Source organism: Palaemon carinicauda, chromosome 31 (assembly GCF_036898095.1).
Source record: "Palaemon carinicauda isolate YSFRI2023 chromosome 31, ASM3689809v2, whole genome shotgun sequence".
Classification (NCBI taxonomy): domain Eukaryota; kingdom Metazoa; phylum Arthropoda; class Malacostraca; order Decapoda; family Palaemonidae; genus Palaemon; species Palaemon carinicauda.
Genome location: NC_090755.1, coordinates 4,221,290 through 4,353,257, shown reverse-complemented (window position 1 = coordinate 4,353,257; position 131,968 = coordinate 4,221,290). Strand labels below are relative to the sequence as shown.

General features: G+C 44.5%; 3 protein-coding genes across 3 annotated transcripts in view; 2 read left to right on the top strand and 1 right to left on the bottom strand.

The window, feature by feature from the left end:
• Positions 1 to 11,660: 11,660 nt before the first annotated feature.
• On the bottom strand, positions 11,661 to 94,146 carry LOC137624236 (uncharacterized). Its single transcript, XM_068354745.1, has 4 exons — positions 93,893 to 94,146; positions 72,467 to 72,731; positions 47,824 to 47,933; positions 11,661 to 13,636 (listed from the first exon to the last, which is right to left on the bottom strand). Exons 1-4 carry the CDS (start codon positions 94,034 to 94,036, stop codon positions 11,678 to 11,680), a joined length of 2,478 nt encoding a protein of 825 aa, XP_068210846.1. The 5' UTR covers positions 94,037 to 94,146; the 3' UTR covers positions 11,661 to 11,677.
• A 29,783-nt stretch (positions 94,147 to 123,929) lies between these two features.
• Positions 123,930 to 124,550, top strand: LOC137625077 (tigger transposable element-derived protein 1-like). Its single transcript, XM_068356008.1, has one exon. It carries the CDS (start codon positions 123,930 to 123,932, stop codon positions 124,548 to 124,550), a length of 621 nt encoding a protein of 206 aa, XP_068212109.1.
• Positions 124,551 to 130,276: 5,726 nt separating this feature from the next.
• The window catches only part of LOC137625076 (uncharacterized), a 3,354-nt gene continuing 1,662 nt past the window's right edge, over positions 130,277 to 131,968 (top strand). Inside the window, 1 exon segment of the mRNA XM_068356007.1 lies at positions 130,277 to 131,968. This exon segment is cut by the window's right edge and continues 1,662 nt beyond it. Coding sequence (XP_068212108.1) covers positions 130,277 to 131,968 — 1,692 coding nt within the window.

The window sequence follows — 131,968 nt, the reverse complement described above, 5'->3', positions numbered from 1 at the left end:
AGTACATAATAAGCCAGCTCTGCAAAAAGACTGAGGCACACGAGCTTCCTCATTTAACCTTCATTCTGTCACAGCTGCGGCTTGTGTTCAAACCTCCTGATGGTCGTCGATTTCATACAGACACTCTGATATTCGCAATGCAGCTTCACAACATATCACCCAGTGCATACAAAATGATTCGTTGATCTGGCTTAATCATTCTACCATCAACAAAAAAGATAAAAGAGGTGCTTTCTAGTAGTCTGCAGGACTCCAACCTCAAAATGTTATTCGACCAGCTTAAGCCGCAGCAGCGTTTGGTGAATCTAATGTTCGATGAAGTAAAACTGATCGAGACATTGCGATTTTCTGGAGGACATGTTCTAGGATATGCTCAAAACGTTGCAGCGGGTAGTGACCATGAAATGCTTGCTTCACATGCTATGGTTGTTGAAGTTGCCTGCCATTTTGGTGGTCCACGCTATATTCTACGCGTTTTACCCTGCAAAAAGCTAGCTGCCGATAAGCTGAGTGAACTTCTTACTGAAGCTGCCTCAGCTGTAGTTGGTGCTGGCGGTACTGTGATTTCTTTGATATGTGACAATTGCAATACCAATCGCAGTATTTATTCGAAACTTGGAGGACCTGGAAGTTGTCAAGTGCTATCCATTCAAGAGCAATCTATGTTCTTAGTGTACGACTACGTGCACATCTTCAAAAATGTTCGTAACAACTGGATTACTGTTGATGGCCAGACACTCTCATTTCTTGTACATGGCAATGAGTACAAAGCTTACTGGAGTGATATTCGGAAGCTTTATGAGATCGACCGAGCTACTCCTATTCGCTTAACCAAGCTGATGCACACAGCTCTTTTCCCCAAACCCCTTCAACGCCAGAGCGTACCCTTAGTATGTCAGGTGTTCAATGACAAGACTGTCGCTGCCTTAAAGACCTTCAAGGATTCATTGGGCATCAGCGAAGGCACCATCATTCTCACCCAGACAATGAGTGAGTGGTTCAAGATGATGAATGTGAAAGAACGTTTCTCAGCTAGACATCTACGTGACAAATCCAGACAGCCTTGGACAGCAGACTGTACATCTTTCACTAAGTTGGAGGACGCCTGCCAAATTATATCGACCTGCACATGGCAAGGAGGTAGTGGTCGTAAGCTGAAGTTAACTAAGCAAACTGCTGAAGCATTCATTGTGTCTACACGTAATAATGTGGCTGCTGCCAAATTGCTTCTGGCAGAGAAAGACTTTGACTACGTTCTTCCTGCTATATTCGCGGATGAAGCCTTGGAAAAGTTTTTCGGTCAAGCCAGGCAAAGAAGGGGTGGAAACTTCTACATTGATGTAGTTGACATTATGGCTGCAGCAAAAGTTACAAATTTGCAGACACTTCTAAAGCATGACATTATGCCAGAATCTAGTTCTCGTGTGCTTGATTGCGACAAGAATTGTACTTCTTCCATAAATCCAGATGAGCGAAGTGAACTCATTGACGAGATCACTCCAAGACACTCGGGAGCTCTTGAGGTCTGCTGATAACCTTAAGCATAAAGTTGTATATTTGGCTGGATACCTTGTTCATAAATATTGTAATAGCACTAGTATGGAGGATATCATGGATGATGAAGATGGTAACGAGGTGTCATCTGAGTTCTTAGATCATTTGAATAGAGGTGGACTGAGTGTGCCAACTATTTCAACTGTCTTTTTTGTACATAATGCCTATAATTTGCATGCCATGACTAAAATGCATTGCCGCTTTCATTTTGCTGAATTGTTATCTTTTGTAGATGCACCTTTAGCTACTAATAATGCAGCATGTACGACTTTAGCCAACATTCTATTGAAAGCTCAGGTTCTCAATGTAAGTGACAAAGAAAAGGCTTTGAGATGCCTCAGGAGGCAAGAAAAGCTCTCCATCTAGCGATGTTCATCTAATCAAATGTTAATGTCTTTGAGTTTTGTTGTGATGAGAAATACCGTTCTTTATTTCTTATTTTAGTGTTTCATTGTTTTAGGGCTTGTTTGGAATGTTTGAGTAATACAATATTTGACAATATATATTAAATTTGGACTGAACTACAGACTTGCCTCTTATAATCAGCCATCCCTCACAATCTATGAGTTACACACAAAAACGAGTAAAAATGACCAAAATTCACTATTTTGACCTTGAAATATGACCTTTTGACCTTGAAGATGATGAAGATGACCCCAGGTGGTGTTGAAAATGTCACTATTGAACTCACCGTCCTCAAAAACCCCCATTTAGACTCGGAGAACGTGTGTCTAGCCCTTCTTAGATGTCATTTTAGTCCAGGACTCAAGTTAATCCTTCAGACTCAAGTTAAATACCCAGATCAGGGGACGTTCCAGTCCTTTCTTGAAGGAAGATATATGACAATATATATTAAATTCGGACAGCTCTGCAGACTTGCCTCATATTATAATCAGCTATCTCTCACCATTTATGAGTTACACACAAAAAACGAGCAAAAATGACTAAAATTCACAAATTTGACTTTGATAAATGACCTTTAGACCTTGAAGAAGACCCCAGGTGGTGTTGAAAATGTTACTATTGAACCCGCCATCCTCATAAACCCCCATTTTGATCCAGAGAACGTGTTTCTAGCCCTTCTAGAAGTCATTTTAGTCCAGACTCAAGTTAATCTTTCAGACTCAGGTTAAAAACCCCGAGCAGGGGACGTTCCAGTCCTTCCTTAAAGGAGTGTATGATACGTATATATATATATATATATATATATATATATACATATATATATACGTATATATATATACATATATATATATATATATATATATATATATATATATATATATATATATATATATATATCCATCCATCCATATACCAAGGCACTGCCCCCAATTTTGGGGGGTAGCCGACATCAACATAGAAATAGAACAAAAAGGGGACCTCTACTCTCTATGTTCCTCCAGCCTAACCAGGGACCCAGCCGAGTTCAGCTGGTACTGCTAGGGTGCCACAGCCCAACCTCCCACATTATCCACCACAGATGAAGCTTCATAATGCTGAATCCTCTACTGCTGCTACCTCCGCGGTCATCTAAGGCACCAGAGGAAGCAGCAGGGCCTACCGGAACTGCGTCACAATCGCTCGCCATTCATTCCTATTTCTAGCACGCTCTCTTGCCTCTCTCACATCTATCCTCCTATCACCCAGAGCTTTCTTCACACCATCGATCCACCCAAACCTTGGCCTTCCTCTTGTACTTCTCCCATCAACTCTTGCATTCATCACCTTCTTTAGCAGACAGCCATTTTCCATTCTCTCAACATGGCCAAACCACCTCAACACATTCATATCCACTCTAGCCGCTAACTCATTTCTTACACCCTATCTAACCCTATCTACTCAAGTACCCCAGCCATACTCCTTAGACACTTCATCTCAAACACATTCAATTTCTGTCTCTCCGTCACTTTCAGTCCCCACAACTCCGATCCATACATCACAGTTGGTACAATCACTTTCGCATATAGAACTCTCTTTACATTCATGCCCAACCCTCTATTTTTTACTACTCCCTTAACTGCCCCCAACACTTTGCATCCTTCATTCACTCTCTGACGTACATCTGCTTCCACTCCACCATTTTCTGCAACAACAGACCCCAAGTACTTAAACTGATCCACCTCCTCAAGTAACCCTCCATTCAACATGACATTCAACCTTGCACCACCTTCCCTTCTCGTACTAAACGAAGGATGGGGACGGACGTAACGTCATTTAGCAATGGCGCCCATTTGTTTACGTCTCGAGTACCAAAAGTAGCCACGAACGAGATTAGCTGTGGAACGGCTCCCCAGCTATTCTCCGCCCCTACACTTCGAAGTGTTAACTCTATGTAGGGTGTAGATAGCTATGTGGCGCGTTAATACATGCGTCCCCTGTTGATATACGATGTCTTAAAGGGAAACCTTTAGGATACTCGCTCCAGAAGTTAGAATTCTGTGATAACCTGTGGTTAAATTCTCTGGGAATATTTAGTAGTTATATACCCAAGGAAGCTACCAAAAAGGAACCTTCCATCAGGACGCCATGGCTTGAGCCCAAAAATGTAGTTATAGTCTAGTTATCCCCTCCAAGTCCTAAGAAAACGGTCCATTTTCTGTACTACTGTATAAAAGTTACGGTACTTTATGTAAAGCATTTGGATCAGTTAAGGTGTATTGTTACCTGTACACCTAAATTAAGGGTTGATACCCTGAAAAAAAAAAGGTACTGTACTCTCGGCGACGAGTTGGGATCTCGTAAGCTTTTCGTACATTCATCACATCATATACCAAAGGCACTTCCCCCACTTTTGGGGGGTAGCCGACATCATCAAAAAAAAAAAAAAGGGGGGGGGGACCTCTACTCTCTACGTTCCTCCAGCCTAACCAGGGACCCAGCCGAGTTCAGCTGGTACTGCTAGGGTGCCACAGCCCAACCTCCCACATTTCCACCACAGATGAAGCTTCATAATGCTGAGTCCCCTACTGCTGCTACCTCCGCAGTCATCTAAGGCACCGGAGGAAGCAGCAGGGCCTACCGGAACTGCGTCACAATCGCTCGCCATTCATTCCTATTTCTAGCACGCTCTCTTGCCTCTCTCACATCTATCCTCCTATCACCCAGAGCTTACTTCACACCATCCATCCACCCAAACCTTGGCCTTCCTCTTGTACTTCCCCCATCAACTCTTGCATTCATCACCTTCTTTAGCAGACAGCCATTTTCCATTCTCTCAACATGGCCAAACCACCTCAACACATTCATATCCACTCTAGCCGCTAACTCATTTCTTACACCCGTTCTCACCCTCACCACTTCGTTCCTAACCCTATCTACTCGAGATACACCAGCCATACTCCTCAGACACTTCATCTCAAACACAGTCAATTTCTGTCTCTCCATCACTTTCATTCCCCACAACTCCGATCCATACATCACAGTTGGTACAATCACTTTCTCATATAGAACTCTCTTTACATTCATGCCCAACCCTCTATTTTTTACTACTCCCTTAACTGCCCCCAACACTTGGCAACCTTCATTCACTCTCTGACGTACATCTGCTTCCACTCCTCCATTTGCTGCAACAACAGACCCCAAGTACTTAAACTGATCCACCTCCTCAAGTAACTCTCCATTCAACATGACATTCAACCTTGCACCACCTTCCCTTCTCGTACATCTCATAACCTTACTCTTACCCACATTAACTCTCAACTTCCTTCTCTCACACACCCTTCCAAATTCTGTCACTAGTCGGTCAAGCTTCTCTTCTGTGTCTGCTACCAGTACAGTATCATCCGCAAACAACAACTGATTTACCTCCCATTCATGATCATTCTCACCTACCAGCTTTAATCCTCGTCCAAGCACTCGAGCATTCACCTCTCTCACCACTCCATCAACATACAAGTTAAACAACCACGGCGACATCACACATCCCTGTCTCAGCCCCACTCTCACCGGAAACCAATCGCTCACTTCATTTCCTATCCTAACACATGCTTTACTACCTTTGTAGAAACTTTTCACTGCTTGCAACAACCTTCCACCAACTCCATATAACCGCATCACATTCCACATTGCTTCCCTATCAACTCTATCATATGCTTTCTCCAGATCCATAAACGCAACATACACCTCCTTACCTTTTGCTAAATATTTCTCGCATATCTGCCTAACTGTAAAAATCTGATTCATACAACCCCTACCTCTTCTAAAACCACCCTGTACTTCCAAGATTGCATTCTCTGTTTTATCCTTAATCCTATTAATCAGTACTCTACCATACACTTTTCCAACTACACTCAACAAACTAATACCTCTTGAATTACAACACTCATGCACATCTCCCTTACCCTTATATAGTGGTACAATACATGCACAGACCCAATCTACTGGTACCATTGACAACACAAAACACACACTAAACAATCTCACCAACCATTCAAGTACAGTCACACCCCCTTCCTTCAACATCTCAGCTTTCACACCATCCATACCAGATGCTTTTCCTACTCTCGTTTCATCTAGTGCTCTCCTCACTTCCTCTATTGTAATCTCTCTCTCATTCTCATCTCCCATCACTGGCACCTCAACACCTGGAACAGCAATTATATTTGCCTCCCTATCATCCTCAACATTCAGTAAACTTTCAAAATATTCTGCCCAACTTTTCCTTGCCTCCTCTCCTTTTAACAACCTTCCATTTCCATCTTTCACTGTCTCTTCAATTCTTGCGCCGGCCTTCCTTACTCTCTTCACTTCTTTCCAAAACTTCTTCTTATTCTCTTCATATGACTGACCCAGTCCCTGACCCCACCTCAGGTCAGCTGCCCTCTTTGCCACACGTACCTTGCGCTTTACTTCCACCTTTTTCTCTCTATATTTTTCATACTTCTCTATACTATTACTCTGCAGCCATTCTTCGAAAGCCCTCTTTTTCTCTTCCACTTTTACCCTCACTCCTTCATTCCACCATTCACTGCCCTTCCTCATGCTGCCTCCAACAACCTTCTTGCCACATACATCACTTGCAATCCCAACAAAATTTTCTTTTGCTAACTTCCACTCCTCCTCTAAATTACCAGTTTCCCTTACTCTCACCTCGTCATATGCCATTTTCAACCTTTCCTGATATTTACTTTTTACCCCCGGTTTTATTAATTCTTCAACCCTCACTAGCTCCCTTTTACATCCACCTACTCTATTCCCCCACTCTTTTGCTACAACTAATTTTCCTTCCACCAAAAAATGATCAGACATACCGTTAGCCATAACCCTAAACACGTGCACGTCTTTCAATCTTCCAAACATTCTTTTAGTTATCAACACATAATCCATTAATGCCCTTTCTACTACTCTTCCATTTGCCACTCTTACCCATGTATACTTATTTTTATCTTTCTTTTTAAAAAAAGCTAGCACTTATTACCATCTCTTGTTCAACACATATCTACCAGTCTCTCACCACTCTCATTTTCACCTGGTACGCCATACTTCCCAATGACACCTTCTACCTCTCCAGCGCCCACTCTAGCATTTAAGTCACCCATAACAACTACATAATTCCTTCTACCCAGTCCTTCTACACACCTAGTTAATTCATTCCAGAACTCATTCCGCTCTTCTTCACTTTTCTCACTACCTGGCCCATACGCACTGACAAACGCCCAACATTCCCTACCCAACCTAACCCTTACCCACATTAACCTAGATGATATCTCCTTCCATTCCACTACTTTACCTGTCATCCATTCACTCAGCAATAATGCCACACCCTCTCTCACTCTTCCCCTTTCAATCTCAGACACTCTACCAGACATTTCACCAAACATCACTTCACCCTTTCCTTTCATCTTTATCTCACACAAGGCCAATACATCCATCCTTCTACTTCTAATCTCACATCTTTTACTCTCTATCGTACTACATCCACGCACATTCAAACAACCCAAAACTAGAGTGCGGGGAGCAGTCACTCTCCCCCCAGCTCCATCTCTTTGATGATGTCTCACAGGAATTTCAATTCAGGAGAGGGGGTTCCCAGCCCCCTCGTCCCGTCCCTTTTAGTCGCCTCTTACGACACGCAGGGATAACGTTGGCGCTATTCTAATTGTTTTATGCCCCCGCGGCCACAGGGGGCATAAAACAATTAGAATAGCTTTTCGTATCCTGAAAATTTTTTCGTATACTGGGGCATAAAAATCTTTGTATCGCTTTTCGTATCCTGAATTTTTCGTAAGCAGAAACTTTCGTATCCAGAGGTATCACTGTATATATATAATATATATATATATATATATATATATATATATATATATATATATATATATAACGGATTTTTAGCGAAGCAAAAAATCTATTTTTGGGTGAGAGAGCCATGTCGTCCTGATGGAAGGTTCCTTCAGTAGCTTCCTAAAGGTGTATTTGACTACAGTGGATATTCCCAGAGAATTAAACTAAAGGTTATCACAGAATTCTAACTTCTGGTGCGAGTACCCTAAAGGTTTCCCTATAGGATATCGTATATCAACAGGGAACGCATGTATAAACACGCCACAGCTATCTGCACCCCATATAGCGTTAACGCTTCGATATGGGAAGGTGGCTGGGTAACTGAGGAGCCGTTCCAAAGTTACTCTCGTTCGTTGCTACTTTTGGTACTCAAGACGTAAACAAACGGGCGCCATTGTTAAATGACGTCACGTCCGTCTTATTCCGGCGTACAGCTTCTACCAATCTCCGCGATACAGTAGGTCGGGGAGGGGCCTGGTAGGCTGAACTGGAACAGACGGGTGGGTCCATCAGGACGACATGGCTATCTCACCCAAAAATAGATTTTTCGCTTCGCTCAAAATCCGTTTTTTGGGCTCAAGCCATGTCGTCCTGATGGAAGTGTACCACAGAATTAATGTATCGTGGATTTTTTCCCCAATCCCAATGCCTAGGTCTTCGAACGATATTCCTATGGTCTGGTGACCGTGGAGACCGTGACATCCTCAGTAGATGTCCTTACCAGAGGTTCTACAATGTTCTGGCTTCCTGCCCCCCTGGCAGGGAAGTCCTGGTGGACAAGAGGGATATCTCGAAGTGATCGGTTAAAGAACTACTCACCTGGTGGAGAGATCGTGCCGGTCTCGGGGACAGATCGAAAGGTTAATATTTGTGTTGGAACATGATTAAGCCATTAGGTGAGTATATAATATAAGAAAATTATATCATTCTCATTATCATCAGAGGATAGGGGTAATTGAAACTATAAGTCATTTATTTCTTAATAAAGGATAGGAGCGAAAAGAGATGCACATGGTAAATAAAATAAAAATTTTATTTCAAGTTTGCAAGTAATTATAGAAATTAATTACAATAATAATTATAAAAATTATTTACAATAATAATGATAGATAATGTACATAGATTAACTGGAAAGACGGTGATGTGGAATCTGAAAAGGAAAAATATTACCTTTAAACACAAGTTCCCAGGGGAACGCCAGTCTTTTTAGATATCAATTAACACTCCATGCTTGAGAGCATGTGGCACGCGTGCAAAATTCTATGTCATTTCACCGTAATGAAGAACAGTCTATTAGAAACACCAAGTGTCCTTTAAAATTACTATGTATCGCGTTAGGCACCCGTACAGTTAGAGTCCCAAAATAACTCGCTGTTCTACGCAGATTTAAGCAGCAGGTTTCATTATACTACCCGCGGCTACCACAAATCTTTTCACTTCCTGCACCTGTTTCGCATAGTTCTTGAAGAACACACGCTATTATTTCCAGCCTGTAAAGCTCCTGAAGCTTTCGAAATCCATTCCTTCAAAGAAATTCAAGGAAGAGACGACTTTCCTAGGATCGTGACCTGCGGGTGTACTGTCAGGATCCGCTCTGCGAATAAAGTAGGTGATTTTCGCTCGTAGTTGTTTCAGTGACAGGTCACTACCCGAGGTTTCTCCTTTGAAGAGTTGTCCTCCACCGAAGTCTGAAGTTCTTCGAAGATAGACCTTAAGACACTCCACTGGGCATAGAGACACATCTTCCTTCAGGGGGCAGATTCTCCAAGGGCCCCATCTCTTGGTGGGTAATTCATTCTTTGCGAGAAACGTTGGGTCGGGGAAGAGGGTAAGTTCCCCCATGTCAGCGAACTGTATTTGGCCCTCTTCTCTTGATAATGCCACTATTTCACTGACTCAGGCTCCCGAGGCGAGAGCAAAAAGGAAAATAACTTTTTGAGTCAGGTCTTTCAGGGGGCAAGAATCGTTGTCCAGACTAGAGGCAAAATGGAGCACCTTATCCAGGGACCAGGAGATAGGTTTTGGTGGAGGTGCTGGACGTAGTCTAGCGCATGCCTTTGGTAGTTTATTGAAGATTTCGCGGGACAAATCAATCTGGAAGGCATATAGTAGTGGTCTAGTCAAGGCCAATTTACAAGTGGAAATTGTATTGGCCACTAAGCCTTGTCCATGAAGGTGAATGAAGAAGGATATGCAAAAATCAATGGTGATTTCCGTAGGATTTTTTGCCTTGACGAAGGATCAGGGGAAACCAGTTGCTCAGAGGCCACTTGGGAGCCACTATCCCCTTGAAGGTTCTCAGTTTGGAGAGGACTTTCAGCAGAAGGTTGGGTGGAGGGAACAGGTAAATCTTGGACCATCTGTTCCAGCCCAGGGACATGGCGTCCACTGCTTCCCCTTTGGGGCCACATATCGAGGAAGTTGATTGTTGTCGCTCGTCGCGAAGAGGTCGATCTGAAGTTCCGGGACTTGGTGAGAGATGAAGGAGGATGATCTTGCGTCTAGAGACCATTCCGACTCTATGGGGCTTGTCCTTGATAGAGCGCCCGCCGTCACGTTGCGGAATCCCTGTAGGTGAACTGCAGACAAGTGCCACTTCTTCCTGTCCGCCAGACAGAAGATGGGTAGAAGCACCTGATTTATGTGGGGCGATCTCGAGCCCTGACGATTGAGACATCTGACTACCACCGAGCTGTCCAGAGTCAGACGGATGTGGATCGAGGGAGGCGGGGAAAGTTTCTTCACTGTGAGAAGAACCGCCATGGCCTCCAAGATGTTGATGTGAAACGTCTTGAACAGGAGAGACCATGTTCCTTGAACCTGCTGTTGGTGGGAGTGACCTCCCCAACCCTTTAGAGAGGCCTCCGTGTGGATGTTGATCGATGGAGGCAGGTGTTGAAGAGGGATGGACCTTTTCAGGGCCTTTGTTTCCGACCACGGCTTTTTTAGTGAGCAAAGCCTGTTTGGAAGCCGTCTCTTGAGGTCTCTTCGAGCGATGGATGCGAATCGTCTCCAGACTCCCGCGGCATCCTTTAGCTGTGCACGAAGCACTGGGTTTGTCACTAAGGCGAACTGTAGAGAGCCGAGAACTTGTTCCTGTTGGTGTTTTAAAATCCATTTGGATTTTAGAAGCCTTCTGACAGACCCTGCTATTTCCTTCCTTTTCTTCAGTGGGATGGAAAGGCGGTGTGACTGAAGCATCCCAATGGATTCCTAACCATTGGAACTTCTGAGCTGGAGTGAGGCGAGATTTCTCGGTGTTTATCTTGAAACCCAGATGTTCCAGGAACTGGGTGACTTTGTTGCAAGCTCTCAGACAATCTTCGGGCGATGTCGACCAGACTAGCAAGTCGTCTAGGTAGGCCATCACTTGAACGCCCTGAAGACGTAGCTGTTGGACGATTTTCTTTGGAGTCGAAATCCTAGGTAGGAGGAAGCGTAGTGGTTCATTGGAATGTGCCAGTAGGCATCCGCCAGGCCTATGGAGACCGTGTAGGTCTTGTGAAGCAGTAGGGCTCTTATTTGTTGAAGAGTCAGCATCTTGAATTTGTTGTTCACAATGAACTTGAGGGGGGACAAGTCGAGAATGACTCTGAGTTTGTCTGAGTCTTTCTTGGGAACACAAAAGTCTTCCCTGGAACCTGGTGGACTTTACCCTCCTGATCACCTTCTTGTTCAAGAGTTCTAGGACATATTCTTCAAAGAGGGGGGTCGACGGTTGGAAGAATTGCTGGTGGTTGGGTCCAGCTCCAGCCCAGTCCGTTCTTGATGATGCTGTGTGCCCAAGGATCGAAGGTCCAACGATCCTGAAATTGGCAGTCTTCCTCCCACCGGAAGCACTTCATTGCTTCTGGTGTCCCGAGGATTTCCCACCTCGGCCGCTAGATCCCCTTCCCCCTCTGCCTCTAGAGGGGCGGCGAGAGGAATCTCTACCGTAACCTCTGCCGGAGCCCCTACCTCTGGGACGAAAGGTAGTGGAGTGTTGCTCGTAGGCAGGGGTGAAGACCGGTGACTGCGACACCACCGGTTGGGGGACCAGTTGAAAGGTCTGCTGTGGTTGTGCAACCACTTGGGGAGCAGCGGGAGCCGGAAATCGGCGTTTTGGCTGATGTTGCTGGGGCCTAGGCTTGGAGGGTTTCCTCTTAGGCTGAGGGCCTTCTTCCTGAGAGGACTTCCTCTTTCGGGACATACCCCACTTGTGGAGAAGGTTCCGGTTCTCCGTGGCGGCTTTGTCCACTATCTCTTTCACCAAGGCTGACGGGAAGAGATGTTTACCCCAGATGTTGGAGGAAATCAGTTTCCGGGGTTCGTGTTTCACCGTAGCATTGGCGAACACGAACTCTCTACAGGCTCTACGAGCCTTGGCAAAGCTATACAGGTCCTTTGTCACAGTTGCTAGGTGTGACTTTGCTAGGACCATATAATAGTTTGGGACCCTAGTGTCCCAGGCCATGACTTCAAACTGTGTCTGAAGTGACAGAGAAGCGGCAAGTCTCACCTTGGTGTCCTGTTCCCGACGAAGGAGATGGTCGTTCAGTCGTGGGAGGTCCTCGTTAAACTGGCGACCAGCCACATCAGGTTCCAATTTCCCGACCGTGAAGGTGAACTGGATATCTTTCCAGAACCTATCATCGGGGGGAAGAACGAGGGAGAGGGGTCTGCACTCCTCCAGTGCAGGGCAAGGTTTTCCCTCCTCCACCGCCTTCTTGACCGCTTGGAAGGCCTTTTCAAGAAAGGGGAAGGTCGCAGTAGCTGGAGCAACAAAGGTTGGATGTTTTTTGCTTAATCCTGGCATCTTGGAGTTGGTGAAACCCCGACTCTTCACTGCGTGAGCTAGCATAGCTTGGGCCTTTGCAAGATCGAACACTATCACCTCCTTAGGTTCGGTTTCTTCTTTTGAGGCTGGTTCGGACCTGAGTCGGACGTAACAGTCCGGATAAGCCTCGAAGTTCGGGAAGAACTCCACTTCTTCCAGGAGAATAGAGCCGACCCTTTCACTAATGAAGATCTTGCCAGTCGTAATTGGCATATGCTCGGCGTACCTCCATGGGTTAAACTCCGAGCAGTGAGGGAGGTCCTTTACCGAGATCTTCTTTGGTTGTTTGAAGCCGATAAGAGTAGTCCCGAACTGCTCCTGATTCTCTCTGAGCTTCTTATCCATAAGGGCCTCCAGCATCCGGAAGACCTCTTGGGTGGCGGATGGTAACGGTTGTGAGGCGGTGGAGGTAGAGAAAATAGGTTCCTCGGTCACTACGGGGGTTACGGGGGGTGCTGGAGCGAGCTCGCTCTCTGAATCAGGGTATTCCACCTGATCTTCCTCATAGTCTAGTTCCTCACCCATGAGGGTCCTCTCAGTATCGTCGGACACCTCCAACATACGTTCCACCTCGTCAGAATCAATGTGACACTTTCGAAGTGTCTTCGCAATGGCGATGTCGGGTTCGACCACCAGCTGGGTGGTGGGAATCTGATCTTGGGGGATCACAGAGTCCTGGGATGCCTTTGGGAAAAGCATGGCCCTCATTTGTTCGCTTGGAAGGTAAGACCCGGTGGCGTTCTTCTGGAAACCGCACACCCATTTGCGCAGTTTCTCTCTAGCAATGTCCCTTACCTCCGTGGATGGAGGGTTATCGAACCCCTCGTCTAGGAGGCCTTTGCAGATTGGACAGTTCTGCGGATCCCAGTATTTGAGGTCGCCTTTCTTGGCGGCACAGGGGGCGTGGGACCGGCACGCCTTATGCCCGTAAAAGTCCGGGCGGCGAACTCCACAGAAGGAGCTCTCACACTTCGCATACTCCTCCTGTAAAAGAAAGAGATCATGAGTACATGGAAGGCAGAGATATGACTTACAATACTCTTAACTTAGAATAACTTATTCTGTAAGATGGCATATATTATAGGCTCAGGATAGATGAGCAGGAAAGGAAGTATGTAGATACATACAGTAGGGTCCCGAATTATGCGAGAATTTGGTCGATCAATGACCTCGTATAAATGGAAAATCGCATATTTCGAAACAACTAACAGAAATAATTACATTTGGCCCATGGCAACCAGCAACTTGCCTATTTAAATGTGTTTACCAGCCATTTCGAATACTTTCTGCATAGTATACTGTATAATTTTATATCAAATTGTTCTTGTAAATAAATTAAACATTTAATATACTTTAAAGTTCTAATAACTTGAAAAAAAAGTTAAAGTTACAACCAGGATGTGTGTAAATACTGTATATTTCTCGTTATAACACGACCCAAAATACAGACAAATTTTAATGTTCGTCATATCTATTGTATAAGACAACTGGTGAATAGCAAATCCATCACTGTATAAAGTAGCTTTTGTTGTATCATTGAAAATCCTAAATTATCAAAATAAAGGAGATTCTATATCAAGTTTCCTAAACACGCCAAAAAGCAATATGAAAAATGACGACCATTGTTTTGTTTACGTTTATCTCTGATCATAACGAAGAAACGAACGCATTTACACATCTTTGTATTGGTTAGTTTTATATGATGATTTTGTTATTACCAATGTTGTTCTATTTAATTTTTTTTAGAACTTCGAAATAAATGAAAAAACGTTTTCCTTTATGACGCCGCCTGAAACGGAAACCTTCCATTTATTTACTGTACGCTCCATCTTCGATCATAATAAACAAACGAACGCATTAAACACACATGATCAAAGTGATAACTATTGATATTAAAAGCATTTAGTAAACAATGTTATTACAAATATTTTACTTGCCGTATCCATAAAAATTCCTAAATTCGTAGCAAAGCGGGAAACCTTTTTTTCATACGTTTAATCAACAATAGCAAAGAGCCGCTATTAACAGTATGGTAATTTACGATAATTCTAAACTGTTACGAAAGATAATTGTCCTTTCCATATCCAAAATACTTTTCTTAGCTGCAGTTATAAGTCAACTTGTACCTACCTCAATTATGGAACCATTTGGAAAAAGGTAAAAGAAGAAGAAAGTCCTAGGCCGGTATTTAAAGTCATCGAACAATTAGGTTACCGCTAGAACGTTCAATATGATAGAGATGGTGCGAGATTGGAGAAGTAAGGAAAATTGAATCATGCTTGATTTTTAATAAAACTGAACTTTGTGAAACAAAGAAGATTTCATTTGTTAGAAAGAAAAGAGGTAAGAAATGAGAGAGAGAGAGAGAGAGAGAGAGAGAGAGAGAGAGAGAGAGAGAGAGAGAGAGAGAGAGAGAGAGAGAGAATGATGGTTTTAAATGTACTAAATGAATATGATAGGTTATAAGACATTGGTGCTATGTAATATTAACTGTATAGATGGTTTGAATAAGTTAAGAAATGGTATAAACAATGCTTTGTTATTGTATTCGTACGCTCATATTCTTGAGAGCGAGAGCTAGACATCAGCTGATCTGATCACAGCCAAAAGTTAAACAAAAATAAGTCAGCAATACTCGATTTATAAAACATTTCCAAAATCTAAAACAAAAGTACAGAGTTTTCTTAAAGCACAATTAACTACATAAATAGTAGCAATTTTCTAGAATAAAGTGAAGTTTCCTAAAAAATAGTGGTTTGCTGACGAAATCAGATGTCATATTTTAAGGTACGATTGAAATGGATTTATACTCTGTATAATTTTTTTTGTTTTATATTTAATTGAAGCTCTTTATTAAAACCTATTTTGGGTTCTTCATCCACAGTAAATGTAAGTATTGTATAACACCGGAGAGAGAGAGAGAGAGAGAGAGAGAGAGAGAGAGAGAGAGAGAGAGAGTGAGAGAGAGAGAGAGAGAGAGAGAGAGAGATAATCAGCTGTTGTAATTGAATGCCATGTTTTTGTTTCTTGTACCACTTGAAGCGATGAAATGATCACCGCAACAAATAATAGTCATGTTAATTTCATTCTTAAACTCAGGTTGTAATATGTGAACTAAGATTTTATTTCTTACACTCTCTTGGAGAGAGGATTTTATAATTACACCTTGTACTATAAAAAACAAAAATTGTAAAGCAAATCTATACTGTTTAGCATATGACAAAATATTGCCGACTTGTTACCGAAATTTACGCTATTCACTGCCAATAAACTAACCCAGCCTATATGTGAAAACCTTGAATACCCACAGGGAAAACTAAAGCTTTTATATATTCTATACAGTGATCCCTCGCTACTTCGCGGTTCGACCATCTCGGATTCACCACCTCGCGGATTTTTTTCATAACGCATGTATATACATATATCGCGGATTTTCCGGAAATTTCGAAAATACCGCGATGTGACCGATGGTGCGAGATTGGAGAAAGTAAGGAAAATTGAATCATGATTGATTTTCAATATAAATGAAACTTTGAGGAGCAACAAAGATATCATTTGTTAGAGATAGAGAGAGGTAAGGAATGGGAGGTAGTGAAAAGTAGCCCACAGAGAGAGAGAGAGAGAGAGAGAGAGAGAGAGAGAGAGAGAGAGAGAGAGAGAGAGAGAGAGAGAGAGAGAGAGAGAGAGAGAGTGTGAGTGTGTGTGTGTTTTAAATGTAATAAACAAAAATATTTGATAAGTTATAACACAATGGTGCTTATGTACTATCAACTGTATAGACGGTTTGAATAAGTTAAGAAATGGTATAAACGATACTTTGTTAGTGTATTTGTACGCTCTCAAGAGCAGCAGCTAGATGTCAGCTGATCTGATCACAGCCAAAAGTAATACAAAAAGAAGTCACCAATACTCGATTTTTAAAACACACCCGAAACTTAAAAACAAAAGTACATGCTTTCTTAATGTGCAATTAACTATTTAAAGAGTAGCAATTTTCTAGAATAAAATGATGTTTCCCAAAAAATAGTGGTTTGCTGATGAAATTGGATGCCGTATTTTTAGCAACGATTGAAATGGATGTAAACTCGGCATAATTTTTTCCGTTTTGTATTTAATTGACACTAAGAACACTAATTTTAGTTTCTTCATCTATATGTAAGTATTATATAACACGAAGAGAGAGAGAGAGAGAGAGAGAGAGAGAGAGAGAGAGAGAGAGAGAGAGAGAGAGTGAGAGAGAGTGAGAGAGAGAGAGAGAGAGAGAGAGAGAGAGAGAGAGAGAGAGAGAGTGAGAGAGAGTGAGAGAGAGAGAGAGAGAGAGAGAGAGAGAGAGGAGAGAGAGAGAGAGAGAGAAAGAATCAGCTGTTGTAATCGAATGCCGTGTTTTTGTTTCGTGAGAATTTTATCGCCACGACTAACAACAACATACTGTACTGAACTTACAGTATTATACAGACTACTGTAATATGATAAAGTAAAATATCTCTCTCTCTCTCTCTCTCTCTCTCTCTCTCTCTCTCTCTCTCTCTCTCTCTCTCTCTCTCTCTCTCTCTCTCGTAAATTGTTTTCCTGCTTTTCTACGTATGTATGATTTTATATAGATATGGTAAATAATATTTGTAATATCATTTTTGGGCTCAAGCCATGACGTCCTGATGGAAGGTTCCTTTTGGTAGCTTCCTTGGGTATATTAACTACAAAGATATTCCCAGAGAATTAAACCACAGGTTATCACAGAATTTTTACTTCTGGTGGGAGTATCCTAAAGGTTTCCCTTTAAGACATCGTATATCAACAGGGGACGCATGTATTAACACGCCACATAGCTATCTGCACCCCATATAGAGTTAACACTTCGATATGGAAAGGTGGAGAATAACTGGGGAGCCGTTCCACAGTTACACTCGTCCGTGGCTACTTTTGGCACTCGAAACGTAAACAAACGGGCGCCATTGCTAAATGACGTCACGTCCGTCCTCATCCTTCTGCTTGTAGCTACAAAGCATAGACGGATTTCCCCCTTGTGCGATTTTTATCGACTTGCATCGCCATTATGTCGCTACCTTCTGCCTCGCCTTCTTCTGGAAAGTTGAGTATCAGGTCCCAGTATTGTTTAAATAAGCTCTGGCCGTAAAGTAACTTATACTTTTTGTAATATTTCGTGTTTTGTGGCGGAGCTGTGCTGCTACCGGACACGCCATTTTATGGCGTCGCTGTTCTCTTGCATGCCTTATTTAGCTAGTCAGAACAGCTTTTTCCGGCCTCTTAACTAATTGATATTGTTAGTTATTTAGTCTTCATGGCTAGGAACTTTATATATCGTGTTTTAACGCTCTATTATCTGGTCATCGCTTGACCCCATACTAGATTGCTAGCTTAGCCCCTAGGCTAGATTACCTAGCTCTTGTGTTCATGCATGATATATTCCAGTGATCCTAGGTTATGTTATGAAGATAGTGGCTTTATTTATCATACTGTAAACTGTGATGCAAGTGTTTTTCGCCTTCAGGGACCATATAGGGGACCGGTTTGATTGCGTACCTTTCTAACCTAACCTAAATGTAGGAACCCCTATATGCTCCCTTCATCCCCTGCCTACGGGCATTCCCTCTGTGTGGCCATGCTTCCCCTTCTATATAGGGGAATCTTGTCTACAATCAGAGTATTTATCGCTTCTCTGTCTACCTTAAGGGAATGATCCCCCCTTAGGGTTGCGACCGAGAAAGAGGAACGGCTCTGCCCTTCTTCAGTTGCTTATGGTTAGGTTACTTACCCTTCCATGCAACTTGCGACGTGTCTCTCAGCCTACCTAGCATGGGAATTAACACCCACTCCTTATCTAGGTTAGGCCTTGGGGGGGGGGGAGGGGCGCTAGTTCTGTACTGTTATAGTTTGAGACAGTACTCTTGCACCGTTCTCATTCTGGTTACCTACCCTAGGCTAGGGAGCGTTCTCCCTTCCTTGGTGGCCGTTCTTGTACAGAGCCTCCCCTGTGGAAGACCCCTCTTCTTCTCCCTCCCCACCTATCTCTTTGGTGTAGGCTAGCCTATACACATATGTCCCTAGTCCTACAACTCCTCCCTTGGTTGGAGTGTTAGGCTATCTTGATCTCCTGTTGAGTAGGCCGCTCTGGTACATATACCCTTCATAGCGTTCTATGGGGGTAGCCACTGGCAGCTATTTGTCCAACAGGGGGTTCCCCCTCTTGAGTGTACCCTAACCCTCCCTTGGGTTACCTTGGCACCCGGCCGACTACCGGCCCCCTCCCATTGGATGCTAGGACCTACTCCTATCATGGGTACACTCTCTCCGGAGGGATGCCGGAGGGGTATGTGGTCTTACCCCTACAATCCCTCCTTATCTGTCTCTCTATCTACCATGGTGCCGGTCCCTTGCCGCCTCTACTGCCGGCGATACTGCCCTACCCTTTGGTGACACTCTCTCATAAGATACCCTCCCTCCTCTAAGTCGTCAGCCTTCCGTGTGCCGGGGGCTGCCGCCTTCCGTCGGCATACAGCCGATGGCCCACCCCTCCATTACCTAGTTTCGGTTGTCCGACCTTCGGGCCGGCCTCCGGCGTGCCGGCGGTATGGGTATTCTACCATATTCTGCCTTATCTTATGAAATGATCACCAAGCCGTCAGCCTTCGGCTGCCGGAGCCGCCGCTGTGCTGGCGGTCGCCAAGTTGGTATTATGCCTAGATTCTCAATGTGTCTACCTTAATACCTTACACCCTGCTACAGCGGCCTCCGGCGTTCCGCAGGCGCCCTCCGGAAGCACCAAGGGACTTGCACCCCTTCTTCTACCTGTCGACAATATGCCGACAGTCCTACACTGCAGCCAGATGGCTTGGCCACTTCTATGCTTTGGTATTGTCTTACCATTCTACTAGTGGCTGTGCTGTCTTCTTGCACATTACAATTTCCAGCATACTCTGTGTGTCTTAGCACGGTCGGTTGCCGGAACCTAGATCTATATGGGGTCTCCTACTACCCCTTTAACCCAAGGATCTGAGTGGTCTCAGTTCCTGATACACCTCGCAGGCAATCTCTGCTAGAACTTAGCTTCTACCCACCACAGTGATCCATGCGGATTTCCGTTTTGTGTCCCTCAGTCACAAATGAAATTGCCTATTGATAAGGTTACGGTAACCGACTGGGCGGGATTCACAAGTATGTGTATCTACTTCCTTTTCCCGCTCCTCTTCTCAAACTTTACAATATTCATGAATTATTTAATGTTAGGTGAAATTTTGACTACTTAAAATTTAACCTTAGAGTAATGTAAGTCATTCTTATGCCTTCCATATACTCATGATCTCTTTCTTTTACAGGAGGAGTATATGAAGTGTGACCACCAATTCTGTGGAGTGAAGCGCCCGGACTTCTACGGGCACAAGGCGTGTCGGACCCACGCCCCCTGCGCCGCCAAGAAAGGCGATCTAAAATACTGGGACCCGCAGCACTGTACAGTCTGCAAGTCGTCTGGTCGAAGCGTTCGGCGATCCTCCTTCAGCGGAGGTAAGGGACAACGCTCGGGAGAAGCTACGCAAGTGGGTGCGTGGCTTCCAGAAGAACGCCACCGGACCGTATCTCGCTACCGAAGATTTTAGGGCCTTGCTATTCCCGAAGGCATCGAAAGACTCAGTGGTCCCAAGTGATCAGATTCCTACCGTCCAGATAGTGGTGGAACCTGATGTTGTCATGGCCCAGTCCATGCATGAGTGCCGCCTAGAGTCCGACAACGTGGAACGTATGTCGGAAGTGTCGGAGACTACGGAGAGGAACCTCATGGGCGAGGAGCTCGACTATGAGGAAGATCAGGTGGAATACCCTGATTCGGAGCATGAGGTCGCTCCCGCTTCTACCCCTGCACCAACTCCTACACCGACCGAGGAATCACTTCCTTCAACATCCGCCACCCCGGACCCCATCCCATCAGGCACTCAGGAGATCTTCAAGATGCTTGAAGCTCTCATGGATAAGAAACTTCGCGAGACTCATGAACTTTTCAAGTCTAACCTCGGAAGTTCTAAGCAACCGAAAAGGATTTTGGTTAAGGACCTCCCTGCCTGCTCGGATACTAACCCATGGAGGTATGCCGAGCACATGCGCTCACCACGGGCAAGATCTTCATCAGCGATAAGGTCGACTCGATCGCGTTGGAAGAAGTGGAGTTCTTCCCGAACTTTGAGGCTTATCCGGACTGTTACGTCCGACTCAGGTCCGAACCCGCCTCTAGAGAAGAGACCGAACCGAAAGAGGTAATTGTGTTCGATCTCCCGAAGGCCCAGGCTATGCTAGCCAACGCGGTGAATTCAAAAATGCCGGCGCTTAGTAAAAGGCACCCGACCTTCGTCGCACCGGACAATGCGACCTTTCCCTTTCTTGAAAAGGCCTTCACTGCGGTACTGAAAGCAGTGGAAGAAGGGAAACCTTGCCCTGTACTGGAGGAGTGCAGGCCCTTCTCCCTGACTACTCCCCCTGATGATAGGCACTGGAAAGACGTCCAGTCGACATTCATAGTGGGGAAGCTAAGAGCCTGACGTTGCTGGTCGTCCGTTTAACGAGGACCTCCCAAAACTCAACGATCACCTCCTTCGTAGGGAACATGATACGAAGGAAAGGCTTGCCGCATCTATGTCCCTCCAGGTACAGCTTGAAGTCATGGCCGGTGACACTAGGGTCCCAGACTTCTACATGGTCCTTGCCAAAACGCATCTGGCAACGGTCATGAAGGATCTGTACAGCTTCACTAGGGCTCGTAGAGCCTGTCGTGAATTCGTGTTCGCGAACGCTACAGTGAGACACGAACCCCGGAAGCTGATTTCCTCCAACATCTGGGGTAAACACCTCTTTCCCTCCTCCCTAGTGAAAGAGATCACCGACAAAGCCGCCACGGAGAATAGGAACCTTCTCCATAAGTGGGGCATGTGGAAGAAAAGGAAATCCTCTCAGGACAACGGCCCTCAACCTAAGAGGAAACCTACGAAACCCAAACCCCAGCAACGTCAACAGAGACGGCAGTTTCCGGGTTCCGCTACTCCCCAAGTGGCAGCTCAGCCACAACAGACCTTTCAGCTGGTCACCCAACCGGTCCTGTCACAGTCACCGGTCTTCACCCTTGCATTTGAGCAGCAATCCACTACCTTTCGTCCCAAAGGTAGAGGCTCAAGCAGGGGCTCAGGCAGAGATGTGTCTCGCCGTCCCTCCAGAGGCAGAGGAGCTCGCGGCCGAGGTAGCAAACCCTCGGGAAGCCAGAAGCAATGAAATGCTTCCAATGGGAGGAAGACTCCGCCAATTCCAGGATCGTTGGACCTTCGATCCCTGGGCACACAGCATCGTCAAGAAGGGACTAGGCTGGAGCTGGACTATACCAGCAATTCTTCCAACAGTCAACCCCCCTCCTGGAAGAATATGTCCTAGAACTCTTGAACAAGAAGGTGATAAGGAGGGTAAAGTCAACCAGGTTCCAAGGGAGACTATTTTGCGTCCCCAAGAAGGACTCCGACAAACTCAGAGTCATTCTAGACTTATCCCCCCTCAACAAGTTCATCACGAACAAGTTCAAGATGCTGACTCTTCAACAAATACGGACCCTTCTGCCTCAAGGGTCCTACACGGTCTCGATAGACCTGGCGGATGCCTACTGGCACGTTCCAATGAACCATCACGCTTCCTCCTACCTAGGATTTCGACTCCAAAGGAAAAGCTACACTTTCAGGGCCATGCCCTACGGCCTCAACGTGGCCCCACGGATCTTCACCAAGCTGGCAGACGCCATCGTTCAACAGCTCCGCCTTCGCGGCGTCCAGGTGATGGCCTACCTAGACGACTGGCTGGTCTGGGCGACATCGCCCGAAGATTGTGTACGATCCTGCAACAAAGTCACCCAGTTCCTAAAACACCTGGGATTCAAGATAAACACCAAGAAATCTCGCCTCTCTCCAGCTCAGAAGTTCCAATGATTAGGAATCCATTGGGATCATCAGTCACACCGCCTTTCCATCCCCCAGAAGAAAAGGAAGGAAATAGCATGGTCTGTCAAAAGACTGCTGAAATCCAAAAGGATCTCAAGATGACAGCAAGAACAAGTTCTAGGCTCTCTTCAGTTCGCCTCTGTGACAAACCCAGTGCTTCGTGCACAGCTAAATGATGCCGCGGGAGTCTGGAGACGTTCTGCATCCATCGCTCGAAGAGACCTCTAGAGACGGCTCCCAAACAGACTTTGGTTACTCTTAAAGCCGTGGTCGGAAGCAAAGGCCCTGAAAAGGTCCATTCCTCTTCAACACCCACCTCCATCACTCAACATCCACACGGACGCTTCGCTGGAGGGTTGGGGAGGTAACTCCCACCAACAATAGGCTCAAGGGACATGGTCTTCCCTATTCAAGACGTTTCACATCAACATCTTGGAAGCCATGGCGGTCCTTCTCACTCTGAAGAAACTCTCTCCGCCTCCCTCGATCCACATCCGTCTGACTCTGGACAACTCAGTGGTAGTCAGATGTCTCAATCGTCAGGGCTCGAGATCGCCCCAGATAAATCAGGTTCTTCTTCCGATCTTCCGCCTGGCAGAAAAGAAGAAATGGCACCTGTCTGCAGTTCACCTACAAGGATTCCGCAACGTGATGGCGGACGCTCTATCATGGACAAGCCCAATAGAGTCGGAATGGTCTCTAGACGCATGATCATTCTCCTTCATCTCTCGCCAAGTCCCGGAACTTCAGATCGATCTCTTCGCAACGAGCGACAACAATCAACTTCCTCGTTATGTGGCCCCGTAAGAGGACCCCAAGGCAGAAGCAGTGGACGCCATGTCACTGGATTGGAACGGATGGTCCAGGATCTACCTGTTCCGTCCCACCAACCTCCTGCTGAAAGTCCTCTCCAAGCTGAGAACCTTCAAAGGGACAGCGGCCCTAGTGGCTCCCAAGTGGTCCCGGAGCAATTGGTACCCCCTGGTCCTGGAGCTGCAGCCCACGCTGATCCCCCTCCCGGGCCCAGTTCTCTCTCAGCAAGTACAGAAGTCGACTGTCTTCGCTTCATCATTGAAAGTCAGGGACCTTCATCTCATGATTTTCTCTCCCTAGCCGTGAAGAAAAGGTTTGAGATCTCGAAGAAAAGTGGCGTGTTAATACATGCGTCCCCTGTTTAGGATACTCGCACCAGAAGTAAGAATTCTGTGATAACCTGTGGTTTAATTCTCTGGGAATATCCTTATAGTTAATATACCCAAGGAAGCTACCAAAAGGAACCTTCCATCAGGACGTCATGGCCATCTCACCCAAAAATAGATTTTTCGCTTCGCTCAAAATCCGTTTATTTATCACTTTCATCATGCGCGTTAAATGCCTTTGTTTGTTTATTACGATCAAAGATGGAGCGTTTCAGGTGGCGTCATAAAGAAAAACATTTCATTTGGAAGTCCTAAGAAAAACATTTCATTTGGAAGTCCTAAGAAAAATTAAGTAAAACATTGGTTGCCATTTTTTATCGTGCTTTTTGGCGTGTTTAGGAAATGCATGATATAAAATCGCCTTTAATATTTGTGCCTGTTTTAGTTTAGGGTACTGTACTATATGCATTAAGTGTTCTGTAAATTAAAGGGTAGTTTGTTAACAGTACTACGTACAATGGAAGGTTTTAAAAGTCTGAATATACATGTTAAATAAATACGTAAATATGTTGTTACTACTTCGCGGATTTTCACCTATCGCGGTCGGGTCTGGAACCTATCTACCACGATAAACGAGGGCTCACTGTACTAAATAAAAATAATGCTTGAATATACCTTCATTAACAATACAATTAAAATTATCTGTTTACATTTTGTCAGCTGGATTCGCATAGTTAAAAGTTAATCTCATTGTTATGGAATTTTTTCCTTAAATAGGCTATTTATTATGAAATTATGTTAATAAAATCTAAGATAAATATCGTTTGGTAACATTTATTATCAAGCACTGTATTTAGGGCTACCAATATACCTAAAAAACGGATTTTGAGCGAAGCGAAAAATCTATTTTTGGGTGAGATAGCCATGGCGTCCTGATGGAAGGTTCCTTTTTGGTAGCTTCCTTGGGTATATAACTACTAGATATTCCCAGAGAATTTAACCACAGGTTATCACAGAATTCTAACTTCTGGAGCGAGTATCCTAAAGGTTTCCCTTTTAAGACATCGTATATCAACAGGGGACGCATGCATTAACGCGCCACATAGCTATCTACACCCTAAACAGAGTTAACACTTCGGTGTGTAGGGGCGGAGAATAGCTGGGAGCCGTTCCACAGCTAATCTCGTTCGTGGCTACTTTTGGTACTCGAGACGTAAACAAACGGGCGCCATTGCTAAATGACGTCACGTCCGTCGTCATCCTGACGCCAGTTGCTTGCCGATCGCCATGATACAGCAGAGCAGGGTGGGACCTAAAAACTGGTCGAAGTAGCAGGGAGGGTCCATCAGGACGCCATGGGTATCTCACCCAAAAATAGATTTTTCGCTTCGCTCAAAATCCGTTTTTTGGGCTCAAGCCATGGCGTCCTGATGGAAGAATACCAGAGAATCAATGTATCGTGGTAAATTTTCCCCTATTGGGTAAGTGCCAAAGGCTTTGAACAAGGTAGCATAGTAATCTTAATAAAAGAACCGAAGGGAAGAAACCTTCCTGCCCCCTTGGCAGTGAAGTTCCCACGGGCCATGCCGAGATCAAAGTGGTTATCGAAGGGCTATTCACCCTGCTAGAAGAACCTGAAGAACTTGGAGACAAGACTGAATGGTTGGCATTCGTATAGGAACATTCTCGAAGGCAGACGAGTGGTGGTTGGACACTGTATGTAGAGGAGAATAGTCTCGTCTCTAAGGTATGAAGAGTAAGTATTCGTATTGGAATATTACATTGATAGGGTGAATATATAATAAGGGTTAAGACCTTAGTATCTTCATTAACCATAAGGAAGGGGATAATAAAACTATGAGAGACATGTATTTCATAGTATAAGTAGGAGCGGATTGAGAAGCACAAGTAATAAAATAAGAATTTTATTTCACAATTGCAGAAAAATTAAATGAATTGCAGTAATAAGTAAAGTTAATTTACAACAAATTATAATGTACATAGTAATAAAGACTTGCTCTTGAATCTGAAAGGGAATTTCAAATTTATTAGTAGGCACTCGTTCTCGAGGAACGTCAGTCTATAATTAAAACACATCATGCTCTAGGCATGCGGCACTTGTGTGACGACTATGACATTTCACCTGGGATAAGAACAGTTATAAGAAAGCACTAAGTGTTTTCGACATCACTACGTATCGCTCGAGGGTCAACATAGGCATCCGAGGAGTTAGAGTCCCAAGTAACTCGCTGTTCTATGCAGAGTTAGGTGCAGGTTTCATAACACTACCTGCGGCTACCACAAAATGTTTGATTTCGTGCACTTGTTTCGCATAATGTTTGAAAAAAACACGCGAGGACTTCCAGCCTGTGAAACTTTTAAGGCTTTCGAAGTCCATACTCTGAAAGAAATTCAGAGACGATGCAACTTTTCTAGGATCGTGACCGGCGGGTGTACTGTCAGGATCCGCTCTGCGAATGAAGTAGGTGATTTTCGCTCTTAGTAGTTTCAGTGACAGGTCGCTGCCCGATGTTTTTCCTTTGAAGAGTTGGCCTCCACCAAAGTTCGAAGTTCTGCGAAGATAGACCTTGAGGCTCTCTACTGGGCATAGAGAGGCATCTTCCTTCAGGGGGCATATTCTCCAAGGGCCCCATCTTTTGGTGGGTAATTCGTTTTTGGCGAGAAACGTCGGATCCGGGGAGAGGGTAAGGTCTCCTGAATCAGTAAACAGGATATGACCCTCTTCTCTAGATAATGCCACTATTTCGCTGACTCGGGCTCCTGAAGCAAGAGCAAAGAGAAATATAACTTTCTGAGTCAGGTCCTTGAGAGGGCATGAATCATTATCCAAGTTGGAGGCGAAATGGAGCACCTTGTCCAATGACCAGGAGATCGATTTCGGTGGGGGTGCTGGGCGTAGACGAGCGCATGCTTTCGGCAGTTTATTGAAGATGTCGCTGGACAGATCAATTTGGAAGGCATACAACAGTGGTCTAGTCAAGGCCGATTTGCAAGTAGAAATCGTATTGGCTGCTAATCCCTGTCCATGAAGGTGAATAAAGAAGGACATGCAAAAATCAATGGTGATTTCCGTAGGATTTTTTGCCTTGACGAATGAGACCCATTTTCTCCAAGATGATTCGTATTGCCGTCTTGTGGATTCGGTCTTGTATTCCTCGAGGAAGTCTAGACTTTTCTTCGAGATCCCAAACCTCTTCTTCGCGGCTAGGGAGAGAAAATCATGAGATGAAGGTCCTTGATTTTCGATGATGAAGCGAAGACAGTCGACTTCTGTACTTGTTGGGAGAGAATTGGGCCCGGGAGAGGGATCAGCGTGGGCTGCAGCTCCAGGACCAGGGGTACCAGTTGCTCCGGGGCCACTTGGGAGCCACTAGGGCCGCTGTCCCTTTGAAGGTTCTCAGCTTGGAGAGGACTTTCAGCAGAAGGTTGGTGGGAGGGAACAGGTAGATCTTGGACCATCTGTTCCAATCCAGGGACATGGCGTCCACCGCCTCTGCCTTGGGGTCCTCGTACGGGGCCACATAACGAGGAAGTTGATTGTTGTCGCTCGTTGCGAAGAGATCGATCTGAAGTTCCGGGACTTGGTGGGAGATGAAGGAGAATGATCTTGCGTCTAGAGACCATTCCGACTCTATCGGGCTTGTCCGGGATAGAGCGTCCGCCGTCACGTTGCGGAATCCTTGTACGTGAACTGCAGATAGGTGCCACTTCTTCCTCTCTGCCAGACGGAAGATTGTTAGAAGCACCTGATTTATCTGGGGCGATCTTCAGCCTTAGCGATTGAGACATCGAACTACCACCGAGTTGTCTAGGGTTAGACGAATATGGATCGAGGGAGGCGGGGAGAGTTTCTTCAGTGTTAGAAGGACCGCCATGGCCTCCAAGATGTTGATGTGAAAAGTCTTGAATAGTGGAGACCACGTGCCTTGAGCCTGTTTCTGGTGGGAGTGACCTCCCCAACCCTCCCGTGTGGATGTTGAGTGATGGAGGTGGGTGTTGAAGAGGGATGGACCTTTTCAGGGCCTTTGCTTCCGACCACGGCTTGAGGAGAAGTCGAAGTCTGTTTGGGAGCCGTCTCTTGAGGTCTCTTCGAGCGATGGATGCAGAACGTCTCCAGACTCCCGCGGCATCCTTTAGCTGTGCACGAAGCACCGGGTTTGTCACTGAGGCGAACTGTAGAGAGCCTAGAACTCGTTCCTGCTGGCGTCTTGAGATCCGCTTGGATTTCAGTAGTCGCTTGACAGACCCTGCTATTTCCTTCCTTTTCTTCTGGGGGATGGAAAGGCGGTGTGACTGAAGGTTCCACTGGATTCCTAACCATTGGAACTTCTGAACTGGAGAGAGGCGAGATTTCTTCACGTTTATCTTGAATCCCAGGTGTTCTAGGTACTGGAAACTTTGCTGCAGGATTTCAAACAATCCTCGGGTGATGGAGCCCAGACTAGCCAATCGTCGAGGTAGAACATCACCTGGACGTCTCGGAGGCGGAGCTGTTGTACTATGGCGTCCGCCAGCTTTGTGAAGATCCGAGGGGCCACGTTGAGGCCGAAGGGCATGGCCCTGAAGGCGTAGCTTTTCCTTTGGAGTCGAAATCCTAGGTAGGAGGAAGCGTGATGGTTCATTGGAACGTGCCAGTAGGCATCCGCCAGGTCTATGGAGACCGTGTAAGAACCTCGAGGCAGAAGGGTCCTTATCTGTTGAAGAGTCAGCATCTTGAACTTGTTGTTCGCTATGAACTTGTTGAGGGGGGATAAGTCCAGAATGACTCTGAGTTTGTCGTAGTCTTTCTTGGGGACGCAAAACAGTCTCCCTTGGAACCTGGTGGACTTTACCCTCCTTATCACCTTCTTGTTCAAGAGATCTAGGACATATTCTTCCAGAAGGGGGGTTGATCGTTGGAAGAATTGCTGGAAGGTTGGGGGTGGTTGAGTCTAACTCCAGCCTAGACCTTTCTTGACGATGCTGTGTGCCCAGGGATCGAAGGTCCAACGATCCTGGAATTGGCGGAGTCTTCCTCCCACCGGAAGCACTTCATTGCTTCGGGTGTCCCGAGGGCTTACTGCCTCGGCCGCTAGCTCCCCTTCCTCCTCTGCCTCTGGAGGGGCGGCGAGATGCGTCTCTGCTTGCACCCCTGTTTGAGCCTCTACCTTTGGGACGAAAGGTAGTTGTCCGTTGCTCAAAGGCAGGGGTGAAAACCGGTGACTGGGACAAAACCGGTTGGGTGACCAACTGAAAGGTCTGTTGTGGCTGAGCAGCCACTTGGGGAGTAGCGGGTCCCGGAAACTGTCGTCGCTGTTGACGTTGCTGGGGGTTTTGCTTGGAGGATTTCCTCTTAGGTTGAGGGCCATCGTCCTGAGAGGATTTCCTCTTTTTTGACATGCCCCACTTATCGAGAAGGTTCCTATTCTCAGTGGCAGCCTTGTCAGTGATCTCTTTCACGAGATCGGAGGGGAAAAGGTGTTTACCCCAGATGTTGGAGGAAATCAGCCTCCGGGGTTCGTGTTTCACAGTGGCACTTGAGAACACGAATTCTCGACAAGCTCTCCGAGCCTTCATGAAGTGGTACAAGTCCTTCACCAGAGTCGCCATGTGGGATTTGGCGAGTACCATGTAGTGGTCTGGGACTCTGGTGTCACCAGCCATGACATCAAGTTGTACCTGGTGGGACATGGATGCTGCGAGCCTTTCCTTCGTATCTTGTTCCCGACGAAGGAGATGGTCGTTGAGTTTCGGGAGGTCTTCATTAAACTGACGTCCGGCTACGTCAGGATCTAGCTTTCCCACCACGAAGGTATGCTGGATATCCTTCCAGTGTCGAGCGTCGGGGGGAGTTACCATGGAGAAGGGTCTGCACTCCTCCAGTGCAGGGCAGGGTTTTCCTTCTTCCACAGCCTTGTGGCACGCAGCGAAGGCCTTTTCCGTGAAGGGAAGGACTGCATCATCGGGTGCAACGTAAGTAGGGTGCTTCTTGCTCAGGGCCGGAAGCTTAGAGCAGGTAAAACCTCTACTTTTGAATGTGGTGGCTAGCATAGCCTGAGCCTTCGAGAGATCGAACACTATCACCTCCTTGGGTTCGGTCTCTTCTTTAGAGGCAGGTTCAGAACGAAGCCGGACGTAACAGTCCGGGTAAGCCTCAAAGTTCGGGAAGAACTCCACATCTTCCAGGGGGACCGTGCCGATCTTATCGCTGATAAAGATCCTGCCGGTCGCGATAACCATATCCTCGGCATACCTCCAAGGGTTGGCATGTGAGCATGCAGGGAGGTCCTTAACCGAGATCTTCTTCGGTTCTTTGGACCCTCCCATGGACCTGATGAACTCGTGAGTCTCTTTAAAGTCTGTCATCCATAATGGCTTCAATCATCCGGACCATCTCTTGGGCGGATGGGATGGGTTCCGGGGTAGCGGAGGTAGACGGGAGAGACACTTCCGTCGGTGTAGGAGTAGGGGCGGTGATGGAAGGCGGAGCGACCTCCTGCTCCGACTCGGTGTATTCCACCTGGTCCTCTTCATCTTCCGCGCCTTGGGCCATGAGGGTCTTCTCCGTGTCCTCCGAAATATCCGACATGTGTTCATTTGTTCTCGGAATCCAGGCGACACTCGTGCATGGACTGGGCCATGACTACGTCTGGTTCCACCGTGATCTGGACGGTGGGGATCTGGTCTTTGGGTACCACAGAATCAGGGGAGGCCTTTGGGAACAGTAGGGCCCTCATGTCTTCAGTGGCCAGGTATGGTCCAGTGGCGTTCTTTTGGAAGCCACGCACCCACTTGCGTAGCTTATCCCGAGAAGCGTCCCTGATCTCCGCTGAGGGAGGGTTATGAAAGGCATAGACTAGGCGATCCTGGCAGACCATACAGTTCTGCGGGTCCCAGAACTTCAGATCCCCTTTCTTGTTGGCACAAGGGACGTGGGTCCTACACGCCGTATGCCCGTAGAAGTGCGGGCGCTTCACTGCACAGAAGCCGTGGTCACACTTCATCTGCTCCTCCTGTAAAAGAAAGAGAATATGAGTATAGGGGGGTCATAAGAATGACTCTTAAACTAAGTTAAATATTAATCATTATTTTAACTTGACAATAGGTGTGATGCACAGAGGAAGGGCTGAGAGAGGATAGGTACATACTCCGTGTATCTCGCCCGGCTGGTTACCGTAACCTTCATCCATGGACAATCCGAAGTGACCGAAGGCACAGGATAGAATTCAATATAGAATGCCCGTAGGGCAGTGGGAATTCTATTGGAAATTGTCAAGGATATAAGGCTGGGACTGAGGCCACTCAGTTCCAGAATTGGGGACTAGAAGATCCCATAGGGTAACGGTTTCCGGCAACCAGCCGTGCTAAGATACACACAGCATGCTGGAAATCTGTGATATGCAAGAAGACAGCATGATTACTAATAGAACGGTAATAAAATACCGATCCATTTACGTAAACAAGTCATCTGGTTGCAGTGTAGGGCTATCAATATCAGATGATAGCTAGTAGAAGGGGGTGCAAGTCGCCTTGACGCCTCCGGAAGGCTCCGGCAGACCGCCGGCACGCCGGAGGCCACTCCAACAGAGTTTCTGGCATTAGGGAAGACAATATAGAAGTCAAAGAGTAATACCAGGGTGGCGTCCGCCGGCACAGCGGCGGCTCCGGCAGCCAGAGGTTGCCGGCATGGTGACAGGAACAAGGATGGTTATAGCAGAACCGGACTGCCGGCGGCGGATGCCGGCACTCCGGGGGCTGGCCGGTGGACGGACGACCAAGCTATGAGGAAAGAGGGAAGGCCATCGGCTGGATGCCGGCGGCAGGCGGCAGTCCCCCGGCACACGGAGGACTGGCGGCCCAGGGGGTAAGGGATAAGTCACCAAGGTAGGAGGTGGGTATCACCGACAGTGGAGGCGGCAAGGGACCGGCACCAGGATAGTGAAAAAGACAGAAGGAGGGATGTAGGGGTCCGGCCACGGACCCCAAGACATCCCACCTGAGTGGGTGTACCCATGATAGAGGCTAGCCCTATCACCCAGAAGCAGGGGCCGCAGAGGACCGGGAACTAAGGTAGCCCAAGGGAGGGCTAGGGGACACCCAAGAGCGCGGGGGGGGGGGGGGGGGGGGAACCCCTGCAGACAGAACGCATCCAGTGGCTAACCCCATAGGACACTATGAAGGGTATATGTACCAGAGCGGACTGCACACAGGAGCTCAAGGTAGCCCTATCACTCCACCCTAAGGAGGAGTTGTAGGACAAGGGACAGATGGGTATAGACTAACCTAAGTATAGGCTAGGCCATACAAGAGATAGGTGGGGAGGGGAGAAGAGAAGGGTCTTCTGTGGAGGTTCTGTACCAGAGCGGCCACCGAGGAAGGGAGGACACTCCCTAGCCTAAGGTAAGGCAGCTTGTCTGAAAACGGTGCATGGGTATCGTTTCAGCAAGGCACAGAACTAACCCCTCCAAAACCTAACCTAGAGCAGGGATGTTACATCCTGAACTAGGAAGGATGGAAGACGTATCGCTATTGCAGGAAAGGTTGGAGACCTAGCCCCAGCAATAGAGGAAGGACTAGCCGTTCCTCATTCTCGGACGCAACCCTAAGGGGGGATCATTCCCTTAGGGAGGACAGAGGGGCGATATAATACTCTGATATGAGCTTGATCCCCTTACGTGGTAGGGGGAGCAAGGCTACACAGAGGGAATGCCCTAAGGCAGGGGATGAAGGAAGCATATAGGGGTCCTACTTGTAGGTTAGGTTAGAAAGACACACTATCTAACCTGTCCCTTATATGGTCCCTGAGGGCGAAAACACTTGCATCACAGTCAATAGTATTGTAAAATAATGCCACTATTTTCATAAGTAAGCCTAGGATCACTGATAAATATCATGCATGAACAATGATATAGGCGCTCTGGCCTAGGGGCTATAGTAGCCAACTGGTATGGGGTCAGTCGATGACCGATAATAAAGCGTCAAAACACAATATAAAAGTTCCTAGCTATGAAGACTAAATAACTAATAGTATCGATTAGTTAATGAGGCCGGAAAACGCTGTTGAGGCTAACTAAATAAGGCATGCAAAACAACAGCGACGCCATAAAATGGCCAGTCCGGTCGAGGCACAGCTCTGCCACAAAACATCAAATATCTCGAAAAGTAAAATTTACTTTACGGTCAGAGCTCAATTAAACAATACTGGAACCTTGTACTCAACTTTCCAGAAGAAGGCGAGGCCGAAGGTAGCGACATGACGAAGATGCAGGTTGATGAAAAGAGCGTAGGGAAAATCCCTCTAAGTAAGGCAAGCTACTAGCAGAAGGATGACGACGGACGTGACGTCATTTAGCAAAGGCGCCCGTTTGTTTACGTCTCGAGTACCAAAAGTAGCCACGAACGAGATTAGCTGTGGAACGGCTCCCCAGCTATTCTCCGCCCCTACACACCGAAGTGTTAACTCTGTTTAGGGTGTAGATAGCTATGTGGCGCGTTAATACATGTGTCCCCTGTTGATATACGATGTCTTAAAAGGGAAACCTTTAGGATACTCGCTCCAGAAGTTAGAATTCTGTGATAACCTGTGGTTAAATTCTCTGGGAATATCTAGTAGTTATATGCCCAAGGAAGCTACCAAAAAGGAACCTTCCATCAGGACGCCATGGCTTGAGCCCAAAAAGACAATAGATTTGATATATTTTGTAGTGCTTCACTTGCAGACTTTGAACAGCTTTGCAGAAACAATTTTTTTTTCTTAAACTACCGACCGTATAAATGGGGAATCGCGTAATTCGAACACCCATAATTCGGAACCCTACTGTGTGTATATATATAACCTTTCGATAATTTTAATGGTATTGTTAATGAAGGTATATTCAAGAATTATTTTTATTTAGTATAGACTATATAAAAGCTTTAGTTTTCCCTGTGGGTATTCAAGGTTTTCACATGTAGGCTGGGTTCGTTTATCGGCAGTGAATAGCGTAAATTTCGGTAACAAGTCGGCAATATTTTGTCATCTTCTAAACAGTATAGATTTGCTTTACAATGATTTGTTTTGTATAGTACAAGGTGTAATTATAAAATCCTCTCTCCAAGAGAGAGAGAGAGAGAGAGAGAGAGAGAGAGAGAGAGAGAGAGAGAGAGAGAGAGAGAGAGAGAGAGAGAGAGACTCAAATCTCTCTCTCTCTCTCTCTGTATGTGTGTAAGAAATAAAATCTTAGTTCACATATTACAACCGAGTTTAAGAATTTAATTAACATGACTATCATTAGTTGCGGAGATCATTTCATCGCTTCAAGTGGTACAAGAAACAAAAACATGGCATTCGATTACAACAATTGATTCTCTCTCTCTCTCTCTCTCTCTCTCTCTCTCTCTCTCTCTCTCTCTCTCTCTCTCTCTCTCTCTCTCTCTCTCTCTCTCCGGTATTATACAATACTTACATATACTGTGGATGAAGAACCCAAAAACGGATTTTGAGCGAAGCGAAAAATCTATTTTTGGGTGAAATAGCCATGGCGTCCTGATGGAAGGTTCCTTTTTGGTAGCTTCCTTGGGTATAAAACTACTAAGATATTCCCAGAGAATTTAACCACAGGTTATCACAGAATTCTAACTTCTGGAGCGAGTATCCCAAAGGTTTCCCTTTAAGACATCGTATATCAACAGGGGACGCATGTCTGAACGCGCCACATAGCTATCTACACCCCGAACAGAGTTAATGCTTCGGTGTGTAAGGGTTGAGAATAGCTGGGAGCCGCTCCACAGCCAATCTCACTCGTGGCTACTACTGATACTCGAGACTTAAACAAACGGGCGCCATTGCTCAAGTGACGTCACGCCCGTCTTCATCCTGAAGCCAGTTGCTTGCCCATCACCATGATACAGTAGAACAGGGTGGGATCTAAAACTGGACGAAGTAGCAGGGAGGGTCCATCAGGACGCCATGGCTATCTCACCCAAAAATAGATTTTTCGCTTCGCTCAAAATCCGTTTTTTGGGCTCAAGCCATGGCGTCCTGATGGAAGAATACCAGAGAATCAATGTATCGTGGTAGATTTTCCCCTAATAGTAAGTGCCAAGGCATTGACAAAACAGCATAGTAATCTTTGATAAAGGACCATAGGGAAGAAGCATCCTGCCCCCCTTGGCAGTGAAGTTCCCATGGGCCATGCCGACGTCAAAGTGGTATTGAAGGGCTATTCATCCTGATAGAAGAACTTGGAGATGAAGCCGAATGTTTGGTATTTGTATAGGAACATTCTGAAAATTAGACCAGTGGTGGTTGGGCACTGTGTATTGAGAATGATGGTTCATCTCCCGGGTATTAAAAGTAAGTATTCGTGTTGGAACCTTACATAATCAGAGTGAATATAAATTAAGAGTTAGCATCTTAATTTCTTCATAACCATAAGGAAAAGGGGGAATAATAAAACTATGACAGGCATGTATTCCATAGTAAGTAGGAGCTGATTGAGACGCACAGGTAATAAAATAGAAATTTTATTTCACAAATGCAGAAATTAAATAATTTACAGCAGAAAGTAAAATTCTTTTACAGTAATTATAATGTACATAGTAATAAAGACTTGCTCTTGAATCTGAAAAGGAATTTCAAGTTTATTAGTAGGCACTCGTTCTCGAGGAACGCAAGTCTTTGATAAAACACATCATGCTCAGGGCATGCGGCACTTGTGTGACAACTATGACATTTCACCTGGGATAAGAACAGTTATAAAAGCACTAAGTGTTTTCGACATCACTATGAATCGCTCGAGGGTCAACATAGGCACCCGAAGAGTTAGAGTCCCAAGTAACTCACTGTTCTACGCAGAGTTAGGTGCAGGTTTCATAACACTACCTGCGGCTACCACAAAATGTTTGACTTCGTGCACTTGTTTCGCATAATGTTTAAAGAAAACTCGCGAGGACTTCCAACCCGTGAAGTTTTTAAGGCTTTCAAAGTCCATACTCTGAAAGAAATTCAGAGATGATGCCACTTTTCTAGGATCATGACCAGCGGGTGTACTGTTAGGATCCGCTCTGCGAATGAAGTAGGTGATTTTCGCTCTTAATTGTTTCAGTGACAGGTCGCTGCCCGATGTTTCTCCTTTGAAGAGTTGGCCTCCACCAAAGTTTGAAGTTCTGCGAAGATAGACCTTGAGGCTCTCTACTGGACATAGAGAGGCATCCTCCTTCAGGGGGCATATTCTCCAAGGGCCCCATCTTTTGGTGGGTAATTCATTTTTGGCGGTAAACAGGATGTGTCCATCCTCTCTTGATAATGCCACTATTTCGCTGACTCGAGCTCCTGAAGCGAGAGCAAAGAGAAATATAACTTTCTGAGTCAGATCCTTGAGAGGGCATGAATCATTGTCCAAGTTGGAGGCGAAATGGAGCACCTTGTCTAGTGACCAGGAGATCGGTTTCGGTGGGGGTGCTGGGCGTAGGCGAGCACATGCTTTCGGTAGTTTGTTGAAGATGTCGCTGGACAGATCAATTTGGAAAGCATATAGAATTGGTCTGGTCAAGGCCGATTTGCAGGTTGATATCGTATTGGCTGCTAATCCCTGTCCATGAAGGTGAATAAAGAAGGACATGCAGAAATCAATCGTGATTTCTTTAGGATTTTTTGTCTTGACGAAGGAGACCCATTTCCTCCAGGATGATTCATATTGCCGTCTTGTGGATTCGGTCTTGTATTCCTCTAGGAAGTCCAGACTTTTCTTCGAGATCCCAAACCTCTTCTTTGCGGCTAGGGAGAGAAAATCATGAGATGAAGGTCCTTGATTTTCGATGATGAAGCGAAGACAGTCGACTTCTGTACTTGTTGAGAGAGAACTGTGCCCGGGAGAGGGATCAGCTTGGGCTGCAGCTCCAGGACCAGGGGGTACCAGTTGCTCCGAGGCCACTTGGGAGCCACTAGGGCCGCTGTCCCTTTGAAGGTTCTCAGTTTGGAGAGGACTTTCAACAGAAGGTTGGTGGGGGGGAACAGGTAGATCTTGGACCATCTGTTCCAATCCAGTGACATGGCATCCACTGCTTCTGCTTTGGGGTCCTCGTACGGGGCCACATACCGAGGAAGTTGATTGTTGTCGCTCGTTGCAAAGAGATCTATCTGAAGTTCTGGGACTTGGTGAGAGATGAAGGAGAACGATCTTGCGTCTAGAGACCATTCCGACTCTATCGGGTTTGTCCGAGATAGAGCATCCGCTGTCACGTTGCGGAATCCTTGTGGGTGAACTGCAGACAGGTGCCACTTCTTCTTCTCTGCCAGACGGAAGATTGGGAGAAGCACCTGATTTATCTGGGGCGATCTTGAGCCTTGGCGATTGAGACAACGAACTACCACCGAGTTGTCTAGGGTTAGACGGATGTGGATCGAGGGCGGCGGGGATAACTTCTTCAGGGTTAGAAGAACCGCCATGGCCTCCAAGATGTTTATGTGGAACGTCTTGAACAGGGGAGACCAGGTGCCTTGAGCCTGTTTTTGGTGGGAGTGACCTCCCCAACCCTCCAGCGAAGCGTCCGTGTGGATGTTGAGTGATAGAGGAGGGTGTTGGAGAGGAATGGACCTTTTCAGGGCCTTTGCTTCTGACCACGGCTTTAGGAGAAGTCGCAGTCTGTTTGGAAGCCGTCTCTTGAGGTCTCTTCGAGCGATGGATGCCGAACGTCTCCAGACTCCCGCGGCATCCTTTAGCTGTGCGCGAAGCACTGGGTTTGTCACTGAGGCGAACTGTAGAGAGCCTAGAACTCGTTCCTGCTGGCGTCTTGAAATGCGTTTGGATTTCAGCAGTCGCTTGACAGACCCTGCTATTTCCTTCCTTTTCTTCTGGGGGATGGAAAGGCGGTGTGACTGAAGGTTCCAGTGGATTCCCAACCACTGGAACTTCTGAGCTGGAGAGAGGCGAGATTTTTTCTCGTTGATCTTGAATCCCAGGTGTTCTAGGTACTGGGTGACTTTGTTGCAAGATTTTACACAATCTTCGGGCGATGGAGCCCAGACTAGCCAGTCGTCGAGGTAGGCCATCACCTGGACGTTTCGTAGGCGGAGCTGTTGTACTATGGCATCCGCCAGTTTTGTGAAGATCCGAGGGGCCACGTTGAGCCCGAAGGGCATGGCCCGGAAGGCGTAGCTTTTCCTTTGGAGTCGAAATCCTAGGTAGGAGGAAGCGTGATGGTTCATTGAAACGTGCCAGTAGGCATCCGCCAGGTCTATGGAGACCGTGTAGGAACCTCGAGGCAGAAGGGTCCTTATCTGTTGAAGAGTCAGCATCTTGAACTTGTCGTTCGCTATGAACTTGTTGAGGGGGGATAAGTCCAGAATGACTCTGAGTTTGAGTCTTTCTTGGGGACACAAAACAGTCTCCCTTGGAACCTGGTGGACTTTACCTTCCTTATCACCTTCTTGTTCAAGAGATCTAGGACATATTCTTCCAGAAGAGGGGTTGATTGTTGGAAGAATTGCTGGAAGATTGGGGGTGGTTGAGTCCAACTCCAGCCTAGACCCTTCTTGACGATGCTGTGTGCCCAGGGATCGAAGGTCCAACGATCCTGGAATTGGCGGAGTCTTCCTCCCACCGGAAGCACTTCATTGCTTCTGGTGTCCCGAGGGCTTGCTGCCTCGGCCGCTAGCTCCCTTTCCTCCTCTGCCTCTGGAGGGACGGCGAGAAGCGTCTTTGCTTGCACCTCTGTATGAGCCTCTACCTTTGGGACGAAAGGTAGTTGACTGTTGCTCGAAAGCAGGGGTGAAGACCGGTGACTGTGACAACACCGGTTGGGGGACCAACTGAAAGGTCTGTTGTGGTTGGGCAACCACTTGGGAGATAGCGGGTCCCGGAAACTGACGTCTTTGTTGACGTTGCTGGGGTTTCTGTTTTTGGGATTTCCTCTTAGGTTGAGGTCCGTCGTCCTGAGAGGGTTTCCTTTTCCTGGACATGCCCCACTTGTGGAGAAGGTTCCTATTCTCCGTGGCGGCTCTGTCGGTGATTTCCTTCACGAGGTCAGAAGGAAAGAGGTGTTTACCCCAGATGTTGGAGGAAATCAGCCTCCGGGGTTCGTGTTTCACGGTGGCACCTGCAAACACGAATTCACGACAGGCTCTCCGAGCCTTTATGAAGTGGTACAAGTCCTTCATCACGGTCATCATGTGGGATTTGGAGAGTACCATGTAGTGGTCTGGTACTCTGGTGTCACAGGCCATAATTTCAAGTTGGACTTGATGAGATAAGGATGCTGCGAGCCTCTCCTTCGTATCTTGTTCCCGACGAAGGAGGTGATCGTTGAGCTTAGGGAGGTCTTCATTAAACTGACGTCCGGCGACGTCAGGATCTAGCTTTCCCACGACGAAAGTATGCTGGACATCCTTCCAGTGTCGAGCGTCAGGGGGAGTTACTATGGAGAAGGGTCTGCACTCCTCCAGTGCAGGGCAGGCTTTCCCCTCTTCCGCAGCTTTAAGGCACGCAGCTAAGGCCTTTTCCAGGAATGGAAGAACCGCACTTTCAGGTGCGACATAAGTAGGGTGCTTCTTGCTCAGGGCCGGAAGCTTAGAGCAGGTAAAGCCCCTACTCTTGAATGTGGTGGCTAGCATAGCCTGGGCCTTTGCGAGATCGAACACTATCTCTTCCTTCGGTTCGGTCTCTTCCTTCGAGGCAGGTTCAGAACGCAGACGGACGTAACAGTCCGGGTAGGCCTCAAAGTTTGGGAAGAACTCCACGTCTTCCAAGGGGACCGTGCCGATCTTATCGCTGACGAAGATCCTGCCAGTCGCGATAACCATATGCTCAGCATACCTCCACGGGTTGGCATGTGAGCAAGCGGGGAGATCCTTAACCGAAATCCTCTTCGGTTCTCTGGATCCCATCATGGACCTGATGAACTCTTGATTCTCCTTCAACCTGTCGTCCATGACGGCTCTAATCAGTCGGATCATTTCTTGAGTGGAAGAAGAGGGATCCGGGGTCGAGGAGGTAGACGGAATAGACACTTCCGTCGGTGTAGGAGTAGGAGCGGGGATGGAAGGAGGAGCGACCTCTTGCTCCGACTCGGCGTATTCCACCTTGTCTTCGTCATCTTCGGCTCCTTGAGCCATAAGCGTCTTCTCCGTGTCTTCCGAGACATCCGACATCTGTTCGTCATCTTCGGAATCCAGGCGGCACTCGTGCATGGACTGAGCCATGACAACATCAGGTTCCACTGTAACTTGGACAGTGGGAATCACGTCTTTGGGTACCACTGAATCAGGGGAGGCCTTAGGGAACAGGAGTGACCTCAATTCTTCGGTGGCCAGGTAAGGTCCGGTGGCATTTTTCTGGAAGCCACGCACCCACTTGGGTAGCTTTTCACGAGAAATGTCTCTGACCTCCGCTGAGGGAGGGTTATGGAAGGCGTCAACTAGGTGAGCCTGGCAGACCGTACAGTTCAGTGGATTCCAAAACTTCAGATCCCCTTTCTTGTCGGCACAAGGGGCGTGAGTCCTGCAAGCCGTATGCCCGTAAAACTGCGGGCGTTTCACAGCGCAGAAGGCGAAGTCACACTTCATCTGCTCCTCCTGTGGAAGAAAGAGAAAATGAGTATGGGGGAGTCATAAGAATGGCTCTTAAACTAAGTTAATATTAATTATTAATTTTAACTTAATGAAGGGTGTGATGCATAGATTGAAATAGTAAAGGAGAACATACTCCATGCATCTCGCCCGGCTGGTTACCGTAAGCTTGTCCTTGGATAATCCGAGAGACCGAAGGCACCGGATAGTATTCCTTAGAGTTCCATAGGGCAATGGAATTCCGTGGAAAAACCAAGGGTAAGATTGGGACCGAGATCATTCGGTCCCAAGCTAGGGGCTAGAGGGCCTCCTTTTAAGGTAACTGCTTCCAGCAACCAGCCGTGCTAAGATGCACGCAGCATGCTGGAATTTAGAAGAATGCAAAGAGACAGCATGATCACTAACAGAACAGTACCAAGGTATTGATCTTAATAGTGGAAACAGCCCATCTGTTTGCGGTATAGGGCTATCAGTATCATATGATAGCTAGAAGAAGGGGGTGCAAGAATTCTTGACGCCTCCGGGGGTTTCCGGCAAGCCGCCGGCATGCCGGAGGTCGCTCCGGCAGAGTTTCTGGCATTAGGACAGACAATATTTAAGTCAAGGGTATACCAGGGTGGCGGCCGCCGGTACAACGGTGGCACGCCGGCAGGGGAGCGGCGGCTCCGGCAGTCGGAGGATGCCGGTTTGGTGACTGGGACAATGATGTTTATAGCGGAACCGGGTTGCCGGCAGTAGATGCCGGCACTCCGGCGGCCGACCGGCGAGCGGACGACAAGCTAGGAGGGAGGAGAGCCACCGGTAGGAGCCGGCGGCAGTCGGCAGTCCCCCGGCACACAGGGGGCTGGCGGCAAGGGTAGGGAGAGTCACCAAGGTAGGAGGCGGGTATCGCCGACAGTGGAGGCGGCAAGAGACCAGCACCCGGATAGTAAGAGAGACAGGGGGGGGGAGGGATGCAGGAAGTTCAGTCATGGACTCCGGACATCCCCCCCCTGAGAGGGTGTACCCATGATAGAGGCAGGCTCTATCATCCAGGAGCAGGGGTCACTGAGGACCGGGAGCTAGGTAGCCCAAGGGAGGGCTAGGGGACACCCAAGGAGGGGAGACCCCCATATGCAGAACACATCTAGAGACTAACCCCATAGGACACTATGAAGGGTATATGTACCAGAGCGGACTGCACATGGAAGCTCGGGTAGCCCTACTACTCCACCCTAAGGAGGAGTTGTAGGACAGGGGACAGATGGGTATAGACTAACCTAAGCATAGGCTAGGCTATACAAGAGATAGGTGGGGAGGGGAGTAGAGAGAAGTCTTCCAAGGAAGGGTTTCTGTACCAGAGCGGCCACTAGGGAAAGGGAGGACACTCCCTAACCTAAGATAAGGCAGACCGGCTGAAACGGTGCATGGGTACAGTTTCAGCGGGGAACAGAGAAACCTTCCTAACCTAACCTAGAGCAGGGCTAATAGTCCTGAACTAGGAAAGGTAGAAGACATATCGCTATCGCAGGATAGTCATAGACTAATCCTAGCCATAGAGGTAGGGCTAGCCTAACCTCACTCTCGGACGCAACCCTAAGGGGGGTTCATTCCCATAGGGAGGACTGAGAGGCGATAAATACTCCATTAGACACTTGATCCCTCTACTCAGAAAGGGAATCAAGGCTAAATAGAGGGAATGCCAAGGCAGGGGATGAAGGAAGCATATAGGGGTCCTACAAGTAGGTTAGGTTAGAAAGAGACACTAACTAACCTATCCCCTATATGGTCCCTGAAGGCGAAAAAAAAAAAAAAAAAAAAAAACATTTGCATCACGGTCGAAAGTATTGTAAAATAATGCCACTATCTTCATAACTTAGCCTAGGATCACTAATAAAATCATGCATGAACACTTATATACAGGCGCTCTGGCCTGGGGGCTATAGTAGCCGACTGGTATGAGGTCAATCGATGACCGATAAAAAGCGTCGAAACACGATATAAAAGTTCCTAGCTATGAAGACTAAATAAACTAATGTATTCGATTAGTAAATAAGGCCGGAAGCGTTGTTGTGGCTAACTAAATAAGGCATGCATAACAACAACGACGCCATAAAATGGCGGGTCCGGTAGAGGCACAGCTCTGCCACAAAACAGCAATTATCTCGGAAAGTAATATTTACTTTACGGTCAGAGCTTAACTAAACAATACTGGAACCTTGTACTCAACTTTCCAGAAGATGGTGAGGCTGAAGGTAGCGACATAACGTAGATGCAAATCGATAAATGAAGCACAGGGAAAATCCGTCTAAGTAGGGCAGCTACTAAACAAAGGATGAAGACGGGCGTGACGTCACTTGAGCAATGGCGCCCGTTTGTTTACGTCTCGAGTATCAGTAGTAGCCACGAGTGAGATTGGCTGTGGAGCGGCTCCCAGCTATTCTCAACCCTTACACACCGAAGCATTAACTCTGTTCGGGGTGTAGATAGCTATGTGGCGCGTTCAGACATGCGTCCCCTGTTGATATACGATGTCTTAAAGGGAAACCTTTGGGATACTCGCTCCAGAAGTTAGAATTCTGTGATAACCTGTGGTTAAATTCTCTGGGAATATCTTAGTAGTTTTATACCCAAGGAAGCTACCAAAAAGGAACCTTCCATCAGGACGCCATGGCTTGAGCCCAAAAATAGGTTTTATTAAAAAGCGTCAATTAAATATAAACAAAAAAAACAATACCGTGTAAATCCATTTCAATCGTAGCTTAAAATATGACATCCGATTTCGTCAGCAAACCACTATTTTTAGGAAACTTCACTTTATTCTGGAAAATTGCTACTATTTAAATAGTTAATTGTGCTTTAAGAAAAACCTGTACTTTTGTTTTAAATTTCGGAAATGTTTTATAAATCAAGTATTGCTGACTTATTTTTGTTTAACTTTTGGCTGTGATCAGATCAGCTGATGTCTAGCTCTCACTCTCAAGAATATGAGTGTACGAATACAATAACAAAGCATTGTTTATACCATTTCTTATTTTATTCAAACCATCTATACAGTTAATATTACATAAGCACCAATGTCTTATAACCTATCATATTTATAGTTTAGTACATTTAAAACCATATCTCTCTCTCTCTCTCTCGGATACCTTTCGCTATCCTCCTCATTTCTTACCGCTCTCTATCTCTCTAACAAATGAAATCTTTGTTGTTTCACAAAGTTCAGTTTTATTAAAAATCAAGCATGATTCAATTTTCCTTACTTCTCTAATCTCCCACCATCTCTATCATATTGTTCCAAATGGTTCCATAATTGAGGTGGGTACAAGTTGACCTATAACTGCAGCTAAGAAAAGTATTTTGGATATGGAAAGGACAATTATCTTTCGTAACAGTTTAGAATTATCGTAAATTACCATACTGTTAATAGCAGCTCTTTGCTATTGTTAATAAACGTATGAAAAAGTTTTCCTGCTTTGCTACGATTTTAGGAATTTATATGGATACGGTAAGTAAAATATTTGTAATAACAATGTTTACTAAATGCTTTTTTGGGCTCAAGCCATGGCGTCCTGATGGAAGGTTCCTTTTTGGTAGCTTCCTTGGGTATATAACTACTAAATATTCCCAGAGAATTTAACCACAGGTTATCACAGAATTCTAACTTCTGGAGCGAGTATCCTAGAGGTTTCCCTTTAAGACATCGTATATCAACAGGGGACGCATGTATAAACGCGCCACATAGCTATCTACACCCTACATAGAGTTAACACTTCGAAGTGTAGGGGCGGAGAATAGCTGGGGAGCCGTTCCACAGCTAATCTCGTTCGTGGCTACTTTTGGTACTCGAGACGTAAACAAACGGGCGCCATTGCTAAATGACGTCACGTCCGTCCTCATCCTTCGTTTAGTAGCTTGCCTTACTAGTCGGATTTTTCCCTGTGCGTACTTATCGACTTGCATCTTAGCCATGTCTTTACCCTCGGCCTCGCCTTCCTCTGGAAAGTTGAGTACAAGGTTCCAGTATTGTTTAAATAAGCTCTGACCGTAAAGTAACTTTTACTTTTCGAGATATTTGATGTTTTGTGGCAGAGCTGTGCCTCGACCGGACCCGCCATTTTATGGCGTCGCTGTTGTTTTGCATGCCTTATTTAGATCGTGACCGGATGTTTCGTCCCCAGACAGTTAGTCCCCAGACTGTTGGTTCCCGGACAGTTGGTTGACGGACGTTTAGTTTAATGGACGTTTCGTTTAACGGACGTTTCGTCCCCCGAGAGGGAGAAAAAAAAAAAGAAAAAAAAAAGATTGAGAACGAGAAAGATGGATTATGAATGTGTGTAATAAATAGAGAGAGAGGGAGAAATGGATCACAGAGAAAGAGGAAAAAAAAGATTGAGAACGAGAAAGATGGATTATGAATGTGTAAAAGAGAGAGAGAGAGAGAGAGAGAGAGAGAGAGAGAGAGAGAGAGAGAGAGAGAGAGAGAGAGAGAGAGTGTTTTTTTATGAGTTAGATAATGTTTATTTTTCCTATGGAATTATTTTAAATGAATTTTTTAAACGATTCCCTATTTTTTTCAAGAACAATATATGTTCCAACTACGTAATCTATATTTTTTAACAGAGAGAGAGAGAGAGAGTGTATTTTTTAACAGAGAGAGAGAGAGGGAGAAAGAGTTAGTTAGTTAGTTTATGCGTTTTTCATTGTTAAATAAAATATTTGTATCGTTAAGCAGCCAACCAGATAATTACTTTAACAAATTTAGGAAAAAGTATTAATAAATGAAACATGTATATTGCTAACAGTCAAACAAGCAGTTAGTTACGAATAAAATAAAATTCATGAAATAAAATTATTAAAGACATTTATTTTTTGGGGTTAACAGTGCCTTTATTGAAATATAGTATAAATTTATCGAAACCGCTTAAAACTTACAAATTGGATAAAATAGAATAAATGAGATTTAATAAAATGAATAGAATAAATAAAATGGAATAAAATAAAATAGGTTTTTAGATATGACAGACCATATAAAAAGATGTCTAAAATCTATTGAATTACAAATTATGTGCAATGGCCTTTAAGTACTGTAGTTCATCTAAGTTTTCATAGTCATCTGAGAGTTTTTTTAACCTTTCATTTACAATTGCATATCTTTTTTTTGTTCTTCTTGGCATAATACCGCATAAAGCATGTTGTATCGTTAGTTCCCAATCATTTTGTTCTTTTTTGAGTTTGGTCATTAGGCGAGATACACTTGGATGAACGATTGACATTCGTAGTTGAAATGCGCGGGTGCCAGCCTTCAACCGTATTATTTGTGCGTGGTATTCCTAGCAATGTTTTTTCTCGTACATTCCACATTGAGATATCAAACTGTGGGCGTCGTCGTCGTCCCCTCTGTACAATGCCTACCCAAGTAGTCTCAAAGTAGACGAGAAATTCTTTTAGAACCTGATCTGTTTCCTCGTCTAATGAAGCCATGAATTCATCAAACACATCTATGACATTCTCCTTTGGAACGAAAGCCAGTGCTGTAAGGCTTTTGATTACGAAAGCATTTCTTGGTTCATTATACCAGTTTTGTAGGCCACATGTCTGAATATTTCTCCAAAGGCATTGGCCAAAGTGGAAAAAACATTCAAAAGTATGAGAATTAGGAAAATGTTTTTCTACACTATTTATTGCTGCCTTTTCAAAATCAAGTCTTATTGAACTAGGATCCAAATCACGCACTTCTTTAAGTTTAGAAAATATTGTATCGTATGTTTCTTGATTTTTGAATTTTGTAATACAGTACACAAGTGGAACTGTATGATTTTCTTCAAGGAGAGCATGAATGGTATACAGTTGATGGTGTTCAGGAGCACTATCGAACGTACCGTCGCAAAACCAGTGCCTACTTTTCGCCAATAAATCGAGATTACCGTCACTTGCCATTATAATGATGTTTTCCTCTTCGAATAAAACGAATCTCTCACCTCTTAGCGAAAGCCTAAGTTCGTCTGTTACTTCGTTTCCATCTGTGAATTTCCTTTGTCTGCGAATCATTCTGCTAAGGCTTTCTTTTTTGGGAAGAGAACCAACTGCCTCTAACGGAAAGTCAGATGTGCAGTTCTGAACTATAGCACTCGTCAATTCTTCAGTATTAGTGGCTCTTTCCTTCATCTCCTGTACTTTCTTGAGAACAACAGCTCTACTAGCATCTGGTGGATGAGAATGTGGCAGTGGATCTCCTTGCAAAATATCATTTACAGTCTTCAGTCGCCCTCCATATCTTCCTCTCTCTTCACATCTCCAGTAGGTAATTTTATCCCTCCTTTTTTTTATTGTATAAGCATACCCCTTGTGAAGTAGCTTCCTTCCACCACGTTTAGTAAATGTAAACTCCATGGGCTATAACAAAAAAAATTACCAAGTAAGATGTATATATTACATTATAATATATATAATAACTTTCATAACAAATCACTTTTTTTGTTTTTGTATAGGTAATTTATAAATCTAATTAATATAAAACTTTATATAGATAATGAATTGTGAAATTTTACTTACAGACAAAATGCAGCTCTTCTATACAGTTGGGATGTCTTCACTCTTGCAAATTTTGTGATGAATAACTTGAAAACTTGACAAGCTACACATTTCTTTAAAACTCTTGTATTTTTAACAATATAAACATTCCTTTAACAACAATGTTTCCTAGGTAATTACCTGTTTGACTGTTAACAATATACATTTTTATATACTTACTACTTGGTTGGCTGTTAACAATATACTTTTACATTTAACAACACTTTATCGTAAGTAAATATTTGGTTGGTTGGTTAACGCTAAAAAATATGTAATATATATACAATCTCTCTCTCTCTCTCTCTCTCCCTCTCTCCCTCCCTCCCTCCCTCCCTCCCAATAGACTGGAACAAATCTGCGGAAAACATCAGTAAAATAATTGAAGAAATTCCAAAGAAGATCCAAGTGTTAAAGAGACTTATAAAGAAGGTCTACATCAATCAACACATTCCATCAAAGAACAATAACAAGTCCAATATGGTGAATATGCTGATTGATGCATTGGGAAAAAGAATGCCAAAATGGTGTAATACATGTAAGATATGGTATTCCATTAATAATCCTCAACAACTGATTAGAAAATGTAATGCCTGTAATGTTCCAACACACCCCACGTGTGCTGAAATACAGCCAAAAATAAAAAATAAAGACACAAAGGTATTCTGCTCAACATGCTTAGTCTGGATAGAAAATATAATTAAGTCGAGACTAAAGCTACACGATATCTTTCGGAATATTCGTTCTGAGGGTAATAACCGAGTGATACCTCTGCATGTAAAATTTTCTGGCATATCCCAAGTAGAAATATTCCTAGAAGAACTTCCATCAGGACACTATGGCTCGAGCTCACAAAAACTAAAACATGAAATATTAAAGTTCTATCCAAAACTGTAAGAAGTCTGAATTTAAAAAATTCAAAGCCAGAGCTCCTTAAACAATTGAGATTTAACTTACCTTTTTCCAATTATCCAATTCAAGTTTGACAGAGCCATCTTTTACAACTTTCTCTTCCTGAAGAACATCTAATGGTTCATCTTTTATTTCCAATTTCACTTCATGATCACCTATGGGAAAGAGAAAAAAAATATAACTAAAAAAAATAAACAAACACATTGTACGCAGAAATATACATACAGAAACAATTACTAGTTTGTTGACTAAAGCAGCATTCAACTGTTCTAAACCAAATATAATAGAATATAACTACAGTAATCCCCATTAGCATCAGGTTTTGGTGTACTGAACATAATACCCTTGCATTTTTAGTTTACACTTGAAAATATTAATGATCCAATTTAGTATATTCTTTTCTCCAGTACATTAGACTGAAATACCATGATCTTCTGCAATAATTGTTCTGTATTTGATAATACAATAAACATGACAAATTCATAGATAATTTGTATTTTTCTTAACTATACAAACCTTAGCTATTTATTGGGGGTACAGTATTACTTTCAGCCGCGGGGGCATAAAAACATTTAGAATAGCGCAAATGTATCCCTGGTGTCGTAAGAGGCGACTAAAAGGAGCGGGACGAGGGGGCTGAGAACCCCCTCTCCTGTATTATAATCCAGTGAGACATCAAAGAGGTGGAGTTCGGGGGAGAGTGACTGCTCCCCGCACTCTAGTTTTGAGAAGTTTGAATGCGCGTGGATGTAGTACAATAGAGTAAAAGATGTGAAATTGGAAGTATGTTTAGGAATAGAAGGATGGATATATTGGCTTTGCGTGAGACAAATATAAAAGGGAAAGGTGAAGTGATGTTTGGTGAAATGTCTGGTGGAGTGTTTGGGATTGAAAGGGGAAGAGCAAGAGAAGTTGTGGCTTTATTGCTGAGTGAAAGGATGACAGGTTAAGTAGTGGAATGGAAGGAGATATCATCTATTCTAGGTTAATGGGGGTAAGGGTTAGGTTGGGTAGGGAATGTTGGGCTTTTGACAGTGCGTATGGGCCAGGTTGTGAGAAAAGTCAAGAAGAGCGGAATGAGTTCTGGAATAAATTACAGTGAGCCCTCGCTACTTCGCGGTTCGACCATCGCGGATTCACCACTTCGCGGATTTTTTTCATAACCCATGTATATACATATATCGTGGATTTTCCGGAAATTTCGAAAATACCTCGATGTGACCGATGGTGCGAGATTGGAGAAAGTAAGGAAAATTGAATCATGATTGATTTTCAATTTAAATGAAACTTTGAGGAGCAACAAAGATATCATTTGTTAGAGAGATAGAGAGGGGTAAGGAATGGGAGGTAGTGAAAAGTAGCCCCGACACACACACACAAAAAGAGAGAGAGAGAGAGAGAGAGAGAGAGAGAGAGAGAGAGAGAGAGAGAGAGAGAGGAGAGAGAGAGAGAGGAGGGGGGGTTTTAAATGTTTTAAACAAAAAAATTTGATAGGTTATAACACATTGGTGCTTATGTAATATCAACTGTATACTGTAGACGGTTTGAATAAGTTAAGAAATGATATAAACGATACTTTGTTAGTGTATTCGTACTCTCAAAAGCGGGCAGCTAGATGTCAGCTGATCTAATCACAGCCAAAAGTAAAACAAAAAGAAGTCAACAATACTCGATTTTTAAAACACACCCGAAATTTAAAAACAAAAGTACACGCTTTCTTAATGAGCAATTAATCATTTAAAGAGTAGCAATTTTCTAGAATAAAATGATATTTCCAAAAAAATAGTGGTTTGCTGATGAAATCGGATGCCGTATTTTTAGCTATGATTGAAATGGATGTAGACTTGGCATAATTTTTTCGTTTCATATTTAATTGACACTAAGAAAACTAATTTTAGTTTCTTCATCTAAATGTAAGTATTGTATAACACGAAGAGAGAGAGAGAGAGAGAGAGAGGAGAGAGAGAGAGAGAGAGAATGAATCAGCTGTTGTAATCAAATGGCGTGTTTTTGTTTCGTGAGAATTTCATCGCCACGACTATAACAACAACATACTGTACTGAACTTTACAGTATTATACAGACTACTGTAATATGATAAAGTAAAATATTTGTAATCTATTTTATATGAAATGGGGCTATTCTTTTTTTGTTTAAAATTTACATTTTCGTATGTAAAACAACTCTCTCTCTCTCTCTCTCTCTCTCTCTCTCTCTCTCTCTCTCGTAAATTGTTTTCATGCTTTGCTACGTATGTATGATTTTATATAGATACGGTAAATAATATTTGTAATAACATTTTATAAAAGCTTTTACTGTAATATCATTATTTATCACTTTCATCATGCCCGTTAAATGCCTTCGTTTGTTTACTGAGCATACTTTATGACGTCGTCGTTTCAGGCAACGTCATAAAGAAAAACATTTCATTTGGAAGTCCTAAGAAAAATTAAGTAAAACATTGGTAATAACAAAATCAACATACTGTACTGAATAATCAATATAATCGATGCAAAAACTAACTTATACACAGATGTGTAAATGCGTTTGTTTCTTCATTATGATCAGAGATAAACGTAAACAAAACATTGGTTGCCATTTTTTATCGTGCTTTTTGGCGTGTTTAGGAAACGCATGATATAAAGTCGCCTTTAATATTTGTGCCTGTTTTAGTTTAGGGTACTATAGTACATGCATTAAGTGTTCTGTACATTAAAGGGTAGTTTGTTAACAGTACTACGTACAAGGGAGGGTTTTAAAAGTCTGAATATACATGTTAAATAAATAGGTAAATATGGTGTCACTACTTCGCGGATTTTCCCCTATCGCGGTCGGGGTCTGGAACCTATCTACCGCGATAAATGAGGGTTCACTGTAACTAGGTGTGTATAAGGACTGGGTAGAAGGAATTATGTAGTTGTCATGGGTGACTTAAATGATAGAGTGGGCGCTGGAGAGGTGGAAGGTGTCATTGGGAAGTATGGCGTACCAGGTGAAAATGAGTGTGGTGAGAGACTGGTAGATGTGTTGAGCAAGAGATGGTGATAAGTAATAGCTTTTTCAAAAAGAAAGATAAAAACAAGTATACATGGGTAAGAGTGGCAAATGAGAGAGTGGTAGGAAGGGCATTAATGGATTATGTGTTGATAACTGAAAGAAAGTTTTGAAGATTGAAAGACGTGCACGTATTTAGGGGAATGGCTAACGGTATGTCTGATCATCTTTTAGTGGAAGGAAAATTAGTTGTAGCAAAAGAGTGGGGAATAGAGTAGGTGGATGTAAAAGGGAGCTAGTGAAGGTTGAAGAGCTTATAAAACCGGGGGTAAAAAGTGAATATCAAGAAAAGTTGAAAATGGCATATGACGAAGGGAAAGTAAGAGAAACTGGTAATTTAGAGGAGGAGTTGAAGTTAGTAAAAGAAAATTTTGTTGTGATTGAAAGTGATGTGTGTGGCAAGAAGTTTGTTGGAGGCAGCATGAGGAAGGCCAGTGAATGGTGGAATGAAGGAGTGAAGATAAAGCGCAAGGTAAGTGAGGCAAAGAGGGCAGCTGACCTGTGGTGGGGTCAGGGATTGGGTGATTCATATGAAGAGAATAAGTAGTAGTTTTGGAAAGAAGTGAAGACAGTAAGGAAGGCTGGCTCAAGAATTGAAGAGACAGTGAAAGATGGAAATGGAAGGTTGTTAAAAGGAGAGGAGGCAAGGAAAAGGTGGGCGGAGAATTTTGAAAGTTTACTGAATGTTGAGGATAATAGGGAGGCAGATATAATTGCTGTTGCAGATGTTGAGGTGCCGGTGATGGGAGATGAGAAGGAGAGAGATTACAAGAGGAAGTGAGGAGAGCACCAGAAGAAACGAGTAGGAAAAGCATCTGGTATGGATGGTGTGAGAGCTGAGATGTTGAAGGAAGGGGGTGTGAGAGCTGAGATGTTGAAGGAAGGGGGTGTGACAGTACTTGAATGGTTGGTAAGATTGTTTATGCAATCTTAGAAGTACAGGGTGGTTTTAGAAGAGGTAGGGGTTGTATGAATCAGATTTTTACAGTTAAGCAGATATACAAGAAATATTTAGCAAAAGGTAAGGATGTGTATGTTGAGTTTATGGATCTGGAGAATGCGTATGATAGAGTTGATATGGAAGCAATGTGGAATGTGATGAGGTTATATGTTGTTAAAAAGCAGTGAAAAGTTTCTATAAAGGTAGTAAAGCATGTGTTAGGATAGGAAATGAAGTGAGCGATTGGTTTCCGGTGAGAGTGCGACTGAGACAGGGATATGTGATGTCACCGTGGTTGTTTATCTTGTATGTTGATGGAGTGGTGAGAGAGGTGAAAGCTCGAGTGCTTGGACGAGGATTGAAACTGGTAGACGAGAATGACCATGAATGGGAGGTAGATCAGTTGTTGTTTGCGGATGATGCTGTACTGGTTGCAGGCGCGCAAGAGAAGTTTGGCCGATTAGTGACACTTTGGAAGGGTGTGTGAGAGAAGGAAGTTAAGAGTTAATGTGGGTAAGAATAAGGTTATGAGATGTACGAGAAGGGAAGGTGGTGCAAGGTTGAATGTCATGTTGAATGGAGAGTTAATTGAGGAGGTGCATCAGTTTAAGTACTTGGGGTCTGTCTGTTGTAGCAAATGGTGGAGTGAAAGCAGATTTATGTCAGAGAGTGAATGAAGGATGCAAAGTGTTGGGAGCAGTTAAGGGAGTAGTAAAAAATGGTATTTTTACTATAAAATAAATTTTTAAATATACTTACCTGGTAGTTACATATATATAGCTGAAATCCCACGTTTCGACGCGGCACGAAAGAAATTCAATTTCGCAGCAATAGCCGCCATAACAGTAGGTGGTCATACATGAGCGCCATCTCTCATAGGTTACCAGAACCACCCCCAACATTCTTCAGAAATTTCATGCCTCTGTTTTCAGAGGGGAGGAGGGAGGGCCCTTTAATATATGTAGCTACCAGGTAAGTATATTTAAAAATTTATTTTATAATAAAAATACCATTTTTAAATATGTAACTTCCCTGGTAGTTACATATATATAGCTGACTTGATACCATTGGTGGTGGGTCAAAACCTCATCCCATCGGGAAATTCGTATAATTATTAATAGCTACAATTAGTAGTACTAACAATCTGGTTCTAACCTGATAAGGAAGCTGGCTTCACAATGATACTGCCTCATTTTGCCTGCATTCCCTAAGAGACTCGGCGATCCACTCAGGGGGCTGTAAAAGTCGCTGTGAGGCTGCCACAAGGTCCTTGACCTTCGCGTGGCTAGACCTCCACCCTTGCAAACCTGTCATAGCCATGGATACTGATTCTGACCACCTACTACAAAAAAAATTTTTTTTTTTTTTCTAACTAACTTGACTTGTATCCCAGACTGACGAAAGGCTGCGACAACCTTCACAGACAACCTGTGAACACAAGTACAAGAAAAAAAGCAAGGGTATATGTTAAGTTATCGGGAAGAAGCAGTACCCCTTTTTCCAACTACGACGCCGGAGGTAACGTACGGACCCAGGGAACAGCAATCCTCATACTGGGTCTGGACATCTTTGAGATAGCAGTCTGCAAAGATTGATTTACTTCTTCAGAAAGTAGGCTCCAAAATTGACATCATTAACCTATTGTGTTTGTAAGGCATAGAAATTGCTACAGCTCTAACCTCGTGTGGTTTTACCTTAAGGATAGGGAAAACTTCTTGCTCACAATTCTGGAGTTTCCCTTATCAAATCCTTAATGAAAAAAGCCAGGGTATTTTTTGATAAAGGCAAAGAAGGCTTTTTAACTGAGCATCAGAGGCTGTCTGCTTGTCCTCTCAGGTGTTTGGACGTGTGCAGATAAAGAATTTTTAGAGCTCTCACTAGACAAAGGCCTCTCTCCTTTTCCCGTCCAATTTAAGTGAGATAACTCTGGATGGTAAAAGATCTTGGCCGAGGTCGATAAGGATTCTCGTGTTTGGCGAGAAAGCCTAGCTAAAGGGAGCAAATTGCAGTCTCCATTAATCCGAGAAATGCAGCAATGTCATTTTACTACAGTCCCGTGGTGCAGCTATCTTGACAAAAATAGTGTTTCAGAATCTAACCCATAACTATACCAATGTTTTTGTAATAACTTTGTGCATGTATCATCCAAATATTTTATCTTACATCCTGTTTGTTATTTTGTTATAAACCATCAAAGTTAATTTTACAGCGCGACGTGGCATCTTGCCGGATGGCCAATGGGTGAGTCTGGATTGTCTTTCGTGGGTAGGTGGGGTGGGTAGTAAGTTGGGTATCACGGGGCTGTTGTTTGCGCACGGTAGAGGTTAGCGATTTTAATTTACTACATTCCGTACTATGTGATGAGGTTTTTAGGCTATTTTTAACAAATAGCCTTTACTATATATTGATGAGTGTAATAATAAAAATTACCTTATATTTTCAAATCTCATGATATAGAATTGTATCTATTCCTGGAATAATAATGACTTTAGTGTAAGTAGTCACATATACTATTTACAAACATTTTATTTGCGTTGTCTGGATTTTTTCTTTATCCATTCATAAAGTGATTATTGTTACTATTAAACTCATTACCTAGCCAATGTGTTCAGACTAATTACAATAGGTTTTTATATGACATTTCTAAGCATTTGTATACAGTAATGCGTAGCCTATGTCAAAAGCATCACCACATTAAAATATATATAAATATATATATATATATATATATATATATATATATATATATATGTGTGTGTGTGTGTTGGGTATATACAAAAGATATAAAAAATTCCTTTTGTGGATATGAATATTGAATACAAGCTATGTAAAATCAATCTCTCTCTCTCTCTCTCTCTCTCTTTTGGGTGAACCACCCAGTTACTTATAATAAAATTATACTTAGTAAACAAACATGCGCAGATATTTAAAACAAAAACATTCGGTATTGTTGTCCTAATTTACACTAGGCAACCGCCGTCCTGAGGTAGGATTTGAGAGTTGCCAGAGGTTTTATTTCCCGTCCTACACAATATATTACGATGTGATATTGTTTGTGTGTATGTGTATGTATGTTGTTATATATTTATTTTTTACATCATTCATGTTTTTAATATGTTAATATAAAACAAGTTTTAACAAAAAATAATTACAATTCGCCCTTATCCCTTGCAAAAAACTTAAAAGTCTGTCTAAGGAAAGGTTTTATGTTATACATAATTATACAGGTAAAATAAAGTTATAAACATTCAAATTTCTACCAGATATATTATTTTATCATGAAAAAATAATACAAGTCGAATAAGTTCACAAGGGAATTTGCGAGAAGGAATAGAAAATTGCGCTCTGAAGAGGCTTATAGCAGTCTCCCATACAGCCGCTCAAGAGGCTTGTAGCAGTTCTCGGGTTAAAGCCCACCTTCTTGCTGATGGCTTTTAACTCTCCTATTCTTTTGACTGTAGCCAATGTAATTAAGAAAAAAGTCTTCTCGGTAAGATCCTTCCAAGGGTTCAAACCTACTTGAGGTTAAAAAGGCCAGGACTACATCCAGGTTCCAAGGAGGTTGGATTGTCCTTCCTCTTAGTAATCTCAAAAGATCTAATGAGATCTGAAAGATCCTTGTTACCTGACAAGCCAATGTGTCTGTTACGAAAGACGGAAGCTAGCATGCTGCGGTAACCCTTGATGGTAGGAACAGCCAGCTTCTTTTTTGTATGCAGATACAACAGAAAACTTGGCTATAGAGGTACTGGTAGAGGAAAGTCTATTATTCCTGCACCATACTCTAAATTTGTCCCACTAAGATTAGTAAACCCTAATAGTGGTAATGTTCTGGAGGTATCTACCAGCCACTCGATCATCTCCGCAACCCAATGTCTCATGGGCCAAAATGGAGCTATCATGGTCATGCGGACATTGGGCAATTCCCTGAATTTTTTCAGGAATCTGTCCAAGATCTTAAATGGAAGAAAAGCATACACATTTAGACCTTCCCAGTTCAGAAGAAAAGCGTCCACTGCGACTGCTTCCTGGTCTGAGACTGGAGAGCAAAATACCGGCAACCTCATTGTCATTTGTGAGGCGAAGAGGTCTATCGAGGGTTGACCCCACAACATCCAAAGGCTGGTGCACACCTCGTGATGTAGGGTCCACTCTGTAGTAAGAACCTGCCTTCTTCTGCTGAGCAGATCCGACCTGACGTTTTTCTCCCCTTCTATGAAGTGAGTAATCAGGGCTTGGTGAATGGCCACTAGCTCTTTGATATTCATGTGCCATTTCCTCTGAGAGACTATCCACAGACCCCTGTTCGAGAATCGTATGCGTCAAACAGGGACGAAATCGACCTCTCTAGTTCAAACAGATCAGACACTTGAAGCACGCCATGTGCGCGAACTGAACCGTGTGCTGATTGCTTCGAGGGATCGCCAACCGTAGTCGGGTGACCACAAGGGGAAAGTCCTTGCGACATTTCCAGAGCACCTTGAGCGCGATCTGAACCGATTCTCATCCCCAGATAAATGATACTCTGTGAGGGTGTTAGGGTAAGATTTGGCCAGGTTTACCATCAGACCTAACTGTTGCGTTAAGGACATTATCATTTGAAGAGCCTCCAGACACTTTACTTGTGATTCTGCTCTGAGTAGCCAGTCGTCCAGATACAAAGAAAATCCTTACTCCCTTTAAGTGAAGCCAGGGAGCCACATTGGACATCACCCGAGTAAAAAACGTAGAGAGTCGTGCTCAGTCCAAAACAGAGTGCTTTGAACTGATAATGGTCTCGAGGAACACGAACCTTAGAAACTTTCTGTGGTCCGGGTGCATCGGGATATGGAAATACGCGTCCTGCAGATCCAAAGACACTATCCAGTCTCCCTGTCTGTTGCCTGTAAGGACTGACGCTGAAGTTTCCATGGCAAATTTTACTTTGCTGACGAACTTGTACAATGGACTGACGTCCAGAACAGGTTTCCATCCCCCGAGCTTTTCGGAACTAGGAAAAGTCTGTTGTAAAAAACCCTCCGAGAAGGTGTCCTCTACCACTTCTATGACTGACTTCGGCAGCATAAGGTTCACTTGCTCTTGAAGAGCTGCTGCCTTGTTCCCCGAGTGGATTGTTGTCAACTCTAAGGGTATCGACGACATGGAAGGCATTCTCAGGAAGGGGATCTTGTATCCCTCCTTGAGGACATTGATCATCCAGATGTCCGCCCCCCTTTGGCTTCACTCTCGCCAAAAGTGGGAAAGCCTGGCTCCCACTTGAGTCTGGAGATTGCACGTCTCACTTTCTTGATTCGGTTTGCTGTCTTGGGAATCTGCGAGCTTGACCTCCAGCTGCAATCCTCTGAGTTCCCTTGAAGGGGCTCTCCCACGAAAGGGCTGACAAGTGGGAAGAGCCTCCTTTTGTATCCTTGCTAAAAAGCTAGCTGGGAGGACTTTCTTAGCAGTCCTAGAGATAAGATCTTGCGTAGCCTGTTATGCCAGAGCTTTAGACAAATCTTTCCCTAAGTCCAGAGGGAAAAGATGATTACACAAAGGAGCAAGTAAACGTTCAGATCTCTGAACAAGGGACAAACCTGAAGATAAGAAGGAAAAAAACATAGCCCTCTTTTTAAGAACTCCTGCCGTGAAAAGGGCGGAAAGTTCGATGGAGCCATCCCTCACGGCCTTATCCAGACAGGCAATCAGATGCATCTGAGCCTCATTCTTAGGTCTGTGGCTTCTGCGAGATCTCCGAAAGTCCAGTCCATAAGGCTGAAGACTTCTACGGTCTTAAAAAATTCCCTTCAGCAGATGGTCCATTTCAGAATTGGACCACATAATCTTAGACTTGATCATGGCTGACCTGCGTGAGGAGTCGACAAGTCTGGAGAAGTCTCCCTGGAAGGAGGCAGGAACTCCCAAACCGAAAACTTCCCCAGTCGAATACCAAACACTAGATCTGGAGGCCAGTAGAGTTTGAGGAAAAGAAAAAGGAGGCCTTCCCTAGATCCTTTCTCTTGGACGTCCATTGGTTGCAAGTTGAGAAAGCTCTCTTAACCGATCTAGCCAGGACCATCTTCTTGAAGGAGGATGTTTTTCGGGGTCAGCCCTTCAAAAACTGAGAGGGTGGGCTCTGAGGTATAGGTTGAGTAAAGTCTAGTCTTCTGGATATAGAGATGTTAAAACTGTCCGAAGCTTTTTAAGGTCAGCTGCCTGCAGCGAATCCTGAGATTCGTCCTCTAAAACTTTTGGCTAAAGGAACATCGATCACCTGAGTCGAATGGGTAGGAGACAAAACCGTGTCATCCTGTCGGATATTGTCTTCCATAAAGAACTCATCTTGACCTGAAGGAACATCATCAAGGATATCAACCAGTTGTGATGAAGCATCACTTTTACTTTCTGTAAGTCTCGAGGAAGAGACAGGTTCCAGTGCTTCCAGCATAAGTTCATCATGCTGTACGGAAGCATCAACATCGTGACCCCCATGCTGCGAGATTAAGTCGCGCTCGCGTGCGTTCAGCATGTTGTCTGTCAACGTGACGCCAGGGAGCGTTAGCCGCGCGTTCATTGAGTCAAGAAGGAGAGACAACAACTTGTCTATCATGCGGTGAGGACAAGTCCTGACTGCATGCGTCTAGATTGCTGCAATCGTCCAGACTGCTGCATGCGTCCATGTTGCCGTGAGGTTTCAGCGTGCTGCATGCATCCCGCATGCTGTAAGTCTACAGCGAGACGCGAGGAAGCGTAAGTATCGCGTCCAGCAAGTGGTGAAGAAGAGGCAACTGTTTGTCTATCATGTCATGGGGACAAAACCTGACTGCATGCGTCCAGTATACGTTCAGACTGCTGCATGCGTCCAGGTTGCCGTGAGCTTCCAGTGTGACGCATGCGTCCCGCATGCTGTATGATTACCGCGTGACTCGAAGAAGCGATAGTATCACGTCCAGCAAGTAGCGAAGGAGAGAAAACTTTTTGTCTATCATGTTGTGTGGACAAATCCTGACTGAATGCGTCCAGCATAAGTCCAGACTGCTGCATGAATCCAGGTTGCTGCATGCGTCCAGCATGCCGCGAGGGAGAACCTTGCCGCCTCCCGTAACGCGACCAGATCGCTGCGAGGGAGTGTCCATAAGCACTGCAGCTCGCATATGTTCTTGCCGCGATAGCGCGCTTGGAACCAAGACCTTCGCAAACTTGATGCGGGGAAGCCAGCCGATCGCATGCGTCCAGCATACTGTACGCGCCCCGCATGCTGCATGCGTGCTGTGAGGAAGCAACAAGATCTATGTCACGTCCCAAAAACGCATCTAGATCGCTGTGAGGAAGCGATCTTGACGCTCGGTACCATGACAAGCCAATCTCGTCTAGCGGGACGGGAAAACGTAAAACGCCAGTCTCGCGTCAACCGACGGCGAGGATAACACTTTTACCTCGCCTTTCCAATGGCGAGGGTGAGCGTACTGGGATACGACAACAGAATCGCTCGAGGGGACATTCGATCGCTGAACAAGGTCTGACATCTCCCTTAGCCTTTCGACTTTCCTTCTCCCACGGGTTGGGGAGCATGGAAGAGGTCCCGGGCTAGGAGTATGACGGACACGAACGAACGCACCCTCCACAACACTCTGTCATTTTACGTGACATTGAACACTAGCACTTTTAACTATTTCACATTAGATCTCAATAGACCTTCCAATTGCGAGAGATTATACTTTTTCGCCAAGGGCTAGAAAAAATAAAATAGGTTATATGATTAATATTAGTACTGTATTCTCAAAATCGAAATATAAAATAACGACACAGGTAATTGTGAAAACAAAAAAGATTGTCAAGAGTATTAAGTATCGTAGATTGACTGCATTGCGTCATTTTATGTGCCATTGAACACTAGCACTTTTAACTATTTCACATTAGCGAGAAATTATACTCTTTCGCCAAGGGCCAGAAATACAATAGGATATATGATTAATATTAGTACAGTATTCTCAAAATCGAAATATTAAATAGCTATACAAGTATTGTGAAGCAAAAATCACAAATTTTAAATAATTTGAATTTTTCCTAACAATACTTACCTCGAACTACTTTCTTAGGAGTATCTGGGATCTCCTCCCAACCGACCAGAGTTTAGTGTAGTTTACCCTAGTCCCGTTTTCTATGAGAGGTAACCTCAGAGGGAGTGGAACACGCCCTGAGGCTATCACCTGGTCAGGGAGCATGCTTGCTCAGGTCTCGATCTTCAGTAAGTTCTTGATAGCTTAGGTATCTATGAAGTCCAGTAAGGCACTCGGGGTAGGATGGGCGGGTCATTACCCGAAAGTAGTTCGAGGTAAGTATTGTTAGGAAAAATACAAATTACTTAAAATTTGTGATTTGTTCCAACAGAGTACTTACCTCGAACTACTTTCTTAGGAGACTTATACCTTAGGAGGTGGGAGTGTCCATCAGGACCAAGAGACCGTGACGAGAATAGAAGAGGAACCTAGGTAGGAGACTAGGTTCTGCTGACCTCAAAGAAAACAAATGAAAATAGGGAAAACTACGCAAAAAAACCATCTTAGTGTCTAAGTAACTCACTTCTGCAAGAATCCTAGGAGACATGTCCTTCCAATGATAGTGTATCCCATGGCAGTTTCAGGGGGCTACCCGAGTCATTTCCGGTAAGGGAATAGGGGAAGGAAGAACAAGAGGCTCAGGAAGGAACCTGTGTCTCTTGGACTCGCTACCCACAGATACCACTGGGGCTACACCATTAAACCGTTTGGAGCGCGAAAATGACGGGACCTAGCGAGAACCCGCCCAGGGACTTTCTCGAGTAGTCCTTCAAGCAGTGAGCCGTAAAGGTCGACTGGTTAGACCAAGTACCTGCCCTCAGGATTTGGCCCACTGCCATGTTCTTCTCAAACGCCAAAGAAGTATTTAGACTCCTAATGCTGTGGGGTCTGGGCTTTCCTGGAAAGGGGATCCCTGCACTACTGTAGGGCCTGACGATCACTTGCCTTATCCAGAAGAAGAAAGTTTTCTTGGAGACTGGCTCCTTCACAGTCCCGAGGAAAATGAACAGAGACTTGATCTCGGGATGAAGTCTAGCTGTCCTTTCTAAATACTGCCAACTGCAAGTCCCTCGGGTTGTCCGAGTGAGGGATTGCTGGCACTGAGAACAATTCCACTTTGGGGTCCCAAACAGCTGAATTCTGAGTCTTGGCTACGAAGGAGGGTAAGAATTTGAAAGTAGTTTCTCGCCAGCCCTTCGAGTGTGAGATCTCGTACGACAGGCCAAGAATCTCACCTACTCTTTGCTGATGCCAGAGCTAAACGAAAGACTGCCTTGAGGGTGAGCTCCCTTGTCTTCAAGTACCCTAGCCACATCCCCCTGGGGCACTCTAACGGCTTGGGTGAAAAACGACTGCTCGAAGCTCTTGAAGAGCGTCGAGATCTACCTGGAGGCACCCAGGTCTATGTCCTTCAGGAGGAAGACTTGGGATAGACATGCCCACTTCGTCCCTGTGATAGACCAGGAAGTCTGCTATCTTACGAATGGAGGCCCCTAACGGCCTGATGTTCTTCGAGGAGCACCCCTTAGAAAAGGTAGCCCACTACGCCTGGTACACCTCGACTGACGAACGCCTCAGGTACCCTGACATCTTTGATGCCGTCCTCGACGGAAATCCTTCCTTTTTCAGGAGATGCTCGATAACCTCCACGCGTGAAGGAGGGACCAAGGGTTTTCGTGGAACCTCTGGAAGTGAGGCTGCCGGAGAAGGTCTGGTCTGTCTGGAAGTGGCCCAGGCGTAAGGCATGCCAGTTCCTTTAGATCCGCGAACCACTCTCTCTCTGGCCACCAGGGAGCTACCAAAGTGACCCACAGGTTGGCCGTCCGTCTCATTGAAAGGCGTCCTCGAACGCTGCTGCTGGATCTGGCACAGGAAAAAAAAACACGGGGAGCTGTGCGTTTAGTCTCGTGGCAAAGAGGTCTATCACCGGCGAGCCCCACTTCAGGGAGAGGGTTTTGACCACTTCTGGGTGTAGGGACCACTCGGGCCCTACCACTCGACCCTTCCTGTTGAGGCCGTCGGCCAGGAAGTTCCTCTTCCCCGTTGAGAACCTGGTTGAAAAATTAATTTGTTCCACTTCAGCCCATTCTAGGAACACCATTGTGAGACTGCACCGTTCCTTCGACTTCAGTCCCCCTTGCTCTTTCACGTAGGCCACCACCGTGGCGTTGTCGCACCCCGGATCCACGGAGCTTCCCCGGGGTAGATGGACGATCTCTAGGCACGCTCTTTGTACGGTTCTCATCTCCAGCACGTATATGTGCAGGTTCGTCTCCTCGACTTCCCATTTACCTTTTGCCGTTTTGTCGAGAAGATGGGCACCCCATCTCTCCTTGGATACGTCCGTGAACAGGAGCATCTCTGGAGGGTTGGCAGCAAAGGGCATTCCCTTGAGGGTGTTCGTTCCGATTGCTACCACCCCAGGACTTCCTTCGTCTCCGGGGACACCAGGACTATCTAGTGCGGGGAGTCCTATCAGTCTTTGCCAGACCTAGGCTCTCCTGGGCTGGCCCGACAGGAAGGGCCAGAGTATCTGTTTCAGGGTGTCCAGTTTCTCTGCGGAGGGGAAGGCCCTCGCCATCCGGGAGTCTAGAACCAACCCTAGGTAGGTCATCCTGGTGGAGGAAATCAGCCGGGACTTCTCCAGGTTGATGATGATACTCAAGACGTTGTAGAACTGCAGGAGCTTCTCGCCTTACTCCCTCAGTACTTCCTCTGAGACTGAAAGCAACAACCAGTCATCTAGGTACCGAATCTGGCGGACGTCTTGTTCGTACGCCCAGCCTGAAACTGTTGCGAAGACCTTCGTGAAGCCCTGAGGACTGTCGACAGTCCGAAGCATAGGGTTTTGAACTGCCACGTTTTGGTACTCCATTTTACCCTTAGGAACCTCCTGTTGGAGGGATGAACAGGGACCTTTGAGGTCTATGGACCTCATGAAGTCCTCCTCCTTCAAGGTCGCTAGGACTGACTTCGGAGTGTCCATCTTGAAGTCGGTGTTGCACACGAATTGTTGAGGGCTGAAAGGTCTATGACCGGTCTCCAGAACCCTGTCGCCTTCTCCACCAGGAAGAGCCTGTTGTAGAACCCTGGACTCAGTTTCTCGACTGGTTCAACTGCCCCTTTCGCCAGCATTGCCGAGCCTTCTTCCTGCAATACTGCTACTCTCAAGGGGTCGTTGGGTGCCTACCACTCCGCCTGTTGATCTGGGATCTGAGGTGGGGGTCCTCTAGGAAGGGCAGCTTGTACCCCTCCTTTAGTACTGCTACGGTCCACGGATCCGCTCCGTGGTCCCACCATGCTTGCCAAGATCGTTTGAGGCATCCCCCCACCTGAGGCGCCAGCAGGAGTAGGGGGCCTCCCCTCCTAACTCCTTCAAGAGCCGCGGCCTGAACGCCCTCTCCTGGAGCCCAAGTAAGAGGGTCTGAAGGTTAACTGAGGAGTCGAAGCTCCCCTATGGGGGCAAGGCAAGGGAAAGATTACGTGTGCCAACTTCTACATCCTACGGACGGACGGAGCCGAAGAGGCACTGGGCAAAGGTGCGGGGGTCTCTCTCCAGCGGCCACTGAGGCAGGCACTGGAGAGGCAATAGCCCCGTTCGACCCGCTGGGGGAAAACCACTTTGAATTCGTCACAGATGGAGCCGTCAGGAACAGGGGTATCCGTCATGGGTCTACCCCCTCCCGGGGAAATCCGTGGGGTTTAAGTACCCTGCCATGTCAGCGGCCTCTTTCGATGCTTGGATGGGGCTGGCCAGGACGATGGCACGGCTGGCTCCATCATGGATGGAGCCGCCAAAACGGAGGTAGCCGTCATGGGTGTGTCAGCAGCCACCTCCAATGCTTGGATGGGGCTGGCCGGGACGATGGAGCGGCTATCTCCATCACGGATGAAGCCACTGGGACAGAGGTAGCCGTCATGGGTCTACCCCCTCCCGGGGAAATCCGGGTTTAAGTACCCTGCCATGTCAGCGGCCGCCTCCGATGCTTGGATGGGGCTGGCCGGGACGATGGCACGGCTGGCTCCATCATGGATGGAGCCGCCGGGACGGAGGTAGCCGTCATGGGTGTGACAGCGGCCACCTCCAATGCTTGGATGGGGTTGGCCGGGACGATGGAGCGGCTATCTCCATCACGGATGAAGCCACTGGGACGGAGGTAGCCGTCATGGGTCTACCCCCTCCCGGGGAAATCCGTGGGGTTTAAGTACCCTGCCATGTCAGCAGCCGCCTCCGATGCTTGGATGGGGCTGGCCGGGACGATGGCACGGCTGGCTCATCACGGATGGAGCCGTCATGGGTATGTCAGCAGCCACCTCCAATGCTTGGATATGGCTGGCTGGGACGATGGAGCGGCTATCTCCATCACGGATGAAGCCACTGGGATGGAGGTAGCCGTCATGGGTCTACCCCCTCCCGGGGAATCTGTGGGGTGTGAGTACCCTGGTATACCAGCGGTTGACCACGAAGCCTGAATGGAGCTGTCGTGGTACCGGGTATGGATGGATGCCATGCTGCCGGGTCGAGCCAGTGGCTACCTCCGCTGGAAGGATGGAGCTCCTGCGGAGATCCATGGAGCCATGGGTTTCCCCGTGCTGGCTGGTTGGTTCCTTCGTTCAGGGCGGGCCATCGAAGAACCGGAGGCCGGGACAAGGCTGCCAGTCGGAAGGGGTGACTCTCTCCGCTGGGCGGGAGAAGTCGGAACCTTCGCGGGCTCATGCCTGTCGACCGAGACCTGGCTGTCGAAGTCCTGGAGGCTGGGACACGGCTGCCAGACCGAAGGGGCGACTCTCCGCTGGGTGGAAGGAGTCAAAACCCTCGCGGACTTATGCCGATCTGCCAGAGCCTGCTGTAGGGTTGCCGGAGTTCACGTCGAAGGACGGGCATCGCCGTCGGAACGGGGCCTCCGTCCTGGGTCCAACAACTCTTCCGGAGATTGTCGTATCCGCGGGCCTGCCCGTCGAGGAAAACCGAGGGCTGCGCTCGTGACGAGCTAGGTGGCCTTTGGAGGTCAGTACTCGGCTGCCAGACCTAAGGGGCGACTCTTTCCGCTGGGCGGACGGAGCCGGATCCTTCGCGGACTTACGCCTGTCAACTGGAACCTGCCATGAAGAGTCCCTCCGTCGGGTGCCGCTGCTGCCAGAGGAGTATCTATCCGGGGAGTTCGTCCTCGGACGCCAACTTGAAGGGCCCGGTGCCGCCGCTGGCTCCAGCAGCCTGTCGAGGTGAACCACCACCCACTCACTGCTCTTGGGGGATCTTGAGCGCCAACTCTCGTGGCGCGACCACCAGGGGGAGCGAGAACGCGACAACTTCTTGCGGGACTTCTCCTTTCGTCTCCTGAGCTTCCTCAGCGCCTCGTCTTGGGAGACTCCTTCTCGGCGACGTCCTCGGCTGCAGAAGTGACTGAAAAACACGCCAAAGAGGCTGGAGAAGAATTAGGGACATTTTTCCCCCGCATGGGGTCATCAGGGGAGACGTGGCCTGCTTGAACCCGGACTCAGTCTCCCAACACACTCCCGCCCCTCCCTCAAGCCCTTCACTCGTCTGGAACGACGCCACAACCCCACTATCCTCTTGGGGAAGGGCTGCGGGCCTCTTCCCCGCAACGGACTTACCTCGTACCCTACTCTGGGTAGTGGAGGGTGGTAGGGAAGCTCTGTCAGACGAGACGCCCGGCGAAGCAAGGGAGGAAGGGATGCTAGGCTTCTTAGGCGACCTCTTTGTCGCCTACTTCTTCTTGGTGCTATACCGCACCCACTCAGACTCCTGGGGAAGAGCAATGGGCCACTTCCCCAAAACTGACTTACCTCGTCCCCTACTCTGGGTAGGGGAAGGTGGCTGTATAAAAGAAGCTCCATTCGATGAGGCATCGGGGGAAGTAAGCGGCGAGGAGAGGCTCGTCTTCCTATGTGACCTCTTGGACGCCTTCTTCTTCTTGGTGCCGAAGCGCACCCACTGCACCACGTTCCAGGACTCGCACTCCGGACACGTGGCTGTAGGAGAACATAAGCTGCCCCTACACGACGAACACAGAGGATAAGGGTAGGAAAGGGTATAGAATGAACACAATGGGTCCACGAGGGGACCGCATAAGACACAAAAAGGGGGGTTGGGGACACAAAAGGTCGCACTGGGTAAGGAGAGAGCGTCGAGATGTTATCACGACGCGACCAGAGAACTTACTGGAGATCGAGACCTGAGCAAGCATGCTCTCTAACCAGGGGATAGCTTCAGGGCGTGTTCCACTCCACCTGAGGTTACCCCTCATAGAAAACGGGACTAGGGTAAACTACACAAAAATCTGGTCGGTTGGGAGGAGATCCCAGATACTCCTAAGAAAGTAGTTCGAGGTAAATACTCTGTGTTGGAACAAACGATAGTTAAGAGGACTACGAGCGTAAATTGACTGTACGCTCGTGAAATCTCTATCGAAAATTAACTAAGGGAAATATACTATTAGGACAAATATATACTTGAAAAATAATATATTTCCCTACATAATAAACATACTTATGCTTAGTAAGGTAATATTTTAAACATTTCTTGCAAGAAAAGAAAATAATTCACATACAGTGAACCCTCGTTTATCGCGGTAGATAGGTTCCAAACCCGGCCGCGATAGCTGAAAATCCGCGAAGTATGGACACCATATTTACCTATTTATTTAACATGAATATTCAGACTTTTAAAACCTTCCCTTTACGTAGTACTGTTAACAAACTACCCTTTAATGTACAGAACACTTACTGCATGTACTACAGTACCCTAAACTAAAACAGGCACAAATATTAAAGGCGATTTTATATCATGCGTTTCCTAAACATGCCAAAAAGCACGAATAAAAAATGACAACCAATGTTTTGTTTACGTTTATCTCTGATCATAACGAAGAAACAGACACATTTACACATCTCTGTATAGGTTAGTTTTTGCATCGACAGCAATCTTACCAAGTATTGATTATATGTTGGCTTTGTTATTACCAATGTTCTACTTAATTTTCCTTAGAACTTCCAAATAAATTAAATGAATGCCATTTATATAATGTTTTTCTTTATGACACCGCCTGAAACGGAAACCTTCCATTTGTTTACACTCCATCTTCGATCATAATAAACAAACGAACGCATTAAACACACATGCTCAAAGTGATAACTAATGATATAACAAACATTTAGTAAACATTATGTTACAAATATTTTACTTATCATATCCATATAAATTCCTAAATTCGTAGCAGAGCTGGAACCTTTTTTTCCTTGTGCGTTTAATCCACAATAGCAAACTGCCGCTAATGACAGAATGATAATTTACGATAATTTTAAACTGTTACGAAAGATAATTGTTCTTTCCATATCCAAAATACTTTTCCTAACTTCAGTTATAGGTCAACTTGTACCCACCTCACCACATGCAAAAAAAAAGGTAAAAAGAAGAAAGTACTAGGCCATTTTTAAAGTCATCGAAAAATACCGCTATTACGTTCAGAGAGAGAGAGAGAGAGAGAGAGAGAGAGAGAGAGAGAGAGAGAGAGAGAGAGAGAGAGCGCATTACCTTATGCCTTATTTTTTGTTTGGGTTCCCCCAGGTCCCTCAGTGTGAGGCACCTCGTATATCCACCAGAGAGTTGCTAATGCATCTTCCAGTCTTGGATGGTCTGGGATGCATCTTAGGTATTTATCGAACTTATTCTTAAACACATCTACGCTCACTCCTGATATGTTTCTTAGATGAGCAGGCAGCACATTAAATAGTCGCTGCATTATCGATGCTGGTGCGTAGTGGATTAATGTCCTGTGCGCCTTCCTTAGTTTTCCTGGTATATTTTTTGGAACTATTAATCTACCTCGGCTTGCTCTTTCTGATATTTTTAGCTACATGATGTTTTCAGTAATTCCTTCTATTTGCTTCCATGCTTGTATTATCATGTAGCGTTCTCTTCTCCTTTCTAGACTATATAGTTTTAAAATTTGCAGTCTTTCCCAGTAGTCAAGGTCCTTAACTTCTTCTATTCAAGCAGTATAGGACCTTTGTACACTCTCTATTTGTGCAATATCCTTTTGGTAGTGTGGGTACCATATCACATTGCAGTACTCGAGTGTACTACGTACATAAGTTTTGTAAAGCATAATCATGTGTTCAGCTTTTCTTGCTTTTCAGCTTTTCTTGTTTTAAAGTGTCTGAATAACATTCCCATTTTTGCTTTACATTTAGCCAACAGTGTTGCTATTTGGTCGTTGCATAACATATTCCTATTTAACATTACACCAAGGTCTTCAATTGCTTCCTTGTTTGTGATTGTCTCATTATTAGGTCCCTTGTATGCATATACCATTCCTTCTCTGTTTCCATAATTCATTGATTCAAATTTATCGGAGTTAAATACCATCCTATTTATCTCCGCCCATTCATATATTTTGTTTAGATCTCTTTGTAATGAGTTCCTATCTTCATCACAAGTAATTTCTCTACTTATTCTTGTGTCATCGGCGAAACTTCTCACTACAGAGTTTTCAACATCGCAGTCTATGTCTGAGATCATAATAACAAACAGCAGTGCAACTAAAACCGTACCTTGTGGCACGCCAGATATTACCTGAGCTTCATCCGATTTCTCGTCATTTGCAACCACTATCTGTTTTCTGTTTTGCAGGAATTCTTTTACCCATTTTCCTATCTTTCCCACAATATTATGCTTTCTCATTTTTTTCTCTAATATATTGTGGTCTACCTTGTCAAAGGCTTTTGCAAAATCTAGATAGATCACATCTGTGTCTTTTTCACTTATCATATTTTTGTACAGTGAACCCTCGTTTATCGCGGTAGATAGGTTCCAGTCGCGGCCGCGATAGGTGAAAATCCGCGAAGTAGTGACACCATATTTACCTATTTATTCAACATGTATATTCAGACTTTTAAAACCTTCCCTTGTACGTAGTACTGTTAACAAACTACCCTTTAATGTACAGAACATTTAATGCATGTACTACAGTACCCTAAACTAAAACAGGCACAAATAGTAAAGGTGATTTTATATCATGCATTTCCTAAACATGCTAAAAAGCACGATAAAAAATGGCAACCAATGTTTTGTTTACATTTATCTCTGATCATAATGTAGAAACAAACTGGAGGTAGAGCTTTGCTTATTACCCAGACATATTTCCCATACTTTTCCCTTAGAACTACATCACATCTTCCTACTTTAGATATATAGATATATATATATATATATATGTGTGTGTGTATATATATATATATATATTATATGTATACACATATACATACCTACATATATACATAAATACATGCATACATATATATATATATATATATACTGTATATATATGGGTTATGGAAAAAATCCGCGAAGTGGTGAATCCGCGATGGTCGAACCGCGAAGTAGCGAGGGTTCACTGTATATGTTTTCATAGTGTGCTACCAGTTGGGTTTGTGTACTTTTTCCAGGCACAAAACCGTGTTGACCTATATTAAACAAATTATTTTTAACCAAATGATCCATTATTTTCTTTTTTATTACCCTCTCATACACTTTCATAATATGTGATGTTAGACTAACAGGTCTATAATTGCTTGCCTCTAGTCTTGATCCACTTTTGAAGATAGGGGTTATATAAGCTAATTTATGTTTAACATATATCTCGCTCATATCTACACTTTGTCTTAGCAGTATTGCAAGCGGCTTCGCGATAGTGTTTGCAGTTTTTTTTAACAAAATCGCTGGAACTCCATCTGGTCCGGCTGCCAATCCATTTTTAATTTCATTTATAGCCTTGACAATATCTGCTTCATTAATATCTATATCCGTTACATATTCAACATTTTCTTCTCTCATTTCTGTTTCATTATTCTCATTCGCAATTCTTGGCGTGAACTCACTCTTATATTTTTCTTCTAATATGTTGCATATTTCCTTTTTTTTCATTCGTTAGCCGTCCTTCAATTCTTAGAGGGCCTATTTCTATTCTCCCTTTATTTATCTTTTTTGCATAGGAGTAAAGTACTTTGGGGTTTTTTTTTTTATAATTTGAAGTGTTCTTTCTTCTAAGTCCCTTTTTCATTTTCTTTCGACTTTATAATCTTTTGTTCTGCATTTTCTATCTTACATTTTATTTCCATCATTTTCCACACATTTTTGCTTTTGCAAGATTTTTCTTCCACTTTCTAATTTTCTGAAATAAGATCCTTCTGTCTCTTGGTATGCACGTCTTTTGTTTATTGCTTTTTTTCGGTACATATTTTTCAACAATTTTCTCCAGTATTTTGTACAGTAAGTCCGTATTTACCTGTATACAGTGAACCCTCGTTTATCGCGGTAGATAGGTTCCAGAAGCGGCCGCGATAGGTGAAAATCCGCGAAGTAGTGACACCATATTTACCTATTTATTCAACATGTATATTCAGACTTTTAAAACCTTCCCTTGTACGTACTGTAGTACTGTTAACAAACTACCCTTTAATGTACAGAACACTTAATGCATGTACTACAGTACCCTAAACTAAAACAGGCACAAATATTAAAGGCGATTTTATATCATGCGTTTCCTAAACACGCTAAAAAGCACGATAAAAAATGGCAACCAATGTTTTGTTTACGTTTATCTCTGATCATAATGAAGAAACAAACTGGAGGTAGAGCTTTGCTTATTACCCAGACATATTTCCCATACTTTTCCCTTAGAACTACATCACATCTTCCTACTTTAGATATATATATATATTAACTTGGATATTGTCCAGGGATCGGCCCCGAATTGCTTCCACCTGTCCGAGCAACTTTGTAGGCATCCCCCCCACTGGTGGAGAAGCAGGTGGAGTGCCTATCCTAGCGTTTGCGGCCTCGGCTGCTCCCTCTAGGATAATTCCCTCCCGTGGAGGACTTCTTGACTTTCTTGTACATGACAGGAAAGGGCTTGTTAGACACCACTGCTGATTTCGTAGTTGTGGTCTTGGTTGGACGGGACTGCTGAAGTGCTGGAGGTTCATAGGGCTTGGATGTCAAAGCCCTATGGAAGAGGGAGTCCTGATGAGACTTCCTCCACCTCTCAGCAGCAAGTTCCACATCCCTAGGCTCAAAAAGGTGGGCTCCCTCTAGAGAGGAATGTCTGAGCCTAGTTATCTCGACGTTGGGGACCCGCTGGTGGAATCTCTCAGACACCGCAACTCAACGTTTCAAGATGGTGTTTGCCAACAATTTCGAAACTTGGAGGGCAAGAAACTCAATCGTGCACCTGCCTGAGAGTAGGAAGGTCTCCATTGCCTTCCTGGTACGCCTCCTTGGAGAAATCCTTGATTCGTACTAGGATTACCAAAGTTCATAACCAGATATCCAACCACAAAGTAGCCTGCATCGCATACTTTATGGCAATTTCCTGGTTAAGGATTTCGGCCGCCGAGAAAGAGACCTGCCGGCTGGATTCTCTCTCGAGAGATCCCCTTAGTTAGCTCTTCCAGAGTGGCGAAGAGTAGTCAGTGGGCTACAAGGGGTCCACATGCAACTCCCCAAAACTATACTTGATGGGTATTTTCTGGTAGCCCTGGGTCCTGGCAATAAAATAAAGGATGTCAACAGGATATATTCTCATTCCCACTATGTCCCACACACCGTTTTTTAACCCCTTCCGAACGACGCGCCAAATCTGAGCTTTCGAGATAGGGAACTTTCAAGCTCCATAACTTTAGTTTAGATTGACCAATTTAAATAAACTTTATATATTCTTGTAGGTTTGTGATTGTTCTACCATAAAATATTGTGAATAATCAGTTATGTAATCAATGTAATCAAAGGTCAAATCTTACCGATTATGAAAAAAATGCATTTCCCAAGACTGAATTGATGCTAAAAATCACAGAAATGTTGTGAGACTTGATTTCACATCCATTATGATCTTAACAGAAAATATTGTCATTCCTATTTCACCCCAGGAACCGCTTTTAACCTCTTATGGACAACACGTCAAATATGGATTATGGGGTAGGGGAGGGCACTGGACAGTCTAAAATTTTTAGGAGTAGTTCAGGGCACGTGCCTGCCACTGCACCGGAGGCCATGACCTACATTTGGAATCCGGGGAAGACTGTGAACAGTAATAACGCCCCCCCCCCCCCCCACAGGGGTACAAGGGAGTGAAGATCAACAGCCAGTTTCGAACCCTAATACGGTTGCACAGTCCCCCTTTCCCCTGGCAAACATCATCATATTGCTTCCACTCCATTGCAATCAATCATTCAGTTCTTGAAAAGAAAGAGATATGTAGTTTGATGTAAGGAGCGTTGTCTTATACATCAGTCAACGACAGCGGCTCTTTGCCCACCCACTATCCAACTGGATAACCATTTGCTAATAAAATTTTAACGGGCGATTACAGCTCCCGCTGAAACGCTATCTTTAATCAAAGGACCAGGGATTGTATGCCACGTTGGAACAAATAACCATACAGGAGCCTCCTCCAGTTTAGCAGATTCAGTTGAGTGAATTTTCAATGTATATGTTTTCATAAAGGTATCAATAGTTCAACAGTGGATAATCCAGTAAGTGCTTTGGGAATCGGCAGGTAAGAAGGTTGTCTGTACTGTACCTTTAAAGTGCAGAGTAAATCTACTTATAATAAATAAAAAGGAAAGGTTTCCATACTTACTTAGAACCTCAATATTTCCAAATCTTTCTGGTACAACTCGCGCTTCTGGAAAATTCAATTTGGAAGAGACTGGCTTTTCCTCTTCTTCTGTCCAAGACAAATCCTGATGTTGCTCAATTGGTTCCTGTTTTATGATACTAAATGCTTCTTCTTTGATTTCCTCCTCTGACCAAGCTGGTATAGAGGATAAATCAAGTTCTTCTTTCTTGATGCATCCTGAGTCCATGGTTGAATCTGCATCAAACTTTTGTTCAACACTTTGGTCCTGTGAGAAAAAAATACCGTTAATGAATCAGTATTCACATTCCATTTTAGTACTGTTATTATAGTACTGTAGATCTTTTACATGTGCAAAACACCAAATTTTAAAAGTAATTTGTATTTTTCCTAACGATACAAACCCAAGTCATTCAAAAGGAGTATGCTTTTAGCCTAGGAGAAACTTTGGCCGTTTAAAATCACGTGTCGGTAGTTACTGGCAGGTAGTAGGAAAGGCAACCTCCCCCCCACCCAGTACACTGAGTACCCACTTACACATTCACTTAGGGTTAAGGCAGGGAGTGACTCTTAAAAAGACTTACGTAGGTATAGTTGAGAAAAATCACAAATTTTAAGTAATTTGTATTTTTCCTAACAGTACTTACCACGAACTACTTTCTTAGGAGTATCTGGGATCTCTTTCCATCCGACCAGAATTTTGTGTAGTTTACCCTACTCCTGTTTTCTATGCAGGGCATTCTCTGGCGGAGTGATACGCGCCCAGAGACGACCCGGGGTCAGAGAGCGTGCTTGCTCAGGTCTCGATCTCCAGTAAGTTTTGTCAGATAGGTTTCTATTAAGTCCTGTGAGGCACTCGGGGTAGGATGGGCAGGCCATAACCCCAAAGTAGTTAGAGGTAAGAACTGTTAGGAAAAATACAAATTTCTTAAAATTTGTGATTCGTTCCAACACGAAGTACTTACCTTGAACTACTTTCTTAGGAGACTTATACCTTAGGAGGTGGGAGTGTACCACAGGACCCAGAGACCGTGATGAGGAGAGAAAAGGGGGGAACCTAGATAGGAGGCTAGGTTCTGCTGACCCTCCAAGAGAAAACACGAGAAATAGGGAAAACTACCCAAAAAACTATCTTAGTGTCAAAGTAACTCACCTCTGTAAAAATCCTCGGAGACGCATCCATTCACTGACGATGTATGCCCTGGTAGTTAAAGGATTTAGTGTCATTTCAGGGAGGGTAATAAGGGAACAGGGGGGGGGGGTAAGGAAGGAACCTGTGTCTCTTGGACTTACTGCCCGTGGTTACCCTGGGGCTACACCTTTTAAGTCTTTTGAAGTGCTGAAATGCTGGGACCGAGAGAGAATCCGTCCAAGGACCTCCTTGAGCATTCCTTCAAGTAGTGAGCTGTGAAGGTTGACTGATTGGACCAAGTACCCGCCGGCAGGATTTGGCCGACTGCCATGTTCTTCTCAAAGGCCAAGGAAGTACTCAGACCTCTGATGTCGTGGGGTCTAGGCTTACCCAGAATAGGAATCCTTGCACTACTGTAGGCTCTCATGATCACTTGCCGTAGCCAGAAGGAGATCGTGTTTTAGGAAACTGGTTTCTTCACTAATCCTGAAGAAACGAACAGACTCTTGATTTCGGGTCTAAGCCTGGCTGTCCTCTCCAAGTACTTCCGTACTGCTCTGACAGGGCACAGCCGCAAGTCCTTCGGGTTGTCTGAACGTAGGATTGCCGGCACCGAGAAGCCTTCAAACTTGGGGTCCCAGACTGCTGGGTTCTGGGTCTTGGCCATGAAGGATGATACGAACTTGAAGGTAGCTTCACGCCAGCCCTTCGAGTGTGACACCTCGTATGGAAGTCCATGAAGCTCCCCTACCCGTTTCGCCGATGCCAGTGCTAACAGAAAAACTGTCTTGAGGGTGAGCTCCTTGTCTAAGATGTCCTTTAGGGGTTCGAAGGGAGGTTCTGACAGCATCTTCAGGACCCTAGCTACGTCCCACTGGGGCACTCTAACCGCTTGTGGGGGGAATGACTGCTCGAAGCTCTTGATGAGCATCGAAATGTGTCTAGAGGAACCTAGGTCGATGCCCCTCAGGAGGAAGACTTGTCCTAGGGCAGCTCGGACTCCTTTAATGGGTGGGATGAACATATTTACCTCGTCCCTGAGATAGACTTAGAAGTCAGCTATCTCCGGGATGGAGGCTTTCAATGGCTTGATGTTCTTCGCAACGCACCACTTCTTTGCCTCATTAGTTAGCAGTCCTTATGAAATCCAGAAATCCACTCAGGAGGCTGAAAGACCTCTAGGAGCTGTCAAAACGGTGTAAATACCTCACTATGACAGGACCTCAACCAATACCCTTGTTCTGGGCGCTCTCAAGAAACAAGTTTGACCACCTGCTAAAACCAATGATTGCGGAAGACTGTCGACCAGTCTCCACAAACAACCAAAAATATAATAGTTTCAAGAGAAGAAAAAAGGTATTAGGATTAGGGAATGTTGTGCTAGAACTTTCACCCACTACTGTACTCGCTGCTACGAATGGTCCCAACGTGTAGCAGTCCTCGTAAAGAGTCTGGACATGTTTTAAATAATGTGAAGCGAACACAGACTTACTCCTCCAAAAGGTTGTGTCCATAATGCTTTGTAAGGGTCGATTCTGCTTGAAAGCCACCGTTCCCACAGCTTTGACTTCGTGTGTCTTCACTTTCAGAAGTTTAAAATCTGTCTCACCACAGTTAGTGTGAGCCTCTCTAATCAAGAGCCTGATAAAATAAGATAAGGCGTTCTTTGACATCGGTAAGGAGGGCTTCTTGACCGAACACCATAGAGCTTCAGACTTTCCTAGTAATTTTTGACTTCTGTCAAGATGAAATTTAAGCGCTCTAACAGGGCACAGGACCTTTTCCATTTCTTCACCAACCACATCCGAGAGGTTTGGAATCTCGAAAGACTTCGGCCATGGATGGGAAGGACGCTCATTCTTGGCCAGGAAACCAAGTTGTAAGGAGCATATAGCCTTACTATTAATGAAGCCAATATTCTTGCTAAAGGCATGCACTTCACTAACTCTCTTAGCTGTTGCCAGACTTACTAAGAGCATTTTTAAGGTGAGATCTTTAAAAGAGGCTGAGTGTAAGGACTCAAACCTATCACTCATAAGAAACTTCAGGACAACATCCAGATTCCAAGCTGGTGATTCTAGTTGATGCTCCTTAGAAGTTTCAAAGGACCTGAGAAGATCTTGAAGGTCTTTGTTGTTAGAGAGGTCTAAGTTTCTGTGCCTGAAAACGGCCACTAACATGCTACTATAACCTTTAATGGTAGAGGAGGAAAACTTGCGTTTTCTCCTAAGGTGTAAAAGGAAGTCAGCAATTTGGGTCAGAGAGGTACTGGAAGGGGAAATTGAGTTGATTTTGCACCAATCTCAAAAAACCTCCCATTTGGACTGGTAGACCCTGAAGATAGAGGATCTCCTTGCTCTAGCGATGGCTCTAGCTGCCTCCTTCGAAAAGCCTCTAGCTCTAGTGAGTTTCTCGATAGTCTGAAGGCAGTTAGATGTAGAGCTTGTAGGTTTTCATGGAACCCTTTCAAGTGCGGTTGTCTGAGAAGATCCATCAGCATGGGTAGGCTTCTTGGTACGTCCACCATCCATTGAAGTACCTCAGTGAACCATTCTCGTGATGGCCATAGAGGCGCAATAAGAGTCAATCTGGTTCCCTCGCGGGAGACAAACTTCTGAAAGACTTTGTACAGGACTTTGAACGGGGGGAATGCGTACAAGTCTTGGTGAGACCAGTCCAGCAGGAAAGCGTCGATGTGGACCGCTTCCAGATCTGGTACTTGAGAGCAGTACATTTGAAGCCTCTTCGTTCTAGAGGTTGCAAACAGGTCTATGGACGGACGACCCCAAATCCACCAAAGTTTCTTGGAAACCACCTGATGCAGCGTCCATTCCGTAGGAATGATTTGGTTTCTTCTGCTGAGGCTGTGTCTGCCATCACATTCTTTTCTCCTTGAAAGAACCTTGCAAGTAAGGTGATGTTCATTTTCTTCGCCCAAACTAGAAGTTCCCTTCCAGTCTCGTAAAGGGACTTCGAGTGGGTCCCGCCTTGTTTGGAAATGTAGGCCAACGCTGTGGTGTTGTCTGCGTTCACTGGTACTACTTTGTTGAGAATATTCCAATGATGTCGCCAGCAATGGCGGCAGGGAAGATCTGAAGAATCCTGGAATGGTTCCAGATACCTGGCGAGTGGTGGCGCTAGTAGTACACGCAGCTATCCAATCTACGATTGCCGCAAGTTTTGAATTTTCTGCCGTGACGTCAGAGAAGTAAGCTATATATATATCCACCGGCTAAGTCAGATGTTTAAAAATACAAATTATCTACGAATTTGTCATATCTCCTATATAAACTACATACACTTTAACAAACCAAGAGGAAGAGAAATGATAGAATAGTGTGCCCGAGTGTATCCTCAAGCAAGAGAAATCTAACCCATGGCAGTGGAAGACCATGGTACAGAGGCTATGGCACTATCCAAGACTAGAGAACAATGGAGTAACCCCTTGGGTGAATTGTTTGGTAATATGACCAAATTCGTAGATAATTTGTATTTTTCCTAACTATACAAACCTTAGCTATTTATTAGGGGTTGTACTTTCGGCGGAGCTGAAATGACGAGCCATTAAAATTTAGCAAGGGTTAACTACCCACACCGCTAGTTAGCAGGGGTGGGGGGCAAGCTACCACTCCCGTTCACACACCTGTGATTTATTCACTTTGCTTGGAGGTAGGACTTCTAAGGGGAATAGGGATGGCGGGCAAGTTTGTATAGATAGGAAAAATACACATTATCTACGAATTTGTCATTTATTCCGTAACTGGTATACAAACCATGCTATTTATTAGGGGTGACTCACCCATTAGGAAGGGTGGACGTCCCTGCCAATCTGGCTTTTGGCTTTGCCAGGGGACTCCTTATCTGGTTATGTTAGTACTCAAAAATAACTAGTCCCTGCCCTCGCTAAACCTTGCTACGCAAGGTCCGCGGCCTACGCAAGCTGTGTGTTGAGACGTGTAGAAGTGTGACTGTCTAGGTAAAGTTATTCAGAGTCTATGTAGGAAAAACCTGATGTAACCAAGACTTCCCAACACCACCTCGCCAGGGTATGGGGATGCAACAATATTAACTTAATACTAGGTACACAAGGGAGCATGGTTTACCTGCAGTGGTTTGAGATCAGCTTATGCAGAGAACCCAGGATGCTGCTTTCCCCACGAGAGGGTAGGATGAAGAAAAGAATGAGCCAGTCAAATCTTTTCATTCACGCAGACTAAAACCGGGTAACAGTGCCCTCAACCTTCTGCTACTTGTACAATAAGGAGCTTGAGGTATACAACCAGCTGTTGTGCAGCCACCACCGGACCGATAGAGATCGTATCAAATTCCTGTGGGTCACGTCTTGCAGAAAGTCACCTGGAGCATTCACATCCTTTCTTGTAAAACCTGCATCACAGAGTAATCTGCTAAGAAAAACCAGGGGCATAGTTATGTCCGTGACACTGTGAGTCGTCAATGTCGAGATGATGTTTCGGTGATCCTCCTCTAGTCTCTCCCAGTGCTGACAAGAGGAGGGACCCGGGCAGGCTGTTGCCGTTTTCTTTAGGTAAAGTCTCATACCTTAACCTGGGTACAGTAACGGATGATCTGGATCGTACGTTACCGAGTGGAGACTTGCGTAGGATCCGTTACCTCTGAAGACTGTCGTTACCTCTGAAGACTGTCTGGTGACATAATCAGGGACGAAACTGAACATTGTCTTTCGCCCTTCTCAGTAATGGGCGATGTCGAAAGAGAGACCATGAAGTTCCTTGACTCGTATGGTTGCTGTCCAAGTGTGTAGGAGCATTGTGTTCTTAAATCAGGAGAAAATTTGTTGCCTGGTGAAGTGGAACACAAGGAGGTCCCTTTAGGGATCAGAGATTTGAACCATGTTTTGAGAGGAAGGTCTCAATTCCGACTGGGGAAAGGCAAGTTGTAAGTCCGTATGAGTTAGGAAAAGTCTATCGATGAGAGGGTGTCCCTTTCTTTCAGTTTGAAGGTGAAGGATCAAGGTTGAGTGATCATCTTCACCTGTCGAAACTGAATACGAGGTCTTTTATTCTTGCATATACTCGAGGATTCCGCTATTGCTGGAATCGAGTGGAGACACTCTTTCACATGACGCCAACCACACAAGACGTGATACTGCCTGGTAGACTGATGCTGAGGAATTCCTCAGATATCTAGACAACCTTTTCGCAAAGAGGTATTGGGTAGTCTCCAGGCGTACAATCATAGCAAAAGGTTTGGAGGCCGTTCTGCATAATGCCATAGGGGAGCTAGGAGAGTCCTTGAGAGGTTGACCGATGTTCTAGCCTTGTTGAGTGCTCTTCCCCAGATAAAACAGGGACGAGACATAAATGTCATTGTTATACCCACCTTTGTTGCCAGAGAGCCTTGGGGTCTAGGGCTGGGGAGCAACGGTAGCCTGAGATTCAGGAGCGTTGCGAACAGACCCCCTAGTTGGAGGAACTCGTAAAGTCGGGACTTGGTTGGCTACATGGCGATCCAAAGTCCATTCGGTATACCTTACCCGAGATGCTATGCACAGATTGTTGGTGAGCACGTTCTTCCAGTCTGGAATGAAGCAGGCTGATATGGGTACCGAACAGACTTTGGCCCATCTCAGTGTTTATACTATTAGATGGGAAGAGACTACAAGCCAGTTCCTACTTGCTTGTTGATGTGAGTCTCTATGAGGTGTGTCGTCCATCACATCACTGAGTGGTCTGTTAGGAACCGATGAGGCTGCTGAAGGACCGGAAAGTTGGCCTTCATCTCTTAAAGAGATTTAAGTGAAGGTACCTTCGGGCTCTGTCCAGAGGGCTGAGGTCGTGTGGTGCAGTACTATGGTCCCTTCTTTCTTCTTTTTCCGACTCAAGTCCCCTGGAATGGAAGTCCTTTTCGTTCTGAGAAGGTTTTTGGAGATTGGTGTTTAGAATCATTCCCAGATACACCAGTCTCCTGGGAGGGAAGTACAGTAGGGAAGATTTCCGTAGGTTTACCCTGATCACTGGATCTTGGTAAAAAAAAAAAAAAAAAAAAAAAAAAAAGACTTCAGAAGTTCCAGTGTTAATGCAAGGTTGCCACTGAGTCTGCTAAGGTCAGTCAGCTGTCCCGAGAGAGCGCAGACAGAAGCCGATCCTGTGAGACCAGGATGGGTGTGGTGGAAAGACCGAAGCACAGTGCCTTGAACTGGCGTTTCTTGTTTGTCTAGACTGAATCTTCCAACCTTCCTAGATGGATGGTTTGGACCTGGGCGTAAGTGTCCTTTAGGTCCAGTGTGCAAATGAAGACCTGAGGTCTTAGCCCTTGTTCGAACTCCAACATGGTGTGGACATCGACCCAAAGGGAAAGCTCCTAGGCGATCCTTTTGAATGGAAGATTGTTGACGCAGGAGTCTTGACTCGTGTCGTAAAGGATCAGGCGCGATACCCAGTGTAAGAATTCTTCTCCGAGAGTATTTTTTTAAAAGGAAGGCCACGCTTAGCCTTACCCCGCGCCCTGATGGGATTGATGCTGTTCCTTAGAATAGAATCAATCTGGCGAACGTTAATCAATGGTTAACCGTTGGGTATCGTGGTTACTGTGCAGTTGGAGAGTGCTCGCAAATAGTTCCCTGTTGGCAAGCCGTTCATGAGGGTTCTGTCGAACGTTTGCCAATCACTTTAGTGTGATGGCAAACGGCCAGTAGCGAGAAGTATGTTGTATTACTTCTAGGAACTACAGGAAGCGGTTGACTAGTAAGTTCGAGTCACGAACTGCTAGCAAATAACCGATGAATCGGTGGTCTGTGAGTTGATGGTGAGTTAGAGATCAGCAAGCTGATTATGGTCCCCCCTGTTAGGTCAGAGATGACCAAGCTGAAGATGGGCTGGTCAGAGATCAGCGACCTGAGTTCAATGTTCGAAGAAAGGTGAGCTGCCCATCGGTGACCTAGTGATCAGCAAGCTGATGACTGGTTATTGACTTGCAATCGGTGATTGGAAATGCTAGCAATTGGAGATCGTTAGTCATTGGAGGGACTAGAGGTCAAAGATCAGCATTGAGCTAGCAATTGGCGACCTAGCGATCAGTAAACTATGAACTAGCCATCAGCAAACAGTGATACAGTGATCTAGAGATCACTCTGTTGAAGCTTTCCTGTTTGCTGAAAGTGGTCTGTCAAGGAAAAAAGAAACTTCAGAAGAGACAGGGACCAAGGATTCCCCGTTTCAATTCTCTTGTAGGATGGAATTTTTGGGATCTTGAATCCTTCTGTGGAGCCTTATTCCTCTTTTTCCGGTGGCCATGTTTATGTGTTTGTGGGGAGGAATGGGGCAATGGTGACCTGTCCAAAAAGTTTTATTCCTTTTTTTACTGACAATTGCGCGAGTGTGTAGGTGAGTCTGGAGCGATGGCACACAGGATGATGCTGGTGCTTAATATCTGCCTGGAGAGCAGGCAAGCGCTGGTTCTTAGGCAAGAGCTGGTGCATTGGATCTGCAAGCCTTGACTCTTTGGCAAGAGTTGGCGCATGGATCCGGGATCGTAACTGCACAGGAGGGCGCAGGAAAGTGAGGAAGAGCGTTGGCGCGCAAGTAAGGCATGGTGTAGTTTTGTGCATTCTCCCTAGAATGCACCGAAGCGTGTGACTGCTTGCGCAAGAGTGGGAGCAATGGCGCGTGCGTGAGGGTACTAGTGGAGACTGTTGGCGCGTGCGTGCGGAAGACCATCGGTGTCCGCACGTAGAAGACCGTCAGCGCGCGGAAGGCTGCGGGTGCGCACTCAAGATTATTGGAGCGCACTCGCGCGAAGGCCATCGGCGCGCGCCCGTGTGTAAGGCCGTCGGTGCGCGTGCACGATAGACTGTTCGCGGAGAATACCATTGGCGCCTGCGCGCAGAAGAAAGTTGGCGCGGTGCGCGCGGAACTATTGCCACGTGCATGTGCAAGACTATTGACGCGCGCGCAAGAGCATTGGCGCTTGCGCGCTTGGAAAATCATCGGCGCGCGCGCAGGAGAGGAGCAGCACCCGCGCGCGGAAGATCGTCAGCGCACGCGCTAGCGCGTGGGGAAAATCATCGCCGCGCGCGCGGGAGACCATCGGCGCCCGCGCGCGTACAAGACTATTGGCGTGCGCGGAAGACTATCGCGCTAGTAGGTTAGCGGGTCAGCTGGTAGGTTGACCAGTGGCAGGACGATCAGGAACTGGGATGTGCCCTTTAAAAAAGGGCGAGCATCCACCGATGGGGACCGTAAGCAGGTCTACGTTAGAGTCCAGGACCGGACTTCATTGCAGTGCAAGGTTGCACTGGTAGATCGGTAGGTCAGCTGGCAGGATGATCAGGAACTGGGATGTGCCCTTTGGAAGGGCGAGCATCCACCGATGGGGACCGTAAAAGGTCCGTGTTAGAGTCCAGGACCGAAGTCCAAAGGACTACGTTGCAGCACAAGGTTGCGCTGGTAGATCGGTAGGTCAGCTGGCAGGATGATCAGGCTGCGCTGGAAGGTCTGCTTGATCCTCCGAAGAGGTGTCTCTATGAGAGGCCTCTCCCGCGAACGAGAGGTGAATACTTCGTAGAAGAGACTTGAAGACACTCGTGATGACACCCCTTAGGGCCGGTGGATCAGCAAGCTGACCTTAGCAGTAGCGATCCTCCGAAGAGGAGTCTCTATGAGTGGCCTCTCTCGCGAATGAGAGAGGTGAACACTTTGTAGAAGAGACTAGAAGACGCCCATGATGATGCCCCTTAGGTCCGGTGGATCAGCAAGCCGACCTTAGCAGTAGCGATCCTCCGAAGAGGAGTCTGTATGAGTGGCCTCTCTCGCGAACGAGAGAGGTGAACACTTCGTAGAAGAGACTTGCCAAGACCGTGCTCCACCCCTGAAGGAAGAGAAACTCAGCAAGGGGGGGAGAGAAGTCTGGCCGAAGGGCAGCAACAGCAGTCGGAGGCAATGAATTTATTAAGATATGGGAAGTTCTCCCTCTGAAGGGAGAAACAACCTCACACCTGGAGAGGAAACTTCCCTCGGAAGGGAAGTTGTCCAACCCCTGGAGGCGAACCTCCTTTAGCGTTCCAAGATGATCTGAAGTGCTGGCCTTGATGTCACGGGAGTACTTCTAAGAGAAAGGATGACGCCCATGACGACGTCCTCTGAGGGACGGCAGTGACAGCAGATTCCCCACGCATGAACAGAAGAGCTCTGCTTCGTTGGCACTCTTTAGTCGAACGAAGATAAACTGCATAGTTAACTGGGAAAATAAAATTAAATAATTATTTAACAGAAATTCCCTAGGGAGGAACTCCGAAGAGGAACCCCGGGGGAACAACATAAAATAAGAATTAAGTATTGCTCCCTTCCTTCCCCAGTCGACATACACGGGAGAAGGGGGGGAGCGGAGTAACTGTAATAAAAACAGAATTATAATTATTCAAATCAGCTAAGAATATTCACTAATAGTGAGAACTACTGACCCTCCGAAGGGAAGTGTTCCCCACGGAGAAAGCTGAAAAGTTAAAATACAAATAGATTTTCAATAAAAAATTGAGACAAACAATCGGAAGAGCAACCTAACCCGCGCACGGGAAAGGAACTTCCCCAATAGTACGCTGTTGTAGTAAAGGTAAACGACCTCGAGAAGAGAGAGACCGTAGACAATCTTTGAAAGGCCACATTACCTTCGCTCAGAATCCAAGTTTCCCGTAGGAAAAGAGGAAAAGGCGAAGACAATAGTTGAATGAAGAGGGTCCAGGCGATGACGATTCCCCTGCGGCGGTCGAGTTAACGGATATATGCAGACGGGAAGACCGATGGACCAGAGAGGGAGAGGTCGTTCCCCACGAAGTGGAACTATACTGGCCTTGCTACTACGCAAGTGTCGTTGTCGTATATGTATCACACACACAGCACAAACACTGAAAAGGAAACTTACATTTCAATACACATATGTATACATAAACATTAAGAATGTTCATAAGAAAAAGTAAGTTAAAAGACAAAAATTAATGGCAGTCCAAAATAGGCGAGGAGGGAGACAGGAAACAACCGCTCTCAATCCGAGCAAAAAGTAAAGTGACTAAATCACAGGTGTGTGAACGGGAGGGGTAGCAAGCTAACCCCCCTACCCCGGCTAACTAGCGGTGTGAGTAGTTAACCCTCGCTAAATTTTAATGGCTCGTCATTTCAGCTCCGCCGAAAGTATAACCCCTAATAAATAGCGTGGTCTGTATTCCAGTTACGGAACAACTAGTGTTGTCAGGTGTATGAGGACAGAGAAGAATATGTAAATAATATGCCAGACTATTCGGTGTGCGTTTGTAGGCAAATGGGAAAATGAACCGTAACCAGAGAAAAGGATCCAATGTAGTACTGTCTGCTCAGTCTAAAGATGGTCGGGTCATTAGGATCAACAAAGTTAACACTGTGGTTAACAGTAAAATGAATAAAATTAGTCTTTGACCTTGGCGTAGCCTTTCCAGCAATAGGAAATGATGGTGGTCCCAGGAAGAACGTGTTATTGGAGCGCAGAGACCAACATTTGCGCGCTACGTTCCTTAACCACTTGGAAAGAGGTCTAACACGTTTCCTGGTCAATGCCCCGAAAGACCCAGGCTCCTTCGACTCGTTGCCTGACTTTACACTTCCTCATGCCAAACTTACTGTATGAAATATTTTTTGATCGGATATGAGATCGAGAGGGTTAATGAGAAGGATATCAAAAGGTTAAAGTAGATCCTCAATTATTTCTATTTGCTGACATCAGAGGTTCAATGTAAAACAAAAGGTGGATTGTAAAAATCCATATTCCAAAAGAGTCATCCACTTCCCCTACATGCTCTGGTCCGCCAATTTTCTTGTCTAAAATCAAAACCTGTTCGCACACTTCTCGGCAAAAGCTATACCAGTCAACAAGTGTGAGAACCAAGTTTTTCCCTCTTCGCAGCAACATTGTCTTGATCCCAACATTCAACCCAACAACATGTGAGCAACATTCAACCCAACAACATGTGAGGAGAATGACCTCACGTTCTTCGAGGTATGAGCACTCGAAGAATGAGCCCTGCCGCATTGTGAATTTTTTGCGACATTTGCGGTTCCTACACCTCCAATTAAATACAGTGAACCCTCGCTACTTATCGCGGATTTTTTTCATAACCCATATATATATACATATTGGTAATAACAAAATCAACATACTGTACTGAATAATCAATATAATCGATGCAAAAACTAACCTATACACAGATGTGTACAGTAAATACGTTTGTTTCTTCATTATGATCAGAGAAACGTAAACAAAACATTGGTTGCCATTTTTTATCGTGCTTTTTGGCGTGTTTAGGAAACACATGATATAAAATTGCCTTTAATATTTGTGCCTGTTTTAGTTTAGGGTACTGTAGTACATACATTAAGTGTTCTGTACATTAAAGGGTAGTTTGTTAACAGTACTACATACAAGGGAAGGTTTTAAAAGTCTGAATATACATGTTAAATAAATAGGTAAATATGGTGTCAGTACTTTGCGGATTTTCACCTATCGCGGCCGGGTCTGGAACCTATCTACCGCGATAAACGAGGGTTCACTGTATGCATTGGCCAGTGTGCACATTGCGGCCATCACGCATATGGGCAACATCACCAACATTACACTTTTCGCAGGGACCCCTAAAATCCCCTAGGAGCCCTTCACGAAATAAAAAATGAAAAAATGCTGGAGTAACTCGAGTAAAGCCCTGTAGGTCTAAAAACCTTATTGTCCTCAATGCATTAAGCTGATCTATATGAGTAATAAATTCAACTACATCGATCAAAGAAAAACTATAGGCAATACGTCTGTCCATTACAGAAGTTAGCGTTGGAAAGGCCGACCTCATTCAGGTCAATCTCGGGTCGTGAGGGGGGCGGGGGGGATTTTGAAATCACGCAACCAATAAAAATAGGCGTACAAGTGCACGGAGACGAAAGGTTTGTTCAGGCGGATTGTTTGACACGTGCTTAATCTACCACATCATCTTAACTAGAAGTGGGCTAACCTAACATTTGGTAGTATATGTAACAAATTAGTGTTCGGCATAATTTCAAGACGTGTCCTAACGTACAATCTTAACAAAGGGTCACAACAAACTAAATTCTACACACATTTATAAAAAAAGTACATGGACGAAGAAATTTGTGATAAAGTTGTCATTACCAGGATTGACTACTGTAACTCCATCCACTGTAATATTACACTTTACCAGTTAGGCAGATATGCGAGAAATATTTAGCATAAGGTAAGGAGGTGTATGTTGCGTTTATGGATCTGGAGAAAGCGTATGATCGAGACGATAGGGAAGCAATGTGGAATGTGATGAGGTTATATGGAGTTGGTGGAAGGTTGTTGCAAGCAGTGAAAAGTTTCTACAAAGGTTAAAACATGTGTTAGGATAAGAAATGAAGTGAGCGATTGGTTTCTGGTGAGAGTGGGGCCGAGACAGGGATGTGTGATGTCGCTGTGGTTGTTTAACTTTTATGTTGATGGAGTGGTGAGAGAGGTGAATGCTCGAGTGCTTGGATGAGGATTGCAACTGGTAGACGAGAATGACCATGAATGGGAGGTAAATCAGTTGTTGTTTGCGGATGATACTGTACTGGTTGCAGAAGAGGAAGAGAAGCTTGGCCGATTAGGGACAATTTGGAAGGGTGTGTGAAAGAAGGAAGTTGAAAGTTAATGTGGGTAAGAGTAAGATTATGAGATGTACGGGAAGGGAAGGTGGTGCGAGGTTGAATGGCATGTTGGATGAAGAGTTGGATCAGATTAAGTACTTGGGGAAAGGATCACCCCTATAATTGATTTACACTGGCTACCGATGAAAGCGAGAATTAAATTTAAAATATGTAAAATAACCCACCAAATTATCAGAACCGAGAGTCCAAAATATCTAAGAGAATTGCTACATGTTGTGCAGCCAACGGGCTATCTGTAGTTTTTGGGGACAGGGGGATATCTTTCTTATTACTAGCCAAATCGTTTTTCATTATGGGGAAGATGTTCTTTACAATGATCCAACATACCATATTATAATGTTATTTTATCATATTTTATCATTTTGAATATCATAATTTACCTTTACCACGGCAATATTTTCTAAGTTCAGCACGGTCCGAACGCAAGTCACGGGTAGCTCCTGCTTAGTTTCCAACTTTCCCGATAGATAGAACCCGTGTCATCCCAGTCTAAGAAACGTTCGTTTTTACAATTCAATACTGTCCCGTCAATCTACATATTTATCTCCTCGTTAAGTTTGTAGTTTTTAGGGACACGTCATTTATAGTGATATTTGATACTGCTATGATAATTATCATGAATTGTTAGGTTAGGAAAAGGTCGTTATAATGCGTCGTCCGCTGAAGCCACGGCCAACACTCTATCGTAAAATTTCCCGCAAGCATTGTTTCCGGCCTGACTATAATAACACCCGTTTGGCGGCGCTCGGTTCGCCTATCAGCTGGTGGCGCAAGCTTGAACAGTTATCGATGTTCAGACTTATGTTTTCGCTAATTCCAACAATCTTCATTTTTAACCTCTTGTTAACCCTGGACAGGTTCAGGTTCAGGTTCCGGGGCGAGGCATAGCCTTTACAACGGCGCCTCTAACGCTTATCTTCTTGTACTGTTTTGTCTTTTCTTCCACATTATGTTTAATACTTCTTTTTTCTTTTCTATATTTGTTTCACTAAATAAAAATAATCCTACTATTTTCTTTGGGTCTTCCTCGTATGGTTGTTGTAGCTCAATTACTTTATTCCTTTCTTTTCTATATTCCTGGCAAAATAACAAAAAATGTATCAAATCTTCCTCCTCATTTTCACAAAAATTACAGTTTACATTCCCTCCATTGTGTCTATTTACAATATTTAGTTTTAACGTATTAGTTCTTGCTCTAAAAAATATCACTGAAGCATGCTGGGTCGTACACGACACCTACAGCATGTTCAAAACCTGTTTTTTCCCCATAAATCATCAGCTGTCTCGAATATGGAAGTGATCGACCTGCAAGGGGTGACTAGTCTACATGCCATTGTCTGCTTTAGGACTGATTTTCGTCTAACTTCCCTCCTTCCCCGTTTTTTTACCTCCCAAGGGGTCGACCTCGACCCTAAAATACCTTTATAGGGGTAAGTGATCAAACAGCAAAGTTATTACATAATTATAAATTGTCGAACAGTGTTGATACTTGTTTGGTTCTTTATAGTTGGAAAGTGTGGGTGCATGGTGTGTCTACCACTTGCATGACATTGGTCTTGGCTTAGATGCCATATATTGCCATGAGGTCCATTTTCCCTCAAATGCTAATTTCTGAATTTTTTTTTTTGCAAATTTCTGATTTCTTTCTATTTATTTTGAATTTATCTTCAATAATGGCCAGCAGGCAGTATTCCCTTGGCATGGATGTCATCAACACACTTCTAATGGAATTAAAAAGAGATGTTGATGATAATATGGAGCTTGCAACCTCATGTGTTTGATATTTATTTCTCTGATAATTTCTCCTTCGTATTTGTCAATATTTTTCTTATGTGTATTAGGTACTTGAAATTAATTTATATAGTGTTTTATTATTATTATTATTATTATAGATCATAGTTTATGTATATATAATAATTTGATATTATTCTACTTTTTATCGGTCAGCAGTTTCCTATTTTGATTTTATTTTACTTTGATTGGCTACCGATTTGCTATTTGATATCCTTTTACTTTTATTAGTTACTAATTCTATTTTCTCTTGCTGTAAGTATGGTATCAATTTTGTGTTGGTCACATCAAGCTTCCTGAAAGGACTCACTGTCATAGCTGCCCACCTAAGACTGACCACATGACAAACACCACTTGTTTGAGGAACAGGAAGCCTGTTTGTCTATAGCTTCAAACTGTCTTGTATCTAAACTGTACCTGATAGTTATAGCTAGGTTAAATCATGAAACTTTTTTTTTACTACTTGTTTGTATAAATACGGAAATTTTAATCTTTACAAAATAGATATCACCCATGTTTTATCTAAAATTTATTTCAAAGAATTTAAATTTTATATGATAAAAATAATTGTCAAACATCCAGAAAGCCATCATATCAGTTTTATTCCAATCCACTAATAATTAGATAAATAAATAACACCTTGAAATTTACATACCCATTCTCATTTCAAGTGGTAGATTGGGCTGTAAGAGTTGTTGCGGTCTGCGGCCATTTTGTTGACATACCCGAAAGGTAAGTTGGCATATCTCTATATATTCTTGTTCTGTATAGAATTCGTGATATTTAGGTATATTTTAATGCATAAATATCATATTTTATAGGAGATACAATAATTTTCATAATAAATTTACATTGTGAAACTAGGCCGTCAAAAAATGACCTTTAGATTTCGCCCCTGATATAACAGTAAATTACATCTTAGTGCACATTTTATTATGTATTTCTGTTCTAGGATAATATGAGTTTATTCTATAAGAAAATTAGCCTCTTCCTATTTCATTTGGGTACTCAAAAAAATTCATGAAATTTGGACAAATTTTTTTGGCCAAAAAAAGTTACCCTTTTTTTCTCATTTCAGATCTTGACTTCTATGGGTCCAACTCATTTCCAGCAATTACACGCTGTTGCTTTGCCATCTAAGAAGGTGTCCCTAAAGGGATTTATGTGTATATGTATATTTCTATTTTTTGTGAATATTTACGTCGTCTTTTTTTTGTATACTTAAATTTTTAATATATTTCCAATAAATAGTTATTTGTAGATGGGTATCATTTATATTTTCAGTAGTTTTAAGCATTCTTTGAAGTATTTTTAGCAAGTCAAACAATACAGATTGATGCATAACTAAATTTTTCCTGAATTTTTTTTGGAGTCGGGGTCGCTCGCGACCGAGTATACCCTTAAAGGGGTGTCCGAGTAATGTACCTATCCAGGGTTAAGATTGTTATTTCGTTGGGACACGTCCTAAAATTATGCAGAATACTATTTTGTTTTATATACAATCAAAGGTTAGGCTAGTTCAAGATATTTCGGTAGATAAAGCCAGTGTCAAACATAGCAACCGAACTAAACCTTTCGTTGGCCGCATGATTTCAAATTTTTAATCCCGCCCCCACATGACCCGAGATTGACCTGGAGTCGACCCTTTCTAACTCTAACCGCCGTAATGGGTAGACGTGTTTCATACAGTTACTCTTTGAGCGATATTGTTGAGTTTATCACTCAAATTGATTTGATTAAGACTAAGGTATATACACCTACGTGATTTTACTCGAGTTACCCCGAATTCTTTCATTATTTATTTCGAGAAGGCCTCTTAGAGGATTTTAGGGGTCCATGTGAGAAGTGTACAATTGATGTTGCGACATCGAATGTTAAGGTAAGCCTGAGTACTTTTTTATTATGACCATGTGGATAAGATATAATTTTGAGTGCTGCCCAAAGCTTTTTTTTGTGTAGGAGAGAGACTTACGAAGGGGGTCCGGAGGCTTGCCCCCGGGTAGGGGTAGTGACCTGGGAACTACTAGGTTTGGTTAGGTTGGGTTTGTGGGGTTTGTATGTTAGCGACAGTGTTTGGGGGGTCGCAGGGGGGCGTCAGCCCCCCCGGTTAGTTCACGAGGAAGGTAAGGACATGGCTTGTAGGTCAGGTTAGGAGGGGAATTTTGGGTCAGTTGTCCATTTTTCTCGCACATTTCCGACATCCATGACCAGAGTGGTCGTAGTATGTAGATTGTTGGGACAAGCATTTACAAAACTAGTGAATTTAATATTTCATTCCGTGATCATTCCCGCAAAAAAGCAAATTTTGAACTTTTTTTTTCGCACGTTTCCGACATCCATGACCAGAGTGGTCCTAGTATGTAGATTGTTGGGACAAGCAATTACAAAACTAGTGAAAATAATATTATTTCATTCCATGATCATTCCCGTAAAAAAAAAGAGCCGATTTAAGACTTTTTTTACTCGATTTTCGGCCGGTCAAAGGCCTGTCCCCAAAAACTACAGAAGCTCCCAGCCAACAAATCGTGTTGACACAAGAATAGTTACAGATGGTTTAAAACCTCTCTACTGTGGGCTCTAGATCCTTTAAATATGCCTCCCCGAGACTACAGAATAAGCTTCCGCGAGACTACAGAATAATCGAAGATATTAAGGCTTAAGAGATGTGAACTATTGATTTCATTGTAGTGTATTACAGGGCAATGTAACCTAGGAAATCAACTTTTTTCTTATAGGAAAATTACGCTCTCTTCGAAAATAACACTCGTTCCCGTCGCAAATGAATAGTTTCAGAAATATATATACATCTATATCCTCCGATAATGGGGGACCCCCAGTGGGAACTCGGGGTTTTGGGAGGGGAAAACATACTGGGGAATCGATATATTGTCGTAAAACAAGCCTTATCTTCTCTATACATTACCTTCTTGTATGTATTATAACCGTAGGAAAATACAAAACAGTATAACTGGATATACTTTGGAGGAACCGTTTCAAAGATTATTTCATAAAAAAATACAGTAACCAGTGCTGCCAACGTCTGATGTAGGTCAAATGTTAGCATCCATGCTAACATTAGCACCCATTTGTACGTACGTTCGTGCATACCAGTTTTCGGTCTGCGCAAATATCACTCCCCTGCGCAGAAGTTTTCCCTCCTCCCCCAATTACTCTTTTTATTATCGTATTATTTTCTCATTTTAGGGAACCAGTCACTACGGCCCCAGTCACTTCAGCCCTAGTCACTACGGCCTCTCTCACCGTCAACCCTAGTCACTACGGCCCCAGGCAATACGGCCTCCCAAGATGGTAACTAAAATATAAGACGGGTTGCTATGGCCTGATTGGTAATGTCTCTGCCTGGTGTTTGCTAGTCGGGGGTTCGAGTCTCGCTCAGACTCGTTAGTGCCATTAGCGTCTGCAACCTTACCATCCTTGTGAGCTAAGGTTGGGGGTTTGGGGCAGCCTATAGGTCTATCTGCTGAGTCATCAGCAGCCATTGCCTGGCCTTCCCTGGTCCTAGCTTGGGTGGAGAGGAGGCTTGGGCGCTGATCATATAATGTATGGTCAGTCTCTAGGGCATTGTCCTGATTGCTAGGGTAATGTCACTGTCCCTTGCCTCTGCCATTCATGAGCGACTTTTAAACCTTTACAGTGGTACCTCTACCTCTCTCTCTCTCTCTCTCTCTCTCTCGAGAGAGAGAGAGAGAGAGAGAGAGAGAGAGAGAGTTACAGTGGTACCTCTACCTCTCTCTCTCTCTCTCTCTCTCTCGAGAGAGAGAGAGAGAGAGAGAGAGAGAGAGAGGAAATTGGTTTTAGATTTTGAAATTTCTGTATGATCGACTGTTAGGACATTACTCCCAATGATAAAATTGCAAGGATGCTCATTTCATTGGAATCAAGCCCTTTGGAGAAAAATCCAAGAAATAGGACTGGCTGCACCATACATGAATCATCGCCCAACTAACGATTTTATAAGGCAGCTTATGGCACTTCCATTCCTCCCTGAGGAACACATAAAAACAACATTTGAACAGCTTGAGTTAAGAGTGCCTCCTGGACCACTTAAAAACTTAATGGATCATATTAAAGAAACTAGGATCAGTGGATTCTGGGCGCCAAGTGACTGGACTGTATTCGGCCAGAGTATCAGAACCAACAATGACGTAGAGGGATACCATAGAAAGTTGAATGGTATGGCAGGCAGCTCTCATATTCCATTTTATGTTTTAGTACCATTATTGTACAAAGAAGCCAACAATGTAACTGTAGAGGTCCGTCTTGTCAAGGATGGTAAATACACACGTCGCCAGCGCCGTCAGTTTAGAACAGTGCAAAGGCAAAATATTTGCCTTATGGAAACGGTATGAAGACCACGAAATTACCTCCAATCACCTCTTAAAAGTATGTTCTAAGTTATGTACAAATGGACCTTCCAAATAAATGCTGTTTTATATATTATAACTTAAGTTTTAAACATACCATATATTAGATTTAAGATTTAAATCTAAATATATGTATACTGTATATCAGATTCCCTTATTTGTGTAGCGCGACTACAATTTGTTCAGGTTGTATGAACCATAAATTCTGGTTGTATTGCTATTTTTTTAATGAAATATATTTTTCTTTCTATCAACATGTTTTACTGTTTAACCTTATAATGTAAAAATAATATTAATATATATATATATATATATATATATATATATATATATATATATATATATATATATATATATAAATTTATTTATGTATATATATATATATTTATTTATATATATATATATATATTAATGCAAGATCACCAATGAATACCAATTTTCATTAAAAAATACTCTAATGACGGCCCAAGTGACTAGAGTGGTTGGTCTGAGTTGGCTGAAGTGACTAGGGGTGGGTACCGTAGTGACTCATGTTGGGGCCGTAGAGACTAGGGTCAGAGGCCGAAGTGACTGGGGCCGTCCTGGTTGAGGGCCGTAGTGACTGGCAACCCTCATTTTATATGCCCATTCAATATTAATTAGCATACATTCCATCTTATCTTCCTATATTGGGTTTATTTGTTTGGTTATTTCCTTTTCTCTCCCCGGTTTCAAATAAACACTTGCTATGGTCTAGTTTCCCTATCCAGTTCATTCACGGTAAAATCATCTAATTTTATACACCCATTCAATATTATTTATCATTCATTCCATTTTACCTTCCTATATTGTTTTTATTTCTTTTCTTTTGTTATTTCCTTTTCACTCCTCTGTTTCCCTTAAATACTTTCTCTGGACTAGTTTCCCTATTTAACCGGTTTTCACCTTCATTTCGTCCGTAATAACATCAACCAATTCGTCAACTTAAAGTTAGCCGGGTTGGTTGATCTGTTTGATTCCGGTTGAAATGCAGGTCAAATTCAGTTAAGTCACGTTATTTACTATAGGAAATCATATATTTTCAGTGCGGAAATCACACCCTGTAATTCAATACAAATTTACCAAACTATTTCCCTGTTGGGGCCTCTAGGCTTATGGCATCCTGTTTTTCCAGCTATGGCTGTAGCTTAGCATTTAATAATAATAATAATAATATGTTGAATGCTTTCGAACGAACATGAAAAAAAAATGACAGTGGAGGTCCTCTAGAGAGTAGGGTACCCCTGCTGTACTGGACCGAAAAAGCAGCCTTTAAAGTAAATAAGTAAACCATTCTGCAAGTCGAAGTCACCCATTCCTCGAAACTCACTATGAACATTTAAAATATGCAGAGAAATCTCGTGAAACGACAATCTTCACAAGTATGTCGAACATGGCGAGCACCTACCTGTTTCATGGTGGTCGAAGAAACACAAGTTTCGCCACTATTTCGTTTCCTTTTTGAAGAGCTATGAATCAAAATTTCCTCATTACATGAGCGTCTACGTCCTCCCGAAGGCCCTTGGCTATCCGCCCACTGTTGGTTATCCATAATCAACTGGGATAAAGGGTAAATAAAAGAAAAAACACGAGGTTACTACCAAACAACTGGTTCCAAGCTCCGCGTGTGCAGAAGAAAAGAATGAAAAGCGGCGCGCGGGACCCTAGGCGGGATGCTAGAGCGCCTCTGATTGGCTGAAGCCGCTGATTGGCCGAAAAGTAAATAAGAATTAGTAAGGCGCACTCCCATTGACTGCAGCCTGTGTGTGTGTGTGTGTGTATGTGTGAGAGAGATGAATACCCAATGCTTTATAAAAATAATAATAATAATAATAATAATAATAATAATAATAATAATAATAATAATAATAATAATAATAATAAATTTTATTGGAGAGAAAATAAATTACATTGATAATATTTACAAAAATTCAGATCCAGTCCAAGCCCATGTGTAGCTGAGCTCTTCGGGCAATGCATAACTTTTTTTATTAGGTAATATTCCTTTTCAAATTATATTTTACATTTTTGTATATACATTATAATATCTATTATAATATAAAAATTATAATTTTATTATTTTTCTAAATATGTTTTTAAGTTAGAAATATACTGATGTGAAAATATTTTTATCATGATTCTCATATCCAATAATATTTACATTAAATGTATTTAACAGTTTATTCTTTATACACTTAATAATTTGCTGGTCAGCACTTATTCCCAATTGTCTTGCTTCAAAAAAACTAGTTTTATAATCCTTAACATCTTTTATTTTCATCTTAGCTATTATTATTATTAATTGCCAAGCTACAACCCTAGTTGGAAAAGTAGAATCCTATAGGCCCAGGGGCTCCAACAGGGAAAATAGCCAAGTGAGGAAAGGAAACAAGGAAAAAATAAATATTTCAAGAACAATAACATGAATAGTTACTATATAAAATATAAACATCTTAACAAAAAAAGAGGAAGAGAAATTAGATAGAATAGTGTGCCTGAGTGTACCCTCAAGCAAAATAACTCTAACCAAAGACAGTGGAATACCATGGTACAGAGGCTATGGCACTACCCAAGACTAGAGAACAATGGTTTGATTTTGGAGTGTCCTTCTCCTAGAAGAGCTGCTTACCATAACTAAAGAGTCTCTTCTACCCTTACCAAGAGGAAAGTAGCCACTGAACAATTAAAGTGCAGTAGTTAACCCCTTTGGTGAAGAATTGTTAGGTAATCTCAGTGCTGTCAGGTGTATGACAGAGGAGGATATGTAAAGAATAGGCCAGACTATTCCGTGTATGAGTAGGCAAAGGGAAAGTGAACCGTAATTAGAGAGAAGGATCCAATGCAGTACTGTCTGGCAAGTCAAAAGACCCCATAACTCTCTGGCGGTAGTATTTCATGAACATACTTAAACAAAATTTCTCTATTTTTATTTTCTATATACTTAATATTTACATGAAAATTAGTTTCCAGTTGAATAGTGGATACAATTTTTCAATATTTGGAACATATTCACTGTTTTTCATTAAATGTTCGTTCTTATCTGTGGATAAGAGGTCATCTTTTTAGTACTTCGTAATATATTTATCATACTTTCATAAAAACTATGTGTAAAAATAGTGCAATTCTGATGTTGGCATTCATTTTCTATAAGGTAGGTTGCTCTGACTTTACAACAATAAACAATTATTTGTTATCATTATCATTAATTGCTAAGCTACAACCCTAGTTGGAAAAGCAGAATGCTATAAGCCCAGGGGCCCCAACCGGGAAAATAGCCCAGTGAGGAAATGAAACAAAGAAAAATTAAATATTCTAAGGACAGTAACAACATTAAAATAAATAATTCTATAAAAATTATAAATACTTTAACAAAACAAGAGGAAGAGAAATTAGATAGAATAGTGTGCCCGAGTGTACCCTCAAGCAAGAGAACTCTAACCGAAGGCAGTGAAAGACCATGGTACAGAGGCTATGGCACTACCTAAGACTAGAGAACAGTGGTTTAGTTTTGGAGTGTCCTTCTCCTAGTAGAGGTGCTTACCATAGCTAAAGAGTCTCTTCTACCCTTACCCGAAGGAAAGTAGCTACTGAGAAATTGCAGTGCAGTAGTTAACCCCTTGGGTGAAGAAGAATTGTCTGGTAATCTCAGTGTTGTCAGGTGTATGAGGACAGAGGAGTATCTTAAAAGAATAGGCCAGACTATTCGGTGTGTACGAGTAGGCAAAGGGAAAGAACCGTAACCAGAGAGAAGAATCCAATGTAGTACTGTCTGGCCAGTCAAAGGACCCCATAACTTTCTAGAAATCTTTTAAGCAGGATTTACATGTGGAAGCAGGATAGGGAACAACATCTTTTAATTACAATATTGTGTGTAAGCTGCAGAACTTAAATCGTACCCCGAATGGGTAGAAGGAAATGCTGAAAACAATTATCCTGGATATTCAAGAAAAAGAAGAAAGATGGTGGAAACAACTTACAAAGTACTTAGAAGATTTAAGTATAGGCATAAAACAGATAAGAAGAATGAACAAGGCAGAAATCGCCGCTAATTGGCTGAGAATGCCGCAAATTATTAAGCATTGGCTGCAGCACTTATGGTGAATGCTTCTCATTGCCTTCATTGACATCTATTTTTATTATTATTACTATTATTATTATTATCATTATTCTTAGCTAAGTTACAATCCTGGTTGGAAAAGCAGTATGCTACAAGCCCAAGGGTTCCAACAGACAAAAATAGCCCACTGAGGTGAGAAAATAATGAAAAAGTAAACTACAAGATGAATAATGGACAATTAAAATAGAACATTTTAGGAACAGCAACATCGTTAAGATAAATCCCCCATATATAAACTACAGAAAAAAAATCAAATACAATGTTGATCCTGTTGTCCCTTTATATGAAAATCTAGTCCGGGTTTCTCGTTGCTCTCTCCACAGCGCAGTAATTGTGGGCACACTACTAGAAGAAGCGTAGTGGTTGCAATATGCAGAAAATTCATTATCATTAGTTACCTCCGACACAGACAGCACAGCTTGCATATTTTTACTTTTCTATTATATCGGGAAACTCCTTTAGTTAGATTTTCTAAATTCCATATTTCTATGTTATTATTTCTAAATCTCCTTAACTCATTAGTTGTTGTTGTTGTTGTTGGGGTATTAAAGCCAACACTTCTTGTTGGCACGGGCCTTTCTCTTGGTCGGCCCGTAGGACTCATTAGTTAAAAATATGCTCAGTAGTATCCTCTGTCTCTCTTCACAACGCAGAAAGCTTATCCTTTTCATTCCTGTTTCTATAATTTTCTTTTAATTCTAGCATATTTAACCTTGTTTTCATAACTTTTTTTTTAATCTTGCTTTTTATACTTTCTTACTTCTTCAATTTTGATATCATATTACATATTGCTATGATGCTTTTTCCCCAACATTCCCCATATTGGTTGGCAGTGATGGTGAGAGGCACTTGGTCCACGGAGGGAGGCAGTAGGGCTGGCATTATGGCGGGCTGAGGGAGAGGCTATGGGGCAGATTGTCGTTTATTCAAGTTGTAGGTGTGGAGGAGGAGGTCTGCTTCGTCAGGCTCTCCACCCCTCTCTCGTGGATCAGAAAACCTCTTGATGACTGCCGCCACCTCTATCTTCAATAGATGCCTCAACGGAGCCCTAAGCCTGCGGTGTCTTGAGCATAGCACTGGAACAAAGTCTTCCAATGCTCCACCTCTGGATTTCTGTTCACCAAATCCGCTGCTTCCTTCAGGGTATCGTGGAAGGCAGTCGCATCCTTTATTAACCATGGGAAGGGAAGAAGAGCATTAGGAGACAACAAACATATTTTTTAAAAATGTCCATAATAATTGCAAGTCGTTTGACTGAAAATTAATAGCTTCTATGGATTAACATGTTTGAAAATATGTCAGTAAACATTATAAGTAGTTTAACTGAAAATTAATAACTTCTGTACATTACATATTTCAAAACAAGCCAGCAAACATTACAATTAGTTTAACTGAAAATTAATAACCACTATAGATATGCAAGTACTCTGACTGAAAATTAATAGCTACTTACTTTTTCAATTCCAGCAGCTCTTGATTTTTGTTTCTTCTGCGTGGGCTAGGCGAAGACGATGGTGGGGGGGGGGGGGGGGTGGCAACAATCCCCACGATGGGCTCCTCCTCCATTGCTGGTTTGCCAGCAACGATGGCAACAACCAAATCGGCAGGAGGTGCAGCAGCAGAGGAAGCAGACCGGAAAATGTATAAAAAGGAATTATTAGATGGACATGTAGACAGCACCTGATATCATGTATATATGTATATGTATATTATGTACATTAAATTTATAATATATTTCATTGTTTAGGATTTTGGTTTCTATGTCCCTCTTGTGTTTGGTGACTGCATATCCATAAATAATTACTAAAATTATAATTTTGATATTCGTTAAAGACAAATAATTATTTGTCTTTAACGAATATTAAATAAAATAAAAACAATATTACTTAATGTAATAATATTAATAATGCTAACAATATTTAGCAATCATAACAATGATACTGATATTGGAAAAAATAATAACAATAAGAATGATTATCATATTGAAAATAAGAGTAGTAATGATGATCATAATATGGAAAAAAATCATTAATACTAAAAATATTGGTAATAACAATAACAATCATACTACATACATACATATACCAAGGCACTTCCCCCAATTTTGGAGGTTAGCCGACATCAAACCAATGAAACATAAAAGGGGACCTCTCCTCTCTACGTTCCTCCCAGTCTGACAAGGGACTCAACAAAGTTCGGCTGGTACTGCTGGGGTGCCACAGCCCACCCTCCCTCGTGGGTCGATGAAGACTGCAGCAAAATGCGTGTCAGCATGTGAATAGCAAGATTATGAGATGCATCGACCAGTTGAACACACATTGCGGCGAGGGCACTGACTAGTATCTTCGCCACTCCCGGACGAGTGTCTGTTAAGCATCCATCTCGGTGAAGGGTATTGCTGCGGCAGGCCCTGGTTGGCATCAGCGCCGAGTGCGCGGCCCCCGGAGAGAAAGGGGCCGGCCGGAGGCGCGTGCTGCTTGAAAGACCGACTGTGGCAACTGTAAGCTGTGGCGAGATGGGGATGTCGGGCTGGCGCCTACTATTTTTGTGGGCTGGTGGTCCGTTCCCTCCAAGTGTGAAATGTCGCCGTGTCCCAGGACTGGGCCCCGCTGCTGCTGCTGCTGCATAATAAGCAAATTTTTTAATAACCATTAAAAATAAAATATCAATTGTTCTTTGTAGCCTATGTGGTGCACTTTTGAAGTAAAGTTCAATTACTGACACAGCACTCGACATTACGTAATCACATATACATACCTGTTGCAAACCTAGGATCCTGGGCTTCCTCTGTCGAGTTATGTGGGGCTTCAAGAAGTGGAATGTACGGAGAATCCACTTCTCCCTCTCGGTGTGCCTCACTGCTCCCTGGCCACATTTCTCCTTGCTGAGGCGGCCAAATTGGGTCCGGATGGTACTCAGCCACTGTTTCAGCTGTAGGCCAGTGATTGGTGGGTCAAGGCTCTTCCCCATCTCCTCCATGACAGCCTGCTGCTTGGCCTTGTTCCCGTAGTCCGGCAGGCCTCTGTTGTAGAGGAAAGGGACATCGAACTCCAGCCAGTCTCCCAGGCAGCATTAGGTTTCCTCTGGCAGAATAACCTGTACGGACTTCCTCTCCCTCTTTTTTGGTTTGGTGGATCTCCTGTTCTTCCACTTCCCGCTCGTAATCAAACCTGCTGAAAGAGAAGAAGACGGTGAATTGATGAGCTTAGAAAACTTGCTGATATACACATTCTATATACATTATATCATATCATATAGATATACTGGCCAAAAATGAAGTGACTCCCAGAACACTTACAAGATTATTTTGTAGAATGTGGCATAAAGAGGCAAAACCTGATGAATGAGAGTTAGGGTTGTTGGTGAAAAAAAAAAAATAAAAAAAAGACCTGACTAATTGCAATAATTACAGCGGCACAACTCTTACCTCTTACATCATTTATGAAAATATATGGTATGCTTATTCTAAAGACTAGAGAGAAAGATTGATGAAAAGCTGAGAGATGAACAAGCAGGATTTATAGGTAAAAGTTGCACTCATCAAATTTTCATTTTGAAACGTACAACAATGCGTAGGATATAGAAATCCCCTTTGATGGCATTTGCGGACTATGCAAAAGCCTTTGACTGTGTGCACCGTTATCATGGAATTCCTCTTAATTATGTAAATTTAATTAAGTCTGTTCATGAGCATAGCAAGTGCAAAGTTAATGTTAATGGAGTCTTATCAAATTAATTTAAAGTGAACAACGGAGTACTCCAAGGGAATGTGTTGTCACCTATGTTGTTTATCCTCCTCATGGATTTTCTAATGCGTAGAACAGTCCGAGATGGTGGAGAAGGATTGGACTGGACAGGTGATAGGAATTTAGCAGATGTAGAGTATGCTGATGATGCTTTCCTAGTTAGCAGAACCCCACAGGATATGCAATGCTTGCTTACCAGAATGCATGAAATATCACACGAGTTTGGGCTGAAGATGAATAAAAGAAAGACAGACATGATGAGACCAGAGTATGCAATGGAAGATGGAATATCATTGGAGAGAAAAAGGATTAATGAAGTATAATCATTTAAGTATTTAGGAACTATGATCTCCAATACAGGGTCCTTAGAATTACTTTAGTGAAAGATTGAAAAAAGCAAACCATACAATGGCTAGATTAATCAAAATTTGGAAATCAAATCACCTGAAATTGCATATAAAAATCAGACTGTATATCAGTTTAGTGAGTTTTGTGTTACTATAGACAGGAGTCATGGTATGACAATGAAACAATCTCCAATAGATTTAGTAGATTTGAGAACAAAGCCCTCGGAAGGATATTGGGAGTTGAATGGCAAGACAGGATTAGAAATGAGACTATAAGAGAGAATACTCTAGTGTTATGTGTGGACGAGATCATGACGAGGGGTAATTGGAGATGGTTTGGGCTGTTCTTCACACTCCCCAAGAGAGATTAGTTCACCAAAACAATCAGCTGGGCTCCACAAGGTACTAGAAGAATTGGAAAACCCAGTCCTACATGGCTAGGAACTATGAAGCGAGAAGTAGATGATGAATGGAGATGTATTGAATTAAAAGCTCAAGATAGAGAAGACTGGCGAAATCTAACCAAGGCCCTTTGCATCAATAGGCGTAGGAGAGGATGATGCTGTGACAAGCCCAGAGAAGGTTGCGACTCATAGGCAGGATGAAAGCAACTGAGTGAGTTTATTAAAGAACGCTCTCCTTTATATACAAAAGCTCGAGGCAACAGGAATTTTCATGTTCAAAATCAACACTGTTACTATTGAAAAAACAGACATGTTTTTTCAGGTTCTTTTTAGTGCGAGGGGAGAGCAAAGATATAAGCACAAAATGAACTATGTACGATCGTGTGACACACGGTTGGTAAATGCTCCCCCTCTAAAAATGACATACTGTACATATTAAATAGGGTGCCCTGAATCTGGAGTGGTAGTAGTAAAAACTGCGCCGATTTGCGGCAGTGAGTGGCTGTAGAAGTCGTTGGTTGGGGCGCGAGCGAATGGTGGATGATGGGTGGCTTTGTTGACGTTCCGGCTCGTCACGGGGTAGGTGTGTGTCCTACGGCATTCATAGGCGTGTGTGTCCTACGGCATTCATAGGCGTGTGTGTCCTACGGCATTCATAGGCGTGTGTGTCCTACGGCATTCATAGGCGTATGTGTCCTACGGCATTCATAGGCGTGTGTGTCATACGGCATCAATAGGCATGTGTGTCCTACGGCATCAATAGGCCTACGACATTCACGTCAGCTTCGGTTGAAGTTGAATAGGTGTCCTCTTCGTTAGGAGTGGAGGCGTTGATGGAGGTTTTGAAGGTATTGAAGTGGCTGTCCAGAAGGGCGTCGGCTTTGGTCATCAAGTCCTTTATGGGTAAACTATCGACATCGGGTATGGCAGCGCATACAGGTTCGGGTAAACGGCTTACCCCAAGGGCATGAAGTAGGTTCACCTCACGAGGAGAGCCGTCTGCGGCAGGTTGCAGGCGAGTGATAGGCCTGCTGGTCATTTTCCCCAGGGTGAGCGAAGCCATTAGGTCCCACAACGGTTGTTGAGAGAGCTGAAAAAGCGTTGCTATACGGGCGGCAGGCGACGGCGAGTACTGCTGCAGAAGGTATGCGTTGACAGCATCATAGTAACGGTGAGTGGGGGGGATGAGCGAGTCACTCCGGGATCACCAATGTGACGGGCCGAGAGAAGGTTGTGACTCATAGGCAGGATGAAAGCAACTGGGTGAGTTTATTAAAAAACACTCTCCTTTATATACAAAAGCTCAAGGCAACAGGAAATTTCATGTTCAAAATCAACACCGTTACCATTGAAAAAAACAGACATGTTTTTTCAGGATCTTTTTAGTGCGAGGGGAGAGCGAAGATACAAGCACAAAATGAACTATGTACGATCATGTGACACATGGTTGGTACAATGCTATATATATATATATATATATATATATATATATATATATATATATATATATATATATATATAAGAATATCTTGCTCCAACATGTCAGCAAAAACCTTCGATTCAAAAAATTGCTTTTTAAAGATAATTCTTATAGACTAAGTTATTAAATATATGCAATTTAATATCTTTGAATCTTTCCTGTGTTATAAAATTTCTGCCATTTAATATCTTTACTGAAGTAAAAGATGGACAAGTAAATTTTCGACAAAAAACGGGAGGGGGAGGGTGGCTATAGGTCCCCCGCTACTCCTACCCCCATGAAGGACAAGAGAGCAATGGTTTGATTTTGGAGTGTCCTCCTACAACGCTGTTTACCATAAGTAAAGTCTCTTCTACTCTTGTCACGAGGAAAGAAGCCACTGAACAATTACAATGAAGATAACTGAGCAGATAATTGTTTAGTAATCTCATTGTTGTCAGGAGTATGAGGGCAGAGGAGAACATGTAAAGAATAGGCCAGACTATTGGGTGTATGTGTAGGCAAAAAAAAAAAAAAAAAAAAAAAACATGTAACCAGAGATTGATCCAATGAAGTACTGTCTCGCCAGTCAGAGAATCCAATAACTCTCTCTCAGTAGTATCTCAAAGGGTGGCTAGTACTCTGGCCAACGCATTTGCACTCACTAGTCTCTAAAGACATTTTTCATCAGGACCTGTGATTGCTTCTCTGCAACTCGTGTGCTGACCTTAGCTCCTTTATAAGAACAAAAGTATGATGAAAGTTAAAGTGTAAGCCTAGGAGTAACTGGCTTTCTCGTTACCTTTTCTCTTTCATTAGGGTATAGTGGTTAAATGCCAGTAGAGCTGGATGGACTATGGTACAGGTAAATCACCACTGGTAGTTAGCAGTGTAATTATAAGTTAGAATGGATATAGAAATTATATTCTTTTGTATTTAATATCTAAACAATGTCCTTTTGATTTGTATCTCATCTTCCATTAATATTAGTCTGGTTTTAGGTTTGCGCAATGCCCCACATCTCGTAGGGTGTAAAATACAAAGAATAAGCATATCATCAATTTGTAAAGATCTACCTATCCTGGTGCAAGTCAGGCCCCAAAAATTCACAAGCTTACCTTCTTTAACATAATGTTTTAAAAGATTGAAATTTACAATTAACTTAATTCACACTTTATTCTCTTACCACCAACTACGTAGAAAAATAAATATAAAATTTACACCCTAAGCCAAGCACTGGGTTGACAATTTTTGAGAGAATCATTAAGTGGACATATAACAAATACTCATAGGTTTTAATACTTCAGATAGTGTACTACTATGAACTTGATACTTATATTGTTTATATACATTTTTACATCATTTATATATATATATATATATATATATATATATATATATATATATATATATTATATATATATATATATATATATATATATATATATATATATATACACACACACATATTTTTACGCTAATTGTTGTGTATAGGGGTATTACTTTGTTGAGTGTGGTTGCAAAAATTGTATGGTAGCGTTAATTTTTGGGATCAAGCTTAAAACAGGATGTAATCTTAGAAGTGCACAGTGGCTTTAGAGGAGGTAGATGTATGGATCACAGATGCAAGATATATTTAGCAAAAGGTAAGGAGGTGTATGTTGCATTTATGGATCTGGAGAAAGTTTATGATAGAGTTGATAGGGAAGCGATGTGGAATGTGATGAGGTTATATGGAACTATGGAATTAGTGGAAGGTTGTTGCAAGCCGTAAAGAGTTTATACATAAGCAGTAAAGCTTGTGTTAGGATTGGGAATGAAGCGAGTGAGTGGTTTCCAAAGAGAGTGAGGTCGAGTATGGGATGTGTGATGTCGCCACGGAGTTTTGAGAGAGGTGAATGCTCGAGTGCTTGAAACCGATCGATGAGAGTGATCAGGAGTGGGAGATGATTCAGTTTTTGTTTGCAGATGATACTGTATTAGCTGCAGACTTGGAGTAGAAGCAGCGTCGATTAGAGACAGACTTGGGAGGTGTGTGTAAGAAAGAAGTTGCGAGTTAATGTGGGTAAGAGTAAGGTTATGGGATGCACGAGAAGAAAGGGAGTGCTAGATTGAATGTCATGTTAAATGGAGAGTTACTTGAGGAAGTGGATCAGTTAAGTCCTTAGTTCTGTTGATGCTGCAAATGTATGTCGAATAAATGAAGGTTGTAAAGTGTTGGCGGCAGTGGAGGGAGTGATAAAGAATAGAGGGTTAGGGATGAATGTAGAGTTCTGTATGAGAAATTGATTGTACCATTCAGATTAATTTCCTAGCACATAATGCTCTCAGTGAATTTTCTTCCTTTTGATAAAAGGGCTGCATGTCTCATTTCTGCTGCTGGTTGGAAAGGAACTTCCCCTCGACCCCAGCCACTGGAATTGTCTGTTACAGCTGATGCAGCAAAACAGAGAAAACTTTGGATTGCTAGATTTTATTAGTTTAAGTTTTTCATTTAAGTGGTAGAGATTAGCTTTAGTATTCTAATCTTAGAATTTCTGTAACAGGTAAGATAAGCTAAATGAATTCCACTGTGTTGATCAGTCCTCTCTCTCTACCGATTCCCACAGCAATGCTGTTAACTTTACCCTGTAGTGAGGTGTAGACCTACACCTCACGGTAACTCCATCTATTGACATGTTTTTTCAGTGGGTTGCCCTAAAAACTTACGGACACTTGTTCCTTTCCAAGGGCAATGGCATCAAGTCCATGACGATTTTCAGGCGTGCTAATGAACATTTGTGACAAATTTAGAATGTACTTGTTCGTACATGTCCCCCGATGTTTACAAAGTTTGCCCCTTTATCCACTTGTGCAATGACACAAACGTATTTCCATGTAGACAGTACAGGTTTCCCATGGCATTGCTACACTCTTCACCAAGAACTTCAGTCTTCAAAGTTCTTCGACATCTGGCTCTATGGTCTTGGCTGTTGGTGTCTTTACAGGCTTTCTTCCCAGGGCTGCATCCAACAGCCGCTGTTGCATATACCGATTGAATCCTTCATTGAAGAACAAGAAAAGCTGACTGGTGTTGAAGGACTTGCATCTGAAAGAAAATTACATAAAGTTTATATAAACATTATCCCATGTAATAACTGTCCAAATACATTAATGTCTAATTTCATAGTCTTGAACAAACTTGTCAATAGATGGAGTTACCGTGAGGTGTAGGTCTACTCTCAGTTTTATATTCTTGAATAGTATCTTTCTGAGGTATTGTAAAACCCTAATAAACAACCACCAAAGGAGCCTTGTAAGTTCTACTGTATTCAATTAATGCCCACATTTCCAAATACAAATTTATATTCTTGGACAACTGCATTTTATAGGGTTCTGAGACAGTATTGATGTATTTATAGGAGCTCTCTCTTACCAAATTACCTAAGAACAACGGTACCCTACCTCTGACTTGTCATGCATTGCTTGATGTCCACCCTAAGACAACATGTTGCTAACCATATTCTTACACTGTTGCCATCTTTATTTTGTTCATATTCTTTTATGACATTTAATATATATTGATAAAAGGTAATATTCTGCCGAAACAATTTTAATATCACAAATTTTAAGTAATTTGTATTTTTCCTAACAGTACTTACCTCGAACTACTCTCTTAGGAGTATCTGGGATTCTCCTCCCAACCGACTAGATTTTTGAGTAGTTTCCCCTATCTCCGTTTTCTCTAGTGGGTCCCTCCGTGGCGGATGGATACTCGCCCTGAGGCAACCTGGGTCAGAGTGCGAGAGCATGGACGTAGGTCTCGGTCATCAGTAAGCTTTGGTAACTATACATTCGAACTCCTGTAAGACACTCGGGGAAGGCTGGGTGGGCCATAACCCGAAAGTAGTTCGAGGTAAGTACTATTAGGAAAAATACAAATTACTTAAAATTTGTGATTTGTTCCAACACGGAGTACTTACCTCGAACTACTTTCTTAGGAAACTTATACCTTAGGAGGAGGGAGGGAGTGCACTTACAGGGCGGGAGACTCGAAATGAAACTATCTGATAGAACCTAGATAGGAGGCTAGGTCCTGACTGACCACAAAAAACGGGATAGGAGACTCGGGGAGAACTACGCAAAAACCTCTTTATTTAGTGCCACTGTAACTCACCTCTTTATAATCTTCATCCGAGCATGGGCGTCTCCAACGATCAACTCTTACATGGGTGGAGGATAAGGAAAGGGTACAGGGGGAAACAGGAAAGGGGGTAGTAAGGAGGAACTTTTGTTACTTGGAATTACTTCCCAAGGGCTTTCCCGGGACTTCGACCTTAAACCTGTTGGAGGAAGACCGTCTTAAGGGTAAGATCCTTATCGAGGATGTTCCTGACTGGTTCAGAGGGTGGCCTGCTAAGGAACTTGAGGACCCTGGCTACGTCCCATTGCGGTACTCTGGAGGAGCGGGGGGAACATGACTGTTCAAAACTCTTTATGAGCATAGAGATCTGCCGGGATGCTCCGAGATCGAGTCCTTTGAGGAGGAAGACTTGGCCCAGTGCGGCTCGCACTCCCTTAATCGCTGGAATGGATATTCCTAGGTCGTCCCTCAGGTGAACAAGGAAGTCTGCTATTTCGTGAATAGATACGTCCAGCGGCCTCAGGTTCTGGGCAGTGCACCACTTTACAAACATAGCCCATTTCGCCTGGTAGACTACGACTGATGATCTCCTAAGATAACCCGTCATCCTCGTGGCGGTCCTTGACTAGTACCCTTCCTTCCTCGACAACCGCTCAATAACCTCCATGCGTGTAGCCGGAGGGACCGAGGGTTTTCGTGGAACTTTTTGAAGTGGGGCTGACGGAGAAGGTCTTCCCTGTCTGGCAGCGGCCCCGGTAGGAGGATTGCTAACTCCTTCAGGTCTGCGAACCATTCTCTCTCCGGCCACCAGGGCGCTACCAAAGTCATCCGTAGGTTCTTTGACTGCCTGACCCTATTGACGACCTGTCTGAGTGTTCCGAAGGGAGGGAAGATGTATGCATCGAGACCGTCCCATGGATGCTGAAAGGCGTCCTCGAATGCTGCTGTAGGATCCGTGACTAGAGAGCAGAATACTGGGAGCTGGGTGTTGATCCTTGTGACGAACAGATCTATCACTGGGGACCCCCATTTGCCTAGGAGTGTCTGGGCTACCTCCAGATGAAGGGACCATTCCGAGCCTACCACTTGACCTACCCTGCTGAGGCCATCGGCTAAGACGTTCTTTTTCTCTGGAATGAACCTGGCCGTCAGCTCGATGTGTTATTTCTCGGCCCAATCCAGGATCTCTGCTGTGAGGTCGCACAGTTCCCTTGACTTGAGCCCTTCTTGATTCTTCTCATAGACTACCAAGGTGGCGTTGTCGCACATGAGGGCCACCGTGTTTCCTCGGAGACGATGAACGAACTTCATGCAAGCTCTTTGGACCGCTAACAACTCGAGCACGTTTATATGTAAGGTCTTCTCCTTCTGGGACCACTTGCCTTTTGCCGTTTCTTCCTGGATATGAGCTCCCCACCCCTCTTTCGATGCGTCTGTGAAGAGCAACATCTCCGGAGGGGCGGTCGCGAAAGGCATTCCTTTTAGAGTGTTCGTCTTGTCAGACCACCACTTCTACATTTCTTTTGTTTCCGATGACACGCCGACCACCCTGTGCGGATTCTCCCCATGGGACCAGAGTTCCTTTAGGTTCCACTGAACCTCTCTCAGCTTGAGTCTTCCCCGGGGAACTAACTTCTTCAGTGATACCAGGTGGCCTATCAGTCTCTGCCAATCCTTGGCTCTCCTGGGTACGTCTGTTAGGAAGGGGAGAAGGACCTGATCCATCTTCTCGAGCCTCTCCGCGGAGGGGAATGCTTTCCCCAACTTCGAGTCTAGGACCATCCCCAGGTATGTCATTCTGTTGGAGGGCACTAACTGCAAATTTTCCATGTTGATGGTGATTCCCAAGTCCCTGCAGAACCGCAACAACTCCACGCCTTGATCCTTCAAAACTGCCTCTGGGGCTGAAAGAAGCAACCAGTCGTCCAGGTAGCGGATCAACCGGATGCCCTTTTTGTGCGCCCAGGCTGACTCCGTGGCGAACACCCTTGTGAACACCTGAGGGGCTGTCGACAGGCCAAAGCAAAGGGTCCTGAACTGCAGAGACTGGGAACCTATCTTTACTCTGAAGAGCTTCCTGCTGGAGGGGTGGACAGGGATCTGGAAATATGCATCCTTGAGGTCCAGGGACATCATGAAGTCCCCTTCTCTCAAGGCTGCCAGCACTGACTTTGGAGTGTCCATTTTGAAGTCCGTCTTGCTGATAAACTTGTTGAGGGCCGAGAGGTCGATGACCGGTCTCCACCCCCCTGTCGCCTTCTCTACCAGGAAGAGCCTGCTGTAGAACCCTGGGGACGGGTCCTCCATTAGTTCTAGGGCTCCCTTGTTCAGCATGGCTGACACCTCCTCCTGTAAGGCTGCCTTCTTCAAGGGGTCCTTGGGTGCCAGCCATTCCGCTCGATGATCGGGGATCAGAGGGGGAGGCTCCGTCAGGAAGGGGACTCTGCATCCCTCCTTCAGGACTGCTACGGACCATGGGTCCGCCCCGTTGTCCCGCCATGCTTGCCAAAAATGTTTGAGGCATGCCCTTACCTGAGGCTTTGGCAGGAGAGGAGTGCCTCTCTTCCTACCTCCTTCTGGAGGCGCGGCTTGAACGGCCTCTCCCAGAGCCGGAGTACTTAGGCCTAAAGGAGGCCTGAGGGGTAGAACTTCCTCTACGGGGGGGGGGGGGGGGGGCTGAGACGACTGCTGCCAGGCTGACGAAGGGAAGTCTCTCCTCGACCGGGACGCAGGCATGTGGTACCCTTCTGGTACAACTCTTCTGTGTGAGGGTCGTCTCACGGCTGAGTGTCTGGGATCTGCTGTTTCCTTTAGCCTCTGGACTCTCTTCATAGTCTCTTCTACCTCTTTCAGGGGGAAGATGGACTCGCCCCACACTGGCGAGTTCCTCAAACACTTCGCCTCTTGCTCGGGGAGCTTACGGGACAGCTTGTTGAGGATTGTATCCCTCCTCCGAAGTACCCAATTGCCTGTCTGAGTGAGAGACTGGCAGGTGAGGAACTTCATAGCCTTTCCCCCTGAGCATATAAGTTCCTGAAGAAGAGCTTGGTTCTCCGGAATCGTCAGATCGTGAGACAGTTGGAAGCTCACCAGCGTACAGGCCCACTAGTCAAGCCACGAAGTCCCGTTGAAAATGTCTTGGGCCGTATCCTCCATCATGGAAGCCTCAGCCGGAGAGAAGCACACCGGACAGAGACAGTCCTATCCTCGGTGTTGCCTTGGTTGAGGGAGGCTACTGCTGCCTCTACCGAACGGGGCCCCGACTGCTGACCGTCAGGGATGTAAAACCGTTTCTGGGTCCTCAAGCCCGGCAGTAACTTGAAGGACCCCTGGGCCCTGAGGGAGTTCACCTGCCCCGTGACGTATCTGTCGACATGCTCCCTACCAAATTTGACATCAGGAGCTAAGGGGAGGGTCAAGGATGGCTTCTGTTGGACGGGGTTATCTACTATCCTCCCCAACCCCAAGAGCCAAGCTTGCTCCGTCGACAGCTTTGGTTCGTCCAGGCGATGGTGACTCCTGATGAGGGCCAGAACCTTCCTATAAGAAGAGACCTCATCCGACGTACATTCCCCGACTTCAATCAAGCCATCGACCACCTGGTCCTCTGGGCCGTGTCCATCTGCGAGGCCGGATGGGTCCATGAGGGAGGCTACGTCTTCCTCTTCCGGGCGAATTGATGGGGAGGGTGCCTCCGCCGCGGGTTGAGCCGCCGGGACGGAGGTAGCCATCATGGGTCTACCTCCGCTCGGGGAAAGCCGCGGGGCGTGGGTTCCACGATGTGCCACCGGGTATCGAGGGCGCTTTAGCTGAGCAGCCGTGGTACCGGGTCCGAAAGAAGGGCTGCCGGGCCGGCACAGTGGCTCTCTCCGCTGGGCGGATGGAGTCGGTGACTTGGCGGGCAGCGGGACGGCAAAGCCGACCTGAGTTGACAGCTTCGACCGGTGTGCGGGATGAGAGGTCGACAAGCATGGCAGGGGCATAGGGACGGCTCCAGAGGCCAAGGAGGCAGACACTGGAGCGGCAGATGCCCTGATCGACCCGCTACAGGGGAAAGCTGCCTGAGCCCACCTGTCCTTGGAAGGGTGCCTGTTCTTGTTCTTCCTCATCGATGATTTTGACTTCTTCCTGGAAGGGCCTGAGCAGGAACGAGACTTAGACTTACGGAACCTCTTCCGCTTCCTTCTCCCCTCCCGGGAGTAATCGTCCTCCGAAGATGATGAATCGTACGACGACGAAGAGGAGTAGGAAGCAGAGCTGGAGGAGGAGCTGGTCGAGTCCTCTGAGTCCTCTGAGTCCTCCGTTACTGATGCCGGGTCCTGTCGTTGTCCTATCGGCGTGAAGGGCTGCATAAAATCAGGAGGGAGCATCAACGACGGCACCGGGGGAGTCCGTAGGGCCTTCCTCAACGCGAACCACCCCTCAAACTGCTCTTCCTGACGCATCGGCGATCTGAAGGGCGTCCTTGGGGCCGTCCAGACGATGGAGTCGGGGTCTGACGAACCTGTCGGATGCCTCTCTTCGTCTGCGTCTCCCCCGGGCGCTGCGGTACCTGAAACACTTTGCTACGGAGCAGGGGAAGGAGCCGTAGCAGTCTTCCCCCACACCGGGTCCCCACATGCCTGCGAAACATCAGCATCCCCCACATCAATAGAATCAGACTCATGGGGAACGGCAATGAGTCATTTCCCCTCAACGGACTTACCTCGTCCCCTACTCAGGGTAGGGGAAGGAGACGGTGAACCCCGCTACGAAGGGACAGCAGGAGAAACCAAAGGGGAAGCGGCGCCTACCTTCTTAGGGGACCGCTTCGCCGCCTTCTTTCTCTTTGTGGTGTACAGGGCCCACTGGACTTCGGACCAGGAAGCACACTTCGGACACGTGGCCGACGGGGAACAAACACTGGCCCTGCACGAGGAGCACAACGTATGAGGATCTACCTCCATCCTCGAAAGCCACACGCCACAGGACTTACCAGCCTTAGGCCCGGGGCAACGGCGTTGGATATCCATAACGTAATACACGGAACACCAAGCAACACAAGACACTGGGAAAGGAGGTGGATGAAGGTGGCACAAAGGGATGGGAAGCACGAGGGAAACACGAGGGAACCACGTGGTAACACAAAGGGTCGGACAGGATGTGAGAGAGCGGCGAGATGTGAACAGCGCCGCGACCAGAAGCTTACTGGCGACCGAGACCTAGGTCCATGCTCTCGCACTCTGACCTGGGTAGCCTCAGGGCGAGTATCCATCCGCCACGGAGGGACCCACTAGAGAAAACGGAGATAGAGGAAACTAATCAAACATCTGGTTGGTTGGGAGGAGAATCCCAGATACTCCTAAGAAAGTAGTTCGAGGTAAGTACTCTGTGTTGGAACAATTAAATATTTTGCATTTTAATTGACATCCAATTAAATCTTAATAAATGGTCCATCAATAGCCTTAAGACTAAACTCTCGACAATTGGATATTTTTCCTAAAATACCTTAATAGGAGATAATTACCAGTTGAGGATTATTGTAACTTCTGTGTTGTTAGTTTGGTGCCCATGAAGCAACTTTCCTCGTAGATGCATGATGTTCCACTTCTCCTATCGTTCTATGAGTTTTGATAGATACCTGTTGGAGATTAATAGATGGTTTGATTAATTAACATTGCCAGGCACCTGCAGCTGAGTAATATAGTATATGTTGTTAAGTGCCAGCGATCCTCATCATGTATCCTTTTATATATTGTAAATGTTAATACTATTAATAATTAACTTCAATAATTACAACTACAAAACCAATTCTTTAAATTGCTTAATTTTGTTCTAACTTCCAAATCCTTGCTAATCCTCTCCCTTTCCTGTTCCTGCTTTGTTCTCCTTGGTGTTGTAATCAAAGGCAGCTAACTTTTGTTCTTAAAACTTTCGATCTGTCTTACCTCTGCTCCTACCTAGTTAACACCAATGGAGAACCCTCTTCTAAGTTTTGTAAGTCGCTATTTATACTGTGATATTTTAAGTGGTTATGCAGATTACCATATTTTGTAGAAGTCAATGTGATTTTCCACTGTTAAGTTTGTGTTTGATTATAAGTATTAATAATTCCACATCATAATTTACCTATCTTAAAATGTAGTGAATTGAATTTGAAATTTGGGGTTACCTTTACATTTAACAATGTATACATATGAAAGAATTTAGTCAACCAAATGATATAAGAGTAATAAAGTTGAACGCAGCATTGCCAAGTACCCTTGTCAAACCTTCTTTCTCCAATCTCACATTACAACCTACATATACCCGTTTAAAGGTTTAAAGGCCTCTCAAGAATGGCAGAGGCAAGGGGTAGTGGCATAGCCCTATCAAGTAGGACAATGCCCTAGAGACTGACCATATATACATATGATCAGCGCCCAAGGCCCCTCTCAATCCAAGTTAGGACCAAGGAGGGCCAGGCTATGGCTGATGATGTCTCAGCAGATGGACCTATAGGCTACCCCAAAGCCCTATCTTTATAGCTCACAAGGATGGTGAGGTTGCAGCGACCAAAAAGCTATCAAGTTTGAGCAGGAATCGAACCCCAGTCTGGCGTTCACCAGTCAGAGACGTTACCACATCGGCCACCACAACATTGTCTAGTGCATTTCTATATTGAATAAACAAATATATTCAGTCACCTGGTAAAACGTTTATACTGCTGGCCTTGAAAACCTCTTGTAAGGACATCGCTCCCTACGTCGTTCAGCATTCTCATCGAATTCTCCATTTCATTTAAATTCTCCTTTCGCCACACTGTGGCTAATTGTATACAGTGATACCTCGGTAGTCGAACGACTCTAAATTCGAACAAATCGGAGTTCGACCAAAAATTTTGAGTAATTTTTGCTGCGGTGTTCGAACAAAAAATCGGAACTCGAACGCGTGGCCGAGTGAGATGAGCGGCCATCTCGGCTACTCTCGCTTGGTCGGGTAGCATCATTTCAAGAGAGAGCATCAGTCCGACAACACGAGTTGAGAATTTATTGTGATTTAGTGCGTTTTATTGTCTTTTTTTGCTGATAATAATGGGCCCCAAGAAAGTTAGTGATAAGGAGAAGGATAAGAGGAAAACAGTGAGAACAACGATCGAGTTGAAGAAGGAAATTATTGCGAAATACGAGAATGGTGTATGAGTGTCTGAACTAGCCTTACAGTATGGCATGGCGAAGTCGACCATTTCGACCTTTTTGAAAAATAAGGAAGTGATAAAGAAAGCTAATGTTGCACAGGGAGTGACAGCAATTAGTAAGCAAAGGCCACAAGTAATTGAGGAAATGGAAAAGTTGCTCCTTATATTTATTAAAGAAAAGCAGTTGGCCGGGGAAAGTATAAGTAAAGCTTTCATTTGCGAGAAAGCTCTTCATATTTATGAAGAATTGGTGAAGAAAAGTGCCAGTACTAGTGAAAGTGATTCGTCATTTACTTTTAAAGCAAGCAGGGGCTGCTTCGAGAAATTCCGGAACAGAACTGGTATTCACTGTGTGACTAGGCATGGGGAGGCAGCCAGTTCGGATCAGGCGGCAGCTGAAAAATACGTTGTTGAATTCGACCGATACATTAAGGAACAAAATTTGATCCCACAGCAAGTCTTCAATTGCGATGAGACCGGGTTATTTTGGAAGAAAATGCCGGCCAATACCTACATTAATGATAATGTTATGTCTCACTTTAGAAGAATAGTGAAGAAGAGAAAGAAGCAGCTGACAATTGACATGTTTTTCATAAAAGAAAAAGAGAGCTGCTACATCCCAGCCTGATTCCCCTCCAAAGAAGAGAAACAGAAGAGAAAAAACCCAAGAAGGAGATTTGCCCGACCTTTTACTGCAGAGAGAAAAAACCCCTGAAGGAGAACTACCCAGCCACATCATGGAAGGGGACTCTCCTTCCAAGCAGTAACCTCCCCCTTCCATCCTCTCCACATCCATTCCTGTATGCCATCGAACCGCTGCTCAAAGGTATGTACAGTAAATGGTTTAAAATTGTTTTATATAGTTTTCCGACCAATTCCGTACACATTTAAATAATTATTGTTGTTTAGGTACACGTTTTATTAATATTTTGGGCATTTTGGAGTGCGTAGGAACGTATAGAAATAAATACCATTATTTCTTATGGGAAAAAAGGTTTCGGTACTCGAACAAATCGGAGGTAGAACACTGATCCCGAACGGATTATGGTCGAGTACCGAGGTATCACTGTATATTTGTTCCGCTCCCTCAGAGCTACAATTTCATGTATTTCTCATTACATTGCATTATTTCATTAACTTGTATTTCGAGTATTTGTACGTGGCGGTTGGTTCTAGCCAGATTGGCGCCAGCGCGTATGCTACATTTCCGTCCGCACCTTGTAATATATTCTCGCACCTGTTTTAATAAGCCATCAGTTGTTGGTGATAGCTCGTCTCACTGTCCTTATACTCTAAATTCCTTCCTTGTGTTGTCAAACTCCTACTGTGACTGAATACACCAGTTTCTTCGCTACGACCTTAAGCTTCAGACGATCTCTCTTGATCCCATAGTGCCCATCACACAGTCACCTCCATATCTGTCAGAAGTGAAGAATAATTCATGAATGCTTTGCATTCCCCAAGAAATATTGATACAATTACATAATCCCTTCAATATTTTGGACAATGATCAATAAGATTAACTTTCATTAGTCAGTATTGTGGAGGATTAATTTTTGTTTTAATTTATTTTTTATTTTATTTTCTTTGCCAAATCCTGAGAGAGAGAGAGAGAGAGAGAGAGAGAGAGAGAGAGAGAGAGAGAGAGAGAGAGAGAGAGAGAGAGTAGTTAGTGTATCGATTGTTTGTTTCGGAGCGAATGCTTTTTTTGGTTGACTGCGACTTGAATTATTTTTCTTATCCTTTTACCAGCGTGGAAGTGTTGATTTATTTTTTTGAGTAAGTACAGTTTTATTTATATTTGCTTGTCATTATTGTGAATGATAGGAACAGTTTATTATTTATCATTGATTAGAGTGCGATAGTTTAGTTAGCTAGGAGCGTTCGTGTTTTTCTTTTTTTCATTTACAGACCGTAATTCCTCCTTTGAGTACTTATTCCTTTGGAGAGATTTATCTGATGTGTAATAGATTGTTGACGACTAGGCCTGTAACAGAACTTGATACGACTGCTCTGATTAATTTAATTGTTAATGACCTGGACCGAATGAACTTGCGATTGATGATGATGATGATGATCTCGACACCCGTGACCCAAGGAGTTAAGGCCGTTATGGCAAATTAGGAGACTCCCCTGTTTCTCATTTAGTGGTGTTGTGCCAATACAGACAGTTTGGCTCGGTGAATGATTACCAAAGTGTCTTTTTTTGTTGTGACTTATCTTGCAAAAATGCTAGTAAATATACGAAATACTACTGTATGTTTTGTTTTGAAGATTTGGGTTATGGTGATTTGGTTGTTTGGACTTAGTATTAAGGTTTTTGTGATTTATATTTTTTTGGTTATTTGAATGTTTTTTTTTTTAGTATTAAGTGTTTGTTTTATTTTTAAGAAATATAGTTATAAGGTTATGTTTTGTTTATTTTGTCCTTTTGTCTAAGAGTCTGGTTTTTGATAACGTAAGGGGAAAGTTTGTTTTGTGGAGACAATTGTCAGTAGGTGTGTTTCAGGGTGTGGGGGTTGTTTTTGCAACATCCCGCCACAGTATGTATACAAGTAATCATCGATTAACAACGTACATAGGTGTACTGTACATGTCGACTTTAAGTATGGTTACGACATTTGTCAAGAGAAATTTGCCATATAGTGTGTAATGTTAACGAGCAAATCAAAATGTGAAATTTAGCATTAGAAATCAGCAAATGATACTGTATAGTTAGGAAATTAAAGCAACGATACTCTTAATTATATGCCAGCATATTCTTGATACTGTCGTCACCTTGAGATCGCCGGACGACAAAACCAAAATAAAAACAATCTGCAATGGCCGTTGTTAAAATACACCTTAAATTGATCATAGAAAAGTACAAAAATGATTAAATAATGTTCAGTTAACATCGAAAACTAGGATTATTTGGGACATCTTTCAGTACATAAACATTATGTTTTTGGCTAAACCAAGAGATCAGCAGACAAAAACGAATTACAAAGCAGAGCCTATGATTGAAAATAGATTTCAGCAAAGTGTAAGCTTATTTTGTGTCTAGTATCTAATTGACTCTTCTTAAGCAAACAAAGACTTCTGTTTCTTTTCCTATACTGTATTTATGTATATAGAAAGATTAGTTACTCATATAATTAATAACACATTGGATCCCTTTCTCTGGTTACAGCTCATTTTCTCTTTGCCTAAAAATACACTGAATAGTCTGGACTGTTCTTTACAAATTTTCCTCTGTCGTCTCACACCTGACAATACTGAGATTACCAAACAATTCTTCTTGGCTCAAGTAGCTACTTTCCTCTAGGTGCGGGTAGAAGAGACTCTTTAGATATGGTAAGCAGCTCTTCTAGGAGAGGGACACTCCAAAATCAAACAATTGTTCTCGAGTCTTGGGTAGTGCCATGGCTTCTGCACCATGTTCTTCCACTGTCTGAGGTTAGAGTTCTCTTGCTTGAGGGTACAATCAGGCACACTATTATATCTAATTTCCTTTTGCTTTTTAAGCTTTTATAGATTATTGATGATTTATTTTAATGTTACTCTTTATAAACTTTTATTTTAGTTGTTCATTATTTCTCCTGTAGTTTATTTCCTTGTATCCTTTCCTAATTTGGATATTTTTTCCTGTTAGAATCCTTGGGCTTATAGCATCTTACTTTTCCATCTATAGCATCTTACTTTTCCAAAATTCTTGGTCGGATAGGGAGAATTTTGCGCAGTCCCCCAATCTCCATTTTCCCTTGTCGGATCCCTCCGTGGCAGAGGGATACGTACCCTGAGGCGACCCGGGGTCAGCGCGTGGGTGCACTACTGGGTCGTTGTCGTCAGTATGCATTTGAGTCTCTAAGGCACCCGGGCCAGGATGGGTGGGCAATAACTCGAAAGTGGTTCGAGGTAAGCACTGCTAGGAAAAATACAAATTACTTAAAATTTGTGATTTGTTCCAACACGGAGTACTTACCTCGAACTATTTTCTTAGGAGACTTACACTTTAGGAGGCGGGGGTGGACTTACAGGCCGGAAGACCCACCACTACCATCCAAGGGCATGGTATCTAGGTAGGCAGCTAGGTCCAGACAACATAAAGACCAGGGTAGGAGAATCAGGGGAAGCACGCAAAACTACCTGTTTGTATAAACTCACCTTTTTAAATAATCCGAGCATGGGCTTCCAAAACATCCATCTCTCACATGGGAGGAGGGAAGGGAAGGGAAGGGAAAGGGTAGCAAGGAAATGGAAGTAAGGGGGGAACCTGTGTCCCTCGCAATTACTTCTCTCGGCCTACTCGGGGCCGTAGCCCTAAACTTGTTGAAGGGCGAAAGTCACTGGTCCAATGGAGAAGGAGTCCAGGGACTTCCTCGTGCAGTCTTTCATGTAGTGGGCCGTAAAGGTGGACTGCCTGGACCATGTGCCTGCTCACATGATTTGGCCCACTGCCATGTTGCTGTCAGAGGCCAAAGAAGTGCTAAGACCTCTAATATCATGGGGTCGCGGGGTACCAGGGACTGCAGACCCCTCACTGGCGTAAGCTCTCTTGATGACTTGCCGAAGCCAGAAGGATATCGTGTTCTTCGACCGGGCCTTCTTTACCAGGCCTGAGGAGACAAACAGACTTTTGATGCCCGGCTGGAGTCTGGCTGTCCTGCTGAGGTATTTCCTGACCGTTCTTACTGGGCACAGGAGCTAGTCTTCCGGGTTGTCCGAGTGAGGGATGGCCGGGACTGAGAACCCCTTGAACCTCGGGTCTGCAATGGCTGGGTTCTGCATTTTGGCCAAAAACTCAGGCAGAAACTTAAAGGACAGGTCCTTCCACCCTTTCGAGTGCGAGACTTCGAATGACAAGCCGTGGAGCTCACTCACACGCTTGGATGAGGCCACAGCCAGCAAGAACACTGTCTTGAGGGTGAGGTCTTTATCCAGAATATCCTTGAGGGGCTCGAAGGGAGGTCTTGTCAAAACTTTGAGAACCTTAGCTACGTCCCACTGCGGGACCTGAGCAGCGCGGGGGGAACAAGACTGCTCGAAACTTCTGATGAGCATGGTAATCTGGCGAGAGGCCCCCAGGTCGATGCCTATGAGCTGAAAGACCTGCCCCAGGGTTGCTCGGACCCCCTTGATGGCTGGAATGGAGACCCCCAGGTCGTCCCTCAGGAAGTCTGCAATCTTGTGGACTGATGCATCCAGAGGCCTCAGGTTCTGCGTGGCACACCACTCCACAAACGTGGTCCACTTGGCCTGGTACACCATGATCGAGGACTTCCGCAGATACCCTGACATCCTCAAAATTGTCTTCTCCAAGTATCCTTCCTTCCTTAATAGACGCTCGATAACCTCCACACGTGTAGCTGAAGGCACCGAGGGTTTTCGTGAAGCCTTCGGAAGTGGGGCTGGTGCAGCAGATCTTCCCTTACTGGTAGGGGCCACGGAGGAAGGGTGGCCAGGTCCTGTAGATCCGCAAGCCACTCCCTCTCCGGCCACCAGGGCGCTACCAAAGTCATCCTTGTAGCTCTTGACTGTCTGAGCCTGTTGAGCACCTGCCTGAGAATTCCGAAGGGGGGAAAGGCATACGCGTCGAGTCCGTCCCACGAGTGATGGAAGGCGTCCTCGAACGCTGCCGCCGGGTCTTGCACAGGAGAACAGAACACGGGGAGCTGAGTGTTGAGCCTCGTGGCGAACAGGTCTATCACCGGTGAGCCCCACAACTGGAAGACCTTCTAGGCCACTTGTGGGTGTAGGGACCACTCCGACCCCACTACTTGCCCTGCCCTGCCCTGCTGAGGCCGTCGGCCAGAACGTTTCTCTTTCCCGGAATGAACCTGGCTGTGAGAATGATGTGTTTCCTCTTGGCCCATTCCAGGAACTGTACGGGGATCTGAAAGTAGGCATCCTTGAGGTCCAGGGACATCATGAAATCCCCTTCTCTCAAGGCTGCCAGTACCGACTTCGGCGTGTCCATCTTGAAGGACGTCTTTTTGATGAACTTGTTCAGGGCCGAGAGGTCGATGACTGGTCTCCAACCTCCCGTAGCTTTCTCTACCAGGAAGAGCCTGCTGTAGAACCCCTGCTCTCTTCATGTGATCCTTGGGTGCCAGCCACTCCGCCAGATGTTCGGGAATCAGAGGGGGCGGTTCTGTCAGGAAGGGAATCCTGTATCCCTCTCTGAGGAGTGTCACGGACCACGGGTCAGCACCGTTGTCCCGCCCTGCTTGCCAATAATGTTTGAGTCATCCCCCCACCTGTGGCGTGAGAAGGTGTAGGGGGCCTCTCTTCCTATCTCCTTCTGGGGAGATGGTTTGAGCGACCTCGTCTTGAGCCGGCGTATTTCTGCCTAAAGGAGGCCTGGGCTGGGGCACCACTTCTGCCAGAGGGCCGTGGGGACTGATGCCAGGAAGGGGAGGGGGTCTCCTGTCTAGCTGGTGTCATAGGTGGGTAGGCCCCATCCACCGATGGTCTCCTGTGGGGAGGACGTCTTGCCGTTGGCTGTCTGGGCTCCATCAAGTCTTTAAGCTTCCCCACTCTCTCCATCGTTTCTGCTACTGTCAGGAGGAACAGGGTCTCACCCCACACCGGAGCATTTCTCAGGAATTTTGCCTCATGTTCGGGAAGTCTACGGGGGAGCCTGTTAAGAACCCTATCTCTCCTCCATAACACCCAGTTTGCCGTCTGGGTCAGGGACTGGAATGTAAGGGACTTCATGACCTTTCCTCCCGAACGTATGAGTTCTTGTAGTAGGGCCTGATTCTCCGGCACTGAGACATCGTGGGAGAGCTGGAAACCTGTGATGTGTCCTCCATCATAGCAGCCTCCGCCTGAGAGAAGACCACTGGGGCAGTAAGGCTCTTGTCATCTGCACTGCCCTGGCTTAACGTCGTGCAGGCTTCTTCCAATGTCCGAGGCCCCGCAGGACGCCCGTCTGGCACATAAAACTTCTTCTGGGTCCTAAGTCCTGGCAGGAGCTTGAAGGACCCTTGGGCTCTGAGGGAGTTCTTATGTCCCGCGACAAACCGGTCAATGTGGTCCATGCCCAGGGCCACATCCAGAGCCAGAGGTAGGGTCAAGGATGGTTTCTGTTGAACTGGATTATCTACTATCCTTCCCAAACCCGAAAGCCAAGCCTGCTCTGATGACGGTTTAGGCTCGTCTAGTCTGTGGTGCTGCCGGATCAGTGCCAAGACCTTCCTGTAGGAGGACACTTCGTAAGGAGAACATTCGCCAGTGTCCAATAAGCCCTCTACCACTTGATCCTCCGTGTTGGCTGTATCCTCGATCACGGATGGATCCGTGGGGGCGGCTGTATCCCTTACCTCCGGCCGGCTCGATGGAGCGGCTGCCTCCATCACGGATGGAGGCGCCAAGGCGGAGGTAGATGTCATGGGTCTACTACCTCCTGGGGGAATCCATGGAGAGTAACTGCCCTGCTGTACCAGCGGCTGCATCCAATGCCTGGATGGAGCCGGTGAGACTTTGGGCGTGGGCACCATGCTGCCGGGCCGAGCAGGCGGCTGCCTTCGCTGAGCGGATGGAGCCGGTGACTTGTCGGGTAAGGGTAAGGAAAAATTAAAGTGCCAACGGCTGCATCCGACGCGTGGACGGAGCCGAAGAGACACTGGGCAAGGGCGTGGAAGTGGCTCCAGCGGCCACCGAGGCAGGCACTGGAGCGGCAAGAGCCCTGTTCGACCCGCAAGGGGGAAAAGCCACTTTAACCCACTTCTTCCTGGAAGAATTCCTCTTCTTGTTCATCCTCCTCATAACCTTGACCGTCTTCCTCGACAGGCCTGCGTTTGAGCTTGACTTCTTCCTCATAGATCTCTTTCTCTTCTTTCTCGTCTCCCGGCCGCTGAAGTCTTCCGACGATGACGAGCTGGAGTACGAGGTAACGTCCGAGGAAGAGGAGCTATCTGAGTCCTCTGTGTCTTCTGCCACCAACCTAGGGGCTTGTAATTGTGCTACCGGGGTGACGGGTTGCATGAAGTCCGGCGGTAGAGAAGCCAAAGGCATCGGGGGCGTGCGTAGTTCCCCACGTGAGGCAAACCAGCCAGAAAACTCTTGCCGCATGGGTGACCTGAAGGGCTTCCTTGCCGCCGTCCACACAATGGAGTCGGAGTCCGAAGAGCACATGGCTTGCCTTTCTCTGTCTAGCCCGCCCCCAGAAACCGCTGCTCCTGAAAAGCACTGCCACGATGGGGGGGAAGCTGTTCCTGACCTCTCCCACACTGAGTCTTCACTCAAGACGGGTCCTGCGGGCATCAGAACCTCGTCTACGGAACGCACTTTCGTCACAACAGTACACTCCCCACTCGTCTGCGTAGGCACAATGCAACTAGAATCAATGACATCAGACTCTCTGGGTAGGAGAAGGTGAAGGAGAACCTCTCTCCAAAGGAGCTGAAGGCAACGTCAACAGCGAACCGATACTAGGTTTCCTAGGCGACCGCTTCGACGCCTTTTTCTTCTTCGTTCCATACAAGGTCCACTGCAGCTCCGGCCAGGACGCACACTTCGGACACGTGGAGGCAGGCGAGCACACTCTGCTTCTACACGAGGAGCACAACGTGTGCGGGTCGACGCTAGACTTAGAAAGCCATGCCCCGCATGTCTTACCGGCCTTGGGCCCGGGACAACGACGTTGGGATTCCATACGGGAATACACAAGCAACACAAGGAAAGGATGTGAATGGGAAAGCACAAAGGGAACACGTGGAACACAATGGTGGGTCGGACGGGATGTGAGAGAGAGCGGCGAGATGTTATCTACGCCGCGACCAGATGCTTACTGGCGACACAGACCTAGTAGCGCACTCTTGTGCGCTGACCCTGGGTCGCCTCAGGGCAAGTATCCATCCGCCACAGAGGGACTCGACAAGGGAAAACGGAGATAGGGGGAACTGGGCAAAATTCTTGGTCGGTTAGGGATGAGATCCCAGATACTCCTAAGAAAGTAGTTCGAGGTAAGTACTCCGTGTTGGAACAAAAACATTTTCTGTTTATAGACACTCAGCTTGATCCCCTCAGCTGCCTAACTATATCAAAGTTGTTTCACTCATATATTCTATCTTTTTTTAGGAAAAGTCATTCAATATCAGATTAGAGATGACTCAGAGATCAAACATTTTAATGTCAGAATTTCTATAAATGATTGAGAACAGAAACTAGTTTCTCATCTCAATATTTCCCTTTGTCTATTAATAACGAGAGGGGGATTACCAAGGAGAGAAAACGAAGGATGGAGTCCTTCATACTACTGACAGTGAATGTGCTCTCCTTTTGAGAAACAGAGCAAAGGTAACAGTGATGGGAAACTTCCTGGTACATACTCTATCGCCTCACGATGGTGGAACCGTATTATTATTATTATTATTTGCTAAACCACAAACTACAGCTTGGAAAGGATGGTTAGTCCTTTGGAAGGCTTGGTGCTCTTTGTAGCATCCTTCTTCTTGAGGATGGTACATATTGTTGATGTACTTCTCTCATATTGGCGAGCCAGCTCAGTTGCTCGTACACCACTCTTGCTTTTCGATTTTTTCATGCTTTATCTCGGTTGTCATCATACGCTTTTTCTTTTCAATACCCTTGTCTGCACTCTCTTGCTTTGGACCCATTGCTTATTCACTTAATTCTGTACTGATTAATGCAAAAAACACAATAATGCAAAAACTACGGCCGATGCTTGGAGATAACCCTACGCGACAGAGATCCGACGGAAAAGAGCGAGCAATGCTGTCCTCGTGAGCAGCCTCTAGCACACTTGGCCACCTAGCGGCCGTATAGGGAACCGTCTCGTATCCTCGTATCTCAAATTTGTCTCTTACCTCGGGGCAAAAATTTCCTTGAAACTTCCCTCGTACCTCAAATTTCTCGTATGTTGGGACACACGTATGTCGCAGTATTACTGTACGAGGATACGAGACGGTTCCCTATGCGGCTGCTAGTTGGCCGAGAGTGCGATAGGCTTCTCACAAGGACAGCATCGCTCGCTCTTTTCCGTCAGATCTCTGTCACGTAAAGTTATTTCCGAGCATCGGCCGTAGTGTTTGCTTTTTTTTATGTGTTTTTTGCGTTAACCATTACAGAATTAAGCGAATGAGCAATGGGTCAGAAGCAAGCGGGTGCAAACAAAGGTAGTGAAAAGAAAAAGAGTATGATGACAATCGAGTTAAAGCATGAAATAATCGAAAAACATGAGAGTGGTGTACGAGGGACTGAGCTGGCTCTCCAATATGAGAGTACATCAACAATATGTATTCTCTTCAAGCAGAAGGATGTTATAAAGAGCACCAAGCCCTTCAAAGGACTAACCATCCTTTCCAAGTTGTGCAGTGATATTCATGACACGATGGAGAGGCTCCTTTTAATATGGATAAAGAAACAGTTGGCAGGAGATAGCGTGACCGAGACAATCATCTGTGAAAAGGCCAGCAGAATCTATGATGACTTGAAAGGAAAGCAAGCAGTTGAGAGAGTGGAAACTTTGACGCCAGCAGAAACCTTCAAAGCCAGTAGTGGCTGGTTGGATAATTTAAAAAAACAGACTGGGATACCCTCGGTTGTGAGGTATGGGGAAGCAGCAAGTTCAGACTCGAAAGCCGCGGCGGACTACGTCAAAACCTTTGCCTCAGTTATCGCAGAACAAGGATACATCCCCCAACAAGTGTTCAACTGCGATGAAACTGGCCTTTTCTGGAAGAAAATGCCCAGAGGACATTCATGAAGGCAGGAGAAGAAGAGACTACCGGGCCATAAACCCATGAAGGACCGCTTAACCCTAGCCTTGTGTGCCAATGCCAGCAGTGACTGTAAGGTCAAGCCACTGCTGGTGTACCACTTAGAAAACCCACATGCTTTCAAGAGCCAAAGGATCTTGAAAGAAAAACTGCAAGTGATGTGGCACACTAATGCTAAGGATTGGGTTGCGCGGCATTTCTTCACAGAATGGGTTAATCTGTGTTTTGGTCTGGCAGTCAAAAAATATTTGTCCGAGAAAAGCCTGCCAATGAAATGTCTCCTGGTCCTCGACAATGCCACTGGTCACCCTCCTGGTTTCGAAGAGGACATTCTTGATGAATACAGGTTTATCAAGGTCCTTTATCTCCCGCCCAACACCACGGCACTCCTCCAGCCCATGGACCAACAAGTAATTTCCAACTTTAAAAATCTGTACATGAAGCATCTGTTCAAGAAATGCTTCGATGTCACAGACAACATCAATCTCACCCTTCATGAATTTTGGAACGAACATTTCAATATCGTCCATTGCTTAAAAATTATTGACGATGCATGACAAGGTGTCACAAGAAGAACTCTTTTTTGGGCTCAGGCCATGTCGTCCTGATTGAAGTTCCTTTAAAGTAGCTCCCTAGGTTATATTTGACTACAGTGATATATCCCAGAGAATTTTACCTTAAGGTATCCAGAATTCTAACTCCTGGCGTGAATATCCCTGGCTTTCGCCTTTAGGGATATCGCATAATGTCAGAGGACGTATTCTTGACACGCCACATAGCTATCTTCACCCCGAATAGCGTTTTCGCTTCGAGAGGGGAAAGTGGCAAGAATCGGAGGAGAGTCGTTATTAAGGCACGCTCGACTCCTACTGTTGATTACCTGTATGACGTCACAACCGGGCGCCATCTTGTTATTCCTTTATTCGTAGCGGCTTTGCTCGTTTTTTTCCCAGTGCTCTCACGCTATTTTTGGATTTATCTCTCGCTATGATGCTTTCTCCAGACTCATCTGCCTCTGGAAAGTTGAGTATTATCTTTACGTTGTATAAATGTAAGCTCTTGCCAGTTTTTTACTCGATTCAAGGTTCAATTAACGTAACAAGAGCTGTTGCCTAACCGGAGGCGTCATGGACGCTGTCGTTTGCTATGCATGAGTCATTTAGTTAGCCAGAACGACCTTCCCGGTGTTATTAGCTTTAATAAATTTAGCTATTTAGCCTTCATTGCTAAGAAATTTTATATTAAGCCAAAAGTATTCGTAGGTTTCAGCGATTTAGATAACCGATACTCGCTTACGCTAGGCTTCCTAGCCTAGGCGTTTTGCTTTTATTACTTTCATGCATGATATATAGTTTTTCCAAGTGTGGCAATTTTATTGAAGCTTTAGGCAATATTTTATACATGTAAGATTTTTACTGCATAAATTTTCCTCTTCCAAAGATAGTATACGAGAGAGTTTCGGTGATTTAGGTAATCGATGCTCACTGCCTCTAGGCTACTAGCCTAGGGGCTTTAGTATACTTTCATACACATCCCCGATTGCTCTTGTATCGCGTTATTCAAGCGGAGACTGATACCTCTTAGTCTTTTATAGGGCGATACTAGTCTCCTTCGGAGATTTAAGATCAATCTCTTCTCCCTCTGAGTTAGCCTAGGCTGAACCCTAGTTGGCTTTACCTCGAATTGATTTCGAGTAAAACTAGGCTAGGGTGTTTCTGTCCTTTCCCTGTAACTGCAGATGCAGGTTTTTGAGTTTAGTCAGAACCTCAGAGTATTCTGTCTGTGGTTAGTCGCCGACTAGCAAGGTGAATGGAATTCCCTGGCTAGGTTAGGCTACCGACGCAGGAGGCTAGACCTCCCTAAGCCACACCTGAAGGCATTATAGGATATGATGCCTTCTCCCTGTGGCCTAGCACACAGTCTTGTGCCGGCAGAACCTAAGCTGAAGAATAGAATTCTTCTATTGCTTGGGGGACACCAACACTAGACTCTTTTTCCTTCTGTCTAGACATAGCGGCGAGGGTGCTGCCAATCTCTTTTCTGTATTGGACTAACCCTAGGCTAGGGAATAGATTTCTCTGGCCACTTGGGATAGTTCTAATACTGGAACAGTCTCTCGTTAGGTGAGGTAGGACAGGCTTTATTGCCAGCTCCTCCCGCACCCTACAGGACCCTCACCCCTTCCCACTCTGTCCTTTAGCGATGGCCTAGACATCACATACCTTTGGCTATCATCCTACAATCGACCCTAGTACCGGTAGGTTGTGGGACTGGCTCGGGTTTTCTGTCTGTTGCTTGGCTGTGCCGGCTGCCGGCAGAGGCCCCAACCCCCTGTTCAGTGTTCTTCAGTCCTCTCTTGGTCTGCCATTCATAACCCTGACGGCAGACGCCGGCAAGGTTGTGGATGGATGGAAGCTTGAATGTTACTTTTCCCCATTCCATTTGAACCCTCATTCTGGATAGAGGACAGTAAGGCTGAGCCTTTACATGATCCTTCGTCCATGCTTTCTCTCTCTCTTATGACAAGTACCCTGGGTCCTAACTGCCGCCAGCTATGCTTAGCTGCCGGCAGTCGGATGCCTGCAGACCGCTGACATAACATAATCGCCGGCTGGCATAAATTGCCGACATCCGGCGACCCACCGCCCATCGGCTATCTGCCGGCAACTATGCCGACTGCCGGTATATTACCTAACCGCCGGCTGACGGAGGCCGCCGACTGACGGCGACCTCCCGGCGGCCGGCGATCTGCCGCCCATTACCCCCAGAAGGCAGTGCACCTTCTGACTTGTACCCAGGTGCTAGCCTGCCGGCATATGCCAGCGGGTACTACAGCATATGACTATACAGTAGACAGTATAATTGCAATATAGATCATACTGCAATCAGAAAACAAGAGTATAGATTATACAGTAGCCCATAATTTTCTAACATACACTGTGTTTTCATGGGCAGCCTATTGTAAGACCACTTAATACAAAGAAAGTGAGTTCTTTCTTTAATATATTAGTGACCACTAAATTTAATCCCTAACATTAAAATCCGCAAGACAGTGTTAAGTTACACTTTTATATATCCTGTTTGGGTAGAGATCTTCCAACGGTTTTCTATCATTAGAAATACCCTTGATTTTAATTCTGAGGGAGGTCACAGCAATTGGCTGGACAGGAAACACACGTATGTGTCTTTCCTTCTTCCTTTCTAGCTTACCTATCCTAAGCTATATATACATAACTATATTGTATACTGAATATTGAGAGATAATTCACTGAATACTCATTTTATTTTCCTCTCTTTACAGGAGGACCATCCCAAGTGCGGGAACCATTTCTACAACGTCCGCAGCAAGAACTTCTGCGGCCATGGACTGTGCAGGACACACGTGCGCTGTGCAGCGACGAAGGGAGCTCTGAAGTATTGGGACCCCCAGGTATGTGACGTTTCCTCTAATCTGGTTACTGAGGCTTTTGATGACCAAAAGACAACTGAGACAAGGGATGCAGCAAGAGAGAAGCTGCGAAAATAGGTCAGGGGTTTTCAGAACACCACCGGGCCCTACCTTCCTAATGAAAAGATGAGGGCCTGTCTTTTCTCAAGGGCATCTTCGGATGCAGTAATCCCGCAACCTCAATCAGAGATCCCCCTCGTCCAGATTCTGATAGAATCTGATGTATCGGATGCCATGAAGGACATCCACCTAGAAGACAAGATGTCAGAAGTGTCAGAAGGCACTGAAAGGAGTCTTCTTGCTGAAGATCAGGAGGAGGAGTCATTGATGGCTCCCGAGAATGACGACGAAGGAACCGAAATAGTTTCGGTTTCATCAGCTCCAATCGCAGAGCCCGTCGCCTCGACCTCCTCTGCTCCCCAACTGGCCGACATGAGTCAGACTCTAACGTCGATTCTCACTATGGTCCAAGACCTGAAGAAGCAGTCAACTGAAAAAGAAGTTGCGTTAAGGTTGGAAATGCACCAACTCGCAGCTTCTCGTGCAGCTCCAAAGAAGCTGAACGTAAAGGATCTTCCCCCTTTCTCGGCCGTCAACCCATGGAGGCATGCTGAGCACATGCCCATGTCAGGGGGAAATATCTTCATCTCTGACAAGCTGGGCACAGTTCCTGTCGAGGATGTGGAATTCTGGCCCAGCCAAGGGGCCTACCCAGAGTGCTATGTTCGTCTTAGGATGGAATCACCCTCGAAAGAGGAGACAGAGCTGAAAGAGGTCATAATCCTCGACCTCCCCAAAGCTCATGCCTTGCTATCCAGCACACTGAAGGAGAGGGCCTTCACTAATTCTAAAGTGCCGGCTCTGAGTAAGAAGCACCCTTCCTTCATTGCTTCTTCTTCCCGAGCCTTCCCCTTTATGGAAAAAGGGTACAAGGCAGCCTTGAAGGCGATCGAGGCAGGGAAACCATGTCCCACACTCGAGGAGTATAGGCCGTTCTCCCTCGCCCTACCATCCAACGAATCGGATTAGAAGGATGTACATCATATCTTCTCAGTCAGGAAGTTGGACGCTGACATTGCCGGACGTCAGTTCGGTGAAGACCTCCCTAAGTTGTCAGACTTTCACCTGCGCCGGCAGCAGGAAATGAAAGAAAGACTTGCCGCCTCAATGTCTCTTCAAACCGGACTGGAGACGATGGCAAGTGTCTCCCCATCCCCAGACATATACATGGTCTTTGCCAAGGCTCACCTGGCAACAGTGACCAAGGACCTATACAACTTTATCAAAGCCCGAAGGGCTTGTAGAGAGTTCGTGTTCGCTGCGGTGAGGCACGAACCAAGGAAACTGATATCATCCAGCATCTGGGATAAGGACCTATTTCCAAGTGAAGTGGTTAAGGAGGTCGTCGACAAAGCTGCAACGGAGAATAGAAATCTTCTCCAAAAGTGGGGCTTATCGATGAAGAGGAAGTCTTCCCAGGATGAGGGTCCCCAACTCAAAAGGAAGACTAAGAGGCCAAGAGCGCCCTCTCACCCACCTAGACAACAGCAACACCTTCCCGCGGCCACGGATTGGCGGAGAGAATGACGAAAGTACGAGAATTTTTCGAATTTTTCAGTGTTAAAATTTTGTTTATAATTTAAGTTGTCCTTGAATTTTACCTAGTTTATATTTTGGTTTTGGTATTGTCATGAAACTGTCAATTCTAGGACATTCTTATGTTAGAGATTTGGAGCTTAGGGTTAATAGCTCAACAATTGTGATTGAACAGACATCTTTTGATGTTCAGTTTCTTGGTTTTCCTGGTGCCACATTTAATTATTTTTTGAATAATCTAGCTCTCCTAGAAGATGTTTTCACGTATAACCCCGATTATTTGTTGGTAATTTTAGGAGGTAATGATTTGAAGTCTCGTGTAGATTTGTCAGTGGTAAAGAATAATTGCAAAGAATTTTACAAGGTTCTGAGATCCAGGTTACCAAGATCTTGTATAATTGCATCTCAAATTGAAATCCGATTTTATGAAAGGAGAAATCGGTTTGATAGCCCATGCGTGGAAGAATTCAAGTTAATGAGGCGTTATCTCAATAAATTTATTAACAAGTTGAGTTTCAAGAATTACTTGTTCAGAGTAGAGGGTCCAGGTAGATTAGATAATAGAAGGTTATACAGGGACGCCGCACATTTAAACTCTGTTGGGTTAGATCTGCTCTATAGATTGATTTGTGATTGTCTGAAATATTGTTTTAGTAGCAATCAGCAAAGATGTCAGAATTATCGCTTTTGATAAATTCTCGGAAATACATCCGCAGTCAAGTGACTAAGAATGTCAATCGAATTGAAGATTGTAAATTGGGTTCAGAAGTTGAACGGCGATCACTTATCTCTAAATTTCATGGATTTGCTGAAGAGCTGAAGGTTTATAATTCTAAAATAGCTAAGTTATTATGGGAAGAAGAGGAAGATGAATCCAAATTGAATATTGAGTTTGAAGCTTGTGAGAGCTACTTGGATAAAATAAACTTTTTTATAGCTACCCTTGAGGCTACTAAAGATTCAGTTCCTCCCCATTCTGTACTTGAAGAAGCTAGAAGCCTTTTGAAAAGCCCTACAGCTCCTTTACCAGCATTTAAAAGTGTAGAGGGAGAAAATATAGAGAAATTTCTTTCTGAATTTGAAGAGGTTATTAAAAGCTTCAAGTACACTCAGAGAGACAAATTACTGCTGCTGAAGCAACAAGTGTCAGGTCGTGCATCCATACTACTCGATTCACTTGAAACAGACAAACAGACATATGAAGATGCAAAATTAATTTTAAGGTCTGCTTTAGCATCCCCTAGGTTTCAGAAGTTTACGTTAATAAAACAGTTGACAGATATGAAAATGCCTTACCAAACAGATCCATTTGCGTACGTTGGTCAGATGAAAAATTTCATGGAATCTGTTAAGTTGTTGAAAATGGAAGTGGACGATTTTTTGAACTATTTCTTTTGGAATGGCATGAACAGCACCTTCCAATCTCAGCTAGTAAATATTACCAATAAGACGAGGCCCTCCCTTTCAGAAATTAATGATAACATTTTTGAAGCATGTGAACGATATGCCATAGCATCTCAGAAAATTTATACAAAAGTTAAGAAGTTTCCCAAAACTTCAGAGACTGTTAATCTAGCCTCTAATGTGAATGTTGAAGGGCAGCCTACTAAGGCGAAATGCTCTTTATGTGCTTATGACAGAGCAACTGATGATCACCAAGTTTTCAAGTGCCCGGTTTATAATAGTAATAAGGCAAGGGTGGATAAGCTGAAAGGGATAGGAGGTTGCCTTAAGTGTGCCAGTTCCTCTCATTCTGCGGGTTTGTGCAATTTTAGACTTCATAAGAAATGCAGAGGATGTAATGGCTGGCATTTCACCTTTCTCTGCATTAAAAGAGATTCCCCAAAATAAGAGGTGGTCAATGCTAGAAGTCTTAATAAAAACTCCAATTTAGTTAATGAGAAATCTGAAAAGGTTTCCACGGGGGTAGTATTTTCAGTGGATGCTCTTCAGTGCTATGGCAATAGATCTGCTATACCAACTTTCACTTGTCAGCTAGAGGACCATACACAAATAAGAGGTTTACAAGACTCGGGCTGTCAGTGTAATTTTATTACGGATAGAGCTGTTAAGAAGATTCAGTTCAAAGTTTTGAGGAGAAATGTGAGTCTTACTGTTAATGGTTTTAACTCTGCTAAATCATATAATACAAAGGTTGTGGAACTGAATTTAAAATTTGGTCAGGAAATTTGCAAGGTGGAGGCCCTATGTGTACCTTATATAAATATAAATTTGAAGTTGCCTAATTTGTTCAGGGTGGCAAGCCATTTCTCTGCTAAGGGTTACACCCTTGCAGATAAACAGTTGCTAAATAATGGGGATGAGTTAAATAGTATAGATTTCATCCTAGGCACTAACTCT

What these genes read in the sequence shown, in the direction of transcription:
- LOC137624236 (XM_068354745.1), bottom strand. Translation starts at nt 94,036, where the DNA reads ATGGATAACCAACAGTGGGCGGATAGCCAAGGGCCTTCGGGAGGACGT. An exon ending in CTTCGACCACCATGAAACAG is followed by an intron (nt 72,732 to 93,892) that starts GTAGGTGCTCGC and finishes TTTTTCTCACAG; the next exon opens with GACCAAAGTGTTGAACAAAA. An exon ending in TGGAAATATTGAGGTTCTAA is followed by an intron (nt 47,934 to 72,466) that starts GTAAGTATGGAA and finishes TCTTTCCCATAG; the next exon opens with GTGATCATGAAGTGAAATTG.
- LOC137625077 (XM_068356008.1), top strand. Translation starts at nt 123,930, where the DNA reads ATGGGTCAGAAGCAAGCGGGTGCAAACAAAGGTAGTGAAAAGAAAAAG.